The following is a 144,179-nucleotide window of genomic DNA, read 5'->3' on the forward strand; positions in this document are numbered from 1 at the left end:
GACCACCCACAGGGCCTGATTCAGACCCGGACGCTATTTGCGCTCGCTCGTTCAGAAAAAGGGGCTGGCTATTTAAATTGACCGTTCGCTCTTTGCGGTCTGTTGACGCCTCTATGTCTGAACGAGCGAACAAAACATGCGGTCGTTATTTTGAAAAAACGCCCCCTGGCCGCTCGCATCATACGTCATCTCCGCTATTTATTAGATTAATCGAGTACATCGAACGGTGTATGAACTGCTCGCTATTCTTGTGGTTGCATTTTGCTACCGCAATCATGCGAGCAGTTCTGGCTAAAAGACACCCAACTGACGTGGTCGATGACGCTGCTTTGTTAATTATGCACACCCTTAAAACGCCCGTTTTGACCTTTTGGCACACCTGCGTTCTGATCTCCACTCCCCGTTTTCAAGCACCTTCCCCTGTTACCACCCACAAACGCCTCACTCTGTCACTCAAATTAGCAGGCATTCGCTATTTTGCGAGCACACGATTTTCGACTGCATTGACTGGTTCGAGCATGCGTACTAAAACCTGTACGCATGCGCAGTTGTGCGAACATCGCTCGGAGCGAACGAGCGGCCGCTTACGAGCGGCTCTGAATCAGGCCCACAGCTATAGCGAGCAGCCAGGAAGATGGTCGCAATGGTCAAGACCATCGCGACCATCGGGCTTGCGACGAGACCCTTGTGGTAGGGTCTTGTTGCCGCAAGCCCTGGAGTGCTTTCAGCTCTATCAGAGCCGAGAGCACTCCCACTGACATCACTTGTGATGTCAGTGGGGCCGGCCCCAGACGGTAGGCGTTCCCATGGGAACGCCTCCGTCTGGGCAGCCACGCCCCCGGCATGCCCACCAAAGGGGGCGTGCTGTCACTCGCCATGGACAGCACGCCCCCTTTGTAGCGAGATCCATAGCGACGGCTTGTCCATCGCTATCCGGGTCTCGCGCATGCGCACGACGGAGCCGCCTCCGTCGTTCGCATGCGCACTGGGCTAACATCGACCCGCTTGCGAGCGGGTCTGAATTAGGCCCTCTGTCCTGATTCTGGTGGATGGATGGACATCAGAGGCCGATGGTTAGCAACCATCGATGTTTCCGATTTCATGGAAGTACTTTTTCCATCGAATAGCGTGAATTTGAAGGTTGCCAGCCATTGGATGCAGATTTCTGATGCCCATCCACTGGCTGGCTGTTTATTTTTCAGCTGCGGACACCCGGAAGTGGTGTCTGTAACTCAGCTAAATCATGCCTCCAAACTACCGTAATGCAGCGGGAGAATAGGTGCCGTGCACATGCGCACGGGATCTATTCACAGTGTAGAGGAGTCTGGGGGCAACCCAGCATCTCGGAGAGTGCTGGGCACACCCCCACAGTGACGTGAATAGGGGTGCCTCGAGGTGCTCCCTTTCCCAGAGGATACGCTTCTTTGAATGGTTATCTTTCTCCACTTTAAGACTTAGTACATCTCCCCCATGGTCTATTATTTATATTGTGCTGACAGACTATAGCATAAAATATTAAATACTACAGTCAGTAATATGCTAATATAAATTCTATTATAATCTTTATTACTTCATAGCTGTGTGCTCATGCCCAGGGGCGTAGGGAGGGCGGTTCCAGTAGGAGCGCAAGCTCCAGGCGCCGAAAGTGTCCGGAGGTGCCGCACGCGGTGCCTGCTGACTAGCCAGAGAGTCTAACCGGCAGCTGTCTTGGTGACGCCGGGGGCTTGTTGCAACTGTGACCGCTGGCCTCTGAAGTGATCGGAAGCTAAGGAAGACTCCAATCGCTTCAGAGGCTAGCGTTCCCAGCAATGCAGTGCGCGGGAGGAGCTGCGCCTGCTGGATTTAGTTAGAGCCAGTCAGCGCGGCAGCAGGAACGACAGCCTGGACGTCGGCCGTGATGGATCAGGTAAGTGCTGGGGGGCACTACTTTAAGGGGCAGAACTACAGGGGCACTACTTTAAGGGGCACTGCATATGGGCACCTATACAGGGGGCACTGTATATGGGCGCCACTACAGGGGGCACTGCATATGGGCACAGCTACAAGGGGCATTGCATATGGGCACAACTACAGGGGGCAATGCGTATGGACACTACTACAGAGGGCCCTGCATAAGGGGTACTACTACAGGATGGATACGGAAGGAGGCTGGAAAGCTGGGGCAGGAGGATGGAGAAAAAGGGGGAAAAGGCGGAATATATTTAGCCCTCCATGCCCCACTTTGATGCTGCCCCTAATCTTTATTTTTACTTCTCTTTACTCTAATCCCATATGGACCCGTCTCCTCCCTGGAACACTTGAGGGGGCGCCATAGCATACACGTGCTCCGGGCGCCCTTGCTACACGCTACAACTCTGCTCATGCCAGTAACATGTTCCATCTAATGCCCAGCTCTGCACCAACCAATCAAAAAGCTCATTTTTATCTTACATGGAAAAAAAAAAAAAGAATTTGACCTATGATGGAACATGACAGCTGGGGTATACTGTCCTATTACTAAGAGCCTGTAATTCTACACACTGGCAGGAGAGCAGTGAAATATAGCATCATGGAAGAAAGTTATTCTTTATGTGTTAAATGAAGGTATGAAGTGTTATTTTGTTTTAAATACAAAAGGCAACTAACAGAATGCAAACAAGAGTAAGATTCTGCAACATTAATGCTGGGCACAAACACTTACCGATATATCGCTCATTCTATCGACGAGCAATATATCGCGAGTGCGTCGGCGGGTGTGTATACCCGGAATAGGTCTGTGAACGACATTGTTCACAGACATATCAGCTTGGCCCTGCAGCACAGCCTATGCAGATATACCATGCAGATATATCTGTGCATCTGCATGTGTGTACGTTAGACCTGCAGACCGCCCGTACATTTGCTGCAGAGACCGTTAACACTGAGATCACAGCTAGGCGGGCAAATTTAAATGCCCCCCCAGTTATGATGTCAGCCCAGACACATCAAGCGGACGATTGGTCAGTGTGTATAGCTACCAATTGGCAGCTCTGACGGCGGTTCAGTCTGCTGACTGATCCGTCGTCAAAGTGTAAAAGCTTAAGTGGCTGATACAGATGTGCAAGCATGTCTTACAGATGTGAGCAGTGCACATATTGTGCGAGCCAATTATCAGTGTTTCAGAGTCATATGCATCTCAGTCACGGTATCCAGTCAGATGTTCGGCAGTAACACCACAATGTCAGCGTTAGAGTGTCGACATAGTTCAACATGTTGCTAGGCACCATGTCGACAGCCTCAGGATGTCAATATATTCACAATGTCGACATCTGAAATGTCGCCATGTAATAAGTTGAAATTCTGAGGAAGCGGATGGTTAGGGTTAGACCTCGCCAGGAGGGTAAGGGATAGACTGTGCGGGGAGGCTAGAGTTAGGCAGCCGCCGCAGCCGATGGGAGAAGGGAAGACACCACTTCACCACTAGGGATTGTTTGTCAAGCGTTCATCATGTTGTCAGCATTCTCATGTCAACATAATGCAAGTCGACATGATATCTGCTGACCAATCATACCACACCCCTCTGTCACATCTTTACTTGTGACTGAATGGGCGTAACTGAGTGTTTACGCATAAGTTAAATTGGGACTATCAACTCAAAAGCTATTTCATGGACAGGTGTGGGCTATTCCCTCGTTATTTCATTATCAATTAAGCAGGTAAAAGGTCTGGAGTTGATTCTAGGTGTGACATTTGCATTTGGAATCAGTTGCTGTCGACTCTCAATATGAGATCCAAAGAGCTGTCACTATCAGTGAAGCAAGCCATCATTAGGCTGAAAAATCAAAACAAACCCATCAGAGAGATAGCAAAAACATTAGGTGTAACCAAATCAACTATTTGGAACATTCTTAAAAAGAAAGAACGCACCGGAGAGCTCAGCAACACCAAAAGACCCGGAAGTCCACGGAAAACAACTGTGGTGGATGACAGAAGAATTATTTCCCTGGTGAAGAAAAACCCCTTCACAACAGTTGGCCAAATCAAGAACACTCTCCAGGAGGTAGGTGTATATGTGTCAAAGTCAATAATCAAGAGAAGACTTCACAAGAGTGAATATAGAGGGTTCACCACAAGATGTAAACCATTGGTGAGCCTCAAAAACAGGAAGACCAGATTAGAGTTTGCCAAACAACATCTAAAAAAGCCATTACAGGTCTGGAACAACATCCTAGGAACAGATGAGACAAAGATCAATTTGTACCAGAGTGATGGGAAGAGAAGAGTATGGAGAAGGAAAGGAACTGCTCATGATCCAAAACATACCACCTCATCAGTGAAGCATGGTGGTGGTAGTGTCATGGCGTGGGCATGTATGGCTGCCAATGGAACTGGTTCCCTTGTATTTATTGATGATGTGACTGCTGACAAAAGCAGCAGAATGAATTCTGAAGTGTTTCGGGCAATATTATATGCTCATATTCAGTCAAATGCTTCAGAACTCATTGGACGGCGCTTCACAGTGCAGATGGACAATGACCCGAAGCATACTGCAAAAGCAACCAAAGAGTTTTTTAAGGCTAAAAAGTGGAATGTTATGCAATGGCCAAGTCAATCCCCTGACCTGAATCCGATTGAGCATGCATTTCACTTGATGAAGACAAAACTGAAGGGAAAATGCCCCAAGAACAAGCGGGAACTGAAGACGTGCAGTAGAGGCCTGGCAGAGCATCACCAGGGATGAAACCCATCGTCTGGTGATGTCTATGCGTTCCAGACTTCAGGCTGTAATTGCCTGCAAAGGATTTGCAACAAAGTATTAAAAAGTGAAAGTTAGATTTAGGATTGTTTAGTTTGTCCCATTACTTTTGGCCCCTTAAAAAGTGGGAGGCACATATAGAAACAGTTGTAATTCCGTTGTAACACCGTTCACCTGATTTGGATGTAATTACCCTCTAATTAAATCTGAAAGTCTGCAGTTAAAGCACATCTTGTTTGTTTCATTTCAAAGCCATTGTGGTGGTGAATAGAGGCCAAAATATGAAAATTCTGTCAATGTCCCAATATTTATGCACCTGACTGTATGAGTGCGGCAGTAAAGTGGGCGTGTACAGCTACATCTGAGAGGCGCGTCATAAAACTGACTTACATCCAACTGTAAATGTGCCCAAAGGCAGTTAGTAAGATCTACTTGTTGATGGAACACACTGATACTTTTTAGAAAATGCATGTAGCCATAGGGATCCTTGTGCCTTATAACCAATTCAGGGAAACGATACTAATGATCCCATTTGAATGTATATATCTCTGGTTTTTTTTATATAACAGCTTCATAATGGGGGTAAGGTGCAATAAGGGAGATTACTACACTCTTCAGGGAGACAGGGAGATTGCTGTTATTTCAGGGAGTCTCCCTGACAATCATAGAGATTTGGCAAGTATGGAATGTATGCTGGACCACGGACTATGCAGAATTGTGAGTACGCGGAAGTCTAACATGCTATAGTAACCCATTTTTCCCACAGGTATTGTGCTACACATTTTAAACAGATACAAGCGCTTGATTCTATTTTTATATTATTGGAAGTTACTAAATTATGCAGCTATACCGATATACCATCCATTAGCGCAGTGACTTTTACTTTTATACTGAGTGTGTACATACATGTTTCTTAAGGGTTTTTTTGGGGGGGAGGGGGCTTGACCACACCTCACTTGTTTAGCCACACAACCTCCCAGTACCTGGACCCGTCTGAGCATATCAGCTGCCCTGCCTATAGCCTGGACCTCTGGCAAAGGAGTCGCTCATCTCACTCTGTAGCAGGAGAGATCTCATGTAGCATCTGTAATTGTAAACCTTACAGTTGCTTTGTCATATTAATGCTACAGAGCGAGCCAAGCAGTGCTGAATGTAATCCTCACAGGTACCAGTTATATGTAAGTGCAGAGACGCTGCTAAGTAGAGCAGATTGTAGAGGAATCATAGGAAGAAAGCCCATGAATGTACTATTGCGCACCTAGAGAAGCATTACAAGTCCACAGATTTTGCCGTTCATACATGTTTGATTGACCAGTATTGAATATTATTCACAAATGACAAAAACAAATCTGCTTTAAATCATTAATTAAGAAATCATTTTGTATTGATGGTTATTTACACTGTTTTGTGAATCATCATCCTAATGGAAAATGTTTTTATTACTTAATCAGAGTCACAGTAATCGGTCTCTCACATTCTTTCAGCCAATACATTTTCTAAACTGAACATTCCATACAAGAAAGTCATCAGTCAAAAGGTCGAAACCATAATGTCAAATGTCATACTGCCAACATGGTTAAAATGTCAACACCCACAATGTTGACACAGTAAAAATGTCTATACATGAAATGTCGACCTATGGGTTGTCTACACCAACAAAATGTTGACAACATTATGTACCTGTCGACATTGTGAACTTGTCGATATTGTGGTTGTTAACAGTCTGAACATGTCAACATTGTTGTACCGGTCAGCATTATGGTGTCTATATACTGACTGTCGACATTGTGGATGTTGACAAAATATACGACATCCGACTGGAATGGGTCTGCTGCAGGGATAAGCAGGATACACACTTACCCGATGAAGCAGCAGAACAGCCATCGTGCCAACCCAGTAGACTATTTGGTAAGCTATACACACTTATCAGTCGGCCACTCAATATGTCTGGAAATACATCACAATTGGGCGGGCATTTAAATGTGCCCACCAATTTGTGATGTCAGTGTCGGTGGTCCCTGCAGCCAGTGTACGGGCAGGGCCGGTGCAAGGCTTCTTGGCACCCTAGGCATAGCTTCAGCCCAATCCCCTGCCCTCATACCTTCCCTGACCACATCCACACTCCCAGTTCTACCTCTTTGTCAGTAAGGGTCTAAAGTGCACATAACTGTATACAGCCTCACCGCCAAAATGTTTGCTTTGGCCTCAGAAACACAAAGTCGATGTTGATCAATTGCCAATGATTTTAAATTGATCAAAATTGATTAAAATTGACCTTTACTAAATACTGTAGACCCCTCTGGCTTTATAGCGAATTATTTTCATTATTGTATATTTCCCTAACTGTAGGGAGTAAAAAACAATTGTTGCCTACTGGGAGCGCAGCATAATGTTTTATTATGAAAATGTAAGCATTCTGAAGCCACAGCTAGCATACAGTGCATTGCTCTGCCATTTCTGTCCAGCGATGACAAGACGGGGAATGTGTGAGCTATTAATAGGTCTGGTGTATGAGGGCCTACAAGCGGGATCATATTACAAACTAATGTTCCTACAGATTACATGTCCTGTATCCCAAATGGCATCTTGCAGAGAATACATTTGGGACATCCCATACAAGAGAATACATTACATAGGCTTTATTATTTCCATCACATATTTAAGGCCATTAGTGTTCATAGAAAGACTAAACATATTGGCATATAAACTTTCTTTTGCCAAACATAACCTTTATCTGTATAATTAAAAAGACGTAAATTATTAGATCTCTAGGTATCTGCATATCATAAGCCTGTTTAAGCAGCTGCCTGACAGACCCATGACAGATTTATATTCAGTGTAGCCCAAATAAGGACATTTCATAGCAGTCATGTAAATACTGAAAGTTCTAAACCTATTCTTAACCTATGCATGGTTTTTGTAGTGTTTATATATGGTTGGTATAGCGCTAATATTCTAGACAGTACACTAAGGCTTAATATACATAAAATACACTGGAAACAAGTAAATACGACAATATAATTTATTACTATATGTATCTAAAGAATCTCTTTCAAGCAATCGATTGCAATAATAATTGACAAATAAAACAATATCATAAACAATGTAAATATATAAAACCAAATGTTAAAAACAGCCGTTCATATGATTCCAAATTGAAGTTGTCGGCTATGGCCACATGAGATTTTAGATATATTGAGAGATGTGGCCAATGGGAGAGATGGAGGAATTGAGAAAGCAGGTACTTAAGGGCATTGACCCTGCAATGTGATAGTCTTTGAAAAAGCTCCTGATAGAGCGAAACGCGTTAGTGGATAAGGACCTGCTGGATCACCTTTTGTTTACCTGAAGAGAAGAAAAGCTTTCTTTGGAGTCCTTTGGCTTTCAGGAGGTCACTGGTATATATAAGCGAGACAAAAGAGGAGAGGAAAAGGGGGTTGTGTAGTTGGGCGCACAAATCAAATTATTAAAACATCACTTTGATTAGTCCAAATTAAAAAGACCTAAGTTACTGCTACTTAAAGCAGGGAGAGAGAGGGCTGACTGCTGCTGCAGCATCATGCTGTGTGCTGGCCAGGTTACGGAGAGAGACTGCTGCAGAAGCAGGTAGCTCTCTCTCCCGATGTCATATGCAGGGGGGGGAAGCAATTTCCCCCCAATCCCAGACACCTGTGCCCCATGTGGGTCTGTAAGGAGGGGGTCTGACCACACCTCCCCACATTGGCCATGCCCCCACCCTGTAGCTGAGCCCGGCAAAGCTGTCGGCAGCCCTGATTGTGCATGCGCAGCTTCTCCGGGCATCTTGCTCTCTCCCTAGCATTACAGGGCCACACAGACACCCTGTACCACCACCACTTATCTAGTGGAGCACAGCACCACACACCACGGGGTGTTTGCTCCGATTCCACTGGTGCACTACAACACCCAGCATGCCCAACTGCTCCAGGTGGCATCTTATACCCAGTTATATTGTACCTGCTTTATCCCTGTGTCTACAGCCACCTGTATTCCTGCTTGGTTAATAAACCTAAGAACAGGTTAAGCTGTTTCACATGTGCACTAACTGCCACCAGCACCATTGCTGTGCACTTAACCAATCCAGCATGTACCATCAGTACTCCTAGGGCTCAGTATACTTCTAAGAGCCCCAACCCTACTAATAGGAAAGGGACCCAGAGTCCTAACCCTGGTCACTTGCTAATATGTACTATACAAATAACAATCAATAATGGAGGAGAGAAAATGGGACAGTAGCAATAAAAGTGTATATCAGTGCAGACGGAGGAGAGAAAATGGGACAATAGCAATAAAAGTGTATATCAGTGCGGACGGAGGAGAGAAAATGAGACAATAGCAATAAAAGTGTATTTCAGTGCGGACGGAGGAGAGAAAATGGGACAATAGCAATAAAAGTGTATATCAGTGCGGAGGGAGGAGAGAAAATGGGACTATAGCAATAAAAGTGTATATCAGTGCGGACGGAGGAGAGAAAATGGGACAATAGCAATAAAAGTGTATATCAGTGCGGAGGGAGGAGAGAAAATGGGACAATAGCAATAAAAGTGTATATCAGTGAGGACGGAGGAGAGAAAATGGGACAATAGCAATAAAAGTGTATATCAGTGCGGACGGAGGAGAGAAAATGGGACAATAGCAATAAAAGTGTATATCAGTGAGGACAGAGGAGAGAAAATGGGACAATAGCAATAAAAGTGTATATCAGTGCGGACGGAGGAGAGAAAATGGGACAATAGCAATAAAAGTGTATATCAGTGCGGACGGAGGAGAGAAAATGGGACAATAACAATAAACGTGTATATCAGTGCGGACGGAGGAGAGAAAATGGGACAGTAGCAATAAAAGTGTATGTCAGTGCAGACGGAGAGAAAATGGGACAATAGCAATAAAAGTGTATGTCAGTGCAGACGGAGAGAAAATGGGACAATAGCAATAAAAGTGTACATCAGTGCGGACGGAGGAGAGAAAATGAGACAATAGCAATAAAAGTGTATATCAGTGCAGAGGGAGGAGAGAAAATGAGACAATAGCAATAAAAGTGTATATCAGTGCGGAGGGAGGAGAGAAAATGGGACAATAGCAATAAAAGTGTACATCAGTGCGGACGGAGGAGAGAAAATGGGACAATAGCAATAAAAGTGTATATCAGTGCGGACGGAGGAGAGAAAATGGGACAATAGCAATAAAAGTGTATATCAGTGCGGAGGGAGGAGAGAAAATGGGACAATAGCAATAAAAGTGTACATCAGTGCGGACGGAGGAGAGAAAATGGGACAATAGCAATAAAAGTGTATATCAGTGCGGACGGAGGAGAGAAAATGGGACAATAGCAATAAAAGTGTATATCAGTGCGGACGGAGGAGAGAAAATGGGACAATAGCAATAAAAGTGTATATCAGTGCGGAGGGAGGAGAGAAAATGGGGCAAAAGCAATAAAAGTGTATATCAGTGCGGACGGAAGAGATAAATGGGACAATAGCAATAAAAGTGTATATCAGTGCGGACGGAAGAGAGAAAATGGGACAGTAGCAATAAAAGTGTATATCAGTGCGGAGGGAGGAGAGAAAATGGGACAATAGCAATAAAAGTGTATATCAGTGCGGAGGGAGGAGAGAAAACGGGACAATAGCAATAAAAGTGTATATCAGTGCGGAGGGAGGAGAGAAAATGGGACAATAGCAATAAAAGTGTATATCAGTGCGGACGGAGGAGAGAAAATGGGACAATAGCAATAAAAGTGTATATCAGTGCGGAGGGAGGAGAGAAAATGGGACAATAGCAATAAAAGTGTATATCAGTGCGGAGGGAGGAGAGAAAATGGGACTATAGCAATAAAAGTGTATATCAGTGCGGGCGGAGGAGAGAAAATGGGACAATAGCAATAAAAGTGGATATCAGTGCAGAGGGAGGAGAGAAAGTGGGACAATAGCAATAAAAGTGTATATCAGTGCGGACGGAGGAGAGAAAATGGGACAATAGCAATAAAAGTGTATATCAGTGCGGAGGGAGGAGAGAAAATGGGACAATAGCAATAAAAGTGTATATCAGTGCGGAGGGAGGAGAGAAAATGGGACAATAGCAATAAAAGTGTACATCAGTGCGGACCGAGGAGAGAAAATGAGGCAATAGCAATAAAAGTGTACATCAATGCGGAGGGAGGAGAGAAAATGGAACAATAGCAATAAAAGTGTATATCAGTGCGGAGGGAGGAGAGAAAATGGGACAATAGCAATAAAAGTGGATATCAGTGCGGACGGAGGAGAGAAAATGGGACAATAGCAATAAAAGTGGATATCAGTGCGGACGGAGGAGAGAAAATGGGACAATAGCAATAAAAGTGTATATCAGTGCGGAGGGAGGAGAGAAAATGGGACAATAGCAATAAACATGTATATCAGTGCGGACGGAGGAGAGAAAATGTGACAATAGCAATAAAAGTGTATATCAGTGCGGACCGAGGAGAGAAAATGGGACAATAGCAATAAAAGTGTATATCAGTGCGGACGGAGGAGAGAAAATGGGGCAAAAGCAATAAAAGTGTATATCAGTGCGGACGGAGGAGAGAAAATGGGACAATAGCAATAAAAGTGTACATCAGTGCGGACGGAGGAGAGAAAATGGGACAATAGCAATAAAAGTGTATATCAGTGCGGACGGAGGAGAGAGAATGGGACAATAGCAATAAAAGTGTATATCAGTGCGGAGGGAGGAGAGAAAACGGGACAATAGCAATAAAAGTGTATATCAGTGCGGACGGAGGAGAGAGAATGGGACAATAGCAATAAAAGTGTATATCAGTGCGGAGGGAGGAGAGAAAATGGGACAATAGCAATAAAAGTGTATATCAGTGCGGACGGAGGAGAGAAAATGAGACAATGGCAATAAAAGTGTATATCAGTGCAGAGGGAGGAGAGAAAGTGGGACAATAGCAATAAAAGTGTATATCAGTGCGGACGGAGGAGAGAAAATGGGACAATAGCAATAAAAGTGTATATCAGTGGGGACGGAGGAGAGAAAATGGGACAATAGCAATAAAAGTGTATATCAGTGCGGACGGAGGAGAGAAAATGGGACAGTAGCAATAAAAGTGTATATCAGTGTGGACGGAGGAGAGAAAATGGGACAATAGCAATAAAAGTGGCCGCCTCTGGGTCCCGACCCTCTCCCTGCACTAAGTTACACTGTCATCTCCTGAGCCCCAGCTTTTCTATTCTCACCAGAGTGCTATTGCAGAGCTACAGCCATCTCCAGCTGCTGCCTGCATGCATTGTGATGTCATCTTAGCATGGGGGGGGGTAGAGTAGGCAGCGGGGGAGCTGAGTTCCACCACCTCTCCAAGACCACTTTAAGCACTTACCCCTTCAGACACCTCCCTCCATTTTATCTGTAGTTTTGAATTTAGAAACACTGGATAAAGCAAATTATTAATTTGATATGATGGTGCATGACTTAAGATGGGTACACACTTGTCCAATCCTCTGAGAATTCAACTCCAGATCAGACTGTTAACACAATCCTACTAGAGATCTGGATGCAGATTCAACACCCAATATATGCCTACGCACCTGTCTAATTTTGCAGCAGATCTCAGGCAGTGTGGTGCAGAGAATGGGGCCCAGGCCACCGCTGAGTGTTGCTGTAGGGCATCTGCTGTCACTGGCCCCAGCGTCTCTGCCTCCTTCTCACCTCGCTAACTGATTTATTAGTGAATCATAGCCTTCTTACAAACCATGTTATATCATAAACATTTAGGATTAGGGAGACTATATACATTCAAAAATATATATATATTTTTCCGTTTATGATGCTTACTAAATGCTAATCACCATTCATTCACTCCTGCATGTCAGCTAAGTAGACAGATAGTGCAAATATTAGATCATTTACAATCTAAATGGATAAACTGCAAAATGATTTGCAAAGGGGGATGGGCCTTTGGAAAGTTTGCTATGGGGCAAACAGGGGTCTTGCTACGCCCCTTTTTGCATCTCTCATATATTAACAATATTACACATTATGTGGATGCAGCGACTCAGAAGTGTCTCTGTTCTGTACTAAGCCTCGGAGAGAGATAAAGTAAAGAGAGATAAAGTACCAACCTGTCACTTTACATTTGAAATATGACAGCTAGGAGCTGATTGGTTGGTACTTTATCTCCACTTTATCTCTTTCCAAGGCTTAGTACACCTACCCCTAAAGCTGTTACTATGGAGGAAGATATTATTTTCTACTCACAGCAGACTCCTGCAGGTAATCCCACTGAAGGACACTGCTGTTCTTATCTTCATATAGCAGAGAACTTGTAACTTTAGATAAAAAAAGCCACAGTGCCAATGTACTGTGATAAGAACCAAGTTATTTTATTAATATAAAACCTCAAAACATAGTGAATGAAAAGTGCTGAGCTCCATCGCTGACATCGAAACATAGTTATACACACACACATTAATGTTTGAATGTATATTATTAACTATTTCAATAGCCTACAATGTTTTTAGGGAGTGACGTCTTCACTCTGTCCTTACTGGCCAGCAACTTCCACCTTCTCCATCTCTGCACCCACTCTTCACTTAGGAGGTTCCAAATTTATATTCTGCTCGGGCGAAGGGGACCTCTGAAGTATCCTTCCTCTCTGAGCAGTATGAAGGTCTATGTACTAAGCCTTGGAGAGAGATAAAGTACCAACCAATCAGCTCCTGTCACTTTACAGGCTGTGTTTGAAAAATGACAGTTAAGAGCTGATTGGTTGGTACTTTATCTCCTTCCACTTTATCACTCTCACATTTTGATGACAGGAGCCCTCACATACAGGTACATGAAATTTTGGGGCTTCAAAACCCTTGAAGTATTAGTAGTCACACAAAAGGGAGTGTACTGACCACGGACACACTGCGCAGGGGAGCAGCAATGCCCAGAGTAGCAGAAGTGTCATCTAAATAGGGCACGGCAGCTGAGAGGCCCCCGGTGGGATCCCTTAGCTAGCAGGTCGTGTAGTATGTTATCACTTCTACCCATACCTGGTGACTTTTGGGATCTTCCTTCCGGAGGGCAGTTCAAAGTAATAATTGTACACGGGGTTACAGCAATGCGATCCACATTATAGCCCCACCCATGATGGCATAATGTTGCAGATCCTTAGAATAGTGCAGTGGAGGCACGACAATGATTATGTGATTCACAGCAAATCACATCATCAAACTCCCACCCACTTAGGGAAGTGTGTGTAACCCCCCTTTTATCACTAAAGGGTCACCAGGTTACTACCACCCTTGTTACTCCAAATGTACCCACACCAACCTCTCCTGGTGATGTACCTTCCATCTTCAGTGCCTCCACCCAAGTACTTATGGTCTATGTGGGTCTACTTGGGAAAATTCACTACAATATATAGTGTCAGTATAAGTTTTCTTTGATTACAATGTATGCTGTGTGTGTATACATATATATATATATATATATATATATATATATGTACATACAAATATTCGACCACCTGTTATTTCTTTTTTTTTTTCAGGTCTCTCAATTCTCCACTGGTGACGCTGTTCCAGTTCCTAAAAGGTAAGTACTATGCACCACTCTTAAATAGGTTAACACTTTGTATTATGTAATTCATGAAGCAAAATAATTCATATCATGACATGTTGCATAACAAACACAATATACTTTGTTTCCATATGCAAATGGAATATTCAATTATAATATAATCACTTAACTCTGAATATTATGCCCAACATTTAGCCTTTGCCTACGAGTCTGTTAGCGTAGAGAATACTGAGTGCTTAAAGGTCCAGAACCCTAGAGCATAAGTCCTGTTGTACTTAACAAAGTAAAAGGAAGTTCATGTATTTATTCCAGTTCAAGGCTGTATTCTCTAAGTGCTGGGTGAATAAGTATTGTATATTGACACTGACAAGTATTATAACAACTTACATGTGAGTCTTAAAAAATGGAACCAGGGTCTCATCCTTACAGCTAGAATATGCTGTTTTCGGATAGTTGTAGCAAGACTATATATCCAATATCTATATCCTATACTGTAATCCTCAGGAAAAATTACATTGCAGTATTATGTATTTAATTGTATCCTTCCCTCTGTCTTTCCCTTTGCATATAATAAAATGTCTCATATAGACACTATGAAATCCTCTCTTTTTCCTATTCTGTTCTTCCCCGAATGTAATCTAAAGATTACTGTAATGTTCCTTGAATGGCATATACTTCTTATTACCACTGCCACTATTTAGAGCATCATCCACACAGCTGACATGCGCTGAAACTCTCTCTCCATATGAGTGTCAGTACCACAACCAAGTATGTACTCCTTGTGGACAGAGTATATGGGATATTACTGCTCTTCTGTCCTCAACAGCGGTCTCTATATATGGGCTATATGTAGCTGTGTAGGTGCCAAGTACTATTTACTCACAGTCCCCTCAACATTGCTGCTTGTATAAGCGCTGCTCCTGCTTTCTCCTTGTCACTGCTGCTACCTCAGCTCTGATCCCCCTGTCAGTGCTGCTGCTGCCATCCTTTACACTGACACGGCCCCACCTCCTGGCTCTCTCTCTCTCCCACTGGCTGCCGTCCTTTATACTGACACAGCCCCGCCTCCTGGCTCTCTCTCTCTCCCACTGGCTGCCGTCCTTTACACTGACACGGCCCCGCCTCCTGGCTCTCTCTCTCTCCCACTGGCTGCCGTCCTTTACACTGACACAGCCCCGCCTCCTGGCTCTCTCTCTCTCCCACTGGCTGCCGTCCTTTACACTGACACGGCCCCACCTCCTGGCTCTCTCTCTCTCCCACTGGCTGCCGTCCTTTACACTGACACGGCCCCGCCTCCTGGCTCTCTCTCTCTTCCACTGGCTGCCGTCCTTTACACTGACACGGCCCCGCCTCCTGGCTCTCTCTCTCTCCCACTGGCTGCCGTCCTTTACACTGACTCAGCCCCGCCTCCTGGCTCTCTCTCTCTCCCACTGGCTGGCATCCTTTACACTGACACGGCCCCACCTCCTGGCTCTCTCTCTCTCCCACTGGCTGCCGTCCTTTACACTGACACGGCCCCACCTCCTGGGTCTCTCTCCCACTGGCTGCCGTCCTTTACACTGACACGGCCCCGCCTCCTGGCTCTCTCTCTCTCTCACTGGCTGCCGTCCGAGCTCCCATGAGCCAAAGGAGGAGGCTTGTAGCTGACAGCCTCCCTGTAACTACGGAGGTGCTGCCCAGCACAGCAGGGACTCACCAGGCACTCTCACCCACACTGGCCACTCCCCGATCAGCGCGGGTCCCTCCACTCCTCTCCGCCCCTGGGACCACCTCCCGCGATGTCGCCTCTCCCGCAAGACAGGGTGAGTACCCCTGTCTCACCTTCTTCCCTAGCTCCAGCTGGGCTCCCTCTCCGGCTCTGCCCCCTGCGCCCGGCAGCATATCGCTGCTCACTGGCTGCCCAGGTCACAGGAGCGCAGGCACTGGAGGGAGGGATCAGGAGACTGCCCCTCAGCTGCTGGTAATAGCTGTTATATATCCTCCCCCTCACCAGATCCTATTTTCCTGATAGGAACACTGATAGGACACTCCCATCCATATTACTCCGCCCCCTTTTGCAACTATCACCATGGTCTGTGAAAAGTATATTTGCAGCATGAAGCACTAAAGTCCACTGACATCATAGATATCTAACATGCACAGGGTACATACATTTCCACATATTTACTTATATATACATCACATCACATATATCCCTACAGTGTATTTAACATTTACCTCATAAATGGCATTTTGCTGTAAATAGATGAATGAAAATATATACCTGTTTCAATTGTATATATGAATTATATTTATATGTAATATACACATGTAACCAGGGTTACATGTGTAAGTTCTGTGAGCGTACTCTGCTTGCCCGGTCGTCAAGGAGCGCTCCACAAAATGTGTGACTCCCCTGGAGATTTTGGAGGAGTAGGTAAGTATGCTTATACCCCTGTAGATACTCCACTATGTGTATCTATTTCTAAAATCAAATTTACTGACTCCCTTGCTGACTCATCAGCGCTAAACCCAAACCCCTGGACCTAGAAACATGAAAATTGGGGAGTATATTCCTTCCATGACATAGGTACCTACTAAGAAGGAATTTTTTGAAATTCAACCCCTAAGTGGTAGAAAAGGACTAACATTTTTCCTCCCCCTGTGCAATGTACTGACTGACTGTCTCAATGTGGCTGTAGCACAGTTCTGTATTCAAAAACCAACTGTCATCCCAAGTGCTGCCAAACATCACTGGCAGTTGTGTGTGGCTCCCCTATTGAATAGTGAGGGAAGGGAATGTGTTACTACACAGGTATGGAAGGGGAATGTATTACAACAGCAGTAGGAGGGTTTGTCACTACAAATGTGAGGGAGGGGAATGTGTGAACTACACAGATGAGGGGGAGGGAATGTGTTACTATAGTGGGAAGGGATTGTGTTACTACACAAGGATGGGAGGTAAATGTGTTACTACACAAGTGAGGGAGGGGAATGTGTTACTACACAGGTGAGGGAGGGAAATGTCAAATGTCTTACCCCCGGGGTGTTACAACATGGGCAAGGGAGGGGAATGTGTTACTACGGGGGTGAGCGGGGATAATGTGTAACTCCAGAGGTGAGGGAGGGGTATAAGTTTCTATAGGTGTAAGTGAGGGATTGTATTTCTACGCAGGTGAGGGAGGGGATCGGCAAATGTGTTACAAGTACAACATGGGTGAGGGAGGGAAATGTGTTACTACAGAGGTGAGGGAATAGAATGTGTTAGTACACAGGTGAGGGAGGGTAATGTATTACTATAGCAGTGAGGGAGTGGATACATTACTATAGAGGTGAAGGATTAATGTGTTACTGGAGTGGTGAGATGGAAATGAAAACAGTAAATATATAAGGTCTATCTGGGTGAAATTGGGTACATCAGCTAGTATGTATGTATATACACATATGCATGTTTAAGACAATTATTAATTTAACATATAAATTTAATACAAGACTTCTGTGTAATAATCAAACATATTTTATTCTTGTTTGGCACAAACTTGCACAAAACGTTGCTTTGGTTTATTAACTGATGTTTGAAATCCAAACTAAAGAAAAAAGTCCTTGGCCTTTCAAATAAAAACATTACAATCTGGAACAGCAGAAAAAAAAATGTGCTTTGTGTAAAACATCTGTTTTATTATAATAAGTATAAAGGCACAAATTTGGTCTAAAGTTGACACCAACAATAAATTTGTGGAAACTATATTCGGGATTATTTATGTGGTGTATATTATTTTAATTACTGAACAGAACACAGAATGCCTTGCTCCTAACAATTGTAACAGCTGATATAGGACCATAACACAATTTTTGGCAACAGGTAGAGATGCTAACACATTTTTATATGTTATCCCTGAAAATCATTTAAAAAAAAACATGTATGATTGTAGATTTCATTTTCTCTAAATTCACTAATGCTGAGCATACGCTGTAAGATAAAATGTCTGTCAGACCAACATTACCCGACAAGCTGAAACCCAGCCATTATCGTGGCCATACATTGTGAGAGAGGTCACAGTGTCTGGCCACAATATCTGTGTTTCTCCCCTGAGGAGGAGACATTTCCCCGTTCCTCACCTGTGAAGGAACAGGGAAAATGTCGGACGGTCGGAAGCAGCAGTGCGGCTGACCAATTATCGGATTTTTGGGCATGCTGGACGATTTTGCATATCCGACAGACTGATAATTACTGGTCGGTTGGTCAGTCACGGCAATACACTGTTCAATTATCGACCAGATAATTATCGGCTGATCGGCCGACAATTGGACAATGAATGCCCAGCATAAGGCATTCTGGATGCTTGAAAGTAAATACCAAACCATAAAGAGACAACCAACGATATATGTCTATTAAAATGTCATGTCTGATATTTAACAAATTAGTAATGATGAGATGTGAATTGTACTCATTTGGTATAAAATCTCACTTCCCCTAGGTTGCCTGTAGTATGCAGTCGTTAACTTTGTGATTCTAGTATTCTGCCTTCACTATTATTGTGTTATGCATGACAGAAGGAGCATTTGGCTTGGATTTATATAAACCAAAAATCATATTGTGAGACTGCATTTTGAATTCATCATTAATATAACTTTATTTTAATTGAACCCATAGGGGTATATTTACTAAGAGGCGCTTTTCAAAACTGATCTGTCTTTTGGAGTTTCAGCAGCTGGATATAAAGGGGCAATAAATTGAAAAAAAAAAGAAGCATATTTTGTATCTATTGCCCTTTTAAATCTAGAAGCCAAAACTTCCAAAGAAGCGGTGAGCCGGTAACTTTAAAAGGTGCCACTTAGTAAATTTACCCCAAAGTTTCTGGGGATCAATCAAGTTTATACTGAGTGATACAAATGTAAGAGTGCATTTGAGTGGGTACACTTACTAATGCTGTTCCTTTTATTTTGAGTTTGCAGGGTAACATTTCATATTTGCGCTATTTTAGTTCTTCGCTCTGTTTTCTCAAGCACCAAAATGGTTTTTTTGCTTCATAGAGGAAAAAAAAAAGAAATTGAAAATAAAAATAAATAATCTATAACTTTCCTTATGGTCATGACAGGAAATGCTATTTAGATACTGTAAGCTTCCATGATATAGGAATTGGGTTCATTTTAATGGAACACCTTCAAGTGAAATAACCACATTCCCTCCTAGTTTATCTGCCAGGGTGCATCGGTCTTTAATATCATCCATTCCATTCACTTGCCACTCATGTTTGATGCCTAAAAATAATAAAGACATGTCAGATACACTTTAGTCAATGAAAGTCACGTAAGAATACTACATGATACACTAGTCAGAAAACTTAGAATTTTTTTACAAAGACAACTGTCCCTGGATAAACATTTGATTTATGGTATGTTCACAGATAGATACATTGACTTGGAAGAAATACTGGTGTAAAAGTATAACAACCTGAATGGCAGAGAAGGCCACCGAGAGACCGCCAGGCCGCTGGCAGATTTTGGCGCCCTGATGGTAAACGATGCTAAAAAAAATTGCTGTATTGAAAATGTGTTTTTGGGAGTGTTCTGGTGGATGATGGTAGTTCCGTCTAAGGTAAGTTATCAAGCTCTCCATTTACCAGACCACAAAATAAGGATTATTGATTCTAAAGGGGATATTTATTAATTATCGAATCTTAGACCCATTAATTATAACTTATTATCGCTGCTATTCGCGGCAATAAGAATTTATGATTTACCCAAATGTATTAAAATACACTCGCAGGGACAGTAGGGACTCCGAAAGGAGCGTCACTGCGTTGTGTAAGTAGTAAATGATCCCTTCACTAAATTTTTGAGAGCAGGGTGCACTACTGCTCATACATGGTCTGATGACAATGCATGCGCGAGTGGTGAGTGCCGGAGAGGGATCCTATGGATCCCCGTCCTAGTACTTTTTGCAACATGTAGAGCATAGGCTAACGCCATCTTCAGTGCATTCTGAAGCTTTAAAGCTCCAGAATGCAGCAGATATCAGTCCCCAGCTTCATACAGTCGGGGGATACTTATTGTTTGTGGATACCCCCGAATACTTGTGTTTTATGGGTGATATCCCACATATATAATAATTGATAAATAGACTTCTGAGACTCTTGATGGCTGCACAGTGACACGCTGCAATATTAAGAAACTAGCCTAATATTTAGATTGGAACGGAACCCATTATTATCACCATGTTGGTCAATGCACTCAGAAGACACCTGTTATCATTGTGTGTACAGTCATGTGCTGAGCTCACTAACAGGCCCCTGTCAAACCAGAAGACTTCCAGCTGCTCGGCAGTGTACTGTACAATTGCATCTCATCCAAACTGGGCGCTAACTCAGTCATTAAGAACTCAGACAGAGTAGAAGGAATCAGTATATGAGGACCAGCATTAGGTATAGGCTATTCCTACTTGTTGTGAGCTCTATTAACCCTTGGGAAATAGCCCTTTATATCACTTTTCCATAAATCAACATATGCCCTCATGCTTGGATACCGCAAAAGATTAGCGGTCACAACTGAGGAGCGTGTTGGAGGGTAATGCAGGATAATGTCTCACAAAGACATTTTGTTCACAAAACAGGACAGGTGTCTTTTTATGCTAAATGTGCCATTTTTATTGATTTATTTTTTATGAAGCTAAGACGTAAGGAATCCAAACCTGTAAACTTCTTCTTAATTGCATCTTTTGAACTGGCGTATATCATCTTGCTTTTAAGCGGTGCATTGTCGGGAGCCCTAGAAAATAAAATGTAATAAAATAACCCACTCCTGACACAACAAATAAGTAGTATTACAATACTAAGTCCAACGGGCAACATAATTAACAACCATTATGACTTAAGCTGGGCATACACAGCCAGATAAAATGTCTGTCAGACCGACAAACATTTTATCCGGCAGCCTGCCAGCCGCAGATGTCCCCGGTATACACTGAGATATCTGCGCTACGCCCCCTGGGGGAGGAGACATTTCATTGTGTCGGTCTGTCGGCCGCGGCTGGGCATACACTGCCCGATGTGGCCGACAGTTTACCCCCTAAATATCACATCGGACGGGCATGCTGGACAATCCAGCATGCCCGACCGAATACACACTACAATTATCAGGGAGATCCGCAAATATTGGGCGGATCGCCCCGATAATTGTAGCGTGTATGGCCAGCTTTAAATCCAGAAGTATGGACAATCACAATGCAAATCCTTAGCAGGTGTGTTGTATCATGTACTATGCTGGGATCAAGTATAGATCAAGATTGTCTTCCTAGCAGACAAAAGAACCAAAAACAGTGGATAAAAGTGAAGGACAGTGACCAGGGATACAAATCTCGATCAAGATAAACTTTAAGGGGCATATGTATCAAAGCTTGATGTGAGATAAAATTGTGAAATATATATCACCAACCAATCAGCTCCAAACTATAATTTCTTAAACACAGCCTGCAAAATGTAAGTTAGGAGCCAATTGGTTGGTTGGTGATATATCTCTCACAATTTTATTTCACATCGAGCTTTGATACATATGCCCCTAAATTACATATTTTAATACAATTGACTACTTTTCAGAGCTTCCTTCATATGGAATACCCATGCTATATAGTATGTTATATAAGGGACCAAAGAACTCTGTATAAAATTGTTTCTGCATCGAGTCCACCAGTATGATAGATCATTTCTGTTTTTTAGCTTCTGTAATGAGACTAGTCGGCCCCCCCTCGTGTTATATGCAGCTTGGCAGCCCAGAATAAAGCCTTGGTCTGGGTGGACCACCCAATCTGACCTCCAAGATGTTAACCAAGATCCCCTGGTCCTTAGCTCCTGCTACTGCGTATACTGGAGTCCCATCCCTCTTTGGGGACTATCCCGTGACATGTGGTCTCATAAACAACAAGAATAGCAGCCTTATGCATCATATGTATTCATTATTTATTTTAAAGCCCATGGTAGTTTTGATAGTTTCCCCGCACTGTAGAGCAGTTAAAAGTTACTATGAGTGCCATATTTACTAAACAATGTTAGGAGACAGAGTGAAAAGTGATAAGGTGCCAGCCAATCAGCTCCCAACTGTCATCTCACAGGCTGTGTTTGAAAAATGACAGTTGGGAGCTAATTGGCTGGCACCTTATCATTTTCTTATCACTTTTCACTCTGTCTCCTAACACTGCTTAGTAAATAGACCCCTATATCTGTTTAAAAAAGAGGGCTGCGCAAATCTTAAATTATTACCCAGCAATTTGTTACTGTATAATCAATTCAGCTGAGAACTGAGAGAAGCAGCAGCGTTGCACTCATCCAGACCACTTTACACATACTGCGGACACACACGGCAATAGACGGGCAGTCTCAGCACACAGCCTACAGAATGGAGCTCGGGAGGATTTACTTTGCATCTGTACAGATCGTCTCACACGGACTGTGTTTTCTTGGTAGAGACGTGTAGTTACAGTACATACACATTTGGAATGGAGCTCCGGAGCAGCGGTAAACATTTACCAACAGCAGCAGATACACCAGCAGGGCTGCTTGTTCAGACCGACCTGTGGACCTGCAGATATCCTGAGTCCTGTGCTGCCAGTGTAACTATCCAATTCTACTTTCCTGGTTATTAAGAACAACCACCAATGCTACAAACAGCTCCTTTATCATATTGAAATACTCTGATGACGGTAATAACATCTATTCACACCTAAGCTTAGGTTCTGGATATTGGAACTTTCACTGTGTTTACATCTGATTTTTAAAGCTATTGGAGAGTACTTTTTATTACTATGTTGCAGGACACAGCGAACATATAGCAACATAATTACTTATAGGTGTGTCAGCCAATTTCAATGTTCTACATTGCATTTATGAGTGAATTTTATGAATTATATATTTTATAGCATATGCCTATTATATTGTTTTTTTAGTTTGTGATAAGTGTTGTAATAAACATTGAATTGATTATACAGTAACAAATTGTTGGCTAATAATTATAGGTTGGCGCATCCCTCTTTTTTAAACAGATATCCTTGATGAATAATACACAATTTTTCTTTGTGGGCAGCTGCAACCAACCCATTACCCACACACAGATCACATCGTGCGCGCCAAGCTCAGCATCATTTCTATCTAAAAGGTAGTATACCCAATATGCAGATGGAAAATATTTTAAACAATAACACATTTCATAATTTTCAAATATACCCCCTGAAAGCACGCACAAGTCAGCATACAGAATGAGAAAAAGAAAATACCAGGCCACTGTTTGATTTGTGACTCCATTTCTACACATCATTGCCCCCAGTGCTTTTTTTTCCAATAAGGACTCAAGAGCATACCTTCCAATCATCCTGATTTTGGCAGGACAGTCCCAATATGTAGGAACTGGTCCCTCTGTTCTGCGATGAGGTTGTTCATCTCGATTTGCTAAGTTGGGAGGTATAACACAGGAAATGGCAGTTTTTTAAATTTCTATTTAAATATTGGCAAATATTTAAATAAATTGCCAATTGGGGGGCTGGCCGGAGCCACAACGACACAGTCACCGATGTATCCCCCCCTGGACCCAATATAGCTCAATTAGGAATGGCTAATTTATGCACGCCCATGTAACTGCGTTTAAACAGACAGGCACACCTGCATTTTTCTTCCACACCCCTGTCACCACCCCCAAACACTGACAACCTGTCAATCACTGTGCAATGTATTACAAAGTGCGTCCGTAATCGCAATGGGAACGCAGCGCACGCGTAGTGCGGCTTATATGCATGTGCAATGGTAAACAATCACTCGATCTGCACACGTAATCACCATTGCGGTCTTCTCTGAATCAGGCCCTATGTGCAAGGTAATGTGAATAAGATTGTGCTACTATGTGGCGTAATTTGAATTGGGGGTACTATTGTGTGACCAAACTCCTTTTTGTGAGACCACGCTCCTTTTTGCAGTGTACACGGGAAGGAGCAAATTTATAGTTTGCAGAGGGCATCAAACACGCTAGCACTCTGTGGGGCCTATTCATCAACACTAATATAAAACTTTTAGGGACATTTTCCTTAATTACTAACTGCAATTAGTTAGTCTAGTATTCATGAAGACACTTAACACACTTAACACATGAGATAGCACTGATATCTCCTGGTTAAGTCCCCCTGCATTCATTTCCACACTCCCCATTCAGTACATTAGTATGGGGATATGGAAATTAAGCTATTCATCAAATTCAGAAAATTATGTATTTTCGGAATTTGATGGAGTTACTATACGCCACTCTGAGGTGGCGTACAGCGAGTTATACTTACCTGCTGTCAGCTGGGCAGGACCTCCGCAGCTCAGGCTCTGTCTGCTGTGCTGACACTGTGTTCTCCCAGCAGAACACAGTAAAGTTTAGAATAAAAAAAGATTTTTTTTTTTCTAAACTTTACTGTGTTCTTCTGGGTGAACACAGTGTCAGCACAGCAGATGGAGCCAGAGGCAGCTGCAGCGGCCAGGTAAGTGGGGGACGGGGGGGGGGCTGAGCGGAGGGGGGACACAATTACCGCAGCTGTAGGCAGTGCTGCACATGTGCCGATTTTTGTGTAACAGCGCATGCGCAGCACTGATTACAGTTGCGGTAAGTTAGATTAGATAGGGAAAAGTATCTATTTCCTGAAAAGCTGACATTGCAAAAATGACAGCTTTTCGGAATAGTTACTTATGGGGAGGAGGAATGATGAATTCCTCCGGTAATTAGGTAGAACTCCATGTGAGTTCTAAACCTAATTACCTCCAGAGAAATTTTAGTTATGATGAATAGGCCCACCTGTATCTTACTGGGCAGTAGTGTATATGTATCTTACTGGACAGCACTGTGTCTGTATTTTACTGGGTAGTACTGTATCTGTATCTCACAGGGCAGTACTGTATCTGGGGAAACTGCATAGGGGGCGACAGCTGGGGCTGGCATAGGTGCTGGGGGGGTGGTACATTTTAATTTGGGGGGAGCACCAACATTTATCTTGCCTCCGGGCACCTGGGATGAAGTTACGCCACTGACTGTATCTGTATCTCACAAGGTAGTACAGTATCTGTATCGTACTGAGCAGCACTGTATCTGTATCTCACAGGACAGTACTGTATCTGTATCCTAATGAGTAGCACTGTATCTGTATTTCACAGGGCAGTACTGTATCTGTATCGTACTGAGCAGCACTGTATCTGTATCTCACAGGGCAGTACTGTATCTGTATCGTACTGAGCAGTACTGTATCTGTATCTCACAGGGCAGTACAGTATCTATATCATACTGAGCAGCACTGTATCTGTATTTCACAGGACAGTACTCTCTGTATCGTAATGAGCAGCACTGTATCTGTATCTCACAGGACAGTACTGTCTCTGTATCGTACTGAGCAGCACTGTACCTGTATCTTGCAGTGGTGCTGGAAAAGTTATCACAGGTAGTATAAATTAGCATAAAAGACTCCCTAGGTCATTCACCCTCTTTATTAATTCTGACTCGTGCATCTGCTCCCGCTCTACATAATCTGCCCCAGGTCAGCATACACCCTACATAACTTCCCATCTTGGTACTGTACACAGCCTTGTTCTGATTCGATTTTCAGCCTGCGCTGTGCTCGGCAGTTGCTGTGCCCACTACAGTTTAGGCCCCTGCAGGTATTTGTAAGCAGCTGATCCTGTGAAACTGGTGTGACAACTGGTATAAAAGCTCTACCATGTTATAGGTAAAGAAGGCAGATGTTCACCGTGTTTTGATTGAAGCTTAATCAGTACAGGGGTGTTGCCATTCAGTATGGGGGCTTTGCTTTTCAATTATGGGGAGGTTAGTTTGAACAGCGTTTCAATAAATGCTGTAAAGATTATTGTTAGATTGCTGTAAATAACTATGACAGCGCTCTGAGCAAGCATTTTGTCATTGGCATCTGATTAGAACCAACGCAGACCATAGTAATTAGGCAAGCTGCCCGAACACTGTAGGTGAGAGAAAGCTGCCTGTTAGTACAGTATTTTTAAAACTAATTTAATACGTATTGGATTAGCAATATATGTAGTCAAAACTTGAAACACGTCAGTAATATACAACTGTTGACCTCCAGTTGGTGCTGAACCGCAAACCCTAGAATGCCTAATATCCTGGGTAACTGGGGGGGCCTATTCATCATATTTTGAAACTCTCTGGAGGTAATTAGGTTTAGAACTCGCATGGAGTTCTACATAATTACCAGAGGAATTCATCATTCCTCCTCCCCATAACTATCTATTTTGAAAAGCTGTCATTTTTGCAATGACAGCTTTTCAGGAAATAGTTTTCCCTGTCTACTCTAACTTACCGCAGCTGGAATCCATTCTGCGTATGCGCTGTTACATTCGTAAAGCCAGCGCATGCACAGCACTGCCTACAGCGGCGGTAAGTTTGTGGCCCCTCCCCTCCCCCCGTCCCCGCACTTACCTGCCCGCTGCAGCGCCTCTGGCTCTGGTGGCTGTGCTGTCACGTGTTCTCCCAGCAGCCCACAGTACAGTTAAGAAAAAGAAAAACATTTTTTTTTTCTTCTAAACTTTATTGTGTTCTGCTGGGAGAACACGTGACAGCACAGCCCCAGGAGCCAGAGGACGGACCAGAGTGCCGGAGGAAGATGCCGGGGGACCTCACCAGCTGGAAGCAGGTGTCACCTGCTATTCGCCACCTTACAGTGGCGAATAGTAACTCCATCAAATTTGATGAATACCATAATTTCCATATCCCCATACTAATATATGGGGAGTGTGGAAATTATCGCAGGGGGACTTAGCAAGGAGATATCAGTGATATCTCCTGTGCTAAGTGTGTTCATGAATACTAAAATAATGTTAATTAAAGAAAATGTCCTTAAAAACGTTATTTTAGTGTTGATGAATAGGCCCCTGGGTCTTGTAGTCCGTTGGGTTTACGGGAGGAGACTCAGGAGAGTAATCTTGTGAATATGAAGATCAACAAGTGTAATACATTAGAGAGGTATGCAGGGGAATGCAATGCTGATAGGATGGGGCCCCAAACCAGTGTCTAGTCTAAGGCCCTATGGGGTCTTAACCCGGTTCTGAAAACCAATTTGCTTACTGTTGAATATTCCCTTTAGGATTTATTAAAGAGGAGGATTTAACATATGATAGAATATTTACTTGTTAGAGCTCATATTGCTTACTAGAGTTGGCTATACTTGCGATGATCTGTTATTGGTGATCAGTCTGAATAACTTGTGGTTTCGTGATTACTCATACACTAGTACAGAGGTTCCCAAACGCAGTCTTCAAAGCTCCCCTACAGTTCAGGTTTTAGAGATATCTATGGCTGAGCGCAGATGACTTAATTATTACCTCAGTCAATTTGATTTAACCACCAGTGCTCAGATATGGATACTGTTGGGGAGCCTTGAGGACCGTGTTTCTGAACCTCTGCACTATTATAATCACATGCTCCATGGAACTCAGCTAGGTCTCTTCTCTGCCTCACACAATTACACCTTTTTGCCAGTCTGGTCAAAGAGACCTGATTGACCAACTGGATTACACTGGGCAGCTTTTGCATCTACATTTGTGACATGGACAGATACAGGTGCCCAAAATTATAGTTGTAAAAAAGTGAATTTAAGTTTTCACAACTTTGTTTTAGCAACATTGATATTAGGGTTTAATATTATTTACCACACCGTTTTAAGGAATGTACCAGAAGATGAAGACAAGGTCCTCCTTCTTGGACTCTCTGGTCTCATAAGTAGCATCATACAGTCCATATCGACAGTCATCGAGGGGCAGAAGATTGACAAAGGTCCTGTAAGGATCCTGAACTGTTTCACCAATTTCTCCCACCAAGATTTGCTTGGCTTCCTCCACAATTATTTCTCGCTTATCAGGGCTCAGACAGAACAGGACAGCCTTCTTTCTCTTCTTTATCTCCTCAGAAGTTTGAGATTTTCTCACCTTCATCTCATTGAAAACTTTGATGACTTCGTCATTCACTGTCACACCAGATGCCTGTTAAAAACAAGTGCATGCAACGTTAGACACCGGATCAAATAACCTGCATTAATGAAAATCAGTATGAAGGGACAATATATACCTATGAGCCCAATATGTCCCCATAACTTCAGAGTGAACCCTTCCAAGAGAGCTGTCTAATTAGCTTTTCCACTGTTCTTTCACCCCCATTTATTTATTTCTACAGTTTAATTCCAGTTTTATTTTGGTTTCCTTGCACAACTGCTTAATCTGATGCTTGGCCAATCAATCAGCTGACAGCAAATGTTATAGTATATCATGTTTGTGTAGCATTGGTTGACACACATCAGCTTCCCACTCTCCACACTGCTAGCTATTGCCAGAATGCATATCCAAACGCACCTATTATTTATTAATATTCATTTATATAGCGCCTCATTTTCTGTAGCATTTATTTATTGTTGGATTGCTGTAAATAACTGTGACAGCGCTCTGAGTAAGCATTTTGTCATTGCCATCTTATTAGAACCAACGCAGACCAGAGTAACTAGGCAAGCTGCCCAAACACTGTAGGTGACAGAAAGCTGCTTGTGAGTACAGAACTTTTAAAATGAATATAATAAGTGTTGGATTAGCAATATATGTAGTCAAAACTTGAAACACGTCAGTAATATACAACAGTAATATACAACTGTTGATCTCAAGTTTGTGCTGATCTACAAGCCCTGGAATGTCTAGTATGCTGGGTTTCAGTGGCAAAAGCAGGATTTCTAGAGGGGGGTTTCCAAATGCTTGATTTTAGACCAAGTGTGGCCAGTCCATGAAGAGGGCATAATTAGCTCTTAACCAGCTTTAATATGCATCATACAAAGTGTATTGTGTGTCATATTTCCAACAGATACAGGACCAGCGATCACAGTAAGCCATTAGGTGCGGCAGTAGGCCCATCCTGCCTGAGCTGAATGTTTTTATTTTAGATGTGGGCACCATTCCAAGAACATGCAGCACTAGTAAAATTCTATTATATTTCTATTTATATTGTGGCAATGGTGTGGGCTGGGTAGGCGGGTTTCCAGGCAGACGGAACCCCCCCCTGCGTTTGCCTATGGGGTTTTGTAGTCTGTTGGGGTTACGGGAGGAGACTCAGGAGAGTAATATTTGTGAATATGCAGATCAACAAGTGTAATACAATAGAGGGGTATGCTGAGGAATGCAATGCTGATAGGAGGGGGCCCCAAACCAGTGACTAGTCTAGGGCCCTATGGGGTCTTCTTAACCCAGTTCTGAAAACCAATTTGCTTACTGTTGAATAGTCTCTTTTGAAGTTATTAAAGAGGAGGATTTAACATATGATAGAATATTTACGCGTAAATATTACTTGTGAGTAATCACGAAACCACAAGTTAATCAGCCCGATCACCAATAACAGATCATCTCAAGTATAGCCAACTCTAGTAAGCAAAAACTCTAAGAAACAAAGCAATAATAAAATGAGACTGGGTATTAACAGAAAGGCAAAGGTAAAAGTGCTTGCAAACTTACACTATAGCATCATAGGAGTTTAATGCATGAGCTTAAGAGCTACATACTGCATATAGGGCCTGACTCAGGGGTGGCCAGTAATGCAGCCACAACTGTGTGTTCTTACACAGCGTGACTGCATCTTTATGCTAATGCTGCAGCAGATGGGATTCGTACAGAGACGCCAACTGGCTGCGACTCAAATCCCAGCAAATTGGCCACCAGCGCAATTGCAAAAAATGACAGTCGCTGGCCGTGACATGCGAAGTGCCTGCATTTTGCTGCCACCCACCTGTTACCACCCAAGAACGACAATTGAAATTGTCTCTCTTTACCCCCAAATTCATTCTGCATCCCCCGGCGGCAGGGCCGCCACAGGGAGGGACTTCCGGGACTGGAATCCCGGACCTGCCCGCAATCCCAATAGCACACGCAGAGCCGGGTGGGGATTCAGGACCTCATTCAGAGTCGGTCGTTGCGGCCGCTTGGTCGAAAGGTAAAAGGAGCCGGATAGGCAAATGAAGCGCTCGCAAGTTGCGTCGTTAAGTTGGGATCGTTAGCTGGACGAGCAAGGGGAGGATGCGGCCGTAAGACTAAAAATACGCCCCCTTCTCGTCATCTCCGGGCATATAAGGATTAATCGAGACCATCGGGAACCATCGGAGCTGGTCGTAGAGCTTAAGGTTGACCATACCCTCTCTTAAGCACTACGCTCTAGTCAGTGTAAAAACCTCCATGTCACATGTGCCATGACATTACTTAGTTAATTATGCACTCCCATAAAATGCCGTTTGCATAGTCAGGCACGCCTGCGTTCGGATCTCCACTCCCCCGTTCACAAGCACCTTCCACTGTTACCACTCACAAACGCCTCATCCTGTCACTCAAACTAACGACCTGGCCAAGTTGAAGGAGAGAGAAATTTCTGATCGTAACAGCTGCTGAGCAAGTGTTTTTTTTTGTTTTGTGAGACGGAGATTCTTGTCTAGATCTCATTGGAGTCCCGAACAGGCTGTCAGACTGGCAGCTCCTCGTAGCCATGAAGTTGGCAGAATGTGGGGGAGCTGATGTGGTAGCCCACAGCTCCTGCCAGGAAGCTCGGCCAGTCACTGCAATCCTCCTCCATCCAGATAGTTTCAGGTAAGGCACCTGCACCACCTTCATAAATTGGGGCATTGGGATGTGTGTGGTCCAATTTTCTGTATATATTATTATGTCCCTATTAACTGTTATAGTAACAGCCTCTGTGAGTGCACACATGTATTTTGGTAGTATTTATCACGGGTTATACACCTCTCTATGTTATATTTCTTGTTACTTAGGTTACCATGGCATACCTCCCAACATGACCCTCTCCAGGAGGGACACAATGCTCTGGTCCTGGACTTCCCTGGTAAGAGGTGGGGCTGCAGCGCAGTTCAAAATTCAAATAGGGGAGCCACACCAACTGTCATTTCACACGCTGCCAAACATCACTGGCTGGGACTCCCTGCCAGTTGGTGTGACTCCCCTATTAGAATATTGGACTATGCTGCAGCCCCACCTCTGGAGCTTCCACCAATCATAAATTACCAGGGAAGTCCAGGACCAGAGCATTGTGTCCCTCCTGGAGAGGGTCATGTTGGGAGGTATGCCATGGTAACCATGTGGGGAGAATGCGGTCTGCTCCCTGAGGCGGCGCAGCTCAATGACGTCACCGGTAGGGCGACGCCTGTGATCAGTAGAGCGTGTTGCCGGGGACTGTCGGCAGGTGGTGGCACCCCAGGTGAGTTGCCGATGGGGGATGATTGTTTTATTGCTTGATTGTTTTATGTATATATACCAACACATTGCACCATGTTTTTTATTCCTGATGACGGGCATCTGTCCAAAAGGTTGAAATAAACTTTTGATATCTTATCACATACTTTATCAAGACGCCTGGAGTGCCGCCATCTGTTGTTTGTGTGTGGAGGGTCGTTGGCCCATGGATGGCACCTGCGCTATTACCACCTTACTACTATTGAGTGCCGGGGACATCGCCTTGCTTATATATATATATATATATATATATATATATAGTATTAGAGGACCAGCATCACTCACGGGTACTTTCATGCAAGAATTCAAATGACAAACAGTGTTTGTGCCCAAAGTTTCAGTCCATCTGTATTTTTAGCTAGAATGTTCTTAATAAATGTCCAGATGGACTGAAACAGTATGCACAGACACTGTTTGTCATTTGAAGTCTTACATAATAGTACCCGTGAGTGTTGCCGCTTCTCCAGTACTGTATTGATATTTGTATATCCAGGAGGGCACCAGGGCAGGATTTTGTCTTTTTTGGTGGAGAGACGGTATTACTTGGAGATAGATAGACAGATATATATATAAAATATATATATATATATATCGGAGCAACAAGAACAAAGTAAGCGTGGGGCGCTGGCTGGGGCTGGAGAGACAGAAGGGGGGCTGGACTGGAAACACAGCAGAAGGTGGGCTGGCTGGGGAGACACAGAAGCGGGGCTGGCTGGGGTGACAGAAGGGGGCTCGCTAGAACTAGAGAGACACTGCATGGCTGGAGTTGCAGAAACATGGGGAGGCCTTGCCTATTCTATCAGTCCCAGGCCCCACAGTTTCTGATGGCAGCCTTGCCCGGCGGTAACCATTGGGATGCATGTGCAGTGCGACTCAGACGGATGCGAAGACTGAGAACATCGGCCTACATCGACACTGCGTTTACCTCTGAATCAGACCATCGGTCCAGCCAGATCTTAAGAGTAAATAAAAGCTTGGTGGACTATATAATCCAGTCTCACTGCAAGGTTGTATAGGTATTAACTGCAGGGGCGTAGAGAGCCCTGCCAGGCCCAGGTGAAGAGCGGGCGTGGCTTAATTGCAGGCAGCATGGCCACGCCCCCTTGAGAAGAAAAAAAAACACTTCTCCGCTGGGGAGGGGGGCGCTGTGAGCCCCTCAGCCCGGCGCAAAGCCAGGGGGGCGCGATCTGTGTGAACGCTCCCCCCCACAGGCATAGGAGACTGCTGACACGAGCAGTCTCCCACTGCAGCTCAGCACACGCTGTATGGTGGGCTACTGTTAGGGAGGGAGAAGGGAGGGGGTGGCACCAGGCCCCTCAGGAAGCCAGGGCCCGGGTAAATAGTACCCGACCCCCCCCTCTTGGCGCCCCTGATTAACTGGGTAGAATAGGGAGGTTAAGTGGGTAGTTAAGGAATTTGATAAGCTTGCCTAAAGAGGTGAGTTATCAGGGTATGTTTGAATACACTATTAAACAAAAGGCATATTAACAAGCATATACATTAACATACAATCAGTCTCAAGAAAGCAATAGCATGCTCACGATGTGTACATCACTGGCCAATCGCAATAACCAACCTGATATCTCTATTACGGTTGGTAACTCGAAAATCTACTCTACCCCACAAGCTTGTGTTATCCTGGACTCTGAGGGGTATATTTACTAAAGTGAGAGTTTTTAGAAGTGGAGATGTTGCCCAGTTGCTATGGGCAACATGTCCACTTCTAAAAATTCTCACTTTAGTAAATATACCCCTGACTGTCCATTGTTTCCCACATTCAATCTGTTTCAAAATCATGTTACATGTCCATAAAGTACATGTCCAGAATCAGTGGCTTCCGTCCCCTGGGTGTTACACGGTGCGGGCAGTAGAGTAGTGGGGGTCTCGCAGGTAGAGGCATGGCCACGTGGCTTGATCCCCCGTTTTAGTCACTCCGGGGGTGCCGGAGATGCGGACTGCCTCCGGGGACTAGTCTATTTGCAATGCCGGCTCCCTCACTGTGTCAGGAGTCGAGTGCTGCACGTAATGCTACAGTGCAGCACCCGGCTCCTGTCAACAACCTACAATCCACTTTGCAGCTGTGAGGCTGATCTTCCTCACAAAACGTTCATCATCTGATTTGTCTATCCCTTTATCGGTTAACAGTATTCTGCCTAATTCAATATAAAATACTTTTACTTACACATACAGTAAGACTATAAACCAAACCACATCAACATACATCTCTTCACTTATCTCAAAATATCTCCTAACCCGACCTCTCTGCTCTGCACAAGATCTGCATCTCTTATCCTATCTCTTTATGTACCTGGACACCATTTATTTTGACGGTATCTAATAGGATACATTTTAAATATTTTTTCCGCTCGTTGTTTTATTTATGTTGATTCCTCTATTGTAATGTATGATTTAAAGGTTATGTTTAAAGGTGCATACACACACAACAATTTTTTTTATCAATAACGATATCGTTCAATCGTTGATAAAATCGTTCATGTTTATAGTTTGTAGTTCAGTCAGACTGACGAACTGAACAATTTTCATTAAGGGAATATGCAAAATTCGTTTGTAGTTCAAAAAAATCGTTCATTACACTTTAAAAAATCTGACAGATAATCTGACAGAAAATCGTTCAGAAAATCGTTCAGAAAATCGTTGGTAACAAAATCATTGTGTATGCAGCTTTAAGGTGCATACACACGTAACAATTTTTTGAACGATTATACATAAACGATATCGATTATTGTTCATCGTTGAAAAAATCGTTCACTTTCTAAGTTAAAATTATGAATGCTTATCGTTCATGTGCGTTCAAGTTTGTAGTTTGTAGTTCAGTCAGACTCACCAACTCAACGATTTTCATTAAGGGAATATGCAAGAATCGTTTGTAGTTCAAAAAAATCGTTCATTACATTTAGTAAATGAACGATTTTAGTAAACGATTTTTGTTAATTTTTCCCTTGAAAAAATGAACGATAATCGTTTACTAAAATCGTTCATTTACTAAATCGTTGTGTGTGTATGCAGCTCTAGGGTCATTACAAGGTGTGCCCCATCAACCAGGAGCTCTGGGCCTGATTCAGAGCCGGACGCTCTGACAGGGCACTCGCTCTGAATCAGGGCCGGCCCCTAAAAGATGGCGAGAGCAATGCGGGCCCCATTGCCGGCAATGGAGACCCGGCGGTGCCTTTCCGGCTTCAACGAAGCCTTCCAAGCACTGCCGGATCTCCCTGTCATGCACATGCGCAGACGGACCGTCGCGCATGCGCATGACACTGGAGCCCGTCGCTGGCAGCGTTAGGCTGCCAGCAACCCAGCGGAGGACCTCGCTGAGAACTTCGACTTTGCGGGACCTCGCCGGAGGGGTATTACTAAATACCAGTGGAATTTTCGTTTGTATCACAGTGATACTAAACGAAAATTGTCACTGGTATTTCCCTTCGTTTGTAAATGGGGCTCTTTGTTAATTAGCTCATAGAGCCCAGTAGTGGCCCCCCATGCAGTGCCCCCAGAAGTGGCCCCCCTATGCAGTGCCCCCAGTAGTAGTCCCCCCTATGCAGTGCCCCCAGTAGTAGTCCCCCCCAGTTGTAACCCCCTATGCAGTGCCCCCAATAGTAGCCCTCCCATGCAGTTCCCCCAGTTGTAATCCCCCTATGCAGTGCCCCCAGTAGTAGCCCCCTATGCAGTTCCCCCAGTAGTAATCCCCCCTATGCAGTGCCCCCAGTAGTGGCCCCCTATGCAGTTCCCCCAGTAGTAGTCCCCCCTATACAGTGACCCCAGTAGTGGCCCCCTCTATACATTGGCCATAGTAGCACTCCCCACCCTATAAAGTGCCCCCAGTAGCTCATATGCTGTGCCAATGCCCCCATAGTAGCACCCCCTCCCCTTATCCTGTGCAAGTGCCCCCTTACACAAACAAACAAAAACAACACACAACTTACCCGAATCCCCGCTCCTGCCGTCGCCGACCTCCACTCTCCGGACGCTCCTCCAGGCCCGCTCTCGCTCTGCACCATGGGATGAGAGAGACGTCATGACGTGATGTCTCTCCCATCACCCGCTGCAGAGGGAGCCGGAAGACGGAGCTCATGAGTGAGCTCCAGCCGGCTCCCTCTGTGGACGACGAAGCAGCCAATGATAGACTGTCTGACTCTCATTGGCTGCTACAAACAAACACACATGCTGCCGCTGCCAGCTGTGTGTTTGTAAACTGTGTAGGGCAGACCGCTCTCACTGCGGTCTGCCCTACACTTGTGGGGCCTGTGGGACTAGCGGCGGTGCAGGTGCAGGGCTATGGGCTCCTGCACCACAGCGGGCCCCGGAGCAATGCACCCTCTGCACCGCCGCTAGTTCCGCCCCTGGCTAGCCATATTATTGGGAGTGTGTTGGGGTTGTTAGCAATCAGTACTTTCACATGACAGGTCTCCTATATATGGGTCATTAGTAAGCTGGAAAGCCTGGCTTGAAGTGCCCTATATCATAAGTGACCAATTCAAAAGTGCACTTACATTTTAATAGTAATACTGGCGTTATACCGGCGTTGAATGAAAGGGAAACGTCCTATCTACACTTTTAACAACCTAATAACATCGACAAAGGTGATTCCACATTCTCACTGCTACAAGAACTTGCTGACTGCATAACTAGTACTTTCAACACTGGACTGTGGGCCTGATTCAGACCCGGTCGCGAGCACCGAGCGCTCGCAACCGGGTTGATGTTTGCCCACTGGGAATGCGCACGATCGAGCCGGCTCCGTCGTGCGCATGCGCGAGACTCGGCTAGCGACGGGTGCTCCGGGTGGTGATTGACAGCTCGCCCCGTTTGGTAGGCGGGCAGGGGGGGTGGCTGGCCAAACGGAGGCGTTCCCGAACGAACACCTGCCGTTTGGGGGCGGCACAACTTAGAACACCAGTGATGTCAGTGGGAGAGCTTCCGGCTCTATTACAGCAAGGAGCTCTCTGGGGCTTGCGCCACGAGACCCTACCACAAGGGTCTCGTCGCAAGCCCGATGGTCGTGATGGTCTTGACCATCGCGACCCTCAACCTGGCCGCTCGCAATAGCTGTGGGTGGTCACCCACAGCTATGCGAGCGGCCAGGAGGCCGAACAAAAAAAACAACAAAAAACGCCCTGATTCAGAGCGAGCGCTCGTTCAGAGCGTCCGTCTCTGAATCAGGCCCTCTGTTTGGTTGCTACAAAAACTTTGTACATCACTTGCTACTATTTGTGCTGCCTCTGTTCTTAACAGATAGTCCTAAATACTGTTAATGTCAGTTTACCTCTCTAATAATGTATTTTTACCTTAGCTCTTTTGCCTAGTCTTACATCATCTAGCTACTACCACTGTCTACTCTCTACTATAATATTACATTTCTGCTCCCATCTAATCTCCGCTTTTACTATGCTTAATAGTATATTTTTGTTGTGCTAACACTTAATTTTTTTTATTTTTATTTTATTTATTTTTTCTTAACATTTCTGGAAATCTGCACACTCTCTTACATTCTTTCTTCATTCATACTTTCAAAGTTTACTTCCCCTTTTTATCTCATCCTTACCATGACCATGTTGTCTTCAGTTCCTCCCTTCACTCAGTTGCTACATAATCCTTTGTTCTGCCACCTGATTCCACCTCTATCCTTTTCCCCTGGTCTCCTCCACCTCCTCCTATCTCCCCTTCTCCCTCTGCCTTCCTCCCCCCTCTTCTCCCATTACTCCTTTTTCTTCCTCTTATAACCCCCCGGGATCCTACTACCCCACTGCTAATCTCTCCTCCCTCACTTTTCTCCCTGTCACTTCACCCCTCCTCCATCCATGTCTCCTTAATTTCCCTCCCTGCCCACCTCCTACAGGTTCCCCTCCTAGCACAGGAGCCCGTATGATCCCTACACTGTATTCATCTCGGTCTCCCAAAGTAGTCTCATCTCCACGCTATAGCAACCCTGATAATCTCATTCAAATTTTTCCTATCAACGCTGTCACTCTGTCCTGTGCCCTCTGTAACAAACTGGCCCCCACCCATGACCTTTTCATCTCCAACTCCCTGAATTTCCTTGCCAATACTGAAACCTGGATTTTACCCTCTGACACCACTTCTCCTGTAGCTCTCTCCTATGCGGGCCTCTCCTTCTGCCACACACCCCAACCTGGGGATTGCCATGGGAGTGGTGTTGGGGCCCTTCTATCCCCTGGTTACTCATACCAACTCATACCCTCAGAGCCATCCCTTACATTCTCTACATTTGAAGTTCATGCTATACGCCTCTTCCAACCAGTACACCTCCGAGTAGCTGTCATTTACCGTCCCCCTGGCCCTCCCTCCAAGTTCCTTGACAACTTTGTTTCCTGGCTCACTCACTTTCTCTCATCTGACCTTCCCTCCCACAGAATCCTCTGCCTCCAAACTACTCACCCTCACTTCCTCATTTGGCCTCTCCCAATGGACCTCATCACCCTCCCAAGCGAGTGGGCATTTCCTTGATCTGGTATTCACTCACCATTGTGATATTTCTGCCTACTGCAATTCCTCCTCTCTGACCATCACCTTCTCTCTTTTAACCTACCCCTCTCTCCTTCCCATCCTCTACCTCCGAAAGCCACAATCACTAAGCGTAACATTGAAGCTATCGACACTGCTTTCTTTTCTTCCCTACTTGACTCACTTCTCTCCCCTATCCTCTCTTTCTCCTGCCCTGAACAAGCTGCTTCCCTATACAATGCCTCCCTTCTGCTCTTGACTCTGTTGCTCCAACGATCACTCACCCTCGCAAATCCACACCTCAACCCTAGCATTCCAAACATCAGATACCTGCAAAAATGTTCATGAACTGCTGAGTGACAGTGGAGAAGATCACACTCTCAGGCACATTTTCTCCATTTCAAATTCCTGCTGTCATCCTACAGTGCTGCCTTTTCCCTCTCTAAATGGGAAGCAGTCGGGAAGCCGACGGACGGAATCCCGACCGCCGGCTTCCCGACTGCCTAATCCCGGCAAGGACTAAATGACAGGCATCGAAATCCCAATGCCTGTCATTTACCTACGCTGGGAGCCCAACACCTGATCGAAGGTAAGCCGGGTGCCGGGAGCAGACAGCCGCAGGGGGGGAGGGTTAGGTTAGGGGGTTCCCGGGGGGAATTTAGGGTTAGGCACCCTCCCGGGAGATTAAGCTTAGGCTAGGGGGAGGGGGAGTTAGGGTTAGGCACCCCCAGGGGGAGGTTAGGGTTAGGCACCCCCCCGGGAGACTTGGGTTTAGGCAGCGGGGAAGGAGAAGTTAGGTTTAGACACTTAGAGGGGGATTAGGGTTAGGCACTGGGGGGGAGGTTAGGTTTAGGCACCATTAAGGGAGGGTTAGGGGGAGAGGTTAGGTTAGTTTATACTTACCTTAGTGCAGTCGGGATTTTCACCCATGTTGGGCTGCCGCTGTTGGGATTTGAACCGCTGGCCATGCGGCCGGCGGTGAATCATACCGAACCCCTCTAAACAGTCATATTTCAAGAATCACATCTCCTCCTAGTCCTCAAATCCCCAGCGTCTCATTTCCACCTCCACCCCCTCCTTGTCTCCCCTTCTTGCTCTCTGCCATTGACTTTGCTTCCTATTTTACATCTAAAATTTATTCCATTCGTCAGGACATCATATCCAAACAGTCCCCCAGCTCTCCGCCTCCTCCTGGGCTCTGACAATGCGATAGCATGTAACTGCCCTGACTCTTGGGAGTGTCGCGGAGGTGTATCTCTAGCTTTGTGTGTAATGGGAAGGGAATCCTCTTTCTGATGTATCTCTTGCACAGAGGATGGAGCTGCTGCAAGCATCAATACTAATGCTGGTGGATGTGGCAGCTGTAGTAGATTGGCGGCACGGCTTTCCGCTTGCAGAGGCATGTACCCCCACATTAACCCTACGAATCCTTGCATTAGCATAATGTAGTATGTAAAGGGTTCCACAGCTGCCCGTAACTACAGCTACTTAGCGTTCAATCCTAGTGTTTGCTTGTGTCCAGGCATTAAAGACGGGATGCTATCGGGAAGCCGGCTGACGTAAGCCCGACAGCCTGCTTCCCGATTGCTTTATCCCGGTGAGGGTTAGGGTTAAATGACAGGCGTCTAAATCTAGATGCCTGTCATTTTTCCGACGCTGGGAGACCGGCGACGGGTATCCCGATCGAAGGGATGCCGGGCACCGCAACCGGACAGCTGCGGGGGGGTGGGGGAGGGTTAGGTTTAGGGCTCCCGGGGGGACTTAGGGATAGGCACCCCCCCGGGAGGGTTAGGGTTAGGCTAGGGGGAGGGTGGGTTAGGGTTAGGCACCCCCGGGGGGAGGTAAAGGTTAGGTACCCCCCCCCGGGGGACTTAGGGTTAGGCAGCGGGGAAGGGGGGTTAGGGTTAGGCACTTAGAGGGGGTTTTAGGGTTAGGCACAGGGGGGAGGTTAGTGTTAGGCACCCCTAAGAAGGGTTAGGGATAGGGGGGTTAGTTTAGGTTAGTAAGTACTTACCTAGGGATGATCGGGATTTCCAGCGCTGTCGGGCTGCCACTGCCGGGATCTCTCCAGCTGTCTGCCTCACACTGCCAGGAATCGAACTGCTGGCCATGCGGCCGGCGGTATTTCATATCGCTTCCATTAAAGACGAGGGTTGTGCAGCCATAGGCTAAGCTTTGGAAGTTTACTTCTCATGTTCTGTTCTGTGATGGTTGCTTTGATGTCTCATTTCAATATACATAAGACATAAGAACATTTGGGAATGAATCACTTTATATAATGACATAAAACTTGGTCAGCAAAGTATTATCAGTCTTTATAACAGGATATAATAACCAGTTGCATATTTATCATGGGTGCAGGTTGTGTAATGCACAAGGGACCATGGGTCCAGGGGGGCCCTGCACTGCACGCCCTGCACCCAGGACTGAGCTGTGCCTCCGATGAGGTTGTCGGATCCCTATGCTCCTCGTGTGGTGCCATCTTGTTAGTGATGTATTCAGGAAGATGGCGGCGCACATGAACTAGCAATGGCTCAGAGATTTTGTTCTCTTCTCATCTTTATTAATTATCACGAGAAAGATGGCACAATGCGAGGAGCATGGGGAGCTGGTGCACCGTGCAGAAAGCACATTTCAACAGGCATGGGGTGGGGGTGGGGGGCACACATCCCATGTGGGGTCCGATGTGCGACCGCAGCTGTCTTTTTTGTGTGTGACAGTCACTAGCCGCTGTTAAGGAGCCTCTGTTCAGACCTAGGGGCCTATTCATCAACACTAAAATAACGTTTTTAAGGACATTTTCTTTAATTAACGTTATTTTAGTATTCATTAACACAGGATATATCACTGATATCTCCTTGCTAAGTCCCCCTGTGTTAATTTCCACACTCCCCATACATTAGTATGGGGATATGGAAATTATGGTATTCATCAAATTCCGAAAATTATGTATTTTCAGAATTTGATGGTGTTAGTATTCGCCACTGTGAGGTGGCGTATAGTAGGTAACACCTGCTTTCAGCTGGGCAGGTCCCCCGGCGTCTTCCTCCAGCGCTCTGGACTCTCCTCTGGCTCCTTCTGCTATCCTGTCATGTGTTCTCCTCAGCAGAGCACAATAAAGTTTAGAAAAAAAAAATATATTTTTTTTTCTTCTAAACAGTACTGTGTTTTGCTGGGAGAACACATGACAGCATAGCAGACGGAGCCTGAGGCTGCTGCGCGAGCACGGATTCCAGCTGCGGTAAGATAGAGTAGATAGAGATAACTATCTATTTCATGAAAAGCTGTCATCACAAAAATGACAGCTTTTCGAAATACATAGTTATGGGGAGGAGGAATGATGAATTGCTATGGTAATTAGGTAGAACTCCATGCGAGTTCTAAACCTAATTACCTCCAGAGAAAGTTTAGGTATGATGAATAGGCCCCCTAGTGTGAGAATTGGTGAGTGGGGGAGGGTGAGAGAAATTAGGTTGGAGGGTGACTGTGTGCAGCCAGAGGAATATTTTCTAATATATGCAGGTGCATGCGTGGGTACCTCACTGTACCAGCTGTGAAGTTTGCCGTGAGGGGGGGGGGCATATTGTTACACATAGGCCCAACATTCGCTAGTTCTACCACTGCATCACAGCTACTGTGTATAGCCACTCATTGCCTTAATCACTGATCCCAATTCATATCTATCACTTCTGCTTCAGCACAATACTATACATCTAGATGTGCATTCCTGCTTCCACTATTGCACATGCGGCTTGGAGGCAGGTGGGGAAAGCTGAGACTGAATGGCTGGCTCCATTACCAGTGCATCCATATCAACAGGATATCAACAGTATATTAAACACAGTATCACACATCTACTAACTAGCACCCTAATATCCAAGACACAAAGCACCAAAACACTGACTATACAAACTCTACTATGAGCTTTCATGTTCCACAACCAGGCGTGTAATCCCATTAGAAGTAGAGTGAGAGGAAGATAGCTGGATAAGCTTGTTCCTCAACATGTACTTTACTTATACTTGTGTCCTTCCATTTTCTTCTGGTTTGAAGGTGCATATATCCTTTTTAATTGCAATCAGTATAAAACACTTTCAAACAGATGCATCAAATATAAATTAATCATCTTTTCCATTGGTGGCGGAACGGGGGAGGTGGTGGCTGTGGACGGTCAGGGACTGTGCTTTATAGCAATAGACTGCACAGCCCCTGCACTGAGGAGGAGGAGGAGGAGGAGAAGGTGTAACGTGCGGTCTTTAAGTTGAAAGACGGCACATTACACCTCCTCCTCCGTACAGTGCAGGGTCTGTGCAGCCTATTGCTATAAAGCACAGTCCCTGACCGTCCGTGGCTGCTAATCCAGTCCCTGCCTCTTGCTGCTCCATGGGGCTCCGGTGCATATGCGCCCAGCAACAGGTAAGTTGGAGGGGGGGGGAGAGGGTAGAGAGGAAGGAGGCGGGGGCATTAGAACAATTATATATTACCCCTCTCCCCCAACATAAGATCAGGGATGTCGGAACGATTTTATCCGAATAGAAATAGGAGACACATAGGAGATTGTGTGTGTGCCTGTTGTGACCTTGCACAGGATGTGGGCAATGTGTGTTTGATTCAAAGCCTAGCGTGTGAGTGTGACCAGAGCCAAGAGCGTGTGTACAGCCCCTACACTATCTGCCCCAGTCTCCCTAAATACATAAATGTAGAAAGAATGTATCAGTTTGTCAGAAAACTAGGAAACCAATTTTAATACTTCTAATTTATGACTGGACTGTGTGGCCAGCTAGGCAGCTGGTCATCAACATGCTGATGATGGGCCTATTTCCATGTGGAGGCCTGGAAAAATGACAGTTAGGAGCTGATTGGTTGGTACTTTATCACTCTCCAATTTAGCAATTTCCAGAGATTAGTACATCTGTCATAATGTAAGGTATGCTTACTTTAACCTAAATATTATAATAGATAGATAGATAGATAGAGTGAAATGCAGGTAGAATGAGAAGCTGATCATGTGACCTGCTATAGAACTGTCAGTTATCATCTATGACTGTTAATATGCCTAGTACTGTCTGTGTAATGTAAGCTTATTTTAACTTAAATGATCACCTGGCTGTCAGTTTTATTGCATGACAGGTAGCCCAGCGCCGGCTATCTGTCACTGCTAGTAGAGCTGCCCGCGACATGCCTCTACCCACTAGCGCATGCAGGGGGGGTTTCTGCGTACCCAGAACCCCCCCCCTGACGAACCCAGTGATCGCAAAATACGCTGACCCGATTTAAAACTTGAGCGGGTCCTGCAGTGTATGGCTGTGCTACGCGCAGAGTGCCGCAACAGGCAATCGCTGGTGCCATCTCTTTAATCAGTCCCCACCACACTGTGTCTCCTCAGCCAGCATGCAGCTCTGTCCAGCCAGACAGACACTGGCTGCCCCACGCCGCCTCCGCCCCTGAGCAGCAGCAGCGAGGTGCGCGCACAGTCTTCCCCCGCTCCCAGACTGGATTCGGAGCGACGTCCTCACGTAGCCACTCACTGTTGGAGCTTGAGACCCGGAAGCGGAGCACAGCACGGTGACCACAGGGAGTCTGGCTCACACAATGGCAGCAGTTGCACCACGCCACCCCCTGTGCTTAGAAGATGGTTGAACAGACATACAGTAGGGAAGGAAGGTCAGTACACCCGGCTGCACAGCACTCCTCTTTCTGCTTCAATCACACAGTACTCCTTTCTCACATACACACACATGCACACATGTATGTATGTGTGTATATATATATATATATATATATATATATATATATGTGTGTGTGTGTATGTATGTATATGATTATGTATATATATATAGGCATGTAAACAGACATACCACATAGCTATCAGTGGCCCACTGATAGCTATGTGGTACTGTATGTCTGTTTACAAAGCTGTGGATTCATCTAAACGTGAGTGCTGGTTTTTTGTTCACTCTGCAGGCGATTAGCTTGCTTAGTGACAGGGTGTCTATACATATATATATATATATATATATATATATATATATGTATTATGTATGCATATAATTTGTGTATATTTATATATGTATATATATATATATATATGTGTGTGTGTGTGTGTATATACATATGTGAATATATATATAAAAAATCCTGCGTTTGCTCCTGCTATCGGTAGAAGAGGCTTGAAGTTCCTGCCCAGCAGAAAGGGAGCTGCACCAGCACCATGGAGCAAGAGTGGGTCCGTGGCCAGCAGGTAAGTCACAGGGCCGCCACCAGCTGCTGCCTGGCCAGTAGGGAGGCCAATCCCGGGATCCGGGGATTTGACCTCAAAATTACCAGGATTTCAATCCCGGGATTGGATGTTCCAATCCTGGGATTTCGGGACTGGCTTTGTTTATTGCCGGGCAGCGCTGAGCTCTGAGCACTCGGCTCAGATGCTACCCAGCTTGCTGCCCGGCTGTTCGGCTGTGCTTGGCGGCGCGACGTCAGAGGTTACGCAGCATTGCACAGCGCAGACCCACACTGTCCATCCTCCTTCAGTCGAACCCGCATCCATCTTAAGCGGAGGAGAACGGAGCGGTGTGGCTGTGGGGGCTAGTGTGGCGTCAGGCAGCCGGCCAGGCGCCTGTGAAACAAAATGCCAGTACCAAACTATTAGGGATGAGGGAGCCCTGCTGCTGCACCCCCAGTGAAGGAGCCCTGCTGCACCCCCACACCCAAGGAAGGAGCCCTGCTGCACCCCACCCTTAGGGAAGGAGCCCTCCTGCACCCCTACCCCAGGTTAGTGTTAATTTATTCCTGCTGCGGACTGTTGGGGCCCGGGTGGGGACCCTGAAAGATTTTTTTCTTTTCTGTGGGCCTGTGCTGGGCCATGAATGTTATTTATTTTAGTACCTGTGGTGTTGGAGGGCCCCGGCCGAGCCCTAACACCTTAGAAATAAAATAACATTCATGGCCCAGCACAGTTTGTGTGTGGGGGAGGGGATGATGATGTGTGTCTGAGAGGGAGGGGGGATCTGCTGTACTAGGGGGAAATGATGATCTGTCTGTGGGGAGGGGGGCTATTCTGTGCTAAAGGAAGATTATGATCTGTGTGTAGGGGAGGGGGCTATTCTGTGCTAAGGGAAGATGATCTGTGTGTGGGGAAGGGGGGCGACTGTGTTGAGGGGAGATGATGATCTTTCTGTTGGGGAGGGGGACATTCTGTGCTAGGGCAGGATAATGGCGCTGGGAGACGCAGGATAATGGTATTAGGGAGACGCAGAATAATGGCATTGGGGAGACTCAGAAGGATAGTGTTGAAGAGAAGCAGGGGGATGTCGCTGAGAGGTGTAGGGGGATAGCACTGGGGATACACAGGTGGGGGGGATTGGCTGGAGACACACCAAGGTGATGGTGCTGGAGACACACAAATAGGATGGTAGGACCACTGGTAGAAGAAAAGACTGGGAGACAGTAATCTTCAGTAAGACAACAATTCTAATGAAACCATATTACTGTTGCAAATGGTACCAATTGAGCAAATATATTTTATTAATATCACATTTTTTATAAAGGAAACCCACATGTTGTCCTGCCCCAAAGCTTGTTACTATGAATTGTATGATTGAACCTTTGTTGCATGAGGCTGACATTTGCTTTATTCCTACACAAACAGGCGACTTCGAAACTATATGCTCTCCTGAATGAATAGTGAATACCGACTCAAGACACTGCCTGTCCAGGGAGGATCAATTTCTTCATAGAAGCCCCGTTGCTGAGAAATCATATAGGTAAGAAAATACTTATATTCACATGCTGTGATTATTCACTGTAGAGAGGGACTGTGGGCATATCCAGGGCCAGTTCTAGACATTGTGGAGCCCAGGGCGAAAGTTCCCAGTTGTGCCCCCCACCGAGCGCTTCCGGAAAGGGGGCGTGTCCTTGCGGAATACCCCCAATTCATCACACTATGGGGCGTGCCCAGCACTTACGAAGGTGCTGGGCTTTCCCCAAGCTCTCCCCTCGTGGCGAATAATTGCCATGTGCAGTAATGCACCTTACACAGTATGTCTTACACAGTAATGCCCTGTATAACACATTATGCCACACGCAGTAATGCCCTTTATAACACATTATGCCACATGCAGTAATGCCCTGTATAACACATTATGCCACACACAGCAATGGCCTTTAGAACACATTATGCCACATGCAGTAATGCCCTTTATAACACATTATGCCACATGCAGTAATGCCCTTTATAACACATTATGCCACATGCAGTAATGCCCTGTATAACACATTATGCCACACGCAGTAATGCTCTTTATAACACATTATGCCATACGCAGTAATGCCCTTTATAACACATTATGCCACACACAGTAATGGCCTTTATAACACATTATGCCATACATAGTAATGGCCTTTATAACACATTATGCCACACGCATTAATGCCCTGTATAACACATTATGCCACACGCATCAATGCCCTGTATAACACATTATGCTACACGCAGTAATGCCCTGTATAACACATTATGCCACACGCAGTAATAACCTGTATAACATATTATGTCACACGCAGTAATGCCCTGTATAACACATTATGCCACACGCAGTAATAACCTGTATAACATATTATGCCACAGTAATGTCCTTTATAATACATTGTGCCACACACAGTAATTCCCTTTATAAAACATTATCCCCAATTCGAATTACGCCACACAGATGTCCCTTATTCATGTTATGACGCACAGTGGTGCCCCTTTTACACAATGCCCAAATTAGTGCCCCTTATACACAAGCCCCACAGTAGTAGTGCCCCTAATACAATGCCCACAGTAGTAGTGCCCCTTACACAATGACCCCAGTAGTGGTGCCCCCCTTGCAGTGCTCTCATTAGTAGTGCCAGCAGTGGTAATGCCCACAGTGTTAATGCCCCCATTGGTAATGTCCCCAATAGTAGTGCCCCCCTATAGATGTGCCTCCAGTAGTAATGCCCCCTGTTGTAATGCCCCCAGTAGTAATGTCCCCCTATAGCCATGCCCCCAGTAGTAATGCCCCCTATAGCCATTTCCCTCAGTAGCCATGCCCCCAGTTGTAATGCCCCTTATAGCCATGCCCCCAGTAGTAATACCCCCTATAGCCATGCCCCCAGTAGTAATGCCCCTTATAGTCATGCCCCCCTATAGCCATGCCTCCAGTAGTAATGCCCCTTATAGCCATGCCCCCAGTAGTAATGCCCCCCAGTAGTAATGCCCCTTATAGCCATGCCCCCTATAGCCATGCCCTCAGTAGTAATGCACCTTTTAGCCATGCCCCCAGTAGTAATGCCCCCTATAGCCATGCTCCTTATAGCCATGCCCCCAGTAGTAATGCCCCTAACAGCCATAGTAGTAATGCCCCTTATAGCCATGCCCCCAGTAGTAATGCCCCCCTATAGCCATGCCCCCAGTAGTAATACCCCTTATAGCCATGCCCCCAGTAGTAATGCCCCCCTTTAGCCATGCCCCCAGTAGTAATGCCCCCTATAGCCATGCCCCCTTAGCCATGCACCTTATAGCCATGCCCCCAGTAGTAATGCCCCTTATAGCCATGCCCCAGTAGCCATGCCCCCAGTAGTAATGCCCCTTATAGCCATGCCTCCAGTAGTAATGCCCCCCTTTAGCCATGCCTCCCAGTAGTAATGCCCCCTATAGCCATGCCCCCAGTAGTAATGCCCCTTATAGCCATGCCCCCAGTAGTAAAGCCCCCCTTTAGCCATGCCCCCAGTAGTAATGCCCCCCTGTAGCCATGCCCCCTGTAGCCATGCCCCTTATAGCCATGCCCCCAGTAGTAATGCCCCTTATAGCCATGCCCCCAGTAGTAATGCCCCCCTACAGCCATGCCCCCAGTAGTAATGCCCCTTATAGTCATGCCTCCAGTAGTAATGCCCCCCTATAGCCATGCCCCCTATAGCCATGCCCCCAGTAGTAATGCCCCCCTATAGCCATGCCCCCAGTAGTAATGCCCCCCAGTAGTAATGCCCATAGTAGTAATGCCCCCAGTGCTGGTGCTTCTGAAAAAAAAAAAAAAACAATTAAAATACAAACACAATACTTACCTTAAGCCCCGCTCCTGCGTCCGCTGCTGTCCGGTCCGACCGCGGCTCCACCACATATCTATGGGAGAGACGTCATTACATCATGACGTCCCTCCCATAGTGCTCTCTGCCAGAAGCCGGAGCTCAGGAGTGAGCTCTGGCTTTCGGCTGCCGCTGCAGGGAGGGAGCCGGGTGCCTGCTGATAACAAATATCAGCGGGCGCCCGGCAAATGCAGCCTCCCTGCAGCGGCAGCTAGCGGGGGGACCGGTGCTGGGTTTTTTCTTTTCAGAGATTTTTTTTTTGTCTCTCTTCTGGAGACTCAGTGGCGCCCTCTAGGGGCCGGCGCTCCGGGCGACGGCCCTGTTAGCCCACCCCTAGAATCACCACTGGGCATATCCATCAGCTCCTGGGGAGGTGGGCATGCCCCCAGCATGATGAAAATAAGGGGAGTAACTTGCAGGAATAGCATTTAACATGTGGCCACACCCCTTGCTGCAAGGCCACACCCACTTTTTCAGGCGCGCACCTGCACATAGGGCCACTTTCAGGATTTTTTCCAGGGCCCTTTTTTCAATTTCCAATCCGCCCCTGCCACCAGGCCATGCCGCAACGCATCGCACTGCCACTTCACTCCACTGTCACCCCGTCTCCTGGACCTCAACTCCAGCCTCCCAGATCCTAGCAGCATCCAGAGCTGAGGTGCTGCTGCTCTGGAGGCTGCTGTGGGTGGCTATGGACGCTGTTCCTGTGTGTGGGGGCTAGGCATGCTGGGTAAGGAACATCAACAACCTCAGGTAAGTGCTCCCATCCCTGTGTCTCCCCCCTTCTTCAGCCCAGTGTCCCTCAAACCCCCACCATCTCACTGACCACCTCCCCAATCCTAGTGTCTCCCCTTTCCCTCCACAACCAGCCCCCTTCTCACTGCCCCACCTCTTAAAAACCCACAGCCATCCCAGTAACAGTGCCCACCCCATTGAGGCCAGTGTTCCCCCTTCAAACCCCCAATCTGACTGCACTCCCTTCCCATACAGCCCAGTGCACATCCATCTTACTGTCCCTTCATCTAGCTCAGCAGTGTCCCTCTCATATATCACTGTCTCCCTCTCCCCCAGCACCCCCCCAACTAGCCCAGTGTCCTCCTCCCTGTGAACAATGCAGTCACCACTTTATCACCCCCCCCCCTTGTCATTTGGACCACTGGGTTGGGTACAGGATGCCGTTGCTCTGGATCCTGGCGGTCAAGATCCTGATGCCAGTAGGGTTAGGATACCAACACCTGTCAGTCGGTATCCTAACCCCTATCCCTACCCCTAACCGTCCGTTCCTTGTGCTAAACCTATCCTCCCCCCTAGCGCCTAAATATAACCTCCCCCTTCCCATACCCTAAACCTAATCCTCCTCCCTTAGTGCCTAACCCTCCCCATAGTGCCTAAACCAACCCCTAACCCTCCCCCTAACCCCACTACTTACATTCGGGATGCTGGCACCTAGATTGTGACAGGTGTCAGGATTCCGGCGCTGGCATTCTGTCCACCGGAATCCCCACGGTCGGTATTATGACCGCGTCCCGGACCTCTGGTAGGAAATAAAAAAAAAGTCTGGGGGACAGTAATCTTCAGTAAAACACCATTCTAGAAACCATATATACAAATGGTACCCAATTAGCAAATATATTTTACTAATTTAAAATCGTTAGATCAGAGAAACTCACATTTTGCCCTGCCCCAAAACTTCTGTTACTATGTATTATCTGGTTGAACCTCTCTTGCATGATGATGACATTGGCTTTATTCCTAGGCATGTGATCTCCTGCATGAATAGTGAATACCGACACTGTCTGTCCAGGAAGGATCAATTTCTTCAGAGGTTTCCCCGTTGCAGAGAAACCACAATATAGGTAAGGTGTATTTTTATTTAGTACACACAAAAAATAGTATAGATTTTTTTTTTAGACATTTCACCTCCCGGCTCTACTTGGTCTAGGCCTATCCCTGCAAGTAGTGACACACTTGCATAACAGGCAGTGTACTGACGTCTGTCATAGCAAGCAGAGTGACCTGCGGAGGATCTCTTCACATCGCAAGATGAGACCATCCTTGTCTTGTGAGACAGAGCTCCCCTTGCGGTGGGGGGGGGGGAGGTTGGGAAGAGAATGGGGACATGCCCAGCAGCTCCTGGAGCGCTGGGCATGCCATAAGTATGATGAAAACAAGGGGAGTGGCTCGTGGCCATGGTATTTGACATGACACGCCCCTTCTCATATGACCACGCCCCTTTTTTCCGGACACACCCCTGCGGCGCGCACAGAAATCCAAAAGTTGCTCTTTCCATTTGCCGATGTGGGCCCATTCTGAAAATTTTCCAGGGCCACTTTAGTTTCCCAATCCGCCCCTAGATGGATAGATGGATAGATAGATAGATAGATAGATAGATAGATAGATAGATGAAATACAAGTAGGATGTGATTATACCCTTAATAGGTTGATCACGCGACCTGCTATAGAACTGTCAGTTATCATCTATGAATGTTAATATGCCTGCTGACTGCATAATGTAAGCTTATTTTAAGATAGATAGATAGATAGATAGATAGATAGATAGATAGATAGATAGATAGATAGATAGATAGATAGCCAGCTTGGATTAGCCTTTAAAATGAATGCCACTTTAAAAATACAGAGAGACTTGCATAAATCCCTGCAGCGGCTAAAGATCGCAAGCTATTACATTTAGCCATATAACTGTAAATATGTCTACTGACCTTGTAATATAAGCTTTTATAGATAGATAGATAGATAGATAGATAGATAGATAGATAACAATGGAAAAATGCATGCAGGAGGTGATTTTTGACCATATCACTTATTACATCATAAACAGCCTTTGTGATGTCACTCAGCTTTGGTAGAAAGGTCACCATTTTGTAGAGAACTGTCAGTAATCAACTATATCTGCTGATATGACATCTTACAGTGTAAGGTATGCTTACTTTTAGTTATCAACTGTAACTGTTACTATGCCTACTGTGTAGTGTAAGCTTATTTTAACCTTATGATAGATAGATAGATAGATAGATAGATAGATAGATAGATAGATAGATAGATAGATAGATAGATAGATAGATAGATAGCAATGGTGAAATGCAGGTAGGATGTTATTTATAACCTTAATAGACTGATCATGTGACTTGCTGTAGACTGATCATGTTACTAGCTATAGAACTGTCAGTTATCATCTATGACTGTTAATATGCCTAGTACTGTCTGTGTAATGTAAGCTTATTTTAACTTAAATGATTACCTGCCTGTCAGTTTTATTGCATGACAGGTAGCCCGGCGCCGGCTGTCTGTCACTGCTAGTAGAGCTGCCCGCGGCACGGCTCTACCCACTAGAGCATGCAGGGGGGGTTTCTGCGTACCCAGAAACCCCCCCCCTGACGAACCCAGTGATCGCAAAATACGCTGACCCGATTTAAAACTAATTTTTAACTTAATGATAGATAGATAGATAGATAGATAGATAATAGGCTGATCATGCGACCTGCTATAGAACTGTCAGTTATCATTTATGAATGTTAATATGCCTGCTGACTGCATAATGTAAGCTTATTTTAACATAAATGATAGATAGATAAATTATAAATAGATAGATAGCCAGCTTGGATTAGCCTTTAAGATGAATGCCACTTTAAAAATCCGGAGAGACTTGCATAATCCCTGCAGTGGCTAAAGATTGCAAGCTATTACATTTGGCACTATGACTGTAAATATTTCTACTGACCTTGTAATGTAATCTTATGTTAACCTAAATGAAAGATAGATAGATAGATAGATAGATAGATAGATAGATAGATAGATAGATAGATAGATAGACAGATAACAATGGAAAAATGCATGGAGAATGTGATTTTTCACCTCAGTATACTGACCATATGACTTGTTACATCATAAACAGCCTTTGTGATGTCACTCAGCTTTGGTAGAAAGGTCACCATTTTGTAGAGAACTGTCAGTAATCAACTATATCTGCTGATATGACATCTTACAGTGTAAGCTATGCTTACTTTTAGTTATCAACTGTAACTGTTACTATGACTACTGTGTAGTGTAAGCTTATTTTAACCTTATGATGATAGATAGATAGATAGATAGATAGATAGATAGATAGATAGATAGATAGATAGCAATGGTGAAATGCAGGTAGGATGTTATTTATAACCTTAACAGACTGATCATGTGACTTGCTGTAGACTGATCATGTTACTAGCTATAGAACTGTCAGTTATCATCTATGACTGTTAATGCTCCTACTGACTGTGTGGTGTAAACTCATTTTTAACTTAAATGATAGATAGATAGATAGATAGATAGATAGATAGATAGATAGATATGGCAAAATGCATGGAGAATGTGATTTTTCACCTCAGTATACTGAACATATGACTTGCTTACATCATAAACAGCTTTTGTGATGTCACTCGGCTTTGGTAGAAAGGTCACCATTTTGTAGAGAACTGTCAGTTATACACTGTTTCTGTTGATATCGCATGTCATAATGTAAGGTATGATTATTTTGACCTAAATGTTATATATAATGATAGATAGAGAGAAAGAGAGATAGATGAAAAACAAGTAGGATGTGATGTATACCCTTAATAGGCTGATCATGCAACCTGCTATAGAACTGTCAGTTATCATTTATGAATGTTAATATGCCTGCTGACTGCATAATGTAAGCTTATTTTAACATAAATGATAGATAGATAAATTATAAATAGATAGATAGCCAGCTTAGATTAGCCTTTAAGATGAATGCCACTTTAAAAATACGGAGAGACTTGCATAATCCCTGCAGTGGCTAAAGATTGCAAGCTATTACATTTGGCACTATGACTGTAAATATTTCTACTGACCTTGTAATGTAATCTTATGTTAACCTAAATGAAAGATAGATAGATAGATAGATAGATAGATAGATAGATAGATAGATAGATAGACAGATAACAATGGAAAAATGCATGGAGAATGTGATTTTTCACCTCAGTATACTGACCATATGACTTGTTACATCATAAACAGCCTTTGTGATGTCACTCAGCTTTGGTAGAAAGGTCACCATTTTGTAGAAGACTGTCAGTAATCAACTATATCTGCTGATATGACATCTCACAGTGGAAGGCGGTGGTTCCCAATCTGTGCGCCGTGGCACCCTGAGGTTCCCCAGGACCCCTGCAGGGGTGCCTCAGGTTGGTGGTCCAGCACCAAATCAAATTCTTTATGGTCAATGTAATGTAAATATGTGCACAAACAGAAGCACAAACCTGTCCACCACTATATAACCAAACCTAAGGATGACAGGTCAGCACAATTTACTTCACTGCATTTTCTTCTGAATTTCTCAATACCAAACTTTTGGCCTAGGGGTGCCGTGAAAACAATGCCGTGATTCAAAAAAGATTGGGAACCACTGGTGTAAGGTATGCTTACTTTAACCTAAAGGTTATGTATGAAAATAATGCTAGATATAGATAGAAATGTAGCATTGGTGAAATGCAGATAGGATGTGATTTTAACCTCAATAGGCTGATCATGTAACTTGCTATATAACTGTTAGTTATCAACTGTAACTGTTAATGCTCCTACTGACTGTTGTGTAAGATTATTTTAACCTTTACAGATAGATAGATAGATAGATAGATAGATAGATAGATAGATAGATAGATAGATAGATAGGTATGATTAAATACAGATAGGATGTTATTTATAACCTTAATAGACTGATCATGTGACTTGCTATAGACTGATCATGTTACTGTCCGTTATAAGCTATGACTGTTAATGCTCCTACTGACTGTGTAGTGTAAGCTTAGATTAACCAGAAAGACAACAGTATTTGTATATTTGTTATATTGTTTTAATGAGAGAGACATCCATTTCTCACGGATTTCCTGAGATTATGTTTACACCATTCCATTAACCTGATTCCATTAATGGTGTAAACATAATCTCAGGAAATCCGTGAGAAATGGATGTCTCATTTAAGGTTTACACCGAAACAATATAACAAATACTGTTGTCATTCTGAATAACTACACAATTAGTATGTGATGATCCTTTGTCCATAATATAGGATTTATTTGGGACTGCGAAATAATCCTAAAAGGTTTTGATTGATAAAATTACTCTGTGAAGGATAATATTTATAGTATATATGTGTAATGATTGTTTTATATAGATATCTATGACATGTTATAGAAATCTTTTTTATATGTATTAACAAATTATTGGGAAAATAAACAATTGTGTTTACTTTACCAGTATAGTGCTGTTTTCTAAAAATATTTCCAGTTGCAAACACTGCAAGTCTCCTCGCACGCAGAGCGCTCTCGTGCTGCCTATGCAATCTCAGTGGCTAATATATGCACCCCCATGAAACGGCAATCAAACAGACACGCCTGCATTTCTCCGACCACCCCCCGATACTACCCCTAAACGCTGACAATCACTTTCCAATGGATTACTCTGTGCGTCCGTAATCGCAATGCAATTGCTACACACGTGCAGTGCGGCTTATATGCATGCGCGATAACAAACAATCGCTAGATCTGCATCCGTAATTATAATTGCATCTGCTGCTGAATCAGGCCCAATGTAAGATATGCTTGTTGTATCATAGATAGATAGATATCATATAAAAGAAATAATTGAACAATCTCACAATTGGAACATTTTAATGTGTGAAATAAAACTATACATTATTGTGAAAATACTTTTTTCTGTTTATGTTTTGGTTATATGTGAATGGTCCTATGTTTTGAGGAAAAACCACTATCATCATTATTCGAAGTTGAAAAATCTGGAGCGCAAGTGAGATTGTTACATTTTTTCTTTTATATGCATTGATTGAAGCTGCAGAGATGCTACAAATAAGTCACCAAACTTATATCAGAGTGCAGCGTCATTGGTTCAAATACAGTCCATTTAGATAGTCAGTTATCAACTGTGTCTGTTAATGGGTCTCATTCAGACCTGGTCGTTAGATGCAAGCGGTCGCTCTGAGTGAGGGCGGCCGCTTGCATCTTGAAGTGCGGCCTCCTGGTCGCTAGCTAAGCTGTGGGTTACCACCCACAGCTTAGCGACCGTCCATGTGATGGTTGCGATGGTCAAGACCATCGCGAACATCGGGGCTTGCGACGAGACCCTATGGTTGGGTCTCGGCACTCGCAAGCCCCAGGGAGCTTCCTGCTCTGATCGAGCAGGAAGCGCTCCACTGACATCATTGCTGATGTCAGTGGGGCCGCCCCCAAACGGCAAGCGTTCCGTCGGGAACGCCTCCGTTTGGCCGGCCACCCCCCTGGCCCGCCTTCCAAACGGGGCGAGCTGTCAATCAACATCGACAGCTCGCCCCCTTTGGTGCGAGACCCAGAGCGACGGAGCGGCCGGCGCTAGCCAGGTCTCGCGCATGTGCACGTCGGAGCCGGCTCCAACGTGCGCATGCCCAGTGGGCAAACATTGACCCGGTTGCGAGCGCTCAACACTTGCGACCGGGTCTGAATGACGCCCAATATGTCTACTGACTTTGTAATGTAATCTTATTGTAACCTAAATGATAGATAGTTTATAAATAGATAGATAGCAATGACAAAATACATGCATGAAGTGATTTTTCACCTCACTATACTGACCATGTGACTTTTTACATCATAAACAGCTTTTGTGATGTCACCCAGCTTTGGTAGATAGGTCACCACTTTCAGGGCTGGATTAAGGGCCACATGGGCCTGGGGCTGAAAATGTTTAAGGAACTATACTGAGAAGGGGAAGAGCTGTGACCAGTGCTGTGTGGGTGTGACCAGAGCCAAGTTCATGTGTACACCCCATACACTATCAGCCCCTTTGTCTCCCTAAATACATACAAATAGAAAGAATGGATCATTTTGTGAGAAAACTAGAAAACAAATGTTAATACTTATAATTTATGGCTGACTGTGTGACCAGCTAGGCATGTGGTCATCATCATGCCTATTTTTATGTGGAGGCCTGGAGCTGTAGCTCCATCCGCCCTATTGTTATACAGGCCCTGCTTACAGTAACTCAACCCTCCAGCGCCTATCACATCAGCCTAATGCAGATGTACAGTATTATGGAATGGGTCAGTGCAGACATGGTGCGTATGTGCAGGATCTTGCAATATAATTTAGGACCGACAGCGCATGTCCAGCGGCAGCAGACTATTAAGAAACATATAACACCATCCTGAGATAGCAGTATGTATTAATAGGCAAGCAATGAAAAGTTCCGCTTTTTAGCTGGCTATGGACAGGGGTGCTGAGAGGGGAAGGAGAGCGGGTACTAATTACCCGGGCCCAGGCTTATTTTATGTAAAGGGGCGTGGCCACACCTCCTGCAATTAGGCCACGTTCCCCAACCCCCCACACCCTCCCTGCCAGCTCTCTATGTCCCTGGCCATGGCGGCGGTACTATTAACAAACTATGAAGGCGCCGCTGGGGAATTCTCTGATTTCTCCATGGTCTGCCTAGTTATACATGCTGGAGAAGCAGGACTGACCCCTTTATTTGTGGTGAAACCAGTGGGTTATCACCGCAGCTACAATAATAAACTATTTAAAATCATAAGAAAACTGTGAATCCTATAACAGTTACTGAGTGATAGAATGGGAAGTTGTATAATGGGGTTGGCTCTGCAAATTCTTCTCCAAGAAGAATCGTACCCCTTTTACACCAAATTCCCGTGTCTGACCTGGGATTTTAACACGTTTCCAACCCGGATCAGATCCAGGACAGACCCATTTCAAACTGTGGCAATAACCCGGGTATGCTTGTGTCTGCACCGTTCACACCGGCTCTTCCGGCATTGCAGTGGACGCTTGGAGTTGATGTAATCTCCAAGCACCACTGAAGCCGGCCAGTCGGGTAGAATACGGCACGACCCGGGTTATCATGACCCGGATCGTGCCGTTTACACTGCAGGGTGACATGGGAATGACCCGTGCCCAACCCTACAAGTTGCCCGAGTTGGATCTCCGGGTCACTAAACCAGGGTGGATCCAATTACACTAACAAAAATCCCAGGTTCATGCGCGTTCATTCGTTCTGAAGAAGGACCATTCAGGTCTGAAACGCGTTAAGCTGTGGCTCTTATCACGGTTCTATCGAGGTGGACCCGAGGTGACCAGAGGGACGTGATCGTTGTATGCCTAAAAGAACAGGAATATCCGGAATCCCTGTTTATTGAACAACTTGTCTACTGGAAACCACGGACCTTTGCTGTGTGCCACTGATGGGTTTTACTGATATGCCTTTTACCTTCTATGTTTTGTTAGTGCAACATTTTAATAAACATACATTTTTGAAAGGACATCTGCACTATATATTTTTTCTTTTGTTTGTGTTCTCTCCCTACACCGGAAATGCTGCAAGCATAAAGGAAGGGGGAGACACTTTCTTTCAGATTCAGGAGGGATATATTAAGAATTCCAACAAAATCCTCAATTTCTGTCTGGATCTGCAACATTATTGTTATCCTATTGGTGATTATTCCTTTTTTTTACCTGTTTTTCACACATGGTGAAGCTTGTCATTTTTTTTTTTTTATGTGAATGTGTCCCCTAGGGAGCACTGTTTTACTGGTGTAAAGATTTTCTTATGCGCATTCACGTGCAACAACCCAGGATTTTCAGATTGGTGTAAAAGGGGTATAAAGTGGAATATAAGTAACTGGGGGTCACTGTGCATATGGTCTGTCTGACATGGGTTCTCCTCACAGTTAGACAATTACAAGTATTGCGTATAGACAGATAATGTTGGTTGATAAATTAGAACTCATTATTGCCCTGTTACCATATACGTCAGAGTTGGGCATGCCCTTTTGTGTTAGGCTGGGTACACACGTAAAGATTTTCTGTCCAACCATCCAACTAGTTGATTGGTTGGAATGAAAATCTGGTAACGTATGGGAGTAACTGATGATCAGCAATTTGCTCCTAAATGTCAGAAAGCAGATGAAAATGGTCATCAGACAAGTTTGTTAAATGTTTGATCTAAACCAAGGATGGGGAACCTCCTGCCCGAGGGCCTAGAATGGCACACTGCAGCCAGAATCTACGCAACAGTGCCGCCTAGACTGTCCTTAGGATGCTTCAGATGGTCACACCGCTGCCCTTACAGCTCCCCGGAGCATCCTGAGGATGCTCTGGGCATTGCTGTAATCACCAGCGATCGTGGCCCTGCTCCTCTGTCACAACACACGGAGGGGCGTGGCCTGCACCAGGCCCACAAATAATTTTATATATATCAAAATGCAGAAAATCCCTTGGCAGAAAAAAGTTTCCCGACCCCTGATCTAAACAATTGTTCAAACAACAGTTTTTGTCCATTTTCTGGCGTTTGGGATCAAATTGATTGTCATTTGCTTTTATACCTTACCAGATTTTCATTCCAACCAATCAACTAGTTGGACGGTTGGACAGACAATCTTTACGTGTGTACCCAGCCTTAGTGACTGGGCAATATGCTTCTGAAGAGCCAGCACTACACTAGCATTTAAAGGCACAATTATATAAATACTTCCAATCATCAAAACTGTATGATGAAAGGGAAGAGAACGTTATATGTAAGTGCAATGAGGGAAATGGAAAAGGAAAGAAGTTGGTGACAGCTATCGGGATAATATAACGTTAATATAACAGGATATGTATTGCCAAAATATAGTAACAGTGCAATTTGTCACCTAAAACAAAATGTGATAACAAATGTAAAATGTATGTTTTAACTTTGTACTGTGTGTTGCAATTTGTACAGTAATTGTAAATATCCTCAGACAGCTAAATAAATGCATGAAAATGCATTATGGTATCTCTAGTTCTTCTTTCCTTTGTGTTGCCCTCATTTTCAGAATGACATTCACAAGGACTTGTGAATGATTTCATTCTCTATATCTGGAGGGATTATCCATTACTAGTGAGGAACATAATGAAACTATTAGTCATAGTACAGACAGACAGAGTTATATTGGGATTAGAATTAAAATCCAACTATTCGGCTAAACTCTACGTAAATTGCAGCAGGATCATGGAAGAATAAGGACAAGACACCTGCACTGCCCTCATTCGCACCATTGTTGTTACAGCCGTCATTTGTGTTGGCAAATTGATCATTTAGTTGGCCATGTGAAAGTCGGTGTAAATTATGAGAAACTTATTTAATTAGATATTATAGGGAAAATATGATTTATAACTAAATATCATAAAACATCATAAAAGAAAATTGGCCTTATTCAACAAATGGCATCAAGCTACACATTAGTTTATGCAGTAACCAAAATACCTAAATGTGGCTCTTTGGGGGTCAGGGTTGGGTCAGAGAGTTGAGTTGGGCACAGCTGTCTTCTCTCCTTACTCCATTTCAGTATGCTTAAAGCAGGTCACCGCACTTGAAAGTCCTTTCATTTCATATGCGAGTGTGTGTGCACATATACACTAGGGATTTATTTGTTATACTAAAGTTCGGGTTTATAGAAGTGAAGTTGTTACCCACAGCAACCAATCAGATTCTACCTATCAATTATCTAGCATCTTCTAAAAGATAATAGCTAGAATCTGATTTGTTGCTAAGGGCAACATCTCCAATTCTAAAAACCCGCACTTTAGTAAATATACCCCTAGGTGTTAATAACAGTTGTTTAACCAGTTTAGTGCCGTGTTTTTTTGTCAAAGGACAATTCATTTCAATGCAGGTGTGTGATATATGTAGAAACTCCACTGAAATTAACGGCATATTGAATGAATGCACCATTGATATGAATGGAGCTCCCCACCGTAGTTACTTAATATTGTTTTTATGTGTAATCAAAGTAGGGAGCCCCCTGGAATACCCTCACAACCACATCATGGGAAATCCTGGGTGAATTCTGGCCCTGATTCAGAGCCAGGCGCTCTGACAGCGCGCTCGCTCTGAATCAGGGCCGTCCCTTCTCCTTTTTTGGAGCGGCCTCTTGGACGCTCGCATAGCTGTGGGTGACCACCCACAGCTATAGCGAGCGGCCAAAATGATGGTCGCGATGGTCAAGACCATCGCGACCATCGGGCTTGCGACGAGACCCTGCGGTAGGGTCTCTCTGCCGCAAGCCCTGGAGTGCTTTTGGCTCTATCAGAGCCAAAAACACTCCCACTGACATCACTAGTGATGTCAGTGGGGCCGGCCCCAGACGGTAGGCGTTCCCATGGGAACGCCTCCATCTGGGCAGCCACGCCCCCGGCATGCCCACCAAAGGGGGCGTGCTGTCAATCACCATCGACAGCACACCCCCTTTAGAGCGAGACCCATAACGACGGCTTGGCCGGCGTTATTCGGGTCTTGCGCATGCGCACGACGGATCCACCTCCGTCGTACGCATGCACACTTGGGCACCATCGACCCGCTTGCAAGCACTCAGCGCTCGCGAGCGGGTCTGAATCAGGCCCTCTGTTCATTGACATTTTGCAGTGGGGCATTGGTTGTTCATGAATTACAAAAACAAGAATTCCTTTGAATTACATGAAGAATTCCCACATGAAGAATTCCCTGTGGATCACATAAAACATTTTTAACATTGATCACAAGAAGATGTCTTGCATTGCAAATTAACTTTCCTGTAGATTAGAAGATATTGCTAGGATTTTGTTTCAGATTACAAACTTGACTCCTCATTAACCCATTACACCCAGCTTATGGGTGCCTGGACGAGTCCCAGTGCTTTTCAGTTTATGGGTGACTGGTAGTCTTCGGGAGAGCGGGGAGGGGTACAGTTTTTGTGTGTGTGGTTTTTTTTTTGCACCTCCACACCCCGGAAGAGATTCCAGCTCTGGGCCTGATTCAGACCCGGATGCTATGCTGCGCTCGCTCGCATTGAGCGATTTTTCGCAATCTGCGCATGCATATGATTCGCAATGCGCGTGCGCAAACCAGCCAGTGCGATGGGAAAGTGGTCACCCGTAGCCCGCAGTTAGGGCCGCTATTTTGTGTGACAGATAGTGCCGTTTGTGGGTGGTAACAGGGGAAGGTGCTTGTAAACGGGGGTGTGGATGTGCGAACGCAGGCGTGCCCGACCGTCAGAACGGAGTTTAATGGGTGTGCATAATTAGCAAAGTAGTGTCATTACACACGTGACTGGGTTGTATTTTAGCCTGAACTGCTCGCAATGTTGTGGTGGGAAAAGGCTACCACAAGCGCTGCGAGCAGCTCCGATGGCTCTCAATGTTCCCGATTAATCCTACAACTGCCGGAGATGACGTGTGTTGCGAGTGGCAAAGGGGCGTCTTTATACAGGTGCGAGCGCATAGTGCGGCCGCTCGCTATTACTTAGTGGGCGGCTTTACATGACACAGTGCGAGCTCATGATTTAAATAGCCGGCCCCTTTTAGCCAGCGAGCGGCCGCAATTAGCGGCCGGGTCTGAATCTGGCCCTCTGTTCTTACCAGCCTGGGCTGTTTCCAGATATGAAAGGGGCACCCACAATAATGGGTGTTTGCGGCATCATGGGGAGACTGCCATAGAATTCATTAATTGTGCATTAGAAAGGAGGGATCTGCTGGTGTTATTAGAGGAGGGGTACACTGCAGGTATAATCAGATGGTGCACATGATACTGCTAGAATCACTGTGGTAATGTAATAATCATAATCATTGTTAATGAGGTTAGCACAACGCAGGTATAAGTAATATGGGTGCATGCACAGTTCAGGTATAAACAGCAGGGCCGTCGAGAGCTGTGATGGGTCCAGGTACTGAAAGGGGGCATGGCCAAATTCCACTATAAAAAAAATTGAATAAACTACAATGCACTTTTCTATTGCAAAACCAGAGATAACCAATTCGCATGATAATTCTTGCATGGATGACAGTCGATAAATTAAGGAGAAAATGGGGAAATCAGCCTGTACCCCAACAAAAAGGTACACTAAGGTAGGGTAATGGTAGAAAAAAAGTGTGTTAGTGGCCATAATCCAAGGGTTTGGGGTGCTTAACTAGTGTAATTTGGTTGTTATTTGCATTTTTCTCTAATAGTCAAAAACTGATAAAAATAAATATTTTGGCCAAAATAAATGCTGTAGTTAAATTAAAGGTACATTAAAAAGGGTGTAAGTATATTTTTGCCATTACAGTCCAGGTTTTAAGGATATCCATGCTTGAGTCCAGATGGTTAAATCAAATTGACTGAGGTACTAATTAAGTCACCTATGCCCAAGCATGGATATCCTTAAAACGTGTACTGTAATGGCGGAGTTTGGGAACCGTTGACACATCGATATATAAAACCATATAAAATATGGTTGCTGTATTCTATAGCACCCAGTTCATGTGGGTAGATTTTGCAAAATTTCCTAAAAAAAAAAAAAAGGTGTTGCCCATAGCAACCAATTAGATTCAAGTTATTATTTATCTAGTACGGTCTAGAAAATGGTAGATATATTCTGATTGGTGGCTAAAGGTTGTAGTAAATTTACCTCTGGCTATTAATTATTCATATTGTTTAGGTGATGTAAATAATCTTCTCATTGGTTGCTATGGACTAGGGCACCTGATTTTGCATTTATTTGTGTAGTGCTTTACAGACATGTATGTATTTAAAGTATGACACAGATTAGTCAGAATTCCCAGTTTCTACAGACATGGGGGAGATGTAACGAGCCACAGAGAGAGAAAGTGGAGAAGTTTTCTCAAAGCAACCAATCAGCTTCTAACTTGCCTGGGGCTCAGGTATGCACAATGCCAGTGAAGGCTCCCCGCAAATTACCTCAGCCTTTACTTTAGTTCCAAGCTCCCGGCCCTGAGCTCCATCACAGACCCTCTGTGATGTTATGACCCAGAATTGCGAGGAAGCTGAGTAGTAGTTTTAGGGCCTGATTCAGCAAGGAACGCAGTTGCTTATACACACGCAATTGGCCAATTGTTGCATACTGCACCAAGGGGAGGGTTAGGATGAAGATTAAGGTTAGGAAAAAAAACAAGGGTCGACCATTTTAGTGTCGACCGTACCCATGTCGACCTTTTGTACCTGTTGCCCTACATCTATGTGGACCATGTGTCAACCTTTTGCATCTGTGACCATTTGGTGTCGACCTGTACACTGTCAACCTTTTTATTGTCGATCTAATGAACCACACCTATTACTAGGATATTAATATTCAAACAAGTGGTGTGAGGTATACCTCATAACAGCGGCACAGAGAGCCATACTCAACCAAAGTGCCATATGCTAAAATATGTTTTACTTATTCAATAAATATGTATTTTGAAATTGGTCGCGAAAGAGTTAGTCAAATGCTGGGGGGAAAAAAAGCCATTTTCCAATTTGTAACTTTCATTTATCCACTCACTCTATAGCAATTTGTTGATTTACATTGTAGCAGTGTGAAACATCTTGTTGTTATAGCCAGCTTGTCAGGTGGTAGAATACGTAACAGAAAAGTCACACTGCAAATGAAACCAGTGCTAACGTCACAGTCAGGGACGGACTGGGGCTGTATATGAGCCCTGGCAGTCTGCCCTGCAATCGCTTGTGAAGGGGGGCGTGGTTAATTCAAGGGGGCGTGCCGCGAGTCATGGGGGTTGGCCTCACGGCATGCCCCCGTCTCTTCCCGGCCCAGCACAGCCGCCGCCGGCCATACATGCCTCCACCCCTTCCGTCTCCATGAGATCATAATGATTCCGGACCGTGGGTTGGAGGGCGGGGGACTCTTCCTTCCCCCCTCCTCCTAAGGCCATAGGCCCTTCTGGCATATGCCAGAAGTGCCGATGGCCAGTCCAGCCCTGGTCACAGTGCTATTGGAGACTGAACACAAATTACAGATTTTCACAACACTGATTATGGGCCTGATTCAGACCTGCACGCTAATTGCACGCCATGCCCATATTCACACAGTTGGACGAATTTGGAATTACTGAGCATGCATCTGAGTCGAACATCACATGCGTCCCGATGGTAACCAGAAATGCAGAAGAAATTAGGATGCAGTAGTGCTGACACAGGACGCCATGTTTCATAGGGCTAGTGCAAGCTTCGGTGGTGCACCGAAAATTAAGTGATTAACACTGTCTCAAAGTATATTTATATTTTGTTGCCTTGTGAGTAATACATACACATTATATAAAATCGTTCATTTGTATGTATGTTCGCGATAAACTCGGGGAGGGGGGGCGGAGCTTATAGGTAATATGATAATGTAATATTAGTTTGGTATCCCAGTATTTGTATTTATTCAATTCCAGTTTAATAATCAATCATTTTAATTATATTCTGATTTGGATATAACATTGTTTAGTTTTTTAGGTTTTTTTTGTGTTTTGTAATTGTTTATAAAATATCAATAAAAATCACTTGATTTAAAAGAAAAATATGATAATGTGATTAGTAATCTGACATAACTCACCCTCCATCCACAGGATTCGGCAATCAAACATTGTGCCCTCCCTCCTCAGCACGTGATTGTACACAGGGTGAATCTGACCCCATCCTCAGAGAGGGGATTGTAGGAGGTGTATCTCCCTTACTCTGCTATCCCCGATCCGGGTGATGTCTTTTAGAATGTAAGCTCTTATGAGCATGGCCCTCTACTCTCTTGTGCTTCTCCCTACTATACTTTCATCTACTTCTTACTCCCCACTAGGGCACCTAACACTTGGTTGCTTATGCTCTGCTGCTTATGTGGGTGTTATGGTCGCTAATGTAGCAATGTATATTGTCCTTGTCCTGCATTGTATTGTATTGTACTGTAAGTCACTGGTCACCTATTTGTTTATGTACTGTGTAAGGCGCTGCGGAACACTTGTGACGCCATTAAATAAATTATAATAATTTCTGGGACAAGTCAGTGAGAGTCAAGGGGGCGGCAGCAGGAGAGAGCGTGCACCCCCATGCTGTACCCCGCTGTGGGCTGCCTGACGTTAAGCGGGAGCAGGCGGGGAGCCGGCTCTACGTTGCACAGCCATAACCACTTGGCAACGATGGGTAGGTACTGCTAGTTATATCATATAAGTTGTGCTATATAACTGTACACAATGTTTTATAATCCTTGCTAACTTTTTTTTTTTTTTAAATACAGTTTAACATACAAATAAAGATTATGGGGGAATGTAAAAGTGCAGACTTTTCAGCTATTTTGCCACTGGATTTAAAGATGGAATATATTTAAAGGCAAAAGCCAGGTTGGTTTTTCCTTAAAAAAAAAAATCATTGCTTTCAATTTTACTGCAGAACAGATCAGTAACTTTTACAAACTCATACCCTATTACCCTACTGATCCCTCCTTATTTTCTATGTACAAAATGAGTGTAAAAACCATGGACTTGATGCCTGAAACATGGGACTGGAACATAACATCACACGTTGGGCCTCATATAGAGTTAGTTACAAATCCAGCACATTGGTACATGTACAAACCATGTTGTGATGTAACAGGTGCAATTTCTTTATCTGCAGGAAAACACTGTGGGAGTGAGAGGTGCATGCTACTGCAGCCGCTACTGTGTCTGTAAGTTAATGCTGCAGCCGGCGGTCATCATGCAGAGATGCCCACTGGCTGCAGCACTAATCCGCCACTGTGTGTATTAAGATGCACCATTGGACACATTAGCCGCAATATCGATTGCACCAGCCCTATGGAGGTGCAGAATCTCCTTCTGAACATGGCTGCCGGTGTCAGTGCTACTGCGGCAAAAGTTGCAGTCGCTGACTGCGAGGCGCCTGCATCTAACTAGCCGCCCCCGTGTTACCACCTAGGAACGCCCACTGAAATTGCCTCTCTCTGCTTCCGAGTTCTGTGGCTTTCGGAGGTAGCCATTGAGGCGCATGCACCGACTGAAAACATCGGCCACTTGCATGCGGCATCGACATAGCGTGCACCTCTGACTCTGGTCCTGTGTGTTGTGTAATCCTGTAATTGACAATAAAAAATGCTAATAATACATAGTAACCTACTTTGTAAGACTTCTCTCCTAGAGATCCTGGAGGGGGAGGTCAGAGGGGCATGGTGCCGTGAGTCACATCATTACGTTTTGCCCCCATCCACTACAGTGCACCAGTGTACAGGGTGTGGGAGGGTTGTCCACTCTTCCAGGATCCCGGAAGAGCTCCCCAAAATCCAGGAGTCTGCTGCACAGTTCAGAACAGTTGGCAAGTATGTAACAATATTGGAGATCTGTGACCTGTATGATACATGTAGCTCTGAGCTTTTACATGGGAACATAACTACCCATTGGCTGCTAAAGTATTATGTTTTACAACTGGGGGTGTAGCTTCCCAATTTTATTATTCCAATACCATCAGAGGAGTTAAGGTTTTAACTGAACCTCCCATTACACCCCTGATTATTTTCAGATGATAATCACTTTGTAATGATAATTCTGATCTATATGGGCATACAGAGATATTGGTAAAGTGATTTTTAACTTTTTGGTAAAGTCACAACTATAGTGGGTGCAGGAGATACCATTTCTATGGGGTGCAGAGGCATACGGGGGCTCCCTTCCCTGCACCCAGCTCCAGAGATGGATTAATGTAGGGCATTCTGGGCATGTGCCCTGGGCCCTCCAGTCTAAGTGCAGCCGCCTGATGGAAATCTAATTTTGATATTTTAATAAGTAAATAAAAGTGCACCACAAAGTCTTAAGCCACTGAATCATCGGTGACTCCCCCATCAGTAGCCCCACAGCTAGAGAGGAGCACCATCACCTTCTGGCTGTGCTCATCAGCAATAGGGCAAAGTACAACAGGCAATGTAGCATCATCTGCAGCAGTGCAGCACCTGGTTTTCTGATTCTGTTCCTCCTCACTAGGGCTTGTTGTGCTGTCGCTTCATGTTGAGGATTGTGAGGTTGTCGGAGAAGGAGGCCACCTCACTGGAGGTGTAGCAGTGGAGACACAAGGGTCAACTGCACCTGCCTGACCTGTGGGATTTGTACAAGACTTCCAAGTTGCTGCTCATGAATGTGTGGCTGGACAGGCACCTTGAGTTCATGTATCAGAGAAGAGGTATGATTCCACACAAGATAAAGGTAGTGATATGTAAATTATATAGGATAACCAACATATTGGCTTATAGCCAGACAATAAGTATGGCGCTGGGCTGCTGGTGTTCCCAAAGTTAAGTATAATATAGTAGACAATATCAAGTTGCAAAGGGGCTAGTGACAAAAGTCTTATTTTAGAGCACACTTTGAATCTTGAGGTAATGCTCAAGGCAGACAGTGACGCATTCACCTCAATGTGCTGCTGGAGGTGAAAAGTGAAAGCCAAGGAACCCAGACAGCTGTTCTGGGGCTACTTTCTCATTCATGGCTGATTGATATCTGGGAGTTAGTGGAAGGAGAGCTCCTGGTTCTTTGTGACTATTGCTTTAAAAAAAACAAATATTAGTCTTATATTTATGCAAATACTTAAAAATTGGGCCTTTTGAGGTCATCCCTTCGATTGTTTCATTTTAGACTCTGTGAGACAATATATGGTATGGTATGTTGTGTTTAAAAAAAATCACACATGGAAATAAAAAGTTGGGAACTGCTTAATCTCTCCCCTGCTCCGTATACACATCAAAACTATTCATGATTGCCGCAAGCTCGGAGCCCATATGTTTCTGCCTTCTAGGTGTGTCTGTTAGGGAGGGTCCCCTTCAAAATGTTTCTATTGTGCCCACAAATTTGTAGTTTTGATCCCTCTTTTTCCAGGTAATTTTCAGGAGAATCACTTTATTCAGTTTGGAGATGAATCAGTTTAAGAAAATTGAGAGGCATTTTTATCAAGTGTAAGAATTAAGGCCCTCATTCAGAGCCACTCGCTAGCAGCAGTACGCTCGTTCCGAGCGATGTTCGCACATCTGCGCATGCGTATGGTTTTTAGTACGCATGCGCGAACCAGTCAGTGCGGCCGAAAATCGTTTGTACGCAATATAGCGAGTGCCTGTTATTTTGAGTGACAGAATGAGGCGTATGTGGGTGGTAACAGGGGAAGGTGCTTGAAAACGGGGAGTGGAGATCCGAACGCAGGCGTGCTTAAAGGTCAAAACGGGCGTTTTATGGGTGTGCATAATTAATATAGCAGCGTCATTGACCACGTCACTTGGTTTTTTTTAACTCAGAACTGCTCGCAAAATAGCGGTTGAAAAAACCAACCACAAGAATAGCGAGCAGTTCATATCCTGCTCAATGTACTCGATTAATCTAATATATAGCGGACATGACGTATGGTGCGAGCAGCCAGGGGGCGTTTTTAACAAATAAACGAGCGTATGTTTTGCTCGCTCGTTCAGACTTAGAGGTGTGAACAGACTGCAATGTGCGAACGGATCATTTGAATAGCCACCCCTTGTTTTTGAACGAACGAACGCAAATAGCGAACGGCTCTGAATGAGGGCCTAAGTCTGCAGAAGCATTACGCGCTTATATTTAACTGTACACAATGTAAAAATAGTATGATAAAAAAAAAAGATTATATAAAAAATTTAATTTTGTATTCATTAAAATGTCCTTGCCCATTAATGCTTTTGGGAGATTAGTGATCTTACACAGCAGGAGGATTTGGCTAGTTCTGGGAATGGTAAAGTGCTGACCCTTTGACCATTACAGGTTCCAATCAATAGATCTACAATAAAAAAAAGTTGACAGTGGACACCAACTAGTAGTCAGACAATAGGGCGACAGGTACAAAAGGTCGACATGGATGAAGATCGACAGATAGAAGATCTCAACATGGTCAAAGGGTGACATTGGAATGGTCGACACAAAAAATAGTCAACACTTACTGGAGGGACGGTTAGGGTAAGGTACTTATCCCGAAAGTTAGGGGTAGCCACTAGGAGGGACGGTTAGGAGTAGGCACTTACCCCAACGGTTAGGGTTAAGGACCAGGAAGGAGGGTTAGGTACCAAGGGGAGGGTTAGGGTGAAGATTAGGGTTAGTAAAAACAACATGTGTCGACTATTTTTGTGTTGAGCATTCCAATGTCGACATTTTGACCATGTCAACCTTTTGTACCTGGCGATCGTCACCCATGTCGACCTTTTGTGCTTGTTGACCTATTGCCTGTCTACCAGTTGGTGTCTACCTAGACACTGTCAACCTTTTTATTGTAGACCTTTTAAAACCACACCTGCCCATTACACAGGTAGATAGGTGGCAGGACTATTTTCCTAGCCTCTATTGGCAGTAGTTAGAGCACCTGTACTTTCAGTGCTGGGCATGGCCACAAATTCTGGAGAGATCTACCTTATTTTTTCTCTGACCCTTTCTACTGCAAGCAATGAGCTTCGGTCTGACCAGCCTGCGGTCTAGACATTTTGATAAGTGGACACCCATATTGCAAACATTGTCCAGAACAGGTCTTATGCACATCTGTTGCTTTCAGTTAATTGTGGTAGCCAACATCAACCCCAGAATGACAATGTGGCTAAAAATACCCCTTACATTTTTTTCACAGCTTTATCCTATTGCTGTTAGAAGGGGGAAATAACCTCCCAGAGACCCTGGGCCCTACTGCTATGAGTAAGGTTGGCTCAAGGTTATATATACGGAGACCCCATGAATGTGGTAGACTTCTTGAACCTCATTAGTTAACCTCAAGTGCAAAGGCCCTAAACATTTTTGTGATTTGGTTGGTAGTTGTCCAGTTGTGTTATATTACAGAAGGGGAACCATGCTTTATTCTCCACACTTCCTCTCAGTTAGGATTCAACCCGATGCTAATATAACATCATAAATTGGACTGTCCCCCCATCCACAATCATTCTCTGATAGTATTATTCAGAAGATTACAAGAATGACATAATAATGATGTAACTGATGATAACATTTCCAACAGCATTACTGTAAATCACAGATCATTTACATCACACATCTTCTACAATATCAATGACTATAGCAATCAAAAAGATTTAATATCATATAAATTGCAACAAATGTGAAGTTCTGCAGGAAGAAAATAATTAAGCATTTGAGGTGCTAATTACTATAAATATATATATATATATATATATATATATATATATATATATATATATATATATATATAGGCACTCACACACTTCTTGTGGGCGCCTGGTTAAGGTTCTAACCATTGGAAAGGAACTGCAACTTGGGCCAAACCCTGAGGATTGGGCCTGATTCTGATTCTGAGTTGGATATACAGTAAGTAGAAATGCAAATAGTTCTCATGGATTTTAGCATACTCTGCAGGCAGATTCTCATTTTAATAAAAGGAAGTAAGTAGGCTTCTGCGGCCAACGGAAAAGTGTCCACGGGTACGCCTGACTAATCAGGCCCAATATCACTCACAAATTGACAGGACTTTTCGATATCACTGATGACTTAATATTTCAACATAATAACATTACTGGCATAAATGAACATCAATGATGACATTACCGTAACCTCCTTCTGGGTGTAATCCAAAGGTCTGTAAGTCCATTTATATCAATATCACTAATTAACCTTTATATCATAAATATCCATTTGACATGTAATTATTATAAGGTCACAGAGGAGATGCACCTATTTTTTTCTTTTCAAATAGTCTGTAAAGTTCTCTGTTTACACAGTCTTAGAAGCCGTCATGTTCTATGTTAATATAATACAGATAATACATTCTAAAACACCTATCAGGCATTCTATACATTCAAGAATTGTACTTGCTTATATTTCAGCATACCCTTCAGGTTTATTATAAATGTTACATAAATCACACATAGGAGATGTAGAACCTGTCTCTCTTTATACAACCTGTGAAATAATAACCATGGTAAGGATATTCTCTATTACGTGTCCTTTTATGGTGCTCTGCACATGCTATAGCCATTGCGAGAAGAAAAAAAACCCAGCTAGAATTAATTTAATCTCAAAAATTATTCTGATAATTTATTTACATAATAGTAAACTTGGAGCATTTGCACCGGGGTCACAAAATAAACATTTTATAAGAATATTTGTTTAAAAGAATGTAATTTCCAATTTATATTAATATCCACTTAAAGCTGAGTGAACAAACATTCAATTTGGCATTCCAATGAAAACATATAACATTAGAACCTCTAAATTTCCAGTTAACCTTTTTAAGTGGAGAACAACGTGTACCCCTTCTACAAGTTTCCAGCTTGCAGAAATATGCCAGCAATGATAGAACTCTGTGACAAGCCTAGAGGACCATCTGTCACTGAAATGTTTAAGATATAAACATTATGAAGTAAATTTAAAGTGCTACCACTATTCCTTACAGCATCAAAGGAAAGTTTTACGTCATCTTTCAGCACTGCATGCTATGTGAATTGACTTTAACTAAACATTTCTATAAATGGTGATAACATCATTTTGGGTCCTTCAACAATTTGTCAAGAACCAAAATAAAACATGCCATTTAGAACTCATCCTAAAGAACATGAATAATGAAATACCAAAATAGCAACATAATCATCTCATTAACAAATAAAAATAACCAATGCATTCTATTAAGGAATATATGAGATGTAACAAGAATATTTAAAGAGCATTTAAAAAATAATAACAGCTGTGATTAATCCTATTTGGAGTTTCTTACCATGATGTGCTTTGCGTAAGAAAAGCTTTATATATGGAGTTTGCACCTATTTCCAAGCTTGCCAAGAACTCCAGCCAATGATTGAATGTCCGAAAACTGTAAGAAAATAGAGACCCCAGAAGAAGAGAGATGCGGAACGTGTAGCACAGAGTCACAGTGTAAGGGTTTGTAGTTAGGATAGGCAAAGGAAAGAGTGAGAGGCAAAGAGAGGGTCGTCTGATGAACAGAAGTGTAATATAGTGCAGAGGAGGGTGGGCTGTTGGGGAAACAGGCAGCTAGTCACTCAATGCCCTGCTTATGCTCATAGCACACATGCTGTACTGACAGCTGCACTGTGGCTGGGTCATTTACATCATGACACAATTAACTCCTTATGGTCCGTGTTGTGGCATGGACTTCTGCCAGTACTCACTATTTTGAGTGTTAAACATTGAATTTAGCTGATTGCTTGCTATGGGGAACAACTCCACTTCTAAAAACCCGCACTTTAGTAAATATACCCCATAGTGTTAACACAAGTTCCATATTATTTATCTAATATCTCTTATATTAGTTTTGCATGTTTGGAAATGTCATGCTTTTAGTCATACTTGCTGCCATTTGCAGACAGCCTGGGCAATGGGGTAATCAGAGATGGAGAGGTGCAGGGGTGCGTGGTGCTGTGAACTTTATCGGCGCAGCACCTCCACATGCTGTATACGCAGCAAATTGCGTCATTAAGTTGCCGGATTCCTCGTGAGTCTCCTGGACATTCCAGGAGAGAAGGAAAGTGTGCTTATAGTCCAGTTATACCTCTTTCAGATAGGAGAGTCGGGAAATTGCCGGGTCTATCAACCCAGCAATTTCCCAGGTCTCAGCCCGACACTGGTAAAGAGCGGGGACCCGGGACTTCGGCCCAGGTTGTTTGCATTCACACTTACCTAAATCCCGGGTCAATGTGCGTTCACGTGCAAAAACACGGGATTTAGATAACACAGGGCAGGTTATTCTAATTGGGAAATAAGTGGGAAAAATGTAAAACAGATGGTTCTCATAATGTTTAAAAAATTCAGGCTGGCAGATACACTGTAAGTAAATTCCCCAACAGTTAGTGACCATGAGCTAGCTGTATAGATGTAGTGTAATCTGTCTGGGTTTGTATTATATCTAAATAATTTCTTGCTACTGAGAGTATTATTTCTAACAACTTCATAAAGTCAGGCGAACACCTAGATTTGGGAAATGGCATGGTGGTCATATATATTGGGCTGAGATAAGCTGAATGTATAACGTTATGAGCCAGCTGAGCTGTTCTCACAACTATAAAAAGGAGAAGTCAAGTTTCACACTGTAAAATGACTAAACAGGAATGTCTGCCCATTGCTCCCCTTTAAAATACAAAATGCATTAGTATGCGGAATATGTGCATGTGTTCATAGGAACATTTATAGTTGTAGTCAAATGTTTTTCAATTCCGACATACAGTATGGATGCAGACAGTAATCATTGTGCATTGTTATAGCATTAATAACGTATAGTTTAGCTAGAACAGTGATTCCCAACCTCGGTCCTCAAGGCACACTAACAGTCCTGGTTTTAGTGATATCCATGTTTGTGCACAGATGGTTAAAATAAAATAACCGAGGTACTAATTAAGTCACTTGTGCTCAAGTATGGCTATCCCTAAAACCTGGACTGTTAGTGTGCCTTGAGGACCGTGGTTGGGAACCCCTGAGCTAGACAAAACATTTTTTGTATTTAATGTAAAATAACTTGAATTCCAATTTAAAATATTTATCTTCATGAAGCATAGTTCAACAGAATTTAATTTCAGTTCACATTTCATTCATGAAGAACCACTAAGTCCTGTAGATATAATATTGAGACATTTATTCCAACTGCAGCCACACCTGCACACCTGTCCTCTCCACTACAGACAAGTGAGGTTCCTCTTCTATAACCCCAGTGCGTATCTGTAGTGGGTGCTGGCCATACGTTACACAAGGAGATATTGCCAGAAAGAATGGTGCTGCCGGCAGCAGTTATGGGAGTGTGTGTGTGGGCTGGAATTAGTGCACAATGGTCCTCTATGCTTTAATACACCTCCGTGTAGGTCAGTGCCCTGAAAAAAACAGTTCTAAAACCTGACTGCAGTCATTTCAGTATCTGTTACAGAGCTGGCTCTGCTCTGGGTATGAATCAACTAATCTACACTGTGCATATCTGAAAAAGAAGTCTATCAAGCAGGCAGTCACTGTCTTCTCTGTTAGGGGCCTACTCATCATCACTTAATTTTTACAAAAGCAGGTGACGATTAACATTTTCACCTGCAATTGTAAAAATGTAGTCATCGGGCCATTCCTCAAGAAGGTAAAGCACAGATATCTTCTGCTTACCTTCCTCTGGCGGAATGGCCCACTGTCCCCATACACTAGTATCACAGATATCTCCTGCTTACCTTCCTCTGGCGGAATGGCCCGCTGTCCCCATACACTAGTATCACAGATATCTCCTGCTTACCTTCCTCTGGCGGAATGGCCCGCTCTCCCCATACACTAGTATCACAGATATCTCCTGCTTACCTTCATCTGGCGGAATGGCCCGCTGTCCTCATACACTAGTATCACAGATTTCTACATCAGGGTCCATAGGGTATCCACAGAATACCATGGGTATAGGTGATGACGTCGGGCACCATAGAGTTAAGTTTTCAGCCTCCCATGATGCACTAGGGTCCCCCTCCTATACCCTGCCCCCGAGCCAAGACATCCCAGGTTCGTTGGTGCCCGGCTCAGAGTCGGAGCACCTGTTTAGAGGGGGCTAAGGTTAGCCCCTGAAGTTTTCTTCATGGCAGCTGTGGCTGACCATCTGGAAGTACAGCATGGATAGTCACTTCTGACGTCCATGCTGTCTTCCCTACACCCCCGCCGGTACCAGAATGCCGGTACTGATCCGGGGTTGCTGGTAAGCATCTGGGGTCACAGCTAGCGGTGACCCCAGATGTTTTGGACCATGGCAGCAGGTAAGCAGCGGGGTCCCGCGGTGGGTCCCTGCTGAACACATGGTCCAGAGTCCCCAGGCAGGGGGCTCCCTGGGGACTGGCTGCAGCGTGGAGCCAGGTAACCAACCTGCGCTTCCACTGCCCCCCTGGGACAGCGGACCGCAGCTGAGCGGTAGTGCTTCGGTGTCCCAGGGGTTAATTGCATGCCAGGGGAGTGTGCCTTCCCTGTACACAGCCAGCACCTCCCCCGCTGCACACAGCCCTCTCTGCACCTGCCAATTGACCCTGTGGCAGCGCTCCTCCCTGTCGAAGCTGGATAATTGGCTGAGACAAGATCAGTTTAAAATGAGACCGCAAGACGCCATTTTGAGAATGGCCGCCTAAGCGCCATTTTAGATAAACTCACTCTTTAGTACATGTGGCGATATTACTATTAGCATCATGCGATTGCATCTGTGACCGTCGCCATAAGTTACGGCGATTCATCAAAAGCCCATTTCATGACTTTACATAGTTTGGGTGCTCTGGATAAAGTATGTATATTATTATAATTCCCCTAAAGGATATATTTCAGAAATGGCTGTACAGTATGTCAAAATTGGATTGCATTAGCTAAACAGAGCAAATGGCCATGTGACAACTAGCTTGTGAAGACAAGCTTCATGGACATAACGTCTGCTCTCACTCCAGGTGGCCCTGCTCGAATACAGCAAGAGGGTCGTTTGTAGCACCTTACATTAGCAGGCTTCCTACAATAAAATACCTTCAAAGCCAAGAGTGTTATCTGAGGTTTGGGTCTTGTAGCTGTGCTAATTTGCATCCACACACTCCCTGGGAGAACAAAGACCAGTATTTTGGAGCCTGAAAAGGGTGGGGGCTGCTGGGGAATGAGCAAGTCATGGAACTATAAGGCTCAGCATTCCACACTGCTAGGTGTTCACTTAGTTTAAGTGAGATTTAAGTGCACCATTTCTCATACACACATTAATACGCACAATTGCGCTGTTAACTAGTCGCATATTAGCGAATGCATAAGATCCTGTATGAAAACGCTGTTTATTAGCTTCATGCGCACGCATCTGCCCCAAGTTAACTAGCGTCTTTACATCACACCCCGCATACTTACACATTACATATTCACATAAAAGGTTTAATAAGCTTTAAAGTATAAGATTTAAGTTTATTCATTTAGCATAAATGCTGTGAAATAAAGATTATTTGGTAACTAAGGTTTTATACATGATAAGTAAGCCATGATTGGTATTGTACTGATGCGTACTCTTTCAACAGTATTCCGGTACCATCGGTGTGGAGATCGCATCATGCATTCTCAACTTATGGACCGCAGAGACTTCAAGCAACAAAATGTACATTATATGAACAACTGTTAGGATGTTGCATGAGGCAGGAAACCAGAGACCCCCAGTTGTTAGAGGCTGTGTTGTGTCTATTTGAATCAACCTGTTAAATGGCTTGTAACATATGCCCTCTCCTTTAGGATCAATGGTATTAGCAACAAACTTCTCTATTGTGTTGTTTATTTCTGGGGGTATAAATATGTGTGCTCTGACCCTGTGTTCCTAGTCTTCGTGCTGAATGCTGATTGACGAGGGGTTTCTTGCTGATGCCTAACATCTGGACCAGAGAGCGCGGCGTATGTATAATTGTACTTGGGTCTGTATAATCTCTTTGCGCTAAGATTATATGAGGATCATAGCGTGTAACTGCTGTACTTTTACTTGAATAATACTTTGTGCTTTGGAACCACAGATTCTAGGTCTGGAGTCTTTATTTACTGTATGACTGCGTACGCAAATTAGCGTCATCCTTAAAGGTTTATAGGTAGGATATTAGAAGGTATAGGCAGGGGTATATAGAGGTTCAAAGGCAGTATCCTTATCCCCCAGGCCGGCTTCCTCTCTGCTCCTCGGTGGCCATCTTTGCAGAAGCATGGTGAATGCTGCTGGAAGCTGCTGATCGGTGGCATCGTGGTCTGAGTCCCCCGGCATACCTACTTACCTACTCACACGGCACATGCGGTTATCGATATCTCAGCAAAGGGTGGAGTGGCCACATGCAGGGTTTACCTGCAACCGCTTTGTGCTGAAAGCTCGCTATCCATTTTCGTGTGAGCCAAGGAAGCTGACTAGAATCCAGGGACAAGAGAGGAAAAAGTTTGTTTTCCGTTGTTGACAGAACCTAACGTTTAAAGGGGTGCCGCAGTATTGAGCACGCGGCTGAGTCACAGTTTTGCGCACAGTAAAGACGCACTTTTGCGTACGCAGCTAAAAAGTTGTCATACGGTTGTGTGGTAGTCGCATTATTGTGTATGCGACTGGTCGCACAATAGCGTATACATACTTCCTGTTGTGCTGCCACGTGTTTAAATAAAGTCGTTGAGGTTTACATTTTTCAATTGTTATCAATATCTGGGTTAACGTGTATTTTTCTGCGCAGAAAACAGTGTGTAACAGTGAGTATTTGTTGTGAGTATTTGTTGGTAGGGGTAACTTGTTCCCTACAGTTAGAGGTACTGTATGACCTTTAAGGGCTAGGTGCTAGCCGCTCGGTAAGCAGCTTACCGTTCAGTACACAGAGCAGGTGTATGGTTTGTTATTTTTGTTAGGGACCGGCTCTCAGTGTGATTGCAGTGTTCAATAATTAGGTTGGGTTATTTGAGCATTGTAGTTGAGCCACACTAGGAAACTTGTGATTGTGAGCTGAGAGATAATAGGTGAGCGGGGGCATCTAGAAATTTCTTCCGTAGGTAAGCGGGGGCATCTAGAAATTTCTTCCGTAGGTGAGCGGGGGCATCTGGAAATTTCGTCCGTAGGTAAGTGAGAGTATCTAGACTGTCTTTCACCAATTTAAATCTTTATTGAAAAACTTAGAGTTCTCCCAGGATGAGGGCCAAGCGATCGGTAGAGATGTTAGATGATTTGCTGCTGTTGGAAGTGCCACTTGGGTCGGCGCAGCATATTATGCATATTAAGTACGGTGCCAATGCAACCAGGTATTGTGATTTATGGTTTAATATGACGAGGAAGAGTGTTAAACCGTTTCCTAGAATTGGTAGTTTTGATAAAAATGTATTAGATAATGTCCGGGACCACATCAGTCTGATGCGCTCTCGAGGTAAAAAGGTAAAATATTATGAATGTTTAAAGTTGTGGCAGCATGAAGGGGATGCATGGCTTCAAAATGCGTAAGCGACGCAAACTAGCATTTTGAGCGCATTGCCAGAGAACACATCCGCGACGCTAAATTGCAATACGGGCGAGCCTCAAAATGGCACGCACGTGCAGAAAGTTAGCGTTGTGGAGAGTATTGCCAGCAGTTCACGCTCACCACCCCCACCTTATGTGGATGGAGGTGCAAGTACAGTTACCAAAAATACCCATAAAAATGTAACAAGCAATTTGTACCCTCTCTTAAGCAACCATAAGGAAAATGTTTATGATGTGGATGATGAGCCTATTGTAATGTCTGCCATTTTCCATGCTGTGCAAATGATAGATGCTGCATCACCACAATCACAAGTGGTGCCGCCATCTTCAACGGTAACAGCAAGGGAAGTGCTAACACACTCTGCACCCGTAGAGGAAGTTGTTAATACCATATGTAGCAGCAGCAGATTAAACCCCCAGCCAGGTAACCAGGTCAAAGGTAGCAGCGCTACTGGTCTGCATCCCATTCGGACAATAACTGTTCCGCAAACGATGTAGTGCCCACGAGGGAAGTAGTAATGCATTGTCCTTGGACAAGAGCAGAACTAAATTCCATCATAAATGATTTCCCTGATCCCAAAAAGGAACTAGCCAAATGTCAAAGATTTTTGAGGAATTTGGGTAGTTCTCATGAGCCAACTAATAAAGATTGGCGTGTGGTGTTAAGGGCCTGTCTACCACGCAATACCGAAGTGACAAAATTTATCACGGATTGTATATTGGATGGTGACGTTCCCTTAATAGACCAAGTAAACCAAGATAATATTTCCCGCATCATAACTCAATTGGGTATATATTTTCCAGTAGTAGTTAACTGGAACAAAATTTTAAAGGAGAGTGAATCTGCAGAAGATTATTGCGACCGGACTCTGCAGACTATCACCCAGTACACTGGGTTAGAGGATATTAAAGATAGCACTCACCACAGGGGAATGATTGTCACCATACTCATGGACGGTCTGAAAGACGACTTAAAGACTCGGGTTCAGACCTCACAACCTGGCTGGAGGGGAGTCACAATAGATACACTCATAGAATCTGCCATAGAACATGATAAAAACATCTCAAAGAAGAGAGAGACCCAGAGCGAAAAACTAATGGCTGTCAGTATCCAAGCTCTGGAAGGAATGACGGTAACATCACAGCCAGTAGACACACCTGCACCTATACACACACTTGCACCTGAACAGTTACACGTCCTCACCAATCCCACACCACAGCAAACACCTCCTTACCCCACATATCATACACAACCACAGGTCTCATGCTACCCACAAACTTCATAACTCCCACCATACCCTTATCCTCCATATTCTTACCCATACCCACCATCTTTTCCTCTTGCTCAACTCCCACAACAATCCTTTCATCCACCCCGTTCAAAAAGATGTTTTAACTGTCACCAAGTGGGACACATAAGTAAGTACTGCAAAGTGAAGAACACCACACATGAACACGAGTTTCCCATGGGTTCATAGGCAACCCCAGTATCTTCTCCCAGGTCTTATATGACTGTTTACAATCTTTTCAACCTGCCAATGGATCTGTTATAATGTAAAATGCGGACGATTTATTGTTGTATTTAGGTCACGTTTAAATGATATTAAACTGTTGTGCTTTATCTCTCACTCACAGGACACAAGGTTGCTAAGGATAAACGGCAGCCATGCCAGGCTAAAGTCGAATACTCGGAATACTATCCAACCCAGTGGACCAGGCATTATTTAGAGCAGTAGCTATTAATAACAAGATTTAATTGCAGGAACCTGTATTCAAATACTATATCCCTAGAATTATTTAAAAAATGATAGGGGGACTTATTTTACAGGTGATGTTTCCAAGAACATGTGTAAGGTGATGGGTAATAACACTAAGATTATCCCAGACTGTCTTTTCCTTTATTTGTCCCCCTTTGAGATACTGTTCAAACAGGCAGCCTCATGTGAAAATATGATAATGAGGTTACTGTGCAGGGTCTCACGAAGATGAATGAGAATAACAGAAATTGAAAGTGTTATTAACTAACATGTCTAATGCAAACTGTCATGATGTCAAACCTGGAGAATTTGTTATGATCCAAATTTTTTTTAGCTCAGGTTGTTTGACTGATCGGTGAAAAGGTCCATATCTGACGATACCACATCCTCAAAGGGTGGCCAGGGAAGATACGTGGGTCCATTCCACTCACTATAGGGAGGTTAACCAACCGGTGGAGATACAAGGCAGAGACAAGGCCGATAACATGGACCTGTCGATTGCGAGCTTGTGCCGGGAGGATTAAAAAGGTGACGGTGAGATATTTGAGCTAAAGAAATGTGTAGATCAGTGCTTCCAGCAATGGAGTGGTCTGCTGTGGTCATCCTAGTTCTTTTTTCCAGAGTTTCTGTCATGATGATCTGTTTGGGGATACTCAGTGTCTGTGATGGAGGACCGATTGAGAAAATGGGAGCTGATGGCAGTGCTGATGGAGTGGAGTCAGGAGGAGTGCAATGCCAATCAGGGGAGTGTCTGACCAATCTTAGTACTGTTATTGTGTTACCTGGGAAGAGTAGTCCCAGAAGTTATGACCCTCACACATGTTGAAATGCTTGGTATACATAAAAACACACCATCACCATATCTTCACACGCAATATGAACACAGAGGCAAAAGAAATATGATACCTGGTGACGTGCATAAAGCTACTCATTTAATTAATGAGACAACTGGCTTTCAAGTTTTAGTCGCACTGGATCCCACCAGGATTGCTCGGGGTACATTAAATTTTAGATATATTCAGGAACTTGCTAAATTGATAGATAATATCACCGAGATGTACAATGACACATTCAGGTATACAGGGAGAGAATTACAAGCATACAAGAAATAACTGGTGCAACACAGGCTAGTGTTGAATTATTTAACTGCTGTTATTGGAGGGTATTGCATAACGTTAGCCACCCAATTTGGAGTAAAATGTTGCACCTATGTCACCAATGATACCAGCGACCCCATGGAGGTGATAGACCGGAAGATGGATGAAATTCTGCAGCTAAAATGGGAGTTTCGTAAGAACCATAATGCTTCAGTGGCTGAAGTATGGGAGAAGATAGAAGGATGGGTTTCATGGCTGAACCCAGTGAAATGGTTCTCAGGTCTAGGGAAATGGGTCCAGGAAATGATCGCCAGTATAGGCAAATTCTTAATCCTTATACTGATTGTCATCATAATAATTGGCATATGTGTCCGGTGTGTTCCTATTGTGTTGAAGTGTGGAAAATGTAAAACGAAAGAACGAAATTATGAAGGTGGTCAGTATGAATACCGAGGTAAATACAGAACTGCATTACAACCCTGAACTAGGAAATACCATTATTTAATGTATTATATTTAGACATGCATAGAATGTATTATTGAAATGTTATTTTTAAAACACCTCAGATAATGTAAAGTCTCAATTCCCCTTCAAGACTGCCTTTATAGGACTGATGTATCCCTACACCTTTCACATGATCTTCCAAGATCCGCGGTGTGCGTATAATAGTAGTTTTATGTCCCCACTCAGTGACACATTATTGATGGATTAAGAACCACCTTGTGCCATCCCATAATAACAGTAAATAGTATATAAATGTAAGCCTAAATTATATTTTAAAATCAGATTGTGATAGCATGTTGTTCGCTATCAAAGGGTGGACTGTCGAAGCTGGATAATTGGCTGAGACAAGATCAGTTTAAAATGAGACCGCAAGACGCCATTTTGCGAATGGCTGCCTAAGCGCCATTTTAGATAAACTCACTCTTTAGTACATGTGGCGATATTACTATTAGCATCATGCGATTGCATCTGTGACCGTCGCCATAAGTTACGGCGATTCATCAAAAGCCCATTTCATGACTTTACATAGTTTGGGTGCTCTGGATAAAGTGTGTATATTATTATAATTCCCCTAAAGGATATATTTCAGAAATGGCTGTACAGTATGTAAAAATTGGATTGCATTAGCTAAACAGAGCAAATGGCCACGTGACAACTAGCTTGTGAAGACAAGCTTCATGGACATAACGTCTGCTCTCACTCCAGGTGGCCCTGCTCGAATACAGCAAGAGGGTCGTTTGTAGCAACTTACATTAGCAGGCTTCCTACAATAAAATACCTTCAAAGCCAAGAGTGTTATCTGAGGTTTGGGTCTTGTAGCTGTGCTAATTTGCATCCACACAGGCCCTGGGAGAGCAAAGACCAGTATTTTGGAGCCTGAAAAGGGTGGGGTCTGCTGGGGCATGAGCAAGTCATGGAACTATAAGGCTCAGCATTCCACACTGCTAGGTGTTCATTTAGCATAAATGCTGTGAAATAAAGATTATTTGGTAACTAAGGTTTTATACATGATAAGTAAGCCATGATTGGTATTGTACTGATGCGTACTCTTTCAACAGTATTCCGGTACCATCGGTGTGGAGATCGCATCATGCATTCTCAACTTATGGACCGCAGAGACTTCAAGCAACAAAATGTACATTATATGAACAACTGTTAGGATGTTGCATGAGGCAGGAAACCAGAGACCCCCAGTTGTTAGAGGCTGTGTTGTGTCTATTTGAATCAACCTGTTAAATGGCTTGTAACATATGCCCTCTCCTTTAGGATCAATGGTATTAGCAACAAACTTCTCTATTGTGTTGTTTATTTCTGGTGGTATAAATATGTGTGCTCTGACCCTGTGTTCCTAGTCTTCATGCTGAATGCTGATTGACGAGGGGTTTCTTGCTGATGCCTAACATCTGGACCAGAGAGCGCGGGGTATGTATAATTGTATTTGGGTCTGTATAATCTCTTTGCGCTAAGATTATATGAGGATCATAGCGTGTAACTGCTGTACTTTTACTTGAATAATACTTTGTGCTTTGGAACCACAGATTCTAGGTCTGGAGTCTTTATTTACTGCATGACTGCGTACGCAAATTAGTGTCATCCTTAGAGGTTTATAGGTAGGATATTAGAAGGTATAGGCAGGGGTATATAGAGGTTCAAAGGCAGTATCCTTATCCCCCAGGCCGGCCTCCTCTCTGCTCCTCGGTGGCCATCTTTGCAGAAGCAAGGTGAACGCTGCTGGAAGCTGCTGATCGGTGGCATCGTGGTCTGAGTCCCTGGCATACCTCTCCTCCGTTGAAACAGGTCTGTGTATGCAGCGCTGTGTCCTACCAGGCTCTGTGTCTGCGTAGTTGAGGATCAGCGCTGATAGTGCAGGGATTGATTTCTTTGCATTGTATGTGACTTCTGCTAGCGACTGCTGCCTGTACTTTCACTTTCTACTGTCAGCCATTTCACTGTCCCTGCTCCTCTTCTGCTAAAGCCCTTGCGGTGCGGTGATTGCAGGGTGGTTCTCCCAGTATACTAACGAGTATCAGTGAGAGGGGTCACATACTTACCATCATGTCTGAGAGTGAATTTTCTCTCCAGCTTCTGTGTACTACGTGCAAAGTACCAATAGCGGAGAGGGAGGGTAACGCGGAGGGGCTATGTCGGCAGTGTTATTTATTGGCGCGGCCAATTACTGTCACGGCTCCGGTACAGGAACCGCCATGGGCTTGTTTCGCCAAAGCGCTTACAACCCTAGTGGGCCAGTTAGCTCCGCAACCTGCATTTTCACAGATGGGATTGTCCCAGCAGTCAGTGGTGTCGTCACCCATGCAGGGTTTCCCGAGACAACTGATGGTACCCCACAGTCTTTCTATTTCCCCTCTCCAGGTCTCTCAGGAGCCGGCGTGGGTTAATTCACTAACAAGTTCTGTACAGAATTTGTCGGACGTGTTACAAGGGGAGTCTGTGTTGCGGCCACATAAGCGGCCGGTGGCATCTCTGTCCGCTCCCTATGAGGATGACGACGTGACGTCCGATGATGGGGAGATTCTGGATCTCTCTGACCAAGAACCTCTCCGTACTAAAGAGTCGGATGCTAAGTCCAAGTATTATATTCCTGGCCTTATTCGGGCAGTCCGCACAGCTTTAGTTATTGAGGATGATGATCCTCCGGTGTCCAAGTCCAAATATGCCTTTTTTAAGGACATTAAGGGTGACGCCACAGTGTTTCCTCTTTTGGGTCAGTTAGTAGACCATTTAGAGGAGGCGTGGAAACATCCTGGTAAACGGTATCAGCCTCAGAGGCGCTTAACTGTGGCTTATCCGTTTGCGGACAATTATTTTTCTAAGTGGGAATCCCCTCCACAAGTGGATTCTTACGTGACACGCCTAGTCCAAAGTGCCACATTGCCCATGCCCTCCTTGAAGGATGCTACGGACCGTAAGGTGGAGATCTGCTTAAAGTCCATTTATTCCCTCGCAGGGGGGGGCTATGGCCGTATGTTGTGTAGCCAGAGTTATGGAGCGCAGGGCCGATAGTTTGGAGGCGTCTTTAGGTTCCGACTATTCGGCTAAACAGGCCGAGTTGGTAGGCAATCTCCGGGATTCGGCCACTTACATCAATGAAGCGGCCTTGGATATCAGTACCCTAACTTCTCGGATTTCTTCGGCAGCTGTAGCTGCTCGTCGCGCCTTATGGTTGCGATCTTGGAAGGAGGACGCTGATTCCAAGAAGGGCTTGGAAGCTTTGCCTTTTAATGGAGATGTCCTATTTGGTCCGAATCTGGACAAAATTGTAGCCACGCTGGCGGCAGCAAAATCTGCATGTCTCCCGTCTGCTGCGGTCCCTTCCAGTTCGGGTACCTCGTCCTTTCGGCCTTACAGGGCAGGCCTAAAGCACAGTCTTTACCCCGACAGGCTGGCCCCAAAAAATCGGCTAAGCCCCGGAAACAGGCCTGGAGTACCAGACGTCCGGCCCCTAAGTCAGATGACAAGCCTGCAGCCTGACGGTCCGGGCCTCCCTTTGGGGGATCCCAAAGTGGGAGGCCGCCTGCTGCAGTTCGCCCAGTGTTGGTCGATAACCACGACAGACAATTGGGTTCACGAAGTGGTTTCTCACGGGTATGCCCTCTCCTTTCGGCACAGGCCCCCATCCCGATTCTTCATCACGGGCCTTCCATTAGACCGGAACAAAGCCGTGGAACTGCGGAAGGTTTTGCACACTATGCTCCAGGCTGGAGTTATAGTGCCTGTTCCATTCTCCCAGAGGGGCCAGGGTTTCTATTCCAATCTATTTTTGGTGCAGAAACCCAATGGGTCGTACCTTCCGATTCTCAACCTCAAGGCCCTCAACAAGTCCTTGCGGGTGCCACGTTTTCGGATGGAGACCCTACGGTCCATCATTCTGGTGCTGGAACCTGGGGATTACATGGTGTCATTGGACATACAGGACGCTTACCTGCATGTCCCTATTCTTTTACGCCATCAACTGTTTCTCAGGTTTGCAATCGCAACGATCACTTCCAGTTTCGGGCGTTACCTTTTGGCCTGGCGACAGCACCACGTGTGTTCACCAAGGTCATGGCGGTCATGGAGGCTTATCTGCGGCTGCAGGGAGTCCGCTTGTTGCCGTACCTAGACGATCTTCTATTGGTAGCAGGATCTCCAGAGCTCCTTCTACGCCACTTGGACATGACGATTGCAGTTCTGCAACATCACGGCTGGTTAATAAACTGGCAAAAGTCCACTCTGATCCCGTCTCAGAGGATTCTGCACCTCGGAGCCTTATTGGACTCCAGTCAGCAGAGGATCTTTGTGACGGGGGAAAAGATCTCTGCCTTACAGTTGAAGGTGCGCAATTGTCTGCAGAGTCGCCGAGTGGGAGGCACATATAGAAACCGTTGTAATTCCTACACCGTTCACGTGATTTGGATGTAATTACCCTCAAAATTAATCTGAAAGTCTGCAGTTAAAAGAACATCTTGTTTGTTTCATTTCAAAGCCATTGCCAAAATATGAAAATTCTGTCAATGTCCCAATATTTAGGCACCTGACTGTACATACTGGCTGCTTTTGCATGTAGTCCACAAATACTGCACAGCTTTATTATTACTCTATAATATAGATGTCAGTTTGGAAACACTCCTCCCAAATCTAAATCTCTCTGCACATTTTACATCTGCCTCACCTGCAGTGCAGCATGGTTCACCAAGATGATCAGTTGAGAGAGATATCTCACTCTATTCCCAACTCTGAATCAGGCCCTGTGTGTTATTTGCATCAGTTGCTATTTTTAAACTCTGCCAACCTCCATCTAGTAGCTCACGGTGACTGTCATATATACTATACATACGAGTTATGTCTATTAAATAACGAGACTGATTAAATAACTCTTCTTTATATATTGGTATTACAATTTAATGTTTGTCCCCTTCAATATACTCCCCATTTGCACTAATACATCGCTGTAGTCTTGCACTGGTCGAAGGTATGGAGCAAATCAATTTCTGTTAGTTGTTTCAATATATCTGCTGTTTTCTTCTTTACAGCATCAACTGATTCAAAATGTGTCCCTTTAAGCACTGATTTAACTTTTGGGAAAAGATAAAAGTCGCAAGGTGCTAAATCGGGCGAATATGGAGGATGTTCAAGTGTAGTAGTGTGATTGTCGGCCAAAAACATTGTCCTGGTGAAGAATGAAACCATTTTTCCACAGTTGCGGCCGTTTCTTTCTGACGCTTTTTCTCAGCTTTTTCAAAACTTCCTTATAATAATGCTGGTTAACTGTTGTGCCTTCTGGAACCCATTCTTGCAAAATTACACCCTTGATATAAAAAAAAACAATGAGCATTGCTTTGAATTTTGACTTGTTTTGACAAGCTTTTTTCATTCTTGGTGATGGCAGGGTTTACAAGTGCATTGACTGTCTTTTGGTTTCAGGATTGTACTGGAAGATCCAGGTCTCATCACAAGTGATTACATAATGAAACAGGTTTGGATCTGCGTCAAGTTGCTGCAGAATGTCAACACAACATTCCTTGCGACGTTCTTTTTGCTCTGGTGTGAGAACCCTTGGGTCCATCTTTGCACAAACTTTCGTCATGTTAAGATCCTCACGCAAAATTATCCAAGCGGTGTCTTTGTCAATGTTCACAGATTCAGCTATCATTCGAACACTCAGTGGTCTTTTCAAACAATCTGACTGATTTTTTTCTACATTTTCTTCAGTTCTTGAAGTGCAAAGTCGTCCAGGGCGTTCATCATCTTTGACATTCTCACGTCCCTCGCTGAATCTTTTGTGCCACTCAAACACATGCGCACGAGACAGGCAGTCATTCCCTTAGGCCGTAGTAAGCATTTGAAAACATTCCGTTGGTGTTTTGTGCAATTTTACAAAGTTTAAAATTGACACGTTGTTCAACTTTTAAACTTTGCATTTTTCGGCACTCTACAGAGAACACAACCAAATTAAATGGCGACTCACAATCAACTGAACGTCATAGAGTGTTGCCGCTTATCATGCAGGTTCAGACAAGTTCAAGGTTACTACGTATGCAGTTAGAACCGGTTCTGACTGCTTTGTTTACTACGAGGAATCACTGTCTCGTTATTTTATAGACATACCTCGTACTCTTTATTTACTAAACCCAGTAAGATCGCAAACTGACAGGCACACTGCTGCTCTTCACTTGAAGAAGCTTAATGAGCAGGTGGATACATTGGGATGAAACCCCCCAATACCCCAATGTTGATTTTGCCTTTTAAATGACTGCTACTGTAAAACATTGGGCAGTGTCGCATGGAACTCAGGATGCTTGCAGTCCACAGGCTATTACATTTACCCCATAGTGTCAGTGCCCTTAAAGTCACAGAAGGATTGCTACAATTACTTGGAAACTGTTACAATCTGTACCACATAATTAACTGAGATTTTTTTTATAATATATTATAGTATTTTTATATGGTTATAAGTGATTTAGGGGTCTATTTACTAAGCAGTGTTAGGAGACAGAGTGAAAAGTGATAAGGTGCCAGCCAGACAGCTCCCAACTGTAATTTTTCAAACACAGCCTGTGAGATGACAGTTGGGAGTTGATTGGTTGATTGGAGTAAATAGACCCCGAAATGTGACCCGACGAAAGTGCCACACATAAAGGGCACTGAATCGTTTCCACATGAAATGCTGCTATAAGTGTCGCCTGTTTGCCTGGAGTGCTGCAGCATGTGGATTGTGGGTAAAAGTGTAGTTCCGGCGCTGTCTGTGATCTATTCTGAATTAAAGAGCTTCTTGATAGTGTTCTCAATTTGTTCAGAGATATATGTAAAAAATGGAAAACAACAATATCATGTAATAATGTAAAATAAGTTCTCATAGGATATAGGTGTACACTCACTCTCTTATGGTGATAAATAGACGTTGGACCCAACTTTCACCGTGGTCCTGCGGTGGTTGTGGAATTGAACAAATTGAGAACACTATCAAGAAGCTCTTTAATTCAGTATAGATCACAGACAGCGCTGGAACTACCCTTTTAATTCCAAATACTGTTCCGATAGTCAAATAAGGCTGCTAATTGCCAAAAAGGTCCTTTGCCAGAAAGGGCCTATGGAATTAACAATAATAATGTTGTTTTGTGTGGTGATAAGGGTGAAGTTTTCATTCCTCTTATCGGGCCTACTTTTTGAGACTTTTTCTACCTGAGTTCACCCAAATACAACTAATAACCGTCATTTCTTTTAGTAAACAACGCGTTTTGTCATGAGGAAGTAATTTATGACGAAATGCGTTGAGGGACAAGATATCAAAATCCAAAGTGGGCCCTACAGGGTGTCAAAGAGCTTGTCCCTATAAAGGGAGGCAGCAAGTGTACTAACATCTGTCCCACAATGGTCGCGATGTCTATGTATATATGTGAATATGAGTTTTACATTTGATTTTATGTTTTTAAAAAAAATAAAACTGTGTACTAAAAGAAAAGAAGGTTATTAGTTGCATTTGGGTGAACTCAAGTTGAAAAGGTCTCATAGTAGGCCCGATAAGGGTGAAGATTTTATTCCTCATATCAGCTGACAACACTCTATGTAAGAAGGACAAAAATTATACTCTACAAAGGGGGAATTGTATCCCACATAGAGTTGTATAATACAGTTTAGGCACTCCCCTAAATAACAACATTGTTATTCATATATATATGAATTGTGTTTTTTAAATAAAAGGTACCTTTAAGTTTTTTTGCAGTATAGTTATATTATTTTATATGTACACACTGTCTATTTAGGCTTGTTATTAATCAGCGCTCTCCCACTACCCTGTCTTTAGTTAGTTTTTTTGTGAGGGGTTTGCAAATTTATATCCGAATTGGGAATTGCAACAGATGAATAATTTATTTATTTATTACATATTGGTTGTGAATTAGCGCTGGGTTTGTTCTTTACACTATATAAATACATTTTAATAAGGGAATTTTTTGTCGTTACCTGTACATTCTTGTTTCTCAGAGTCCATGGGGGACACAGGTATGACAATGGGTATAGGTGGTGAGCTGGAGCCTGGGTACCAAATCGTTAATATTCTTTACCCATCAGCAGCAGCAGCACAGGCTTTCTTTCCCCTGTACCCTGCCCCCAGCCTAGAGGACCAGTATTAGTTAACAAGCCCAAGGCCAGGAGCAAGAGGAAGGAGAGGGAAGACCAGCACAGACACATGCAAAACATAATTTACATAGTGATGGTGAAAGGAGGAACCAGTAACAATATAACCATGCTAGCCAGGTGCCTCAGAGTGAGCACCCTGTGTCCCCATGGACTCCAAGAAAAGGATTTTACAGGTAAGGACAAAAATCCCCTTTTCTTATTCATCCATTGGAGATGACAATGGGATGTCCCAAAGCAGTCTCCTAAGGGAGGGGACACTCCTGTGCTGCACTGAGGACACTACACACGAATACCCCATCCGTGAATGCAAAGGTATCGATTGAAGAGAACTTGATGAATTTATGGCCTGAGGACCACATGGCTGCTTTGTAAAGTTATTCCACAGAGGCACCACACTAAGCAGCCCAAGAGGCCTGCTCCAGAGACTCATCAGGAACCTGAAGGATGGTTCCACAATTTCCTGGTTGTGGTGGAACCAGGACATGGATACCATCTTTGAAAGGGATCCTAGAAACATCTGAACTACAGCTCAGTCAGGATTGAATACAAGAAAAAGAGCGCCAGGACAAAGCGTTCAAATCCAACACTCTCTGGGCCGAAGCAATCGTGAGCAGGAAAAGTGTCTTCCACGTAAGTCAGCAAAGGTCAACTGTATCCAAGAATTCCAAATGGGCAGACAGGAGAACCCAGAGGACTAGGGACAAGTTCCATGGATCCACTGGTGAAATAAAAGGAGGCTGCATGTGCAGGACCTACTGTAGGAAAGTCTGCACATCAGGCAAAAGCACCACCTTGCGCTTGACATCTCTACTTTAGGAGATGAAAGGCAGAGACCCAAATTCAGTCTCATCTGAAGAAAGGACAGGACTCGGGATAGATGAAAGGACTTGGGGTTGAACCACAGGGCCTCACACAAATTGAATTAAGTTTTCCAAACTGTGTGGTAGATCCTAGCTGCGGAATGATTCCTAGCGTCATGTCAGTGATCTATGGATCACTGACATGGAGTACTCCTTAGCTCTAAGGATGGATGTCTCAAGAGCCACCCTGTCAAAGCTAGACGGGCCAGATCCAAATGCAAGTACGGGCCTTGAAATAGAAGATCTGGTCGGAGAGGGAGAGGCTACAGGGCATTGATGTAGAGACTCAGTAGAGCAGTGTTCCAAGCATTGCATGGCCAATCTGGAGAAATGAGGATCATGGTGCCGCCCCCCAACTTCAATTTGTGGAGGATCCATGGAATCATTGAAATTTGAGGAAAGATGTAGGTGGGCGGAAGCATCCACTGAATCTTTACAGCATCTGCAAAAAGAGCTCCCAGATCTCTGGTGTGGTAGCAGTACCTCGGCAGATTATGATTGTATCGTAAGGCCATCATGTCGATGTCCAGATGGCCCAAACACTGAACCAGGAATTGAAAAACATCTGGATGGAGAGGCCTTTGTTCAGATGGAACTGGTGGAGTCACCACAAGAGAGTGACGGATGTCTCAAGGGAGAACACCATCTGAGTCTTCAGTTGCAGGTAGGAATATGTCCACCTGGCCAATACCTCTATCTGCAGAGGACCGGAGTGATACTGTGCATACTTCACCATCTCGAAGGTAGAAACCATTGCTTTCAGGACCTGCATGCACGAATAGATAGAGACCTGATGTTGCCACAGGAAGGGTCCACCAGATGAATACCTCCATCTGCAGTGGACGGAAGTGAAACTGGGCATACTCCACCATCTCGAAGGTGGAAGCCTTTGCTCCCAGGACCTGCATGCATGAATGGATAGAGAATACCTTCTGAACACTGGAGTCCAGTAATGCTCCCAACTGTAACATCTCCTGAAAATGGAGTCATGGTGTAATTCCTCCAATTGATGATCCACCCATGGGACTGTAGAAGATCCACCATGAGACAGAGATGGACCTAAAGAACCTCCGGTGATTTGGCTAAGAGGAGCAGGTCATCCAGATAAGGCAGTGTCCGGATCCCCCTTCATCTGAGATGTGCTGCCATGGCTGTCATGACTTTCATGAAAACATGAGGAGCTGTGGAAAGACCAAATGGCAAAGCCTGAAACTGGAACTGTTCCTCCCTTACAAAAAACCTGAGGTAATGCTGATGACTGTCCCAGATAGGAATATGCAAGTAGGCATCCTGGATATCTAGGGAAGGCATTAAATCCCCCCAGAGCCAGTATTATGGAGCAAAGAGACTCCATGTGGAACTTTGGAACATAGAGATAAGAGTATAACCCTGGGATACTACTGGGATACTACTCTTACCCAGGTGTGCATTGTTGTCGACATCCAGACCTCGGAGAAAAGCAGAAGGTGGCCTCCCCATCTGGGGATTCCCAGGTGGAGGTCCGACCCATCATGCGGAAGCCTTGTCGACCATCTTGGTAGTTGGGCATCAGGTAGACCAGGCCTGTTTTTCTTAGGACTTTGAGCATTTAGTGGAAAAACTCTGGATTCTAGTGAAGGACTGACCCTTGGCCTTTCCTGGAGGACAAAATGAACAAAAATTATAAGTGGAGACCTAGGTGCTGCCGCAGATGGAAGAAATGCTGTTTAGAAGCCTCTACCATGGCCACTATCTTGTCCAATTCTTGACCGAATAGCACTTCGCCTCAGAAGAATAGAACTTTGAGAATCCACATCCGAATGCCAGGTAGGAAACCAGTGGGCTCTCCTGGCAGCAACTGCTGATGCTGACACCTTAGAAGTGAGGATGCCAGGTTCAATGGCGGTCTCAACAAGATAAGTGCCTGTATCCCTAATAAACTGTACCAGAGACAATAACTCAGACTTGTTAGTGGAGACTGTCCTCCAGGGAGTGCATCCAGCATCCCATGGCTTTAATGACCTAAGTGGACGCAAGGGCTAGGCACGTCACCTCCCCTGTATTAGAAAAAAAATCGTCTAAAGCAAAGTTTCTAGTTTTCTATCTATCAGATCTTTAAGTGAGGCCGTATTTGCGATAGGAAGGGCAGTATATTTCACCAATCTGGAATGTGCGCATCCAACGGAGAAGGGGTCTCCCAGTTGGTCCGATCTGCAGTTGGAAGTGGATAAAATGTGGAAATGCAGATCCTACAAAACACTTGTTTTGAGTCCACACCTCCTACAGCTGAGCAGAGGAAGCGAACTCAGCTGCCACCTTCCTCTGATGTTCATCTGTGGTTGGGAGTCCTCCGGAATAGAGGAGGTTTCTATGTCAGAGGATATGGAGACGTTGTCCTCACAGTCTGAAGAAACATCCAAGTGGGAGTCGCACGCAGAATGGGGCATAGAGCTGTCCTGTCGGGTGGGTCTACGCTTGGATGGACGGTCCTTATCCAGCATATGTTGGAGAGAAGTAGACACCTGCGCTAGACCCCGTACTGACTGTGGGAAGGTCTGAACCCATGGTGGTTCTAAGGCAGCAAGTTGTGCATCTCCCTGAGCAGGCAAAATATTGGCCAACTGACCCACCCCTATAGCAACAGTAGCAGGGGGATGTGGCCTGGGGGTTGCAGGTTGGTTAGCTAGTTGTAACAGTACCTGCAAGAGCGTGTAGCCCATGCCGGTTCCCGAGAGGAAGCAGTGGCCGAAGGGACCACTTGTGAAACACCTGACGCATAAGCCATCATGATCCGGAGTTTGAGGAAAAAGCACTTCAGCAAAGTTTTTGCAGTTGCGCAGCACAGCAGTGCCCCCCTCCCTGGGTGTCTTGTTATTGGAAGACATATTAAAGTGTTCCAAGAAATGTCACTACACACAGAAGTTTATAATAGATCAGTGGTGTACAGTTTTAATTGGCGAGTACTGAATGTAAGAGTGCCACAAATAAAGAAAAAAATGCGGCTACAACAATATATATACAAGTGTTCCGCAGCGCCTTACAGAGTACATAAAACTAATAAGTGAACAAGAAACAAGTAACTTACAGTACATTACAGTGCAGGACAAGGACACGATTTATATACATTGCTGCAATAGCACTCACAATAAGCAGCAGGGAGTTGGCAGTCAAGTGTTAGGTGCCCTTATGAGGAGTAAGGAGTAGAAAAAAATGTAAAGAGAAGCATATGAGGGAAGAGGTCCCTGCTCGTGAGAGCTTACATTCTAAAGGGTAGTATATAGTCGTAATTAAATGTGAACATTAATAAACAAATGAGTGTTCTCACTAAATAGAAGACTAAATACAGAAAAATTACAGAAGAAAGTAGAATAGAGAAACTGAGTTAAAATGATGAAAGGCCGCAGGCAGAAAATATAGAGCCTACCAAAGTACTTATGTACACTAAAACAGACACACAGAAACATTCACTGCATTTTTAGAGGTATATGGGCAATATTATGCTCAACAAACCAGCTCCAACAGGGAGGAAGGAGCTAACTGTATAAACTGACTGTGGAGTGAGGTATACAGGAAGGCAGGAGCCCGTTTCTCAGCTTCAGCAAGGCAAGCACTGTGCAAAATGTCTGCCCAGAGTTTGTCTGTGGTAGGAGATAGAGGAGGAGAACCCCTTTTTGCGGGTAGTTTAAGATCAGGACGCGCCAAGGGATGGGAGAGGAGCTAATGGTCCTCCCCTTCTGGCAAACCCCCAGGGAAATGGCTGCTATTATCAATAGTGTCCCATTGGCAAAAATACCTTGGTAGTCTAGTGGGGGTGCAGAGACAACCTGGCCCCCACTGGCCAGCACCACTGATGGCAACAACTGCCATAAGTTTGGCTCCCTGCAAGCAGAGAGCTGCCTTACCTGATCCCTGGTGTGCTGGCTGCGGCTCCCTGGTGTGCGGAGGAGCCTGGCTGGGGACACTGAGTCAGTTGCTGCGGCCACTAGCAGGGGAAATTTTGGAGCAGCGGTGGGGGTGTCCAGGACACTGACCTACCGCTCACTCAGTAATAAAAAGAGAAAATGGGGACTAACAGGAGTCCCCTAAAAAGCGTGCCCTTCACGCATTAGACTAAAACTGGTCCTCTAGGGTGGGGGATAGGTGAGAGGGAGCCTGTGCTGCTGGGTAAAGAAATGTAACTTTGTTGCCCAGGCTCCAGATCACCGCCTATATCCATTGTCATCTGTTTCCCCCAAGGATAATTGAAAAAAATACAGGGAACACTCCAAAGCAAACATTTTTGTTCCCTTTAACAAACCTCAATATAGTACCCCGATATACCACAGATAACATTGTGAGAACAAATTATTGGTTAGAAAGAAGGTTTTATCTCCAGCATTTGGTAGCAAACAAGTTGAAGGGATTAGGGGTCTATTTATCAAAAAATATTTTCAGGATATCTTTAGATGGCAAAGCCTTTGGGCTACAGTCCGCAACATTTTCCAATGTGAGGTATTCAAAGGATCCCTCCTTGGCAATGGCCACTCGCACATGAGCGGTCTGATGACTGCGTATGCCCACTAGTGTGGCACCCCCAAACCAAGGAGTAAAGTGATCCTATTAGCAATCACTTTAATTCTAACACATTGCAGGGACGGGCTCCTATTGGTGCATTATTTTTTAATACATTTGAGCGATACATAATTTATTAATGTGACAATAATAAATTCTAATTATTGGCTAAATAAAACCTAATAATTATGCCTCTTAGTCTCCAATCTATTTATAGATAGATAGAGAGCTTTAATATTCATCGTGAATGAAACCCTCACTCAACTTTGTGTCAATGACTTGTGTAAAGAAATGCCGAGCAGTACAGTATGTGAGTGTGGAGTGTTATGGATTGCTAATAATCCTCACTGCTGATGCAGCTGTTCCTGCCATTCCGTTCCTCCCAGATCATGGGTTTTACACAGTCCACTCCCCCCAAGCCAGCCCTTAGTTCATTTCAATCCTGACTCTCTTTGTGGAACAGACCGACAGCAGTCAGAGAAATAAGATAACTATTGATGTCAGAGGCGGCAAAAAGGAATTAGTTACTTCTTACACAACTTATTGAATAAAGACGGGGATGATATATTGACTTGTTATTGACATACCATGTGAGCAAACACCGCCTGCTTCTGTAGGTGATAGGTTTATTTATTCTACATAGATTATAGGATTTTGTGGGCGTATTTTCAAAATATTTTTTTGCTGTCACACGAGATGGAATTTATATACTGCAGTAATAACAGTACATTTGTTATTCCCAAATCAAATGTTGATAAACTTTTCTTATTACTCTGATCCAGTTGTGTATATGTATGTGTGTATGTATGTATGTGTGTGTATGTATGTGTGTGTATGTATGTATGTATGTGTGTATGTATGTATGTATGTACATAAACCTTGCGCATATATACGGGAAACACCTTTTGATGTGCCAAACTCAGCATCATGTATCAAACTAGAATACTTTGAAAGTGGACAAGTGTTTTGAACTCCGCTCCATCCAGCTCTCAGTGCAAGGGGTCAGATGTCCGTGACTATTACCAATCAGGAACTTCTCACTATCTGTTATAAGTTATACTCTACCCAATGGGGAATTTTGAATCTCAGCATTGCTGATGCATTATGGGGCAGATTCAGAGATAGGACTCGGAGCAAAAACAAAAGCAAGTACCTTCGCATGTGTACAAACCAAGTTGTAATGCAGGGGCTGCAAATACATTTATTTTCTTCTTCAGGGTCCATAGGGCTCCACAGGAGAGACAATGGGGGTGTAGGTGGGACTTGGAGGACCGGACACCAACAGCAAAGCTTTTCAATCCCAGGGTGCTCCGGTCCTTCCCCTTATACCCTGTCCACAGCCTAAGGGCAACTCAGTTTCATTGGTGTCCGGCAGGAGCTGGATCACAGTTTTAACAGTGGGGCTGCTATTAAGCAGCCCAAGCTTATTTTTATAACTTACTTTCATTTATTTTACTACTGAGCAGCAGCACGAGACAGTCCTTTGGACATCTGCACTGCTGCTCCATCACCCCTCCGCGGTGCCTTAACACCAGCCTCGACTAGGTACTCCCGGTGGAGCTCCAAGGGGGACCTAGCTAACAAGGCTCCCCAGACCCCAGACTGCAGCCAGGACTCAAGTGGACAAGTAAGGTGATTCCCCGCTGGTGGGGACCCACGTTTATGCACAGTCTTGCCACCGGTCTCAGGAGACAGACCAAAGGTGCTGATGTGGACACCGGTTCGTCCAGGACTCCACTAGACCACCAGGGCATTACAAGCACTGTCGCAGGGGACCCGGTGGTGAATGCATACTTGCCGACATTCATCTCCCTCCTTTCGGGAGGGCGTAGCTGAGTGTTGATAAAGTATTGGGGGGGCGGGGGCATGACCGCATGATTGCGTCATCGTGGCCACGCCCCCTCTTCACAATGCCTAAATTAACAGCATTGTGAAGCAGGGGGTGTGGCCACGATGACATGATTCAGTGTGAATCGCAGCACCGTCCCCCTCCCCCGCTGCGGGGGTTTCTTGCATTACTGCAGAAGGGAGTGGATGGGTCGGCGGCCCAAGGGAGGCTTGCCTGCCTTTCCGGGGGGCCGCGAGCGGCAACCGATATTCGGGAGGCTTCCGGCCAAATCGGGAGGGTAGGCAAGCCTGGGTAAATGTCAGCATAGGGGAGAAGGAGCTCTCCTTGCGGCCCCTCCCCCGGCTCAGGGTGCCAAGCCACTGCGGTCTTGCTGCTCCCTGAGCCGCTCCTCCCTTACCCTCAGCCCCCTCTGAGACTCATGGCAGCCATTTTCTGCATTCAAGTCACCGGGAACGCTGGGTCTAGTCTCTTTGTATACCTCTCCCAAGGACCAGGTGTATACAGCGCTATATCCTACCAGCCACTGTGGTCTGTGTAGTTAGTGCCCACGGCAGTTATATTGTATATTCTGCATTTGTATGTGACTTGTACTAGCACTGCTGTCTGTTTCTTTTTTTCTTATTACTGTCAGCTTATACCTTTCCCTTTATTCTGGCATACTAAAGTATAGGAGGTTCATTGTACCTCACATCTCCCTATATTTGTGAGGGCTATGACATACTATATTATTATCCTTTATTTATATGGCGCCATAAGTGGTTCCGCAGCGCCTTACATAAACTAATAAGTAAACAGGAAACAAGTAATTTACAGTACATTACAGTGCAGGACAAGGACATGGTTGATGCACATTGCTGCAATAGCGCTGTTGCGCACTACGCTGTGACATATTACATGTGCATCTGGGTTGCTTACTGCATTGTGTCAGATTGTATGTTACATTGTTCTTGCAGCTATGCCTGGCAGCGGCAAGAATACCAAACAGCCTGCTGCTCCCACTCTGGTGTCTTGTAAGTCCTGCTCAGCAGGCTTAGCTTCAGAGGACCTTATTCTTTGTGCATCTTGTTATACTGTCCCGGACTTTTCAGTTCTGGTGTCCTCTCCTAAGGACCCACCCTGGGCTACTTTTTCACAGGTGCTGGCAAAAATTGCGGTCCATGTGGTAGCTCCCCCTATGGGATGGCCACAGCAGGTATCCCTGCAAATCCTTTGCCTCCCCCCATGGGTAGTATCATTTGGGGAGGCAGAAGACACAGACCTCTCTCACTCTGACTCCCCCTCAGGAGATGAGGAACCCCTCCTCTAAATTGAATATACCTGCACTTGTGAGAGCTGTAAAATCTATTCTTCAAATAGAATAGTCAGAACCCGCTCCTAAGGCAAAAGAGCCACTCTTTAAACGACAAAAGGTAGTTTTACTAGCAGTTCCTCACTCTGATCAGCTATCTGATCATATGAGTGAGGCATGGATTATGCCCAGAAAAAGATTTCAGCTACCTAAACATTTAAGTTCCTTTTACCCTCTTCCCGCTACTGATTGCACTAAATGGGAAGTTCCCCCAGCAGTGGATTCCCACGTGACACATCTCATCAAGAATGCTATCTATACTGCAACCTCCTTGAAGGAGACTACTCTTTTACTGGAACTATTACTCGTACTTCTAGGGCTACAGCCTGGGTGGTAAAAGCCATTGAGAGTTGGGCAGAGGCCGTAGAAGAGACATTTCCCTCTGATGCTTTGAGGGAACAGCTGTCCTACATATCTCACATTAGAGATGCAGCCTCCTATTTGGGTGAAGCATCTCTGGATACGACTCTCCTAGCTTCCATGCATCTGCCACTTCTGTAGTAGCTGGCCTTTCTGTTTGGCTCCACTCATGGAAGGCATATTCGGACTCTAAAAAAAGCATTGGAGTCTCTGCCTTAGTCTGGGGATATCCTGTTTGGCCCAGAATTGGACAAAATTGTGACTACCTTGGCAGCTTCCAAGACGGCGTTCTTGCCCTCTGCATATAATGCGAAGCCTCAGATGTCATCCTTTCATCCTCAAGGAAAAGCTAAAGGTTAGTCCTTTCCAAGGCATCAGTCATCAACTAAGGCCTCCAAGCCTAGGACGATAGCCTGACAGGACGGGCTTCTCCCTGGGGGCTCCCAGGGTGGGAGGCCGACTTCTTCAATTTGCCCAGTTCAGGCATCAGACCACATCAGATGTCTGGGTAAGAGAAGTGGTCTCTCATGAATATGCCCTCTCCTTCTTGCTGTGACCCCCCCAGCAGTTCTTTTGTGCAGGACCTCCATCGGACCCAAGCAAGGCCCTGCTGCTTCAAAAGGCCATTCAGTCCTTACTGCTCTCAGGAGTAATAATTCTGGTCCCCTCCTCACAGCGAGGGAAGGGCTATTATTCTACCTTTTCATAGTTTAGAAGCCCAACGGGTCTCATCGGCCTATCCTCAACCTCAAGTCTCTGAACAAGTTTATCAGGGTGCCAAGGTTTTGAATGGAAACTCTGCTCTCTATTATCCCGGCTATGGAGCCTGGGGACTTTCTGGTGTCTTTGGACATTCAGGACGCTTACCTGCATGTACCTATAGTGCCTTCTTATCAACAATATCTCTGGTTTGCTATACTACAGCAACATTACCAATTTCAGGCTCTGCCTTTTGGCCTTTCAACGGCTCCTCGGGTCTTTACTAAGATCATGGCAGTTATGGCGGCCTATCTTCGTCGTCAAGGGATCAGACTGCTCCCATACTTAGATGATCTCTTACTGTTGGCCAACTCCCCAGAAATTCTTCACCGCCATCTACAGGTAACCATTGCCTTTCTACAAATGCACGTTTGGCTGATCAACTGGAAATGTGTTCCCTGACACCTTCTCAAAAAATGGACTCTCGGGTTCAGAGAATCTTCCTAATAGCAGACAAAATCTCGGTATTACAGCACCGGGTGCGCCGATTACTACACAGTCACCGAGTGTCAATTCACTCTGCAATGCAGACCCTGGGATCCACAGTGTCCACTGCGATGCATACACATGCACAGAATGCAAAAATAGGCCGGTTGCATGTGTCCGCAGCCTTGTGATCTAACCTGAAACAGGGCCTTACTGCGTGCAACTAGGTTAGTAAGGTCAGGGCTGCTGTAATTGTGCATGAGGGGCCGATGGTACTCGATGTTTCCGATGTATATGCAGGACTGCAAGGTTTTACGGATGTGAGATAGCGGTAGTGGGAGGCAGTGTGCGTCTCTATGCTGGCAGTGCGACAGCATTGCAATATCAATCATTAGCATATTTTCACAGCAGATCTGCATGAGATTACAGAACTACGATCACAATAGCGATCCTTAATGAATCAGGCCCTCTGTGTTCTGATAAGTAAAACCGTTAACACTTCACACATTTGCATGTAAAGGGTTAACACGACCAAAAGCATATCTCTTCTAAACAGGCTATAAATGTATAGATTTCGCTATATGAAGTTGATTAGTTCAGCTGAAACTCATTTTATCTCAATTTGTTCTAGACCACATTGATTATGTCCTAGCAGAACTCTTGTCTACTGTAGACTTTCCTAACCTGTATAATGAAGGTTCTGCTTTATTGCTGTGCTGTACTTTTGGGGTTCCAGTGAAAAGAAGAAATTAAGTATGAATGCTATGTTTTTACTGCATTGTAACACAAGTGTAGGTGAATTCATCAGGGATCTATTGGGTACTCTCTAATTTTTCAGTCGCCATTCGATTGCAAACCAGAGAGTATAATCTTCCGAGATGTATTATTTCACAGGCAGAAGCTCCCAATGGCCAAGAATAATTTAAATTCATCATGATATAGAATAGGCTTCTGTTCATTCTGAATTATTTTTAATGGAGGAATCTTAAACTTGGCACAGGCCAAATTAGAGTATATTAATGTTTTACTTCGATCCCAGTTAAAAATAAAAACCTAATACTTTTCAACTGAACCTTTAGAAAACAAAGGTAGAAGAACATTGTAGAGGTAAGAGAGGGACAGATTATTGAACACATTTTTCATTCTAGACGAGTTATACCCCTTTTACACCGGAGCTAAAACCCGGGTTTTTGAAGGGTTAACCCGGGCAGCTCCCTGGTGTAAAAGGGCAGAGGGTTGGATCGCCGGGTCGAGTGACCCGGCAATCCAACCCAGGTAACTAGCAGGGTTTAACACGGGCGTAGCCCGTGAAACCCTGCTATGGGAACAGCGCACTCCGGGTCACGAAGACCTGGAGTGCGCTGCTAGCCGGCCGATTGGTCCAGCTGCAGTGGCGCTTGGAGATGACGTCATCTCCAAGCGTCCACTTTCACTCCGCAATAGCCGGGTCTATGCAGACCCGACTGCGGTGTGAGCGGCGCTGACTCGGGAATATCCCGAGTCAGCGCCGGCAAAATTCCGCGTCTGATCCGGATAGGAACTTTGTTCCAACTCCGGGTCAGACCCGGAATTTAGGTGGAAAAGGGGTATAAGTTAGAAACAGGCACACATGAAAGTCTATCAAAAGCAGATTCACAACTGAGGCTGAAGAAAGAATACTGCAGCTAATGTCCTTCAATTTACTTTTCCTTTTAATTATACAAATTGGTATCCTTCTGTCCCCTAGCCTGTATTTGATGGCACAGCATATTGCACTATCCTGGTCTTGATGGTAATATTTTCTTACATTGGGCCAATAGTTAATTTTTCAATCTTTTAGTAAATATTGTACAAATTGGGGGTAATTTTTTTAGAAATTTGATATACATGAAAAATGCATGAAATATTTTATGAAGACACGAAAAAAGTTGTGTAAAAACATATACAGTACTGTAGGGCCTGACTCAGCAAGGAACGCAACTGCGAATGCAATAGCGATTACAATTGAAAAAATATTTATACAACACCTTAGTGCATCCAGGTAAAGCAGCCTCTAGTGGACACATGTGGGTACCTTAAACCCCTAAAACAAGCTTGTGACAAAATACAAAATGTGTGTGACTACTAGGTGGCACTATAACCACAGAATAAAGGAAATCTTAGCTACACTGTTCCACAAGGGACCAGGAAAGAAGTGACAGGCAATTTCCAATATGTGGAGAGAAAGTACAAAGTATTTTGTACTTTCTCTCCACATTGGAAATTGCCTGTCACACTGTTCCACGAGGGACCAGGAAAGAAGTAACGAAGTTTTCCTTTATTCTGTGGTTATAGCGCCACCTAGTAGTCACACCCATTTTGTATTTTGTCACAAGCAATAGCGATTACGTACGCAGTCTCACTGCGAAGATATGCTTATCCATTGCGATCGCTATGCCATCGCAGCAATACATAAGGACGCCCACCTTACCTTATACAAATCCGTTTAGCAAGACTGTGAAACCATCGGAAATATTGAGTACCATCGCAGCCTCACGTACACTTGCACAAGCTCTGACCTTATTCAGAAATTGCTATTTGTGTATTTCGTTATAAGTTTGGTGACATATTTGTGACACCTTTGCTGCTCCGGAGTGCAGCGATATTGGTTTAGATAGTTTTTTAAAAAAATAAATAAATATATGATTCACTTTAATATATAGAGATTTTGTATACAATATAAAGTTTCATATATGAGCAAGGTGCCTCAGCCTAGTGATTGTCAACATAAACATAGCCTATTCCTACATATACTTTCAGATTCAATTATCAAATATATAGAATGCAATAATAGTCAATCTCCTTCTCAGGGATAGGACTGTCCAATAGGTAAATATGTCCACCGGTAAAGGGATGATCCTATTAGCATATGAATTACATGTGTAAAGCTTGGAGCCATCAGATGTTCACGGTGTGCAGGTATGATTCAGTACAAAGAAATACAAAGATGGAGTATAAACTTCAAAGTGATGGCAACACTTTTAGTATCCGGCAAGTTGAGGCTGTAGGTCACTTGGTGGGTGATGGCAAACAGCAACTAATGGTGCATACACACGGTCAGATTTTCCTTCAGATTTGAAAAATAACGATTTTAAAAATCATTCAATCGTTCATATCTGAAAGAAAATCTGACATGTGTCCCTACAACGATGAACGATGCGTGTTCCCGTTTGCCAGATAACGATATCGGACATCTGATGTGTTTGCAGTCAGGTTTGGACAATTCCATTCATTTTAATACAGTCAAAAATCGTTCAATCGTTCAAATCGTTGGTAAAATCATTCAAATCGTTGGTAAAATCGGTCATCTGACATTTCTGACAGTGTGTATGCACCATAACGTGTTTCACTGTATAGACTGACAGCTTTTTCAAAGGTTGAAGTTATGTGTCCAGGGAGGCCTTTATATACCCCTCTTAATCCCATTGCTAATTTACACCTGGTTACAATTAACCTTCTTATTTACTAACATATCAATAAAAACAATATAACAACAATCTTGAGGCAGACCTATTGCAATAATTAACTTAATTCATTATTTAAAAATATGTTTAATAGATGGTACAATCATTAATCTTATTGTTATTACCTTCCACTTTCGTTGGTGGCTCAGGTCCCGATCATGTGATGTATACAAAGCATCACATGACCTGGTGATCATGTCCGTCTAAAGGAATGCATCTCTTAGTTGTCATGGAAATCGCTTCCCTGCTATTGGAGTTAACGTGAGTTCTGGGTCATGTGACGACGTCCCGTGTCACATGTCCTGTACTGTTCATTGCTTAATGCAGTATCTTTCTCCACTACCCATCCATGTGACTTAGCCTTTGTGACCATTTTCTTGGGCCAATCAGCTTCCCGAATTGTCCTAGTGATCATGGGAAATTTAGTCTTGCAGAGGATCTCATAATGAGCTTTTTAGATACATTATCATAGCGCTTGTGTAGGGTTTTAAAGACTAGTTTACATGTAAGCTCTTAACATATTCGAGACAATGTATATTAGGGTACTATTTATTAGATATTTCTATATAATATCTATTTAAAAGTTGTATCTAAAGAGATTAATTATACCTGGTGCAATATGTCATTAAGTATAACCTCAATACAATCATCTGCCCAAAATTCATAAATCCTTCACATCCCCCTGGGCGTCCTATTATTTTGTGTATCAATTCACTTTCTTCCAATTTATCATTTTATGTTGATTCTTTTTTTTAAACATATTTTATTGTAAGACTGCAGTGAACAATACAACATACAATACAACATATTGGTCAAAAAGTAACAAGACGACAATAGGACTACAGTAGTAAGGTATAATCCATGAAGGACCTAAAGCCTAGTAGAAGCATCTAGTATTGCAGGACCTAAACTGGGGTCTACCTGAGGACAAGGTTACTTCATTATACCAAGATGTAAGTTGGACTGCAGCGCGGAGCATGTCTTTGACCTGGGGCGTTAATGTGTGAATATACGGGAGCCAAATGTCAAAGAATTTCTCTGCACCTTTGACTTTATTAAGGGATAGTTCTAACCAATCCATATTAAATAGATACGCAATTCTAGGCTATAAGAGATTGAGTGTTAAAGTGTCAGCAAAAATCCATTAGGATAATATGGTTTTCTTTGCAGCTGCTTCAATGTTTGCTAGTAGTAGACGGGAACCTCTAGGGGGACAGGATGACCCAGATGATGGTATAATATCCCATATGGCCCACGCAGGTGTTAGGTCGAAACTAATTCCCAACGTGGTGGATATATATGTGTGTACTAGGGACCAGAACCTCTGCACCTCCGCACAGTGCCACATACAATGTATTAGATCCGCATCAGGTTGTCTACACTTAAAGCAATTTGAGTCTGTAGAAGCGCCTGTAATGAATATTAGTTTGGGGGTGAAATAGGCACGATGCAGTAATTTATATTGCATTTCAGCGTAGGATGCCGAGATTAATTGTTTGTTAAGTCTAACAAAAGATTTGAGAATGGTGGATAAGGGTATGTTAGGGAATGTAGAATGCCATTTGGCAACTCCAACTGTCTCCACCTCCAAATTTATTTCTCGGCGTACATAAGTATATAACATGGAAGTGGAAAATGAAATAGAAGGGCACCTCGACAGCACATCAACCAAACCGCTTTTCCCAGATATAATGGGAATTCTAGAGAGTAACGTAGTGATATAGCTGCGTACTTGGAGGTAAACGAATAATGGGATTTGAAGACAGGGGAATCTTTCCTGTATTTGGTTGTGAGAGTAAATAGTCATGGTGGATAGATCTAGTAATTGATATATGTAACAAAGTCCTTGTGCACTCCAGATCCTAAATATCTGTGTTAAAAAACCAGCATCAAACCCCGGGTTATGACCAATGGGGAGGAACAAGGAGACGTTAGGAGGAACTTTCATTTGAACTCTAGCTCGTCGCCATGCCATGTATGTAGTATGAAGTAGTAGATTTTGTATTACATGAGGTGGGAAAGACGAGGGATGTGTGTGTAATAGACTAACTAATGGGGCCTCAGCGTTAAAAGATTGTTCCTCAAGAGTGTCAGCAAATCCATTTGTTTTAGGTCAGACTCCAAAGGAAGCAGATAAAGCATCTGGAAAAAATATAAAATCCTGGGAAAGGATATAATTTTAATTAACTGACATCTACCGAGATATGAGAGTGGGAAGTGTTTCCATTTTTTAAATCTAAAAGTGTGCGTTGTATTACAGCAGGGAAATTGACTGAGTATAGGGTTGAGGGATGTGCCGGAATGTTAAGGCCCAAATATGTCAAAGTTGTCCTGACCCATTTAAATGGAAAAGAAAGAGTCCTTCCAATTTTTAATGGCATCTGAGTGTAATGCCAAGGCCTCCGTTTTGTTATAATTTATCAGAAAGCCAGAGATTATATGGAAATCCTTCAAGATATGAAGAAGTTTAGGTATGGCCGAATGTGGGTTCTTAAAATATAGCAATAAGTCATCTGCGTATGCAGAGACTTTCAAGGTGTCATTTCCAATATTTACTCCCTGCCACTGTTGACATAACAAAAAGGTGCGGATAAGAGGGTCTATAGCCAGGTTAAATACGGTGCCCCTATGTAGACTAAGGGATGGAGTATTCAGGCTATTTATTGTTAGGAATGCTATAGGGGTGTGGTACAATGTCTTGAAAAATGTGATGAATTCAGGACCAAAATTTTGTAACTGGAAAATACGCAAAAGGTGAAACCACGACACCCTATCAAAGGCCTTGTCAGCATCAGGCTGGTAGATGGCCTTCCGCCCATGTCAGAATGCGTGACACCTGTCATTGCCACCTGACTTCGAATTCCTCCTTGACGGTTTAGATAAGCCACTGTCGTGGCATTGTCTGACTGTACTTGCAGGGGTTTTCCGTGAAGCAACAGCCTGGCTTGCTACAGAGCCCTGAAGACTGCCCGCAGTTCCAATATATTCATTGGAAGTGCAGATTCCTTTGCTGTCCACCTTCCCTGAAAGGAGTGTGGACCCGTCACTGCGCCCCAGCCCCGAAGACTGGCATCCGTCTTCGAGATCCAAAAGAGATGCTCCATGGAGAAGTGAGCCATCTGTAGCCACCAGGTAAGCGACAGGTGTACCTACGGAGCACCATCATTTGAGTCCATATATGATGGGGAAATCCGTCCCACTTGGAGAGGATCAATAGCTGCAGAGGCCGGGAATGAAACTGGGCATACTCCACCATGTCAAATGTCGACACCATGGATCCCAGTAACTGCATTGCTGAGTGAACTGATACTCTGCGATTGTGAAGGCATCTGCATACACGCGTCTGCAAAGTGGAGATCTTTTCTACGGTCAGAAAAATCCTTTGCTGTTGTGAATCCAGTAGCAAGAGGTCGTCCAGGTATGGTAACAGGCGGATCCCCACGGATGTGCCTGCCATTACCGCCATGACCTTTGTAAACACCCGAGGTGCAGTTGCAAGGCCAAACGGCAGAGCCTGAAACTGGAAATGTTGTTGTGACACAGCGAGCCTGAGAAAACATTGGCGAGCTGAAACAATCGGTATATGCAGGTATGCATTCTGAATATCCAGGGATACCATAAAATCCCCAGGTTCCATAGCCAGTATAACTGAGCGTAGGGTCTCCATTCTGAACCTGGGTACCCTGAGGAATTTGTTCAGGGACCCGAGATTGAGAATAGGATGGTAAAGAACAGTTTGGCTTCTGGACTAGAAAAAGGCTGGAATAATACCCTGTTCCTCTTTGGGACATCGGAACCGGTACAATGACTCCTGCCTGTAGCATGGATTGTACCACCTGTTGAATAGCCAAAGCCTTGTCCGCGTTTTTCGGAAGCCCTGTGCAAAAGAATTGATGGGGAGGCCTTCTGCAGAAGGAGAGGGCGTACGCCAGAGAGACCACTTTCTTCACCCAGGAATCCATGGTAGTTTGACACCAGTACTGGGCGGACTGAAGTCGGTCTCCCACCCTGTGGTCCAGTAGGAGGAAGCCCGTCCCGTCAAGCGGAGTGTTTATCATCAGGTTTGGCAGACGGACGTCTGGTACTCCAGGGCTGCTTCTTAGGCCTGGCAGATTTCTTGCCAGTGGGTGGCCTGGGAAAGGACCGCATTCTAGCCTTTCCTGGGGCCCAATAGGTCCGAAAGGACGGAGTCCGAACCCCGAAGAAGCTGGAGCAGAAGGCAGACAAGCCGACTTAGCTGCTGCCAAGGTATTCACAATCTTGTCCAAATCAGGGCCAAACAAGACTTTACCATCATAAGGCAAACATTCCAACCCATTCTTGGATTCTGCATTAGCTCTCCAGGAACAGAGCCACAGAGAACGGTGAGCCGCAATGGCCACCGAGGAAACCCTGGCATTTAGTAGTCCAATATCCAACGCTGCCTCATTTATATAGGTAGCCGAATCTTGGAGATTTCCCACCAGATTCAGCTGTTCCCTGGTAGCATTAGAGGCTAAGGATGTTTCAAGGCTATTATCCTAACATTCCATGGCCCGAGCCACCCAGCAAATGGCCATAGCTGGTCTGCACGCAGCCACCAAAAGGGAATGAACAGATTTAAGGCATACCTCTACCTTCCTATCTGTAACATCCTTCAGGGACGACCTGGAAGGCATAGGAAGCGTTGCGATTCTTACCAAGTGTGTGACATGGGAATCCACCAACAGTGGAGTCTCCCATTTGGAAAAATAATTCTATGCGGTTGATACCGATTTCCAGGTGTTTTCCAAGTTACCTCCAAGTGATTCACCAATTGGTCACACAATGGGAATGTAGCCTCAGTCACCTTTTCTTCCATGAAATATGCATGCCTGGATTTAGGAGTAGAAGGCTCATCCTCCTCAATGATCAGGGCTGCTTTTACAGCTTGTATTAGCCCTGGAATATATATATTAGCCTTGACCCCCCACATCCAGAGGCGGTAGCTCAGAGTCAGACTCATCCAGAAGCAGTCCATCATCAGATGACACATCATTGTCATCCCATACAGTAGATTGCGACCATAGCAAGACCCTTTTAGCTGGTCTGCTGACGTATCTCAGTCGCACCCTGCAATATAGCAGGAACTGTATTAACCCACTGAGAGGGAACACCTGTTTTGGTGTAGGAGGTTGCAGCAGGTTTTGCGCTGGCAAGAGGTGCTGTTGAAAACTGAACTGTGGACACATAGGAGGGCCTGCTAAACGCCCTGCAATGGTTGTTAGTCCTTTTGCAAAGCACTCTCATGGTGGCTCCTGCTGAATGGCCGAAGCCTCAGAAGGACCCGGGGCAGTGTAACACTGGAAACATAATTCCTCAGCTGCTATGTCCCCTGCCCCTAACACTGCAGTACATTTTTTACAGAGCAGTATTATAGGGGTTAATTTAGTCATATCACTCTCACTGCCACACATAGTAAAGAAAATCACTTAATCAGAGACTGAGTCTCAGCTGCGACTTGTGCCACACCTGCACCACACCCATGCTTATGGCCTTTTCAGAATAGGTACAGGGATAGCAACAAAAGAATTTTAGTTTTTAGCAAAGAAAAAAATAACTCAGCTCTCAAGCCTTTATAGAAGTTTTTGGTGAGAGACAGGAAAGGTTTCGGAAGGAGGGAGACTGTAGAGTTCATTACTGTCACCTGGGTGAGAAGAACAGTTAAGTCGGAATACTTCCTAGATCTCCTGTAGTCACCACCGAGACTATTTCTCCAGCCTTCCTGGAGACGAATGCATTGTATTTTGCCCTAAAGGAGACCAATCAGAGGTATAGAAATTATTTTTCTCCAATCTCTTCTAGGTATACAATCCACCTGTATCCTTTTGATTAATCCTGGGCCTGAAATTCCTTTAATGTTGAGACTACATGATGGACATGCTCAAGATGGAATCCTTGAGATCACTCATCAGTAGTACAGGTTGAGTCTCCCATATCCAAATATTCCGAAATACGGATTGTTTTTAATTTTTAGCATGACTGAGATAGTGAAACCCTTTGTGTGCATTGAGCAAACTGTTTAAGGCACAAAATTATTAAAAAATATATAGTAAAGCATCCCTGAATCGGTACAGTTCTCCGAACTTCCTGAATTCGCTACCGGCTTATCCACCATCTCCCTAAAGCTCACAATGCTCCTGATGCCTCCCCGCCTGATACTATCATGAGGATGCATTACTTCCATGTGAAAGAACGCTTGCTCAGAATATCTCGGGACGCTGACTCTTCTTCAGTAGCGCTGGGCGACCTGCAGCTATTTGGTGACCTCTCCCCGGCCACGTTAAATAAGACGTTCGGCCTTACGTCAAGCCCAAATCCTGTACCGTTGGGGTTTCCCCGATGAAACTTATTGTCACCCATGCCGGTTCCACAAAAGTGATTGGCTCCGTGGATGAAGACATGAAATCACTAGACCTTTGGCAGTTCCCATGTTACCAAATCTGCTGAGCCCATTCCTACGATTAGATCGGAGTGGTCTTTGGTGGGCAATAATGGCTGACTGCCTTGCTGTTTGGGTTGCCTCTTTTCATCCTGGATTATTGTTTGAAAGTTTGTGGTGTGTCCACTTTAACGTCCGACAGAACTTACCTTGTGGACTTCTAGATCTTGCAGTTCCTGTTGCATCTTACACAAGTTATGAAGATTTGGATCACCGTAACTATATTCTTGTTCTCGATATTTGAAATGCTGTTTTTCCTTTTTATATCCATTATTTACACTATATTGGTGATGTGATTTTCTGTAAAAGGCATAATTTCAGGTTTTTTTCTGTCGTATGTCACTAGGGTTATATCTGGTGTTTGTGTGTTATTTAATACTATTTTAGTGTTATTTTGTTCCCAGGTGGCGGGAATCATGTCACTACCCCCACTGTTCTGCCATTTTGTACCGTGGCCCCTATGACTCCCGTTGTGGAGTTATTTATGTTTTGCTTTTTTCTTATTTTAGCTTTTCCCTCAATTTATCCCTATTCCTCATCATGTTTACAGGCTATGTGATGATTATTTTTTCTGTATTTCTTAATGTCAGTTTTGATCAACCCAATATAGGCAGGTTGCCTTTATCTAACCACCGCATTTCTTCAGATTTGTTTCAATGGTGAATTTTATGTCTATTAATGCTAAAGGTTTGAATTTCCCTCAGAAACGAAGTTGCCCTGCGCTACATCCGAACCCATAAAATAGATGTTATAGCGATCCAAGAAACTCACTTTGCTAAAGACGCTGCCCCCCGCTTTTTCCGGCCCTCATTATCCATCTGCTTATTTCGCTAATGGTCCTGGTAAAAAAAAAAAAAAAAAGGAGGAGCAGCTATTCTTTTCCACCGCCACTGTAATTTTATTTTAAAATCCCAAGTAACTGACGCTTTGGGTAGATATCTTATTTTGACTGGGGAATTGGAGGGAAATGCTGTTACATTAGCTTCTGTATTGGCCCAAATACTGGTCAATTGACCTTTATTAGAAAGTTTTTTAGGGTTACCCAAAGGGTATGTTCCGGCCAGGTTATTCTTCTTGGTGATTTTAATTTAGTTCTGGACCCTCGGCTAGATAAATCTAATAATGCAGCTGATGGTGTTTCTGCTGGTCTTACTGGTGCTTCGAAGGTCTTTGGTCAGATGGTTCTGGAGTATGGTCTGTGTGATGTGTGGTGGGCAATACATCCTATAACTCGTGACTACACTTTTTTTTCTCAGTCTCTTCCCTTCAATAGACCGTGGAGATTTAATAATTTGCTTCTATCCACAGAGGAAGCGAAACAAGCCATCCAATCTACTCTTCTGGACTATCTCCAACATAGTAAACCCACGGACACCTCACCCTTTAACTTCTGGTGTGCCCTTAAGGCAGTCCTTAGAGGTTTGTCAATTCAAGTAGCCTCTAGAATTAGATGCAAAGAAGCTCAATCGCAAAATGACTTGGAAGTTAGACTTCACGCTCTAGAGGACCAACATAAATCTGACCCCTCCAATTCTTCACTTTTTCAAGAAATATTAAAAGTTAGAGAAGAGCTGGAAGTTTACACTTTGAGAAAAATACAAATTTAATATTGATAGGCTAAAACAAAGATTTTATGTAGATGTTCATAGGGCATCCCACCTTCTAGCACGGAAGTTGAGGGGGAAAGTGGCTCGTGCTTCAGTTCGATCCTTATATAATTGTCCTGGAGTTAAATTGACCAATCCCTTGGACATCTCTAATGACTTTCCAGAATACTATTCCTTTATAATTTAAAAGATGATGTAAATACTACTCAACCCACCTCTGAGACTATCTCAGCGTTCCTCTCAATTCTCTCCTTGCCCACTCTGAATGTTCAATCTTTAGATTTCCTAAACACCCTGTGGATAGATGTAGAAGTGAGGGATACCATCAAATCCCTGAAACGCAATAAAGCACCTGGACCAGAGGGTTTCTCTAATAATTTTTTTATATCTTTTCAAGCAGACCTTGTCTCGTCGCTGGTGCAGGTGTTTGCAGCTGGGACCTCTTTAGGCTCTTTTCCCCCTGAAATGCTCGAGGCTCGAATTATCACCATTCTAAAACCGGGCAAAGATCCTACATACGCCCAAAATTATAGACCCATAGCCCTGTTAAACATAGATATTAAACTATATGCCAAATTGGTAGCCAATAGATTAAAGCCGTTATTACCCAACTCGATCAACCCAGATCAGGTAGGCTTTGTACTGGGTCGACAAGCTCCGGCCAACACATGTAGAGCTCTTAGTATTATTGAACATTTTACACAAGTGAGGGACCCGCTGCTGGCACTTTCATTAAGACGCCGAGAAGGCCTTCAATAGGTTACATTGGGGTTATATGAAGGCCGTTTTCCTCAAATTCGGTTTTCTTGCACTAGATGACATTCTTGCACTTTATAGTTCCCCAGGAGCCCATGTATTTAGCAATAGCTTTTTGTCTTCTATGTTTCCAATTAGCAATGGTACCAGATAGAGCTGCCCTTTATCTCCCTTGGTTTTTGTCTTAGCAATAGAACCTTTAGCAGAACAAATTCGTACCTCTCCGCTTCTTCATGGTCCCCTTATTAATGGGTCGCAACATGGGTTTTGTCTTTTTGCAGACGACGTTCTTTTGTTTATTACACATCCGGAAACCTCTCTCCAACATTTACAACAATTACTACATGACTATTCTGCGGCTTCTTATTATAAATAATAAGTTCTGGCCTTTAACGTCCCACCTCAGCTCTTAATCTCTCTTAAATCACATCATAAGTATAATTGGCAACCACTCTCTCTTTGTTATCTGGGTATCTTTCTGTCGGTTAAAGAAGAAACTCTCCTTGAATATAATTATGGCCCCCTCTTAAAGCAATTTACTGCTTTCACGAAACATTGGATGAATTACGAGGTTTCCTGGATGGGCATAATGGCGGCTGTCAAAATGTCACTCCTTCCCAAACTCCTATATTTATTTAGATCTATTCCTCGGATTGTCCCCCCCCTCATGGTTTAATAGATTTCATGCAGTGCTGAACAAATTTATCTGGAATAACAAAAGAGCCAGACATGCTAAAAAAAAATCTCATGATGTCTAGCCTACCCAAATTTAGCACTATATCAGGTTGTGTGATTGGTCCTCTGCCCTCAACCTTGGGTTAGGCTGGAGAATGATATGTTGGGGAAATTCATTCATCCATTTATTATGGATCCCATCTAGTTCTAGGTGTTTTTTTTTTTTTAAGTCTATGTCCAAGGCAACACTGGCTTCCCTTAAAGCGTGGGATGGGCTATCTGTCCTCCTAAAATCTAAACTGCCATCTGTCTGCCTCTCTATCCGAGGTCTATCATGTTTCATTCCGAACTTAGATTTGCTTCCATGGCACTCCAATGGCATCCACTACCTTCGTGACTTGTTTATAAATAATACTTTTATCTCTCTTACCCAACTTCAAGCTAGTTTCTCCATTCCCTCCAGAGATTTGTATAAGTTTCTTCAAATCAGACATTGGATTCAATCTTTTCCTACCCTGATAGATTCAACTGGTTCTATACCCCCCATGTTCTCTCCCGAGTATCTTCAACATCTCGCAAAGGGGGAATATCTTTTTGGTACTCTCTCATATTGTCGGCAGGAGAACTAGATAAGTCACCACCCATTTTGAAATGGGAACAACATTTGAATATATGCCTAGAGTCACATGTATGGTCCCAACTATTTTTTTCCTGTTTTTAAAATGTCTAGATGTATTTTGCATATTGAAATGTATATGAAACTGTTCTACCGTATTTTTTTGACCACTGACAGATTGCACAAAATATGGCCTTCGCAATCTAGATTGTGTTGGCGTGCATGTGGCCAAGTTGGAGAGCTCTTTCATGATTTTTGGCACTGCACAGTTATTTGTCCCCTTTGGGTGGAGGATTTAATCCTGAAGGTTACCGGTCTGCGGCTGACCCTGTCCCCCTCTACCGCCCTCTTGCATATATTCCAAGATGACGTACCAGTCCACCATAGATATTTTAGAAGTCACGTTTTTATTGCCACCAGGGCAACTATTGCTCAGTTCTGGATGCAGGATAAACCCCCACCTCTTCTGTAGATTAAGTTCAAAATTAATTATAGTTTTTTGATGGAGACAATAAACTGCCCTTATTCTTCTTCTGTTAATTCCCCAATTATAAAGTTGTTTAGCTGGCATCAGTTTATTACGGAGGGCCCTTGCCTTCCAGTAACGGGACAATGATACTCTATTTCTTCTTCTGTAAGTTTTGAGTTATCTATTATGGGCTAAAAGTATTTTCTACCAATTGTATATGTCATATACTGATTTTGGTGCGGTTTTAAATTACTGTTTTGATTTTTGAAGTGCCTATTGCCTGTGCCCGCCCCCCCCGTGTTTTGTATCCCTTTATTTTTGAAAAAAAAAGAGAAAACCTCAATAAAAATTATTGTTTAAAAAAAATATATAGTATAAAATTACCTTCAGGCTTTGTGTATAAGGTGTATATAAAACATAAATGCATTGTGTGTTTAGATTTGGGACACATTCCTAAGATATTATTTTATTATGGTATACAAATATCCCAAAATACGGAATATTCCGATATCCAAAATACAACTGGTCCCAAGCATTTTGGATATGAGAGACTCTACCTGTATAGTACAGGAAGAGTGTATGGCGTTCATGGACATCAATAATGCATGCATGAACACCTGTCTGCTTTAAAGTTATAATGCCCACAGGGTTAAAATGCTTTCAGTAGCATTTACAGTGCAAAAGCAAAAGTAAATTCACAACATGGAAGCAGGGGGGGGGGGGAAGAGAGTAAGGGGGGGCCTGAAGCAGGTAGACATGATACACTTAAAGACGACACACAAAGAAAATAAGGCACAAAGGGAGATGCAGACAGACACCTATAATATTAGGACGGTAAAAAAAAAATAATCTGGCTGTGTGATCTATTTCCCCAGAGTGCAGCTGTTTATTGGAATGTTATCTATATAATAAGCAAGAAAGCGTGCATCTGGCCGTGCATAAAGGACAAAAATACGGATAGCGTTTTGGACTCTAGCTCCACCAAATTCGGCATGGTGGTGTTATATGAATCTGGCGCCGGTCGCAAGCCAATCAGAGCTCGGGGACGGCAGCAAATCAGGAGCCACTACTACTGATTGCCGCCAGTCGTGAGGCAATCGGAGCTTGCAGACTGGCAGCCACTGTCACTCCATGACTGCCTGCCAGTCCGCCAGCTGTAATCAGCTGGTGGGCTGGTACCAATACCGACACCCGGGCCCCCCTCGACGGCCCTGACTGGACCAGCCCACCTTGTGTGCGTGACTAGGTGCAGGGAGTGGAGGGCCACAGAGGCAGCTCGGGCTCCATAGCAGCCGCACCCCAAGTATGTTAGCAAACAGTAGGGTCCTTTCCAGGATCAATGGAATGGGGTTATAGGTGAGAACAATGTAAACAAATAAAAGCTGCAGGTGTACTTCAGGGTCCAGTCTTCAACCTGGGCAACGCCGGGTATCCCAGCTACTATTTATAGATTTCTAAAATCAGGAGGTCTTAACAAATAAGGCAGGAAAAGGTGCACAGTGCTGCCCCCACTTTTATACCTGGAGGGGTCTTTGGCGCTATTAATCTTTGCTATCTTCTGCGCATGCACAATCTTTCATTCAGTCTTTCCTAACTCGTGCCATTTTTCACAAGACATTGTCGTAAAGATGCCTTTACCGGAAACCCAGTAATAGTTGTAGAGTCTGTTCTCCACCTATTGTAGATACACACTGCCTACAATGAACAGAATAATAATCTATTTACAACATAACATCCTCTATAAAATATCACAGAACACAATCTTAATATGGAAAAAAAGTGACAGTTCTTGTACTAAGACATTTGTATAAATGACAAAATAAGAGAACCAATTTTTATTGCCTTTTACACAGCTGTCTGCATATAAATTAATGGTGATCACCGTGTAATCATACCTGCAAGAAGCCTCGAAAGTCTATCACATAGATAAGGTAGAAACAACTTCTGTTTCGATTTTGAAGTGGAAAATAGTTTCACAGAAGAAATATAGTTTCGTAAAACTTCGTATACAAAATATTCATAAATACAAAAAAAAACAAAAACAATAAGTTCACACATTCCTTTGAATGCTAGATAAATAACTAGAATTTTCAAAATACTCTCAGTGTGTATAGTCCATACCTCAAAAATATAACCCAGTCTATTCACTCAAGTAGTGTTGTTCAGGTAGAAAAACTATGGTTGCGTTTTGTCCTTGATTTAAAACAGTAACTTTCAGTCAAAAGAACTACAACAAATGAGAAAACTCACAGCAGTTAAACGGTCAGCTCATACTCTGATATACATATATATATAGAACAACATAACGTACATGTATGTGGCTTGGACCCTATTTAGCAGTTCCTTCCTGCTTTTTGCAGTGCTGAATGGCGAGTAATCTGTGCTTGTCATTAAGTGGACAGCCTTAGATTATTGCTTGGCTATTCAGTTCAGCAGGACAATACAATCCCTGAAACCAGAGATGGTAAAAATAGAAAACCAAAAGCTCCATTGTCTCTACTACAGTGGCTGGAGACAAGTCAAATCCGGGACCTTTTGGTGGCTGGAGCGGACGGATATGGATTGCTAGTAGAGACATCCAGGCCTAATATCTCAGCCTCACTGATGAAAAAGGACCGCAGACGGATTCCTGCTTTGGCCTCATTGCTCTCAACATGGTTATACTCAAAGCAGTTGGAAAACATCAATTCAACGTCTCTTACAAATTCAGCTGTTAGAAATAGAGAGAGACAGAAGTTAGTTTTCCTGAACCAGTCAGTTTGACGACTGACTGTACAAACTAGCAAACTCCAGGCCAGCCATGGCAACATTCTTCTCTTCATGGTTAGGTCAATAATATTAAATATTTAAAAGACTTGAATGGACAAATCCCATCCCTGCCTCCCTCCCCCACCCCCAAATAAATTGAATTCAAATAAATAACATGCGTTTCTAAAGCATGCAGCACCACTGTTGTTGAGTTAGATCCCCAAATGCAAAGACATGGCCTTTGGGGACAATCTTTAGAGAATAAACAGGTGCCATTTTTTTATATGAAATGTTGCATTCAGCAGTGTTGAGGATCAGCCATTAAAAGACACACAAAAAGGATCCTCTGCACAATAACTACACATATAGTTTAATCAACACAAAAAAATAATAAAAAAAAACATACTAAGCTACAGATATAAAGTAGAAAGCCGAAACACTGTTACAAATATTAGGTTAAGTAAATTAAGCAAATATAGCCATTATATTATGTATTCTGCTTGAGGTCTTTTGTGATGCGTACATCCTTGCAGCTTTTTGCACATAGGCAGCACAGAGATCATTGAATCAATGTTGTGCTATTGCCGTGGCGGTTTTAAAATACGATATTTAGTACTGACGAGTGCTAATAGGAGTTAAATACAAACTAGTTATGCGGTCACTTACATGCAGACTTGTATTCACATTTGTTCACTTTTTCACGGATAATATTTAAAGCAATGGGTCTCTGGATGATGTCAAAATAATCCGGAACCTGTGAAGATTTTTAATTAGTATGCTTAATAAGTAGAAGTCGGTTTCAAACATGCTAACTCCATATAGTGTCCAGGCTGCTCCACATATAGAGGTATCCTTGCCCCTTGTTCAGTTATTGTAACAAGAAAGTGCATAATACATCTGTATATACAACCAAGAAGATGGCCGCCCATAAAAAAGTGACACGTTTGGGAACAAGCTTTATATCCGTAGTGATCGTATCCAACCAACTATATGGCCGCAGTACAGAATAATGGAAACAGCAGCAGCAACCAGTCACTGCCAAATGGGTGCCATCGGCGGCGCATGTGCGATAAAGTAATGGGAACTTATTCTAGTGAAAGCAGTATGACTGAAGAATCAAGGAGGTGTGGCTCAGGCGCAGTGACAGACTCGGAAGTGCGGGCAGAGCGGACACCGGGAGCAAGTACTCAGGTAATCATGTAATCAAACAGCTTATTTAAGGAACAGTACAGAGAGTAACGGGCACCCTTGAAAAAGTCCAGAACCAGATGAAACGCTTCCCCCTTCTTAGGGAAACAGTTGTTTATTTTTAGTGATCACTGCTCATAATATGGTCATTTAGCATGCATGAAATGCTAAGGAGCAGGCGCTGCAAAATGACAGCTAGAGGGCATTGTCTGATCCTCTTTCTGGGCCAGCGCGACAGGATCACTGTCAAGTTTTGCCACACATCTATTTTAGCCACCTGTTTCGACCAGATTATGAATTGAGCCCTTTCTGGTACCACAAATGCTGCAATATCAGGCAAACGTCCCATTATCAATGATGAAATTACATCACTGACAGTTTTAATCTGATTTCTAATGAAAAAGATTAGTCTTAATCTAGATCACTTATACCCCTTTCAGATATACAACCCGGGAAATTTCCTGCTCAGACCCGGGAATTTCTCCTGTGCAAATTCCCGGGTATTTGGTCGAGACCCCCCTTTCACACTAGTGTCTACCCGGGAAATTCCCAGGTAGACCCCTTTCAGACAGAAGCCGGGTTTTTTTGCTTACCTGCCTCTCCTCTGCCGTCTGCTCCTCCTAGCCTATCCGCTCTCCAGCTGCCGCTGATGTCATCAAAGGGCTGCCGGAAGCCGGCCAATTAAAATGCAGCATTATTTTATTTTATTATTTGTTTTATTTCTTTTATTGCCGTGGTGGTCCAGCTGGAGTGCAGGTGGCCCGCTATGGCTGAGACCAGTCGGCGGTCTCCATCGCAGACGGGTGTCCCCAGCGTCCGGCTGGAGTGCTGTGCCGCTGACTCCATCTACAGCGACACAGCCACCGGCGCGGGTGGTGGTGAGCGGCAGCGCAGAGTGTCCTATAGGACGCTCTGCGCTGCCAACTCTATGTAAAAGCTGCTTGGTGCAGCCCAGGAGTAGTAAATTCCCGGGTAGCACCATTCAGACATAAGCAGGGTAATTTCCCGGGACTTAAGTCCCGGGAAATTCCCTGGTCGATGGAAGGGTCGGCTACCCGGGTACATGTTCATGGGTAGGTACCTTTCAGATATACATGGCAACCCGGGAATTTGGCTGAGGCAGGCCAAATTCCCGGGTTCTCGGTATGTCTGAAAGGGGTATTAGGTAGAGGGCGCTACAAATAATGGAAGAGAGGAGAAATAATAATTAAAGAAAAAAATACAAGCGCAGCAATTATGTAATATCAAGTCTCACAGCTGAAACAGCGCCCCAATTACAGTACCTGGTATTTAGACACCAGTCGCATGAAAGGCCAACTGTCATTGTGTCGCACCAGCTCTACTACCAGGTGTTCACACGCAGATAATTCATGGACGCCATGTTGTCTCCCAGAGCTCCTCCGATTTCCTGGCTTCATTGAAGAATTATCTGGAAAATGTAAATATATACATAGATAATAGAGACAAACTTGAAAGACTTCATGTACACATTTTTCAAGCCCGTTGTGCTATGGATAGGTTGTAAAACCTTTTATAGCATCAAATTATGTAAAACAGTGCACGATCTGCTGGAAGCGAAAAAGGTCCCCCTGGCAGCAGCCTCAGAGGAGGTCCCAGCGTTCTGCCAGCAACCAAGCATCAGGATTGATTAGATGTCCCCAATATGTATTCAGTATGAAAGCAGGAGACCTAAACTGCAAATATAGCTGCAAGTGCCGTGTGTATAGCAGCAAGGCTGCGCTAATAATAATTATATATATATATATGCATACATATACACACACACACACACACACACACACACACACACACACACACACAGTATATGCCATAAACACAACACTTGGGAGTTATATTTAATGGTTTAGAGATGCATCATCTACGCAAAATACATTCAGGGCATTATATGAAGGCATACTATTCCTACTGATTGCTATATTATGTTTTATCAGTATTTTCCATGCGTGTCTAATATATTCTACTGAAAGGATTTTGTCAATACAACTGGAAAACAATCAGCTCTAATTGTCTCCTACTTGTGTCTAAACACTGTAGTCCACAATGTGTATCTAATATGAGACAGTGTGCTTATTATTAAAGGAAGTGATACATTTATTTTTGTCAGTACAAATTCCTTCTTTATTTGATTAACACCGAAAATGAAATAAGGAAAACAGGATTTTGGTACTTACCGATAAATCCCTTTCTCCGATTCCACAGGGGACACTGGAGTTCAAGACAGTGGGGTATAGACGGTGGTAGAGCAGAGCCTGGCACTTTAAATAATTTAGAAGTGTGACTGGCTCCTCCCCCTCTATGCCCCATCAGCCCCAGTTTAAGAACTGAGCCCGAGAGGAGACGGAGGACAACAGGAAAAAAAAAAAAAAAACGAGGAAAAGGAGAAGACCACAGAACGGAACAAGACCGACTGAAGTAGAACAGAGGAACCCACTGCAGGGAACCCTGCAGTCACACAACTATAGAAACCAAACAAAACGGCAGGTACGCAGCGCTGGGCGGGCGTCCAGTGTCCCCTGTGGAATCGGAGAAAGGGATTTATCGGTAAGTACCAAAATCCTGTTTTCTCCTTCATCCACTAGGGGACACTGGAGTTCAAGACAGTGGGGACGTCCCAAAGCCAACCTCCCGGGTGGGAGCGCGGAGAACTTGCTGATCCCTTGGCCAAACCGAAACAGGGACCGCCAAGAACCTGAGGCCCAGCGGAAGCTGAGGAACAAGTGTCGTAGCACAGGAGACAAACACTACTCCTCACTAAACAGTCACAGAAAATTCCACAACTTACAGTGCAAGTCAAAAGGAACAGAACAGCTGTTGAGAGAACAAACACAGGTGGGAAACGTCAGAATCTGTAATCTCAGCTGAAATAGACCAAACCGGACTGTTGGTGGCAGAGAGCCCCAACAAGAATCCATAGGAGAAGGGCAGTAAACGAGCACAAACTCGAGAACCTTACTAGAGTCTAAACAGGCAGCTGCAGCAGCCGCAGACAGCAGAATCCCAGCACTGCTGGACATAATCGTATATATAAAAGTATAACAATACCAAACTACAGATAGAGCTGATCCTGTCCACAGACTCCCAACAAGAGTATGCAGGAAGGCAAAAGACAAGACTGAACAGTCGCCCCGAACCATCCTTGAGGTCCAACTACAACACAGTTGTTAACCAGTGGAAGGGCTAGACCATAGAAGTCTCCAACGAGTGGAGATCCCACTGGGCGTGAGACCGAGGCAAAAGAGAGAGAGAGAGAGGATTGAGACTACAATACCTTTCAGAGGGTCAGACGGAAGTACAACCCATTTTGAAAACAGGGATAAAACAGGAGCTGAAATGCTGCCGTTAAAAGGAAATAACAGACAAATTCCAACATGATGTAAGTGCGTAGTCAGTACCAACTGCTGGCCTGAACACAGTATGAAAACAACCAGGAATCTAACAGTAAAACAGCACGAATGCAACAGCCACCCAGGGAGAGCTATCAATATAGGGAAGCATCCCATACAACAAGGCCAGAGCACTAGGACAACCATGTGAGTGTGATAAAAATATCAACAGATACTGAACAGGAACCCAACCAGGTCCCCTGCGCGGATCACACTTATGTAAAGATGTGCAATAGCCTATAGGTGTGCTTCGGTCCAGAACCTTAACAGGTTCTAGTAGAATAGTGTCGCCAATCCAGTGTTGTAATTATGCACCACCCACACTCCAGGAAAACTCTAAAGTGTAGAGCCAACTGATTAAAAGAGCGGATGGCTGCTAGGACAGCAGCTAGGGTGCGTAAGGGAGAATAAAGCTATGTATGTCAGGTTGCATGAATTAGGAGCATCATCCGAGGCATTAGTAAGCTCTTACCTTTGAGCGACCAGAATCCCTCTGGACGCTATGTAGAATGTCACTGACCTTTACCATCACACAGCAACCCGCCACGTTAGGTATAGAGAGTAGCTTCAGTGGGCTAAGACCAATTGCTCTACAGCACAGACTTCAGTCTGGAGATGTGCAGTAGAAAACACTGTGGAAACTAGCAAAATTTTAGTCGAGACAAGAAGGTCGTAGAACAGGACTCTATACCTGAGCCTGGTCCATTAGAGACGTGTATCTGTATAGCAGTGTTAGATTATACATACAACCCCAAAAACGGTCTGCTAGTTTAAGTATCCTTGCATAAATATTTCTATTGGTGAAGTGCGTCTTATGCCCACCAGTCTAATATAACTCAGGTCTGACCCTGCCTATATCGGCAAGTGGCCCTAGGCCTTCCAGATATGAATTGTACCTAAGGGCACTTTAGACCCATTTTATTGAGATATGCTACAATAATATGTAGTACCGGAATAGATACTGAGAAGAGTACCTGTACTTAGACATAGAACGAGTTGGTTATCCCAAGTAAAGAAGGGAGATATCAATAGTGATAACCCCAGTAGTTTAAACAAAACACAGGTTTTGTTTCCCAATTATTAGGAAATATTCATACAAGAAATGGGCGTCTTACAAGTTTACTACCCAGTGCATCACTGTAATGATAATAGGTCCCCCGAAACGGGGTGCCGTATAACTGGCAGGAATGGAACTAAAACTCCAGGAGGGTGGAAGTACATAACTTTATATACATGTGACATGTCTAGGATCCATACTAGAAGCAATGCCTTAGAGAATTGTGACTATCACCATGTAAGCTGCAGCACATGACTAGTTTATAGAGCCACCCTATAATATTAATATGTAGGGATATAGCCTACAGCTTCTGGTAATCCCAGGCGGCTTCCCTTGTGTGGATTATAGGTAAACCTAATGATTGTGGAAGTATAGGCATTCTACCCATATACACAAATATATATATGTATATGCACACACACAACCCAATCCCCAGGGAGAGATAGTGTAAAGCGTAGTCATTATACAAACTACCGCATCAGGAGAGTCCAGCCTCCAAACGCAGCCTCCTTCTATCAATATGCTAGGTATTAGACATAAATTGATAAGAACAGATCCTACCGCTGCTCCTACGGTAAGGAAAGAAGCGATATCCACAATTGGATACGCTTACCTACATACAAATTTAGTAGGTGACGTAACATTTTAAAATTAGAACATGAGCAATAATTGAAGCCATGTGTGTTATACAGCAGGGCTAGTATAAAACACAATAGACATACATAGACTGCTCATGTGCCGCAGGTGGCCGTCATTCTGCTACGGCGTAGGGGCAGGATATTTTAGCAGTGTGCTGTCCCAGACTGGTTTCGATCCTGGGACCCTTCTGTTACTGGCGTACTCGCCTTTTCAGATGAGCCATCTTAACACCAGATGAACCCATTTTTTGAAGTGAGAATCAACAGGAAGACCCCAGCGCTGTGAGGCAGCAACGCCAACAACCACACCAGCTGCGCGTCACTAACCTCTTCCTGTATGTGCTGCCAAAGGGAACACATGATATAAAAAGATGCACCTATGCATACCTTCTAAGGTAAGCACAGAAAACAGGGGAGAAAGGTTTTAAGACCAGCCTAAAATGGTATCCACAAATGCATGGGAAGCCAATGTGAGGCATAAGCCTGGGGATGGGACGCAAAAATGTGCTAACCTTGGGTGAAGGGTATGCTATGACCATAAGTTCTGGCAGCAGCACCATAACAGTGGAGCTAATACACCATGAGGCCATGATACATAACAGGCCCTTAGATTAATCTAGGCGCCCTATGTTACAGAACGAAGGGGAGCCTGACTGGGTAAACCAAGTGGCGCTGCAATTGGCAGGACTGCGTTTGTGCACCGGTCCTGGAAGAATGTCAGCACATCGCTTCTAGCCGTGATGCATAGGCTGAACAACTGGCCCCTTTCAGAACCGCTTAACACGGTGTCATAGTGGAAAAGCGGGATAGGGCTAGTCTACCGCTAGCGACCAGCTATCCACTGTAGCTAGTACTAAACTCCTGTCATACAAGGACAGGCAACCCTTGCTGAAGCACTCGCAGTGTGGTAGGCGTAAGGGACGCGCGCTAAAGCACTTCCTGCTGCAGGTAGTGCCTGAGCTATACTGCTTGTGTGCAGCAATAACTACTGTCCTTAAAAGGGAAGCAGGGAACGCTGTTTGATCATGAACACCACGCTGTGTGTGCGCAAACTGCTACACTTCTCAGCATAGCGCTGCTAGCCCCCTTAATCGTATAAGCGGAGTAGTTGAAGGTCCGGTCAGTGCCGGGAATACGGGGAGCCATCAAGGCTCCTGACGCAACACTGCGCATAAACCAACGTTTTTCCTGCAAGACAGGAGAGGGGCTAACTCCCGGGAGCACTGAAGTTGTGCTGCTGTGGTAGCAGCGTGACGTCATACAGCGCTGCATTGTATAACGTAAGGCTATTAGCTCTATGCTATGCAGTAGCTAACAGGGAAGCCTGCTCAGCCCAGCCAGGAGCTGCGGGACGCGGCATCTCCTCCTGATATTTAGATGAGGAGAGAAGCTGATAGCTAAGGCAGTGCTGCCAGCACAGGGAGAACATACAAACTCCACACAGAAATGGCAGCGGCAGGATCCGAGCCTTGCGCTGGTACTATTAGCCTGTTACTATAGACTAGGGATAACAGGGAAGCCTGCTCTGAGGAGAGCTGCTAAATAGCCAAGGCAGTGCTTGTGCTTCCTCCCTTGCGGCGTACATGCTATGCTGGTACCTGTAGTTCTTCTACTGTGGATGCTTCCATGTGCTGCAAAACAAGCTGTAGCATAGGGACACCTTGCTGTGTGTAATGTCTCCCTGATGGTACACACTTGTGCCTGCCTACCTCCTAAGCTGGAGATACCCTAGCCCGCCTGTTATAGTGCACACAGCCCAGTTGGAGTGCACTTATCCGGAGAGTAAATCCAGAAGTCTTGCATAGCGGGTGCACAGGGTGGGAGGGTGAGCGGTGCAACGGGGACCTAAACGCTGCCATCGCGCCACTCCCTATAATCAGAGACCCGGACACTGACCACTGTAAGCCGTGTCCAGGACTGGCCGGCTGCACAGAACAGGCAGCCTGATAGAGGAAATGGTAGGCATCCGCATGCGGCAGGCGTTCAGCGCGCCTACCCCAGCGCTACACATGTACCTTCTGTAGCGAGGTCTTGGCAGGAGGGAGAGCCCGACTACAAATGGCGCCGCTAGATAAGCAGGACGCGCCATTCGGAATAGGCGGCTGATGCTATGGCCGCTGGTAATAAGCTCCACCCCCGCTAGCCGAGACCGCGATGTCCTGTCAGCGTTACATTAGTAACTGGCCGACTATGGATAAGCCCTAGACCCGGACACTGCCTGCTGAGAGCAGCGGCGGGTGCTGGAAGGAGCCATTAAGTCGCGACAGCCCTGCAGCGCATTCTTCGGGCCCACTTAGCACCTTCTGTTACCCGATAAGGGACTCGGGTGCGTGCGGGGGGGATTGTCGGGTCTCCTAACAGTGACATTATGTCACTGAGCCCAGCTATGCATCCACTGCTCCTGCTATCAGGAGCAGTGGTTATACTTACAACTGCTGCGGCCGGGATGCTGGGCTGAGGGGGCGGCGAGGAACCCGGACACATGCCGGTGTCAGCAGTGGCGGGTCCTCGCAGAGTCCGATGACTCCAGGTGTGTGCCCCCTCCTCTAGGTCACCGGACACAGGCTGCAGTAGCCGTGTGGTGCCTTTCCCGGCGGCTCCCACGTAGCAGGCAGACTGCCACAGTAAGCAGCCTGCCTGTCCTCAATGCTTGTCTTAAAAACTAAAACTAAATAAGAAAGGCTGGAGACAGCCTGATGTGCGACCGGCTCTCTCGGGCACATTCTAAAAACTGGGGCTGATGGGGCATAGAGGGGGAGGAGCCAGTCACACTTCTAAATTATTTAAAGTGCCAGGCTCTGCTCTACCACCGTCTATACCCCACTGTCTTGAACTCCAGTGTCCCCTAGTGGATGAAGGAGAAAGGACTGTGTGTTCCTCTTTGGTGATATATGGTGACAGGTTGGAAAGGAGGAGGCCAAGAGGACCTGCAAGTGGGACTTAAACTGAATAGGGGCAGACAGAGCCCCAGATAGCAGATAGGTAAATATGTGCGCAAGTGAACATCACCTGGAAATGAATTACCTCCTACGATGTACTGTATATGTATGAATCATTAAAACAGAGGGAAAAATAAGCCATGGAGCAGTGTACAAAACCAAACCATTATTATTCAAAAGCACTGAATTAGAGGACATCACTATGCAAATAGAAAAACAAAAAGAAATTAAATAATCTTTCTCCTTACGTGCGAACCCAAGTGGACCAGCCATTGTTAAACAAGAAAGTGTTATAGGACTCACCTGTTGACATGCGCTTCTTGCCCCTTCCTTTGGCTTCCACCTGGACAGGTATAGAGTTTTGGAATTGTGCCTTTCTTCCTTTGGGTGTCTGCTCAACATTATCAAGGCTAAATGGACGGAAGGCGAATGGGCTGCCTACTGGCGTGTTGTCACCCGATGCCAGCTTTTTTCCTCTTCCTCTACCCCTACCCCTACCCCGTCCAGGTACTGACACAAGAGCAACAAGTGATGCTTCATGTATGTTTGCTTGCGAACTGCGAACAGAAAGCCGTGAACCAGGACTTTTCTCAAATGGGGGGGCAGACTGTACTTTTCTCACGCCGCCTCTTCCTTTTGGAGTTGACAAAACATTTATGGGAGTGCCTTGTTGACTTTTAGGAGACTTCCCATTGTCCTTTTTTCCTGAGCCTTTTTTACGTCCTGGTTTACCACCGGTTTTTCCGCCCTTAGTCTTTAATGGTAGTTGCAATTTAGGTCTCCCTTTCTTTGGTTTACTGCAAGAAGGAGAATATGCAATGAGAATAATGCTAGCAGAAAGTGTATAGACATGGGCCATATAATATTCAACTTTCAAACAGATCTGTTAATTACAGAAATAAATCAAGAAAACACTCAAAATAAAATCATTCAGCCTAAGCGGTAACTGCAGTAAAGTTATGTTTTATTCTTGGACGTAGGGATTATTACTCTCGCATTCCCAGCATATTTGATGCCTCGGTTCCATTTTGCCATGGCAGAAGTAGAGTTGCCTGAACTCCTCATGCACAATGACAATTCCCAATCCTATAAAGGCCTCTTCTAATCCTTATCCTGGTTGTATACAAACTACTAATGCTCTAAATCTATATAATTAACTTGAAAATGTAACCCAGTTGTTGTCGGCTGGTGTAGTTTGATAAATATAAGTTACTGCTAACTTTAGCTATGTTTTCCAGGTTTCCTCACAGAATCACAAGTGGAGTAATTAGCTCCACCTGTGGATCTTTTAACCACTTAAACAGTTTTTCTAAAAACCGCTCAGAAATTATGAGTGAATTAGGAGTGAATTTATACAAAATGATTTCATACAAAAAAAAGTTTGACATATTGATAATTTTTTTTTTTTTCTTCTTCAAAACATTAGATCACTACCATGGGAACAACAGAAACATAACAATGTTAATTTTTACAGCGGCTCCAGGTACCCCAGGTGGTGAGGGGGGGGTGTTAATTTACTTTTACCCAGCAGCTGCTGATCTCTGCAGTTGCTGGGTGGGGGGTCCTGTTGTGCTGACCGATCAGCAGCACAGACACTGGGGGAGGGTGCAGGCACGTAGAGGGACCGGAAGGTCCATCAGAGCAGCAGCTGCGGGAAGATGCTCTTTCTGTAGCCGCCCTCACTTTTTTGCCACCAGATCAGATAACGCACTGAAAATCGAAAGTACAAACTGACAGGCGCTAAAATATTAATATTTATTAATGATGTAAGAAGACCACAGTAGAATAATTGAAATAAATATACAAGAAAAATTAAATGAAGATAAAATTAGAATCGAAGCAAGTGATACTAAAAAGACATTGTAAATACAATTAAATAGAGAAAATGGATGAATTAAGCTGAAACAATATTATGAATGAATGAAAAAATTGTATGGATAATTCTAAATAGAGGTACATAGAATCTTAGCTAAACAGAAAAAACGAAGATGCAAGATGGAATGTAGAATGAATGTAGCAATATAGACAATGTACAATGACTTGTTATAAGCACAATAGACACAAGTAACATTGAAAGTGATATCGTTGATACATAGCTCTTAAATAGTCCGTGTTTACATGGATATAAATCAATGTCTCTCATACATCTCATGAGACTATAAGAGAGTACTGTTTAGTACACCATGGTAAAAGTATTCCAGCCTGTATGGCACAATGTGGGTTATAAAGGGGACTGCCGATGTCCAGTAATATTCTGCAAAAAATTGAAATATATATATATAGTATGAATTATGCCCTTGGAGCTGGGATTAGTAATTGTTCGTCCTGAAGCGTATGGCTGTTTAGTGTTTAGAGCCACTCCTGATACGAGTAGACTGCACAGCCGAAAATAACTCTGTTCAGTGTATCAGAGAAATAAAAATGAAAAATTGTGCACATTTAAGCATGCATGCTTCAGAGGGTTGTCACTCACAGTCCGATTGTGACCATATATCACGCAGTGATCCTCACTAAGGACGGGACGTGAGACCGCAAGCCGGGCAAGTGAGTCACTGGCCTCTCTATACGGAGGACGAACAACCACACTGCTCACCGACGGGTGATTGCATTGGAACGGATTCCTCTCCTCCTTGGATTGCTGTGAGGCCACTGCATGTGAGAGCTTAGTGAGGATCACTAATGCTGGGCATACACTGCCAGATAAAATGTCTGTCAGACCGACAGACATTTTATCTGGCCGACTGCCAGCCGCAGATGTCCGCGGCATACACTGAGAGAAATCTCACAGTGTATAGCCCGACATCTGCGCTCCGCCCCCGGGGGAGGAGACATTTCCCTGTTCCTTCCGTAGGAAGGAACACAGGAAATGTCTATCTGTCGGCTGCGCTGGGCATACACTGCCCGATGCGGCCGACAGTTTACCGGGTAATATCGCATCGGACGGGCATGCTGGACAATCCAGCATGCCTGACCGAGCAATATTTAACCCTCAGTCGCCCCCCCCACGCTACAATTATCGCGGCGATACGCCGATATCGGGCGGATCGTCCCGATAATTGTAGCGTGTATGGCCAGCATAAGGAGGGTCCAGTTTCCTCCATTTTTCTGACGGCTGCTCTATGTTATATAGTAATTTCCTGTTCCTCAGTATACTCCCCACCTATCCTTTGGTCCATTGAGGTGGACATAGTCCAGCGCCTACTTTTGTTTGTGTGTGAGATAACGCACTGCCCTGGTGTGGTCTGAAAAAAAGCGACCATGCCAGGCAAGTGGGGCAGGTATTTTGGCGGACTGTACGGATGGGACAGGTGTTTTCAGGATTGCAGGTGTAAGTGACAGCTATATTTTTAAACATTTTTAAAAATGCACTTTGACACAAAAATATACTTACACCCCATTTTAATGTACCCCTAATTTAAATACCGCATTTTCCTCAACAAATATTGCTTCCTATTATTTTTTCGCTGTTAGAGAAAAGTGCATATAACGGCCATGGACACAAATTAAAAACCCCAAACCCCTTATGGTCACAAACACTTTTACACTATTACCCTTATTTTAAGACTATATGTTGTCAGATTCTGCGGATCGGAGTGACATATCGGACAAATTTGTCTAGTGTGTACCGATGATATGCGCGCTCCCGCAAGCCGTTAGCAACATCCCCCGTCTGATGTGTAACAAGCTTAAGTTACTTATTTTAGGGTACAGGCAGATGTCCCCATTTTCACCTGCACGTTTCGCCGCTAACACAAAGAACCTTTTTCAGGCGAATGCCACATTGTGTCTTTAGCAATAGAATTGTGCAATCGAAGTAGCCGCGAAAGAGGCGAAAAGTGACGCATTCGGGTGAACAGTGGCAAATGTTTACACATGCGAAAAGATCGTTTTCGCGGCTAATTGAATATCCCCCCCATAGTATGCATTTAGACCAGGCAGCAAAACAATTATTTTTGTCCGCAGACCGCATGGGTAGACCATAGTCATAGGAAGGGACCACAAAAAACTTAAACTTGTTTAAACATGTAAAATACATAGCATTTATTATAGGAAGAAGAGACCCATGATGTGCAATTATGCCAGACCTTTCAACATTGCTACAGTATAAAGACTCCATGAAGACACAAAGATATACGCAGTCTGACCTAATATCTGAAAGCTGGGTCTCGCAGTGGCCGAGTGATGGGGATAGAGCAATAAGGAAAACCCAATGCATAAGTAAATATTGAAATTTCATATTATATATGTAATTATGTAAATGTATCTGGACCAAGGGATTAATAGTATTCACAGAGAGGAGAGCTTGGGTGCAGCCCAGCACGTCCGTAAGTGCCAGGCACGCCCCCAAGAGTGATGAAAAGGCGGCACGTCTTAAAGACACAGCCACTTTTCTCATGGCCACGCCCCCTTTTCGGGCACACTCGCGCTAGAGTGCCCTTTCTAGGTGCAGCGCCGGACCTAGAGTTTAACACTATCAAATGTGTCGACGACCAAAGAGAAAGTACGCCCCCACACTATAATAAACCACAACCTGACCTACTTATTGCCAGAGATGGGAAAAGACACGGGGGAGAGAGAGGATCCACTTTAAATGCCATCTGGAGATGTTTTTATCTAGACCACATGTTCTCAAACTCTGTTCTCAGGACCCCAAACAGTGCATGTTTTCCAGGTCTCAAATCAAATAAATTAGCTCCACCTGTGGATCTTTTAAAATGTGTCAGCAAGTAATGAACACACCTGTGCACCTCTTGGGTGATCTGGAAAACTTGAACTGTGTGGGGTCCTGAGGACCGAGTTTGAGAACCACTGATCTAGACAATATCTACTTAATCTAGAAGGAAAGCTAATCATTGTTTCGCTGCCAAGGAGGATTGAAGAGGAAAATTCTTGCACAGTTTAAGTCATATGAGAATCCAGCATGTAGAAGCTTTACTTCCGGACTGGCTCACCTCTCTTCTTCAGACATGACCATCTCTTCTTCATATTCAGATCCCTGCTGAATTTCCTCGTCTTCAGTCACATCCTCCTCTTCTATGGCATCACTGTCCACTAAAGGCCTTTCACGGTCAGGCCTGCGGGCCCTTTGTTTAGGGCGGCATTCTGGACAGAACCAGTCTCCTTCAGGAATGTACTGGGGGAATTACAAGAAATATTGGTCCACATGAAACACAGCCAGATCTACAGCACTTCTGTACAAGTGCTTTACAAAAATGTTATTTGACACATTATCTAACCAAAGATATTATCAATAATTGTCTAGTTTTTTATTCAGGACCTTATCATGAAGCAACAAATGTATAATGCATAAAACAAACACCAAAGCAATAAAACATATTACACAGAGATTGAACTTCATACTCCTTACTTGCAAACTCAATGACCACAATTAAAAACACACAACTATGGAATGATCATATAACTAAAAAAGAAAGCATAGTGGATTCTGGGAACTAGATATGTATTCCATTATTACCATAAATAACTAAATAAAGTTTATGGTCAATAGAATAGCAGAAATGATAGCATTCGGTGCATTGTACTGTGCTCACCTTCAGCTTTGGCCTGACACAGTAGATATGGTGTCCTCTCTCGCAGCCATCACACAAGAGCATGCTCTCTCCATCTCCTTTCTTTCGGCACATCTTGCACCTGGCATTGAGAATGGAGCGGGACCACAAGATGCTGCGGTCCAAAGTGGACAAGTGCAGGAAGATTTGAGACAAGCTGCCAGATGACAGTAGTGATTCCCGCCAGCGATCCAATACAGTCCTTTGAACACGGCCACTGTCACTAGCATCTAAAGCAAGAAATAGGAAAAGTTAACCAATTAAACCAACGGTACAGGTTACCGTCACTTAAGGTTTTTGTTTTACTTCTAAGAAGTTCACATATCCTGATTCTGCAATCGAATGCATCAACAACATTAGTAAATGGGCAAAGTAATAAAACACAACATACCATCTCTTTCACTAGTTTGATCATCGTCTCTTTTTTTCTTTTCTTCCTTCTTTTTTTTGTCTGATTTAGAGTCCTTTTTATGATCTTCTGCATCTCCTATACAAGCACAAGTTACATTAACAGATCAGTGACATAACTATAGTACTTAGGTTGGCTTCTCTCATCGTCTATCTTCTATCTGGATACCCTTTGTGGACACAAAATTTAGCTTAAAATGAAAACACTGACAAAAAAAAAAAACTAATAAAAGAAGAGGGAAAGCAAACCAATAATATTTGGAATCCTCTAGCCTCCCATTACAGTGCACATGTTAAAAATATACTCTAACAATTGCTGGAGGCACATATCACTGTCCTCCCTAAGGAAGGTAAAGATCCCACCTTATGTCCTAGTTAAAAATTATGTTAGGCTTTGCCTCATGAGGGAAACTACTATATCACATGCTGTAATAAATCACCTGATTACATCTATAGTAGAACCTATCCAGAACCTACTTACCAAGAGGGGATTTTAAGTACTTGCGTTCCACTCCGTTCTCTATCTGTACTAATGCTCGTGCAAAGTAACGTATTGAATTAGTCGCTGACTGAGGAGTGCTGGCATTTGTTGATGTGTCACTTGGGGTGTTATTTTTCAAACCATGCAACCTACATAAAAAAAACAGAAAACAACACTATAGCTATGAACCTCTACGAAAACAATATTCCAGTAATGCAATAAAGCATGAAAAAGCTTGCAGGTAATGATAGTTACTGAAATTTCCTTTGCCTCTTAAATAAATTTATTATAACGGCAAGACTTGTACATGGTAAATGATGGTCATGTATTTCAGTGGTTAATGGAAAATTCAATGAGAAACTTTTTGTTGTAGAAATTCCTGCACTGCCCATCTAGAATAGCTGCAGGAGTGCCATACTTGGGAGAACCACAGCTCAAGAAAAGTCCCTCGATAGCTCTTGCTGTGCTATGATGCTAGAGTGAGATGGAGGTGTATCACTCGACCATTGGGCAGAACAGGCATTGTACCCATGGCCATTCTGTTAATAGGGAATAATTGAACGTAATATTAAAAAGTGTCTATTAGTTAATATCTTTAAACTTGTTCCAGTATATAAATAATGCATACTTTCTATTACCATAAACTTCAAACTTGCTTATAGTTATTGTATAACTCGTCTATCAAAGATCGTTGGTTCTAAAAGAATAGGAGCAGAATCTCTGCAACAAAGTTGTTAAAATTCATCATATGTGGCAATGTAAACTATTTTGAATTATAAACAGATTTTATCTGTGTTTGAGGGAAAGTCAAGCTACTATTTGCAACAATCACCACCAAAAGGGCGTTTTTTTCCCCCATGTTAAATGATAGAATGCACAGTTTTTGTACCAAAACACTAGATTTAGTAGTTTATTTTTTTTGCCACAAGCGCAAAATAAGCATGGAAGTATGAAAAGAAGCAGGAATGGAACATGCTAAGAACATTGCTTACTGAATCATTGATAGAAACCATCAATCCTCTGAAGGTAGCTCCAGCAGGAAAATAATTAATTGGGATTAGTAACAAAACATGCAAAGATATTGTCTTAACAGTGCATATTCTACAAGGGTGGCTCAATAAGTAGGTTAACAAGACCTCTCACATGTGTAATGTTCTCTAATTCATTCTAAATTCCCGCCAGGCCAGAGCAGGCAGACCCCTCTTCTTCCCCTCACGGCCATACTGTCCCAACATCAGTTGTAAGACGACAGGGCTGGCGGAAACATTGTCAAACGAGGTGCGTAGTGTGATCAGATTTCTTTGTCTAATAGGCACACCAGCAGCTAACATTCATTGCCAACTTGTCAAGGTGTTGGGTGATGACGTCATACACGGAGACAGGTTTGGGTACGGTGCGCTGCCTTTGATAACAGCAGGTCAGACGTTCAAGATGAGCAGTGATCCAGCCAAGCACTTCCACCACAGATGGCAATTTGCGGTGCATTGAAGGTCTGATTCAGTGATATTGCTGATCAACTGAACATCTCAGTGGGTACTATGCACAACATTGTTCATGAGCAACTGGGGTACAGCAAGGGTGTTCATGCTGTGTACTGAAGCAACTCACAGAAGATCACACAAAAACTAGGGTGGGATTGTCTCTCGTGCACTTGACGTGGTACCATGGAGAAGGGAGTGCAGTACCTGCAGCGTATTGTTACAGGCGATGACATGTGGGTGCATCGGAGAAAACAAGCATCCATGACAAGGAAACACTCATCATTCCCACCTTCAAAGAAATTCAAAACAACTCCATCAGCAAAGGTGGTCATGGCAATCGTGTTTTGGGACCACAAGGGCGTGCTTGCTTGTTGATATTCTCACCATGGTAGAAACTGTGAATGCTGTCCACTATTGCGACACATTGAACCGGTTGTGGGGGACAATTCGTCGAAAATGTCACACTCAGCCAACCGCACGTGTGAGTTGCTATGCCACTACCATTGGGAGGTACTGGACCATCCTCCTTATAGTCCTGACCTGGCACCAAGTGATTTCCATCTCTCTGGACCATTGAAGAAGCACATGGGTGGAAGGCGATTCACAACAGACAGTAAAGTTGAGCAATCTGTCATGTCCTGGCTTCAGGCGCTTGACACAAATTTCCTCTATGCAGAGATAGATGTCTCCCATGTACCATTGGAACAAATGCTTAGACAAGTGTAGGGACAATGTGGAAAAATAATCTGTACAAAAGCCATACTATTGATTATAGAAATATAGGAGTTGAATAAATTTAAATCAATGCGAGGTCTTGTTACCTTATTTATTGAACCACCTTCGTATAAACCCCCAAACTCCATTTCCCACTTCAAGTATAAACATGTAAAAACATATTTAGAGACAGAAAACAAATTGGCGCAAGCTGTTACAGACACTGGATACTGAATTAATAACAGCACAAAATTTATAGTAGGAACCTACTTTAATCACTTGTAAATTGTCAACCAACTTAAAAACAGAGCAGTGGACTCTTAGAATGACTCATTTCATATTGCCAGTGCTTTTCTGAGAGTGACATGGTTAGTCACTGTCAAGGACAGTCAGGGGTTCAATAACAGGCAAGATGCCCATGGTGAAAAGGCTTCTGCCAACTTAATTTTTTTATTTGAGGTGTTCTAGTTGTATTGATTTGCATAGGGGCCCTGTCGCGGGAGTGGCCCACATGACCAGCAGCGCTATACAGACTGGTGGCAGCAGCGCCCATCACTCACACAAATGTCACCAGAGGAGTCACAGGTCTGGTGACTTCCGGTGCGCACTTCATATCCCCCCCACGGTGGAGATGCGCCTGTCCGAAAAGGGGGCATGGCCTAATATAGGGGCGTGTCCTCGTGGGAAATTCCGGTAGCATCACTCCGGGGGCATGCCCAGCATCCCCAGAGATGCTGGGCTGCCCCCAGAGACTACTGCCTGAACTGTTGGCTCCTCCTCTGTGTGACAGGAACAGAGTGCTGTAGGTGAATGTCACATTGCAGCACCCGCTCCTGTCACTGAGGAGCAAACATTTTAGTGTCACCCACTCCGAGGGAGACACCTGGGTGAGGTCCATACCCCCATGGTGATACCACTGAATGTCACCATGTGCCCTTTGCACAGACAGCTATGTAGCCTATCCTATTCAAGTGAACACAGGCCCAAAACACCTTTCCCCCCCCAGCCAGGGCCGTAACTAGGGTGGAGCGACATGTGCCATGGCACTGCAGGGGGCACTGTTTGGACCTTCCAACTTTCCTGTTTATTATCACTCACTTGTAGCTTCCTCTTTTTTTTTTTTTTTTATCCCCAGCATCTCCTGGCTTCCCCTCTCTCTTCCCTGTCCCTTTTTCAGGGGTGGGGTGGGGTGGGGGGCAATGCTCTCTCTGGTGTAGTTACGGCTCTGCCCACACCCCTTACAAGCCGTGCATATGGTGCCACACCCATCTCTTGCATTCATGTCAATACATTTTGTTTTTGTTATTGCTCAACTTTAATTTGATGTACCAAAATAATTTTGGTTATTTCTGGGAATTTCCACTAAAAAACGATGCAGTTTTCATGAAAATCAGTTCAGTAGTAACAACTTGGAACAAGCAGACAGACACAACATTCATATTATATTAGTATATAGATTTGTATTTCTATTTAAAAAGTGCCCCAGAAAGTTTTTCCTGTCTTTTTTGCCTCTCTGCACTACTATTCATTTGTACTTTACAAAACTCTGGGATCATCACCAAGCCAGTGCCCTTACATATTTACCCTACTAAGAGACTCTTGTTCGTTTAATATATTTTGTTCTCATACATTGTGATACTGGTGCGGATTCAACATTTATTTTCCGTTCAATAATGTTTGATAGGAACAATCTTATTTGTTTTTTGGCACCCCAGTCAGATCACACAGCATTCAAGTAGCTGCTATCTGGTATATAAACAAAATCCAGTTAACATGACTGCAAGTATATCAATGGAATTTCTCCAGCAGTCCCAATGTAGGGCAGGAAAGGAAGGATCAGGTCTCACCCGTCTGCCAGCAGTATTTGTTTCACCTAAACTGGATCTATAACATCTAGTTTACACTGAATCCTTTAGTGCTAGCAAAAGCCAAGACAAGGGTCTCCCAAAGCTAAAAAATAAAACAGAAACCAGCATATTAATACTTCCACTAAATACTTTTCATTGGGCTCGATTCTATTCAGCGCAAAGTGAATAGCGCCGGGAATCAGCTCCTAGAGCTATTCAATACACTGCGCTGCTAATCCCGACTAAGGATTTGGGGGACACTGAACACTAAGTATATAGACCCTCCTTCATGACATTGGCACCCTAGAATATTTAAAAAGTGTGAAGGGGCATACACGCTGGACGATGTGCTGAACGATAGTGGTGAAAGATATTGGGTGTACACACTGAACGATATCGTTCAGTGACATCCTGCCACATCCCTGAACAGGCACTTTGACGATAGATTCAGATTGGCTTCATGTTTGCATAACAGCAAACAGTTAACGACCAACAGGAGCGCGCATCGTTGGTCATTTGGTGCATACACACTGGATGATATGAATGATATATCATTGGACAATACTTTTTATCATTCACTTTTATCATCTAGTGTGTATGCCCCATTAGTGCCTCTCTCCCATTCTTATTTTACTGGAGTTATTTATCTAATCAAGCCCCACAGGGTTACAAAAGAAGCAAATTAAATGCAACTCCCTGAATTTTACTTTTGCAAACCTTAAAACAGGTTACCTAGAATGTAAAGACGGAGGGCATGCAGTGTCCTCCAATGGATTTAGAGAAATCTAATTATTGTAAATATATCACCCCTTTGAAGGAACAATGAAACATGGGAACATCCCAAAGTATCAGAAGAATAACAAACCGTTTATGCGTCTTTAGCCACAAACACTGAACCTGTAAAATTTGATAAAAGCATGGACTGAAGACTCCATGGCTGCTCAACGTAGTGGTTTAACAGAAGCACCATGCCACATCTCACAAAAGGCTTCCGTTCTGGAGGAAAGGGCCACAAAGTTATAAGCAACAGGCTTTTCTGCCATCTGCCAACCCCTCTTAAAAAAAGAATACTGAAGATAATTCAATATTCTATCATCAAGAGACCTAACAACATATACCTTCAAGACCCTACTGACCTCTAAAGACTAGATAGATCCTGACACAGTGCTGGAATGACTGTCTTGATGGATTATGGAAACCACTTTAGGCTAGAACAGTGGTTCTCAACCATAATGCAAGTAACCCCAACAGGTCATGTTCTGTGGAAGCAGGTGGGATCATTACTGGCCCAGCAAAATAGATTTACCCACCCCTGCATTATTGAAGAAATACACAACACATGAACGGTTGGTGGTACTGGTGACTGGTTGAGAACCCCTGGGACAGAAAGATAGTTTAGTGCACAGTACAGCATTATCTTCATAAAAGATCATGAACAGGAATCCATCAGGATAGATATCCCCAGTCCTGACACCCACAGGGCTGTGGAAACTGAAGTAATAAACCAAAAAAAATTTAAATCCACTTTAAGACGTTCAAAAAGGATATTGCTCTAATGCCTTAAACACTTAATTGAAGTACCAAGTGGACTGAATGGCGGTCAAAAGTACACCATACTCTAGAAAAAAAATCTGAATACGGAGTACTATTTCTCAGGAAAAAGAAGGCAGAAACCTAGAGAGCACAATTTTACCCTGGAAAAACAAAGGCAACCAAGCTAAAAGTAAAAGCAGGAACTTTGTCTCACACCAACCAACAGTTCTTCCAGACTATAAACATTTCGCACATAAGTTTCCTTAAACGGAGAAAGCCTACTATAACACTACCAGAGAATCCCTTTCTCTTCAGAATCATAGCTCAATAGCCACATCAGTAAAGCCAGTATTGCCAAGCCCTGATGATAAAAAGGCCCATGAGTAAACCGACCAAGTCTTTGAGGAAGATGTCATAACAGACCAGTTGTCCATGTACTTGGAAAGCTAAACTTGAAGCTTACGGTTAGGTTTGTTCTATGCTTCACACCTGCAGAAAGGAAGGGACAGCATCTGCTTTTTCTTCCATTTGATCATCGCACTTCTAAGTTCCATGACTCCTAACTGTTATGGATGTGTAGTGCAGGAGAATATCCAACCCATGCCATCTAGTATAATCCTAGTCAAAACAATGTTTGATTCTCAGAATCAGATCTCCTCAGGTCTGAGCTAAGGTAGAACTTTCTGTGACTCTAGAAATCACTCCAGGGAAAAAGACACTTTGGTCAAATCAGTGGAGAATTTAGGCAAAGACTGCGCTCAACTGGTTTCTCTTGCAACATCCCTAAGGGATCTGATGCCCCTTGGCTGAATGCACCAAAACAGGGTCAGTGGAGACTGCATATGGAGGAGGAAATGCCAAGTTACCCATAGAATGCACTTCCCCCCCAGGGCCCAGCATTATAGCGGCCATCGCCCAGGAGGATGCCCATCTCTGCTATGAAGTGTCTAGTGTGGGGCAACTTATTTTGGCTGCCACCACATGAACTCTGGAGTTCTTAACATTCCTCCTGCAGTTACACGAATATCAATAGAGGGAGGCTATAAGGAGGCGCTGAAGGTATAGTAAATAAGACGCATGTATGTCACCACAATGTCTACTTCATAATATTTCCCTCATGTGGGTTAATATTCAAATCACCCCCCCACACCCCGTAGTCCAAAAATAAATTAAAAAAAAACAAAACACCTGAATCCACGCCCCGAAGAATTTGCTACAATTTCCTGGTTCATGTGGAAGCGTAGCAGCAGCACAGCCCTATAAGGGAACGGGGAGTGACACGAGAGGGCACTCAATCTGACACTCTCCGGGCCGACGTGATGGCAAGAAAATAAAACCTGTAAGCCAACGCAACTCAACAGTCTGCAATGGTTCAAAAGGGAGCTGACTGAAGAGCCCGAAGAACCAGGGGACAGGTCCCAGGGAGCCACAGGTGACACAAATGATGGCTGAACAAGAACTCCCTGGAAGACGGTCGCACATCAGGCAACAGCGCAATCTGTCTCGGAAAAGAAATGACAAAGCGGAAACCTGGGCCTTTAAGGAAGAGAGCCGGAGTCCCAAATCTAGACCTGTCTGTAAAAAGGAAAAGCACAAGGGAAATGCGAAAAGACCTGGGGTTAAGAAACCAAGCAAAATAGGTTTTCCAAACTTGGTGATAGATTCTTGCTGAAGGAGGTTTTCCTAGCATTCAGCATGGTACGAATGACCCTTCTGGAGAACCACTTCGCTCTTAAGACGGATGTCTCAAGAGCCACCCCTTCAAAGTGAGATGGGCCAGATCTGGATTGAAGCATGGACTCTGACAGAAGATCCACAGGGGGAGCCGCAGTTCTCCGCAAGTTCAAGCTAGAGTAAGGCACGGTGATCCTGGTGGCACCGGATTGGCCTTGGCGCGTGTGGTATGCAGATCTGCTGGGTCTCTCCATAGATGCACCACTGCGTCTATAGGGAGGCCCAGCAGATCTACGTACCACACGCACTGAGGCCAATCCAGTGCCACCAGAATCACAGTTGCCTTTCTCCAGCTTGAACTTGCGGAGAGCTGGAGGAATCATTGAGACGGGAGGGAAGAGGGAAATCAGAAGGGCCAGGAGAGCTTCGGAGTTCCTGGTGTGAGAGCAGTATCTTGGTAGCTGATAATTGTGACGAGACGCCATCATGTTTATACAAAAACAGAAAAAAGAAGTCTATAAGGCAGTGCACTAGGACTGATATAGGTAAAATATAACTTTTATTGATATATATTAAAAAGACACATTTAACTAACTGAAACCTAAGCTCAATACGAAATATTAAAATATCATTTAGAATGATAAAAACTTCAAAGTGAAATTAAATAAGTGAAAAGTGACTCTGTGAATGTTATGTTTTAATACACTTTAAAATCACTGTGTTCCACTGTAGACTTTATCAGATAATTCTAGTAGTGAGTATGATCGGCTGCAAGGGTATGAAAATAAATACCTAATGATATCTCTGGATAAGATCAATCTAATGGAGTGATAATGTATTAGATCGTATATGAAAATTGTACCAGTTACAATCTAATGTACAGATTTTGATGATTATTTATATACAAACTAATATAGTGGCAAACTATATAATAATATCGATATTCATGAATGGGTATAGAACCTGATATATTGCCTGATTCCTGCTTGTATATGGCTTATAACTTATCTTATTGTGTGTCAGATATTCATTTATTATATTAACCAGCAGAACTCCTGCTATATGTGGATGTACTTTTATCACAATATGGTGACTAGAATACAATTTTCTGTCACTCGTTTGAGTAATATTTATTGTTAGTTCATCCACATTATATAGTTTCTGATGTCAGGCTGTGGTTCTGATCATAGTTATATTATCATGGTTTAGAGTAACCTGTTTAGATTATCACATTACCCTATGCTGTATTAATTCTTTAATTACCGACTCAAAAGATTTCTAATGTCAGGCTATGATCAGATCACAGTGTGATCAAAATCTAAATTCTCTTGAATAGATTACATATATGGCTATCAGCTCAATAATCGTTTGATACCAGATGATGGTTTAATTCGATCACCATTCATTTGTGAATCTTAGTTTATTAATAATTGTTCACAAAGCTCTAGGAGATAAAATTGACATGAGTTGGAGGCGATCCCCTAATTTAAGGGATAAACTGGTACACAGTTATTACAGAAGAAGGAAACCAAAGAATCCCCCAATAATGGGTAGCTACAAATGTGGCAGTTGCAAAGCATGCCAGTATATGATAAAGACAAATGAATATGTCGATAGGTTTGATAAGACAAGAAAAATCAGACAATTTATAAATTGCAATACCCAGGGGGTCATTTACTGTTTAAAATGTCCATGTCAGAAAATCTATATTGGGATGACATCGAGACAACTAAAAAGGAGGATTTTAGAACATGTTTGTAACATAAAAAATGCTAAAATAGATGGACAAAACTTTAAACAGCTTACGAGTGTTGCTAGACACTTTCTTCAAGAACATGAAGGAAATCCAAAACATCTGGAGGCCTATGGAATTCAAAAAATCCAAATGGATCTTAGAGGAGGAGATGTGAATAAAGAACTTTTAAAACAAGAATCGAAATACATTTTCCTATTTAACATCTTAGAACCACAGGGGTTGAATGAAAATATTCAATATACGGCTTTTTTGTAAAAATATCATGGGATCATCTTCATTGAATATTATGAAATAAATTACTTTCTTTTATCATTTTTCTTTTTTTTTTTTCTCCTTTTTCTATGATATGGGGAAATACTTCATTCATTGATAAAACATCTTATGATATCTATTCATTGATTATATATTAATACAACTTTATGCCCAATCATGTATTAAGAGAATTATACATTTTTATATATGTTTTTAGGATTAATCTATTAAATCTTATGAGAGGGAATTTCTATAGAAAAAAATTATTATGTAGATATACAATGTAGATAAGAATTACACATGGGTCTGTGATGAATATTATTTGGATTAATTTTTGTACTGTAGATTATGAAAAAGTTATTTTATTTTCATCTAATTTTTAATTTTAATAGGTAATTGTTTGTATTTTCACATTACATTGGTCGCATAAATGTCACTTTTACACATATGAATTATTGTTAAATGAATATATTTATAATATTCATTTAAATAATTTTTCTTTTTTTTTCACAGCACCATGAGTTTTATTAACACATTAGTTTTATTTTATCACCTTTTAGTCTATTAATCGATACAATATCGTCTTATGTATTATCACATATTTATTTATTTTGGATTTGGATAGGACATGTGTGTGTGCATCCGTGTGTGTGTGCGTGTGTGCGTGTATATATATATATATATATATATATACATAGGTAATGTTATATAATAATGTAGGGGTTATAAAAATATTACCTATTAATATACATGTTTGGGTTAATATTAATGGTATTATCACTTTTATTGACAATTAACAATTTAGTAGATATATTTATATTTATGCACATATGTTACTTGTTTATTAATTATTAATTTGTTAATGATTTATTAATTATCTATTATTAACGATCCATGTGGAATCAATATATTCTACATAAAATCCAGTTAGATAATAACTAATGTGGGGATAGTTAAAGTATAGTCTATAGATGTTTGTATATAATATGATAATCCCTCCTACTCCCATGTATTGAAGGAATGAGACGGTATAGTTGAAATTACATAGACATTACGTCATGAGAGGATATGGACATTGATTGGCTGAGTGAGGTATAAAAATCAGGTGCCTGCTGACAATCTGGTTACAGCCTTGATAAAGCTTAAGCGAAACGCGCGTTGGCGTTTCACTGTGTTCCACTCGTATGAAGCATTAAGCAATGTATAAAGTCCTGCACTAAGGGTTTAACTCTGGCAATAAATGTTAGGATCTTGACGTGAAATGGGCAGTTTGCCATAAGAGGAAAAGAGTCTAAGATCACTAATAAAAGTATTGGAGTGGATATATTGGAGGTTTTGCGGCGAGCACTTATAGTGGGAATGTGAGAGCTTAATTTTCCAGAACTGCATTAACTGAATACTTTATCTAATAACTTACTATTACACAGCTTTATGTATAATCACAGCTCTGGAAGTCAGAGGGTATATGTGAAAATTGTTTAATAATCTAGTATACATTTACCAGCGTGAATAGGATCAATTGCGGTCCGGCGCTGAAAGAGATTAAACTGATGAAGTGATTGCAGTCCGGCACTGTGAAATACTAAGCCGGCTTGAACTTCACTATTGTAACTAGCACTGACTGCACTCGATCATTGCACAACTTTGGTAATGATTGTTTTGACAGTCTAGACAGATCTCACTTACTAAGCTCAGCACTATACAGCTTTGCGCAAAACTAATCCTGAGAGATCGGAAGGCATGGGTGAACAATTATTAATAAACTAAGATTCACAAATGAATGGTGATCGAATTAAACCATCATCTGGTATCAAACGATTATTGAGCTGATAGCCATATATGTAATCTATTCAAGAGAAATTAGATTTTGATCACACTGTGATCTGATCATAGCCTGACATTAGAAATCTTTTGAGTCGGTAATTAAAGAATTAATACAGCATAGGGTAATGTGATAATCTAAACAGGTTACTCTAAACCATGATAATATAACTATGATCAGAACCACAGCCTGACATCAGAAACTATATAATGTGGATGAACTAACAATAAATATTACTCAAACGAGTGACAGAAAATTGTATTCTAGTCACCATATTGTGATAAAAGTACATCCACATATAGCAGGAGTTCTGCTTCTGCTGGTTAATATAATAAATGAATATCTGACACACAATAAGATAAGTTATAAGCCATATACAAGCAGGAATCAGGCAATATATCAGGTTCTATACCCATTCATGAATATCGATATTATTATATAGTTTGCCACTATATTAGTTTGTATATAAATAATCATCAAAATCTGTACATTAAATTGTAACTGGTACAATTTTCATATACGATCTAATACATTATCACTCCATTAGATTGATCTTATCCAGAGATATCATTAGGTATTTATTTTCATACCCTTGCAGCCGATCATACTCACTACTAGAATTATCTGATAAAGTCTACAGTGGAACACAGTGATTTTAAAGTGTATTAAAACATAACATTCACAGAGTCACTTTTCACTTATTTAATTTCACTTTGAAGTTTTTATCATTCTAAATGATATTTTAATATTTCGTATTGAGCTTAGGTTTCAGTTAGTTAAATGTGTCTTTTTAATATATATCAATAAAAGTTATATTTTACCTATATCAGTCCTAGTGCACTGCCTTATAGACTTCTTTTTTCTGTTTTTGTATCTACCATATATAAGTCTGGTGGTGGCACATCCCTCATTAATGAATTCTATATTTGATATATATGTACAATTGGGGATTATAGGACTCTGCAATTAATAAACCAATTAAATTTATACGTATTTAAGAATAAATTAGGGTTTATAGAGGTCTGTGCGGAAACTATCCTTGTCAGTTTGCCATTTAGATTTGTCTGAAGGATCTTCAGTTTTCTAGGTTTCC

At 43.7% G+C, this 144,179-nt stretch overlaps 2 protein-coding genes across 2 annotated transcripts in view; both read right to left on the minus strand.

Moving 5' to 3' along the window:
- Positions 1–17,751: 17,751 nt before the first annotated feature.
- CFL2 (cofilin 2) lies at positions 17,752–71,946 on the minus strand. The gene is made up of 4 exons (XM_088457082.1): positions 71,677–71,946; positions 27,968–28,275; positions 20,949–21,025; positions 17,752–19,519 (listed from the first exon to the last, which is right to left on the minus strand). The coding sequence occupies exons 1-4, from the start codon at positions 71,677–71,679 to the stop codon at positions 19,404–19,406; spliced, it is 504 nt and encodes a 167-aa protein (XP_088313208.1). The 5' UTR covers positions 71,680–71,946; the 3' UTR covers positions 17,752–19,403.
- Positions 71,947–115,394: 43,448 nt separating this feature from the next.
- BAZ1A (bromodomain adjacent to zinc finger domain 1A) overlaps positions 115,395–144,179 on the minus strand; it is a 110,916-nt gene continuing 82,131 nt past the window's right edge. The window contains exons 20-27 of the mRNA XM_088457061.1: positions 132,008–132,156; positions 131,510–131,605; positions 131,101–131,348; positions 130,501–130,682; positions 125,852–126,345; positions 118,794–118,939; positions 116,989–117,076; positions 115,395–116,284 (exon numbers count right to left, since the gene is read on the minus strand). Of these exons, the coding sequence (XP_088313187.1) occupies positions 116,094–116,284; positions 116,989–117,076; positions 118,794–118,939; positions 125,852–126,345; positions 130,501–130,682; positions 131,101–131,348; positions 131,510–131,605; positions 132,008–132,156 (1,594 nt within the window). The 3' untranslated portion in view covers positions 115,395–116,093. The remainder of the gene's footprint in view (positions 116,285–116,988; positions 117,077–118,793; positions 118,940–125,851; positions 126,346–130,500; positions 130,683–131,100; positions 131,349–131,509; positions 131,606–132,007; positions 132,157–144,179) is intronic.

Source organism: Taudactylus pleione, unplaced genomic scaffold, assembly GCF_031769625.1.
Source record: "Taudactylus pleione unplaced genomic scaffold, aTauple2 ptg000737l, whole genome shotgun sequence".
Classification (NCBI taxonomy): Eukaryota; Metazoa; Chordata; class Amphibia; order Anura; family Myobatrachidae; genus Taudactylus; species Taudactylus pleione.

Excerpts from the sequence above, each read along its gene's own strand:
- CFL2 (XM_088457082.1), bottom strand. Across the intron at positions 21,026-27,967 it reads GACCTTGTCTTCATCTTCTG|GGCTCCCGACAATGCACCGC; the intron begins GTACATTCCTTA and ends TTTATTTTCTAG. Across the intron at positions 19,520-20,948 it reads AATTAAGAAGAAGTTTACAG|GCATCAAACATGAGTGGCAA; the intron begins GTTTGGATTCCT and ends TATTATTTTTAG.